We start from the raw sequence: 133519 nt of genomic DNA on the forward strand, positions 1-133519 counted from the left end.
CGCCCTCAGAAGGGCAAACCCATGTCAAGGGGAAGAGGGAGAGCGGTAGGCAAGGAGAATAGCGGGGTCAGAAGCAGCGCACGACGCCACATACGCTTGGTGGACAAGCGTGAGTGGGAAAGAATTTGTACACTGGTACGAACAGGCCGAAGCCGCCTTCAAAAGTGGCAAGGTACACAGAACCCTTTGCGATAAAGCGAAGGAAACCAAGAAATACTTCTTGGGACTCCCAAGTATTGCAAGACTTGCGGAGGAGTATAATTCCCTGGAGAATAAGGGAAAAATCTCCTGGGAAAGCCTAGGCAAAGCCACCTATCTAAAGTCCCAGTTCAAACCACTCAGGACTCCTGAGGAACGTGCTGCAAGAACTGCGGAACAGGAAGCGAAAGCTTCCAAATACCGGGAAAGAGATGCAAGTCTCCGTGCTGGACAACCAGCCCAACGACCACCCTTCCCCACGGGAAGAACGGTAGACCTACCATACTCCACACCTGAGCCAAGTAGCTCAGGAACACAACAACCCACTCCCACCCAGGGAGCGCCCACTTCATCAAGCCCACAGCCCGACAATGTAGCCCAGGCTACGTCATCGCATCTGACGCAGCAATCAGATGTCCAGATGAACAACCCGGAGGAAAACCCTCCTCCGGGGCAATGACTCCACCCTTGAGAAAAGGGGAAAGTGACATGGTAATACGCCATCGAGGTGCCTGTGAAAACACCTTCCCCCAACTCGAGGCCCCACACACAATACTGTATGCGAGGAACCGCAAGTAACAATTGCGGAAATCTCCACTCCGCCAAAAGACCCACATCCACCACCGCTCATGTGTAAACACCACTTACACACGAACCCTCACGGAACAAGTGAGGAACACCAAAGACATACAACCTTTGGGTGAAATTCATTTTCGACAAACTCCACTATCTTTCTCCCTGCGATACCCATGTATCGCCATTCACTTCAAAGTAATGGCCCACACTCATTTACTTCTCAAACCTTTCCTCTCTCCTTCACCGACATGTATAAAATCGCCCACTTTAAAGTGGTGACAACAAAAACACTCATTGACAATTCCAAACTCAATGTAAATCAATTATTAAAAATTTGTTTTATTTCACTATCAACCTTGTATGCATCGCAAATGCAACGCAAGGGGGGAGAATGTCAGGGCAATAGCCCCGAACCCCGAGTCATATGTAAATTAGATACATATAGTCACGTGGGTAAGCGGGAACCTCCGGGTAACTGCTTACACACCACCGTAAAATACACATACTTGTATCACTTATGGCTTTGTGTGCTGAGCTACCCAAAGACCTCACACTGTTGAAACAACAGATCTGTGGAGGCCTAGCAGCCTCTACTTTCACTTAATCCTGAAACTGTCATAATAACGGTTTCGTCAAGGCCTAACAGCCTTGCAATTACTGGATGGCCTAACAGCTATCATTTTTAATTCTTTCTTGAATAATTCTTGTAAAAGTTTTGAGGGGAATGGCTTAATTGCCATTCCCCACCTTATATTAATTTCTTGACAACTTCTTGTTATACCTGCCTGTGCAATATTAATATCACAAGGGAGGAGAGTGTAAGGGATATAGGCTGCGTACTCGTGGCCTACCTTATTCATTCTTCATTCTTTATTTATCGCATCAGGTTTGTACCTGACATGACACTTCTATTCCCAAACCCTTCATTTCTACCATGTGGTCCCAAGCTGCAACTATCACATGTATATACAATATTGTATTTAACCTACATGCGAGGGGGGTAAAGGCTTCCCCAGCCTTTTACCCCCCATTGATAAATACAGCTTCATACAGCGTACTTCAACGGACTGGGAGTGTAAGGCAAACTCTGACTGTCACGAGACCACTCACGAACTCAACCTTTAACAATGCTTACAACCCCATCATTCATGGGCCTGCCCTCTATGTACCTATATATACTTAACTTGTAGATAGGTTACACCCCAGTGATAAAATTGACTAGATTTTCCCTCTTGTAGTTCTTGTTGCCAGTCAGTAAGTTAGGGCACAGACATGTAACTAGGCACAGCGCTCCTGGTCTAAGTTGCTGAGGCTGAAGCCCTCCACCATGGGGACGTCTCCCTCGTCCTGCACCTGGTCTCTGACAGGGAGGTTGTACAGGAGCAGGAACCGGAACAGGGATTGGAGCCGGACAAGCAGTGGAGCGAGCAAGATAGGTGATCGCTTGTGCTAACTGGGTGAGTACCGGAACAGGGACTTGCTCAGCTTTGTCATCATCACCAACAAGAATAGGAATGGGTGAAATAGGGAGGTTAAGGTCAACAAGAGGGACAGGTTCATGAGGAACCAGCCCATCTTCATCAACAGCCTCAATGACGATGGCCAAGTCATGTGTGCTACTGGCAACAACACGGTTGAAGTCAGAACCTATAAGAGAATTGTATGTAGCTCAAGAACGGGCACGTGAATGTCTAGGTCATGAACGTCTTTTGGAGGAAGATCATGAGCTAGTAGTAGATGGAACAGTATGAGAATTAGGACTAGGAAACTCAGCTCCAGCACGTCTACTTGGAACAGGACGACCAGAACTGGTGCCTGCTCTCGGCATCGCATCCATCACTAAGCCATGAGTCTGTGAACGGGTACAAATCACTCTAGACATAGTCAGCGTTAAAGGAATGTTATGAGTGCAAAATACTGTCAGAACATGTCAAAGGGAGGAGACTGTGGGTCCTTAACTTCAGAACGAGGGGGCACGAACTCTGGTCATCAATTTTGCACTGAAGTGCCATCAACTACAGTACATGACTTATATACATAATACAAGACAATTGAGAACAAAGGGAAAACCCAAGATGGACTTACCCACTTGCCAGGTTGATGAGCTTGTGAGAGAATCACCTTATTGAGCATTGTGGAAAATATTAATAAACTTCTATGATGAGGATAAGGGGTACTGGAGATGGTACTGGAGATCGGAGGTGGAGGTGGACCGGAGGTATACCGGAGGATATGGTGGAGGTGAGGGAGGGGACGAACTGGAGGTGAACCAGAACAGTGGTGGAGTGGTGGAGTTGGTATGGATATGACAGGTGGATGACTAACTGGCTAAATAGAAAGAAGCAGTAGTCCAAATAAAGGTGAGGGAGAAGTGCAAGTATACACTACAAACAGTGAAAGTGCCAAGGTAGGTCTGTGAAGCTTGGAGGTAGTGGAGCTTATGGAGGCAGGGTTGGTAGTCCAAGGAATATTGGCAATGGCGTTTATGTTGTAGGCAGGATAACCTACTATACTCTACACTGCCAGTATTTTCATGATTTACATTCATTAAGGGTTCCTCACATGCGAAGATCACCTACCAATGCCCATGGTGCATAAAAACATTTTATTTCATTTTATAATGGAGTACAATTGTGCATAACACGCTGGTACTGAATTGGTCCAGCCCAAAAACTACACTTGGTGCTACTGGCTGCTGAGAGACGATCAAGGGCTCAGAAAATAGAGAAAAATCATAAACATGGATTCCCTGAATTTCATCCAGATCGACCCAGCTGTTGTGGAACAATGGTGGTGACAATTTTCTCATCTTACCATGAGGTTCCACACAATGTCGAAAGGCACGTGAGGGTGGCGGTGTCGAAAGTCCCATGCAGCGGAGCCAAGATCTGTACTTCAGGAGATTTGTCAGGGTTCAGCACCCTGCCTTAGGGTGCCCCGGACTCCCACCTACTTTACCCCCTTTTATTCTTTGACTGTTGCCTTGTTGTTGCCTTTGTGTGTTGTGTACATGCGTGCTGAAGGAGGAGAACAGAAATCCTATAAAAGGCTGTTCTTTCTTCTGATACTTATATGTTAGTATTGGTACTTTAACTCAACCACTGTAGCGTTTTGGTTGCTTTGTGTATTAATATTTGTATGTGTTACTAGAACTTTCTGGAAGTTTGGTGTGGGAATTAGCCAATTGCATTGCCTAACACCCATCATGACCTTGTTTACCCTTGTTTACTCACTTTATTCTAAGTCACATGTCATGGGGTTATTTGTTAGCTTAAGAGTGTAGCTTTCCGTCGGTATAAACAACAGTAAACTACGAGGATTATTTATGAAGATATGAATTTTTCAAGATTTAATTTTGAGGTTCTCCAGATTGCTTTGGCATTAGCTCATCCATTTTCCTACGATTAATTCTGGATAAATTATGCCTTGTTCCTGGACTCAAACTCTTTAGTTTCGCATTTCTAGCTCATCCGTTTTTACCACAAACTCAGGATGTTTGAGCCAGTCTTCTCTGCAAGTGTGTTTTAATCTTGTTAAATCCATTTCTCCCTCAATTCTTCAGATTTTAACATGAAATCTTTTTGTACACAGACCTATACTTCAACTCTTTAAGACCGACAAAGATTCTTATTTTTCCCTATTTTCCTCATATAAATATTTCCAATTCTTTCATCTTTTCCTCGTACCCGACCATTTTTCATTATATGAATGCCTTGATTTCCTTCCGATTTCGCTTTGTCATTCGTTTCGTACGTTCGTAAAACTATTTTCCCACGTTACCACGAATTTCTAATATTTTATTTGATACAGGAAACCTTGTTTTTGTTTTCATGTGAGTTTATTTGCTGTTTTTCTTCATTTTCTGAACCATCTTTTAATCCCTAGACTTGAAAGTTCGCGTAGATACTCAATCCATCGACTCTGTTCTTCATTATTTTTCCGATATTTTATTTCAATTCATTTTGTTGAGTTATGATTTTATTCCTATTTTTATTTCTGGTCCGTGGAGGTTGTATGATTTTTATCCAATTTTTTGTGATGGTTTCTGGTTGTTTTAGTGTTGTAACTTTTATATTCCTACAGCGCATGGGATAGCATGGGAACTTTCTGAGCGAGCAGCTCGCCCAGAATGTTCCCACGGGTCACAGCCACAGTTCTGGGCGAGCAACTCGCCCAGAACGTTCCCACACTTACTGGGCACTGCCACCTGGATGTTCCCTCCGGGTCACACTGCACAACTCTAGGAGCTGTATAGTTGTGGGCATGTGACCCATTCCTTTATATAGCAACCATGCGGGGAGATGAGACCTTTACCCTTCTTCTCATCTCATGCCCCGCATAGGCAAGTGTATATTATCTTTCCTTTTACTATACATCTCATGCCCCACATAGTGTGAGGACAGGTTAGATGGGGGCTGAGGTCAGGGAGCCTCTGAGTCCGAGGCCGGGCCCTGACAAGATTGTGAAACTGGTTTTCAGCCCAAAATGGAAATCACAAGCTGTACCGAAGTAAACAAACAACCAAAATGCACTCTGGAGTGGTCAGAAAAATCACAAAGGATGCGTATGAAGATCCAATTGACACAGGGACTCTCGCAGACACTTTCTGGGATGTCTAACCCTGCACATGGGCCAATTTCATGATTCTCATGCCCAACTCGGTCAAATCTCAACCATTTGGGACAAATTTGGTATCAGGAGAAAGCTATGAACCTGTTAGAACTGGGCGAGGGCGGACGATTCCGGAGGGGAACTGGAGACTTAGCAAGGAGGGACCTTGGCCTCAGTGACTCAAGCAGAGCGCTGTGCCATTGCTGTTTGTCCATTTGGTCCTTAATTTTATAGGAAGCGAGCAGGAAGTCTCTAGGGGGCATTTCAGGTTGATTTTCGACTAAGGCCTGAAATGAGTATGTACAAGTGCCGATATATATAATGGAGAGGGCAAAAGCACAAGGAAACAAAGGGGATCCAAATCGGAACAAAGGCATCTGAACTGGAACAAAGGGATGACAGAAGCGGAGCAGTACCAAAGGTCATAAGGCAGAACCTGTGGTACGTCCGAAAGGAGGTAGGGAGGGTGAAGCCCAGAGGGGCAGGAGGACAAGGGGAAGTGGGGATGATGACTAACTGGCTAGAATGGGAAGAAGCAGCAGTCCAAATAGGGATGAGGGGAAAACACGAGACATACATTTCAAGTGGCGAAAGTGCCAAAGATGATCCGTGGAGCTTGGAGGTTGCGGAGCTTACAGAGGTTATGGAGGCCGGGTTGAAAGTCCGAGGAATATTTGCAATGGTGTTTACATAGTATGAGGTCACCAATGCAGTGGACTAAGGCCAAGGTGGAGTCAAAGTCCGAGGTAGGAGCTATGATGGAGGCTCGGAGCAAAGGTACAAGTGGTGTCCAAGTACGAAGTATGGGACAGTGGCAGAAGGTCATAACTTGGCGGGGGGTCGACAGAAGAGGGCCAGAGGGAAGAGAGAGGAAGGAGGAAGGAGGAAAGGTGTGGAGGAGAGGAAAGGTGTGGAGGAGAGGAAAGGTGTGGAGGAGAGGAAAGGTGTGGAGGAGAGGAAAGGTGTGGAGGAGAGGAAAGGTGTCAGGTCCGAAGGTGAGTATCGGAGCGGATGGGAGAAGAGTAGGAGGGTGACGGAAGGGTGGAGGTGTTGTGAGGAGGAAGTGGAGGAGTGGGAGGAGGAGTAGGAGGAGGGTGGCAAGAGGAGTGGTGTTTGGTCCAAGGTGGGTATTGGAGTGGACGGAGATAGGACAGGAGAGGGATGGAGGAGTGGAGGTGGCATGGGAGGTGAGAGGAGGTGTGGTGTCAGGACTGAAGGTGAATATCAGAACAGACAGTGGTAGGGTAGGACTCCAGAGGTGGTGAAGGAGGAGGTCCGGGAGTCGGGTCAGGATCAGGTATGCACGGATATGACAGAACCTGGGGAATCAAATGGAGAGGTTGGGAAGGGATGCTACCGGTAGGAAGAGATGGATGAGTGTGGTGTGATGGTGGAAATTGGTGGAGGACACCAATTATTAGTGGATATGGCCTGCTTGTTAGAGACCGGAGCGAGACAAAGGAGTTGTCTCCAGGGCTTCAGCCTCAGCACTCAGACCAGGAGCGCTGTGCCAAGTTACATGTCCATGCCCTAATTTACTTACTGGCAACAAGAACTAAAGGGGGATCAACTCTAGTCGATTTTATCACTGGGGTGTAACCTATGTACAAGTTAAGTATATATAGTTACAGTAAGGGCAGGCCTGTGAATGGCAGGGCTGAGTGGAGCGGAGCTAACAGAGTTAAACATTAGCCAATTGAATATTACCAACGAGTCGGGTTACAGAGTTAGCGGAGTGGCAGGCGATAACCCAGAAATGGAAAGGAGGGATAGGCCCAAAGGTAGACTTGCAGGGCAAGCAAGTGAATTGCCCAGTGGGGGCAGGAGTGCGCTAGCAGACGTCGGAGCTGTCCAGAAGCCTTCAGGGCTCTGTACTTAGGGAGGCGTAGGTAGTATATTGAAAAGAGGGGGTGGTGACCATCGAGGGAGTCGGAGGTGATTGCGGAATACGGGAGCTCCAAGGTTAGTGAAGGAGCAGAGGTAGTCCGGAAGGATCGGAGGTAGTGGAAGACAATGGCCATGGATGGATATGACACTGCTTATCACTCCTGTTTTTCTTTTATTGAACTTCCACGTTGGCCGTTGGACTTATCGGCCATACTTAATGGTCCACATGGTGCCCATAACAACAATCTTTCATTTTATATTTTCTTTTCATTTGTTTTTCCACATTATTGCCATTCCATGTGTTTAAAAGCCCTGTACATGTAGGAATGGAAAAGTGACCTCCCTTTTGACTACAAAAGAGACTGTAGCGCTGAGAGATCCAAGTAGAAAAAGAAACCCTAAGCTTGACTCCTTAAGTATTATAAGGAATCCCTGATGATTGTCCAAGACGGACCAGGGGTACATAATTCTTATAGAGTGATTATTTTTGTTTTGTTAGCACCTGGACCGAACCTAGGACAAGCTGAGGACATCCTAGACTCCCTCCCCACGAATTTGCTTGCATTTAGGGGGTTAGATCTCTAGCCCGCTTGCAATGTGAAATGAGGTCACCAATGCAATGGGCTTAAGCCAGGGTGGAGTCAAAGTCCAAGGTCAGGACCATGATGGGATCTTGGAGTGGAGGTACAAATGGTGTCCGAGTTCAGGGTACAGGACAGGAGTGGGAGGTTGTACCTTGGCAGAGATTGGTCAGGAAAGAGTCAGGAGGAGAGGAAAGTGGAGTCAGGTCCAAAGGTAGAGATTGGAGTGGATGGGAATAGGGTAGGACTCCAGAGGTGGCAGAGGGGTCTGGGAGTCAAATCAGGATCAGGTATGTATGGATATGACACTGGGCATCAAGTCTCGAAAAAAACCATTTACATGTCTCACACTAAGGCAGTATCATGCAGCACAGTTATTTGAGAACCACTACAATGTAACTCAGCTGATGCCACTGAGACATGACATGAATGTCCCTTTGTGGCATGAGAAACTATTTTCAAAGTCAGCTTGTGCACTGTTGTCAGGGCCTGGCCTGGGACCCGGAAGTACTCTTATGCTATGTGGGCACTCTATGCAGGCACTAAGTTGTATGACATTGTAAAAGGTAAGTACAACTTGCCTATGCAGGCACTAAGTTGAGAAGAAGGGTAACCTTCTCAACTCCCTGCATGGCACCCATAAAAGGAAAGACTGTACAGTTCCCCAGTTGAGTGGTGTGACTATGGGGAGGGTCTGGGTGGCAGTACTCAGAGGGCATGGGAACATTCTGGGCAAGCAGCTCACCCAGAACTGTGGCAGTGTCTGGAGGTCTTCTCACACTTCCGTGCTCACACAAGTGTACAGGGCAGTGAAACAACAACTGGTAGAGAACTTAGGGGAGGTGGTGGTGTGGGGTCAGGGCTTGGGTGCTGGGCCCTGACAACTGTTTTTTGATTGTCCAGTCACTTTAGCTAACAATTTTGCAGATCTTATCTCTTTTTTACACAGGCCTGTCAAACACAACCATATTCCTGACATGACTATTTGAAAGAAAATAGCTAAACACATGAAGACCTCTTTCAGTAGCTCAATTGGAGCCTGGTTGGACATCCTCCCACAAATAATGGAACACTGGGCAAAAGTTTGCATTGGAAATGGGGGTGATCTTATTTGAGGGAGCATTGCACAGATGAGCAGCAAGCAGGTCTCTGCAATGTGTCTTTTGTCTGTGTGAGTGGCCACAACTTTGGTTCACAGAACTCAAGGCACTATTTTGCTTGAAAGTATGAGCTAAACACCTGTCAGGGACGGTGCAGGAGAGGTGGGGGCAGCGGCATAGTGCCCGGTGCTGGCAGCTTGGGTGGCAACGGAATAGTGGAGCGGTATAGCAGGCAACCCTCTCTCGGGCTCACGTCCCTCCATGGCTTCTTAGGCTGAAGCAGAAAATGTATTGTTATTGAAATGAAGGGCTACACTAAGTTAGGGTACTTGCCTGAAGCAGAAAATGAGAAGAAGGTTACTTCTTCAGTTCTGCTTCAGCTTGGTTTATATACAAGTGGGAATCGGTCATGTGAGGATGCCACGTCACCCCTGGGTGGAGCCAGGCTATCGTGGGTGGTTCCGCAGGTGGTCCTGAGTGTCAGAGAAGAGGAATACAAGTAGAGGTGTGCAGCGCATCCGGCACCATGGTACCCATGCGGGGTACCTGACATCGGATGCGTCCATGCTACAGGTGTAAGGGAAAAGGTCGTCTGTATGGAGAAAGAAGGAAAGAATGGGAGAAAGGCAGGAGGGAAAGAAGGAGGTGGCACGGCACAGCGCAGGGTGGCATGCCCTGACAACACCAACTCAAATGCCCACCATCCACAAGCCAAAGAAGATTTTTGTCAGGGGACAACTCCCAGGTCCCCATGACCCTCCCCTATGGTCCACAGCCCTATGGTGTAACCAGCCCTATCCAGGGCACAACCTACTGTGGGTAAGGAGATGAGAAGGAAGCTAACTTCTCATCTTCCCACAGTGGCCACCATATCAGGAAAACTTCCGGGGATACCTGGAAGTCACATGAAGGATGGGAACCGGGCCTGGAGCATGTGGCATGCGGGGCGGAAGCACACATGTGGGTCCGGGTGCAGGCTAGTCAGGGTGTGTGCGCTGACAATTTTGTCCATACTGTCTAACTACAGGCATCTTGAGTATATCCTTCAGTGCACCCTCCCACCAAACCCAATATCCAAAAATACCAAGCCTGAAACTGTTCTTTTAGGCATCTTGACCACTTGCAACACTCAGTGATGCAATGCGACACTGAGGCTGACTTAGTTCAAGATCATGACATCATACATCAAAATTGTAGACTTAGCTGCAATCTGTGCAGTCATTGGGCACATTCAAACTGGTACCACAGATCCTTGGTGGGCGATAGTTGATCAATGAAGTGGTTCCTGGGTTTGCACCATCTTTACAGATGACTCACTAACTTCAGATGCAGTCCAGCAAGTTAACCTTTAACAAGGAGCAACTTGTGCAACTCTGCAGACATGCACTTCAGTGGAATCGATTATTTCCATGTTTGAAAGCTTGGCACAGGTGTAGATACTGAATGCAAATCATATTCAGCTCTCGTATATAAGCGCTTGTGTTGGAAAAGTTACAAATCTGCAATGTCACATGACATTCATTGTGACATGTTGCAATGCCTTGCAACTGTCATATCCGTGCATACACGACCCCGACCCGACTTCCGGACCTCCACCCGCTTCACCTCCGGAGTCATAACCTACCGTTGCCGTTCCGATACTCACCTTCGGTCTTGGCAAACACACCTCCCCCTTACCTCTCCGACCCTATCTCCGTCCGCTCCGATACTCATCTCGGACCGAACACCGCCCCACTCGCCACCCTCCTACTACTCCGCTCCCCCTTCACAACACCTCCACCCTCCCGTCATCCCCCTACGCTTCCCCCGTCCGCTCCGATACTCACCTTCGGACCTGACTACTCTCCTTTCCGCCACTCCCTCTTCCTTACCTTTCCCCTCTCTTCTCCCTCTGTTACTCCTCCGCCACCCTTCCGCCAAGTTACGACCTTCCACTGCTGTTCTGTACTTCGCACTCGGACACCACTCGTACCTTACTCCGAGCCTCTGTCATAGTCCCTACCTTGGACTTTGACTCCACCTCGGTCTTAGTCCATTGCATTGGTGACCTCATACTACGTGAACACCATTGCCAATATCCCTCGGACTTTCAACCCCGCCTCCGTAACCTCCGTAACCTCCGCAACCCCTGAGCTTCGCGGACCGCCTTCGGCACTCTCGCTGCTTGTAATGTATTTCTCGCATTTTCCCCTCATCCCTATTTGGACTACTGCTTCTTCCTATTCTAGCCAGTTAGTCATCATCCCCACTTCCCCTCATCCTCCTGCCCCTCTGGGCCTCGCCCTCCCTACCTCCTTTCGGACATATCACAGGTCCTGCCTTATGACCTTCGGTACCGCTCCGCTCCCTCTACCCTTTGTTCCCGTTCAGACGTCTTCGTTCCGATTCGGTCACCCTTTGTTCTCCTTGTGCTTTTGCCCCTTCCATTATATATATCGGCACTTGTACATACTCTTTTTTGGTTTTAGTCCGAAATCGACCTGAAATGCCCCCTAGAGACTTCCTGCTCACCTACTGTGAAATTAAGGACCAAATGGACAAACAGCAATGGCACAGCACTCCGCTTGAGTCGCTGAGGCCAAGGTCCCTCCACGCTAAGTCTCCGATTCCACTCCGGAGTCGTCCGTTTCCGCCTGGTTCTAACAGCAACACATCTCAATGCTTGGGCACACTGTTACTGTCATGAACCCACCTGGGGAATGTCCGATCGCTATCCAGGTGGGTGTGTCTGGTGGAGCTCGATGTTCTGGGTTATCCGACAGTGGGTCGGAGACAGGCCGGAGGTGGGGCGGAGCTCCGAGGGTGATGGGATGTTGAAGGGACTCGGCTTCAGCGACTCGGAACAGAGCACTGCGCCCATTACATCCTCATTGTCCCCAATTTGTCAGGGGGGCTGGCAATGGAGGAACAGGGGTCGCCAGTGGAAGGGGGCCAGAAGCCCCCCCTCACTACTTAACGATGAAGGCATTAGCGAGGGTCAATCATTTGTCATGCGATTCATTGGGGTTTTATACCAAGGTGCCTTTAGACATGTCTGTCACTCAGCTCTTGGTTCAGGGTGGAGCAGCAGGTGGGTAGAATGCGATAGACATCCTGGAAGGGGGTTTGGATTCAAGGGCTAAAGACTTAATATTATAACTGGGGGGAACTATTTACTAGAGAGGTATGCACATACATATAGCTGAGATAATTGGATCTGAAGGTAAACAAAGGTTACCAAGGGGAAGAGGAAGTAAATAGAAAAGGCTCCACAGGACAAATATGGAATAGGCAAAAAGCCCGAATTACGTCTGAAGTTTGTGGAGTGGGAGGATTAGAAGCCAACTGAATGGTAAGGCCTGGGCCTGTCTATGAATGAGCAGGGGACTACAGAGGAAGACGTCTGGAAAGGTCCGGAGCCCGGAAGTTGTAGTCCAGAAGATTGGGGTTGTAGAAAATATCAAATGATAAAACAATAAAGAATAACATGACCAGAGGTAAGGTAGGAGTTGGGGAGGTACTGGAGGTACATGACTGGAGGTGACGGAGGTGTGGAGACCGGAAGTATGAAGGAGAGTGGATGGACAAGTTGAGGGTTACCAACAATGAGTGGATCTGTATCCTTTGCACAAGGGGTCTGAGGAGGTGGAGGTCTGGTATGGGAGGTCTGGAGGTGATGCGGATGTGGATGGGAGGAAGAGCAGGAGAGAGTCAAAGGAGGAGGTAGTACTAGGATCGTTGGCATCGACCAGAGGTAGCAGAGAGAGATTGGAAGGGCTGGTGGAGGTTATAGGAGTCGTCCGGGACTAGGGTGGAAGGAGGTGGAAGATCTGGGATATGACAGTTACAATGGGACTTCACATGGCATAAATGGCACTTATACTTGCATGCCAATAAACAACCAATGTGCTATGTAAATATTTTTAGTCTGGGTTTGCAATATCTGTTGGAAATGTGAGTCACCGGAGATATCTGAGGATTTTACTAAGCATGCAAGTCCACACAGGAGTCACCTTAGGTAGATTTCCCTCAATTCATCCCTTTGTATATATGTAAGGAGTGGTAACCCCACCCTTTATTCATTATCTTATTGTATATTTGTCTTGATTTAAACATGTATAAACAATGTATATACTAAAGTAATATGAGATTGCTAGCGAAGCGGGGCAACTCAGTCTCAAGCAAATAATGCGAAAGAGAACTGAGGGAAAAAGTGATTCAAAGAGCGGTAATTCCCATGTAGTTTGGGAGCGGGATAGTCTGAAATGAATACAAAAGAATGAATAAATAGATGTGGCTGGCTGGGCGAGTTCCTCGCTTGGCCATGGGAATGTGGCTGTACGAAAACTCGCACAGCCACGCTAGCGCGCTGTTTTCCAACATATACAATAGTGTGGGAATTTGGGAAAAGGAACAGAACTCCTTTTCTTCCCCATTGTTGATAATTAAAGCTCCATACAGCTCAACTTTATTGACAACCTGTGAATTGAGGAGAACTGGGGTTGGAACCTACACCAACCCCTTACAATATATGTATGCATGGACCTTAACCATTAGGGTAATTTGTATAGTGTCAACTACAGCTGAGTTAATAATGTCGGCATTAGAGTTATGTTTAGAAAAGACAGACTATGTAGTGTGAGCTTAGTCAGACTCAGACAAGAGTTCTTGTTGGAGGGTAGCGCATATAGTGCCTTTAGGCACTAGTGGGACCTCTTCCAAAGGTTTGGGCTGACCGAATTACTCAGTTAGGCCATGTGACTTGTTCCCTTAAAAGTCATGCTTCTCTTTCTGATTTTGGCTATTTCGAACTTATCCGTGATGGCCACATACTATATTCAATCATCTGAGTTAATTTCTTTTTCCCCCAGTTCTCACACAAGACTGAGGTCAGTTACTTGCTCTTTATTTCTACATCTTGTTACTCATTATATATTTAGATTATCCAACAATTATTCCATTAGTTCTGAGGGGAAGGTCTGCTGTAAATGCGATGATCCAAATATGGCAACCCACTTCAGCAGCTCACTTGCAGTCCAGAATGTAATTTTCTCGATAATTTATGGGTTGATTCAGTCCCAAATTATAAGGTAGGGAGCATACATAAGTGATCACTATCCCGGCAAGGTCCAGTGTGGCTGTACGCAGCAAACATTTGTGGCCCAACTGATCAACGTGAAGCATATACAACCTGCTTTCTTACTATCATGAGTTCCCATATCATTTCCTGCATTGCCTCTGCTGGGATTTGGCGATGTCCCTGATATTTTTTCACTGCCCATGCTGCTTCTTGCCCATCAAGACCCCTTCAATATGTGTCCATATAGCAGAGTGAGCGGTTTGCAAACCTGTGAATAATCAGCAATTTTAATCCTGAAATTCCACTGAGTACATACCTCCAGATTGAGAGTTCAGACACTGAGTCCAAAGCATTTTTGGCATTAATCTCCACATCTCCAATCTTTGATGATGGGGGAGATTCACAATAAACCTGCTTTGCATATCCCCAGACTTGTTCGATAAAATTCAGTTTGCAGTGGAACTTAGGGAGAAAAAGCACATCAGAACCAGCTGCTTCACAATGGGTTTCAAGAAGGGTTTTACTGTTGATGAAATCATTGGAGTGAAAAAGAATATTGCGGCAGCAGCATTGGCTTGCACTGGCTCAGCACTTGAATTTCTTGCATTGGGCATGCAAGTGAGTTGTGTCATAGCCCTGCTCAGTAAGAATCTGGGCCATGCCTTTGAAATACCCAGGATACTGTGGGTGGTCATCAGGGTAATAAAGTTGCTGTGATTGAACATTGTATCAGCCATGTGCTTGGTAGTCATGCAGGGCTTTCCATCTGGACCATAAATGAATGAGCCACTATTGTCGTGCAAGGCAACAGGAACTCCCCATGGCTTGGAATTTCTTGGGATTTTTGCAGCTGATAATGCATCATCAGCATGCTCAGAATGAGTCCAAGCATTGTCAAAGACAAAAACATGTTTGTCATTCAGGTAGCATGCCTTTAATATCTCCATGGCCTGTGATGCTTGCTGAATCACATCATCATTAATGAAATATCCATCTTTGTTCTTCCCCAGCTTCAGAGTAACACATGCATCACACCCATCACCTCTCAGCCAACCATAATCTGCAGAGATGAAGTCAGCAACCATAAGTGAAACACCTTCACCCTTTGGATGCAGCTTTGCTGACTCAGAACTGTGAACCCAGCGCAGTTTCCAGCAATCATGAGCATAGAATATAGACTCATCATGGTACCAGACAATAGTGTGGCGTTCCAGTGAGTTGTCAGATATTCCTTGTTCACCTTGACTATTCCACTTCCTCATGGAATTGTCATACTCTGCCATAGCAGGGAGGAAGACTCTCTGGTGGTACTTGTCATATCCATACATACTCGATCCTGATCCGACTCCCGGACCCCCATCTTCACCACCTCCGGAGTCCTACCCTACCGCCGTCTGTTCCGATACTCACCTTCAGACCTGACACCACACCTCCTCTCACCCCTCATGCCACCTCCACCCTTCTGTCCTTCTCCTGCCCTATCTCCGTCCACTCGGATACTCACCTCGGACCGAACACCACTCCTCTTGCCACCCTCCTCCTACTCCTCCTCTCACTCCTCCTCTTACTCCTCACAACACCTCCACCCTTCCATCACTCTCCTACCCTTCTCCCATCTGTTCCAATACTCACCTTTGGACCTGACACCTTTCCTCTCCTCCACTCCTCTCCCCTTTCCTCTCTCCTCTCTCTTCCCTCTGACCCTCTTCTGCCAACCCTCCAGCAAGTTACGACCTTCTGCCGCTGTCCCATACCTTGTACTTGGACACCGCTCGTACCTTCGCTCCAAGATTCCATCATAGTTCCTACCTTGGACTTTGACTCCACCTCGGCTTTAGTCCATTGCATTGGTGACCTCATACTACGTAAACACCATTGCCAATATTCCTCGGACTTCCAACCCTGCCTCTGTAACCTCCATAACCTCCAAGCTCCACGGATCATCTTCAGCACTTTCACCACTTGTACAGTGCCCCAAAAAACCATTGCAATGTTTTGCACTTTTGACTTCAAGAGCTTATTAAACAATGGGAAAAGGTTCTAAAATTCCAAATAAATATGTTAAACATGTGTTAGTATCCTGTCCATAACTCCACCAATTATGTAAGCAATATGTTCGTTTTTGGTAAAGTTATCCAATTCACAAGGGACCCATGTCATTGCAACAGTTTTTTGGTGTGCTGCCAGAATGGACTAAAATTGGAAATATCATGTGATAGGTCATATGATATTGTTTACTATACACACTAGTAAACAAATAAACATTGCTGGAGCATAAATACACATGGATTTCAAGCTGTAATCCCCAATTCTAAAATGCATCAATTGGCTGCTTTGAAAATTGAACAAGTGCTTTTTCTCATTGATTCTGGCCACAGTGCTTATCAATTACTGCTGTCCACCATTCCACTGTTACCCATATTTGGTCTAAACATTGTCCTGATACTCCTAAGCCCAGTGGTGGTTGCCCATCTAAGCTCTCAGACACCAATATCTGTCATGCAATGCATCTTATCAACTCTGGTAAAGCCAACAATGCTGCACAAGTCACCTGAATTCTTCAAAAAGTCACCAGCACCAGCCTCTCAACTGAGGCTGTTCGTCTGTGACTAAAGGAGGCTGGTTGGAAAGCAGTGGTGAAGAAGAAGCAGCCCATGCTCCTCAGCAGATGTCATAAGGAGAGAATGGACTTCACAATCAGCCACAAAGAGTGGACTCTGGAGGATTGGAAGAGAGTGGTGTGGTCTGATGAAATAAAGGTGAATTGCCTGGGCTCAGATGGGTGGAAATGGGTGTGGAAATGGGTGGATGAACCTCTTACAGACAGGCTGGTGCAAGGAACAAGAAAGTTTCATGGTGGTTTTGTCATGGTTTGGGGATGTATTACATTGGATGGAGTTGGAATGGCATGCAATATTGATGGGAAGATGGATTCCAAGCTCTACTTCCAAATCCTGGAAGAGGACTTCCAGCAAACCCTCTCATATTATGACAAACACCCAGCCCATATCCTTTCTGAACAGGACAACAACCCAAAACACACCAGCAAAAGGGCCCAGAACTGGTTCAATAACCATGGTATCAGGGTCATGGAGTGGCCCTCCCAGTCCCCAGACCTTAATCCAATTGAACATTTATGGAACCATGTAAAGAGGAAGCTTGGGGAGTATGAAGAACCTCCAAGTAGTGTTCATGAGCTGTGGGATTGGTTTCAGGAGGAGTGGGAGAGGATAGAACCAAGTGTCTGCCAGAATTTAATTGAGAGTATGCCTAGGAGGATTGAGGCAGTACTTAGGGAAAAAGGTGGCCATACTAAATACTAGTTAATGTGATTTTCCTTTCTCCAAAATGTACACCAAAAAACTGTTGCAATGACATGGGTCCTTTGTAAAGTAAATAACTTTACCAAAAATGGACATATTTATTAGAGAATTGGTGGAATTATTAATAAGCTACTAGCGCATTATTTTCATATTTTTATGCAATTTTAGGATCCCTTCCCAGGGTGAAATAAGCTCATAAAGTGAAAAGTGCAAAACATTGCAACGGTTTTTTGGGGCACTGTAATGTATCTTTCACGTTTTCCCCTCATCCCTATTTGGACTGCTGCTTCTTCCCATTCTAGCCAGTTAGTCATCATCCCCACTTCGCCTCATCCTCCTGCCCCTCTGGGCTTCACCCTCCCTATCTCCTTTCAGATGTACCACAGATTCTGCCCTATGACCTTCAGTACCGCTCCGCTTCTGTCATCCCTTTGTTCCCATTCGGACGCCTTCGTTCCGATTCAGACCCCCTTTGTTTCCCTTGTGCTTTCTCCCTCCCCATTATATACCAGCGCTTGTACATACTCATTTTAGGCCCTTAGTCTAAAATCGACCTGAAATGCCCCCTAGAGACTTCCTGCTCGCCACCTCTGAAATTAAGGACCAAATGGACAAACAGCAATGGCACAGCACCCCACTTGAGTTGCTGAGGCCAAGGTCCCTCCTTGCTAAGTCTCTGGTTCCCCTCCAGAATCGTCCACCCTTGCCCAGTTCTAACAGTACTGGACAACATCTTCCCGCTCATGCCCATCTGAATATTGACCCTTCTTCTCCTGTTGCCATTGGTAACCCATTGTTTGAAGCCAATGCCATGCCATGTGAACTGAAATTGGCTTATCACAATTGAGCCGGACACGCATTTCTGGAGTGCTCAAGAAATGGACTATGTCCATAGCTGAGATGTATGGGCTGATACTGTGCAGGTGAGCCTCAATCTCACTCCTAAGGTCCTCATCAGTTGTCAGAACTGACTCCTTCCACCATCCATATGGATTGACTGGAATCATTTTGTAATCCCACATAAACACCCAACACCACCTTCACAGCCATGAAGCATATGATGAGCCACAATTCCATGATCTCGCAACCCACAATGATGCTGTGATCCATCCCATTTCCCCACTCGGATCCAAGCATGCTGAGCTGAATGTCCGGGATACTTGGAGCATCTGCTCCAGTTGCATCTGCGTAAAAATCATCAAATTTCAAATGCTTATGGCCAGCACCTGTGGCTTGAGGTGGCCTTATGAGTGCATCAAGTTTCTCTGCTGCCTCAATCACTTGAGCTTTGGTTGGTGCAGCAACATGGGGACACGAATGGAACTGGACCCACGCAAATAGTTCCTCCCCCCCACTTGTGCATTGGCCACTGGTTGGAGGAGTTACCAGGTTTGATATGCCAGCTGAGGGTGGTGTGGGTGGTGGATTATAAGTGGATGGGGACACAGGCCCAGGTTCAGGTGTGAGTGCAGGTGTGTGTGTTTGCATTGTCAGAATTTGCAGTGTTGTCTGACTCTCAGTGTCTGTAAGGAAGGGGTGGTAATTACATTATTCCTTTATTATTCCTTGTTGTACTTTTGTATTTACACATGTATGGTGTGGAGTTGGGTAAAGGGTTCTTTACTCTTCTCCACACCACGTCAAATACTAAGTTCTGTATAACCTAGATATCGACTGACCTGAGGACTGAAGTGGCACCAAGGTCGGCACCTACACCGACCTTACAGTGTCCAAGGCCACAACTCCAGCAGTAGTGGCCCCTCTCCCACTACTAGAGTGACTGGGTGATCCAGGTTGGGAGCCAGGATAGTTAAGGGAATTGGAAGGAGGGGATAGGTTGTCAATGTTAATAGGGAAGCGGGATTGGTTGTCAGCAGGAATGTGGGATTGGCGACTCTGGAAAAAGTCAGTAACTGTCCGCTTCTTTTGGTCAACTGCTGTTTTGTTGCTCATCTCCTGCAATTTCCCCCTGGTAGCTCTCCACTTGGCTGCATGATGCCACTGTGTACGCTCAGCCTGAATCCCATTAATTCCGTTTCCAGGGTAGTGAACTTTGTTTCCAGGGATTGCACCCCACTTGTTGATCAGTGCTGAGAGGGCTTTCTGCAATTCAGACAGCCACTCCCAAAGGGGAAGGATTGGTGGAATATTGGGGTATGTGTCTGGTTCATGTTCATCAATTTCACCGAAATTGGAATCAGACTCGCTCTCCAGTGCCAAATCAACGCTCTCTGTATCAGAGGGAACATCAGCATCACCAATAGTCATGTCCATAGTTGGTGGTGGTGGTTTAGTCTGTTTATGTGCACATGATTTCTGCATGAGTATGTGAGTTTCAGGTTGAATAAAAAATGTGAAAAAAGGACCTTCTGTGCATACAGCCCCAATGTCAGGGCACACCCGCCTGACCCTACGCCGCACCCCACGCCGTACCGCCCTACTCCGCTTCCCCGTTATCACCCTTTGTCTCCTCTCTCCCCCTTCCTTCTTTCTTTCTATTTCCTTCTATGGTCGACTTCCCTTTCTCTATGTATTACTAACACACCTAACCCCGCTCCCCCGATCGCCGCACCCACTGCGCGCATTCCCGCTCACAGAGCGGCACACCTCCGGGATCTCCCACGGAGATACCCAGGGGAGTGCAGCTGTGTGCGGGGATGACGTGGCTCCTCCCACGTGACCCTGACCGCATGTATATAATAGCACCTGGGGTGGGAACAGAAGAAGCAGCCTTCTTCTCAACTTCCCACTTCAGGTAAGTACTGTAGCTTCCCCCCTTTTAATGATAACCAACTTCCCACTTCAGCCTAAGTGGTCGGGGATGCTCACCCCGTGACGGGACCGCCGCTACGCATAGCCGACACTTGTCCCATCAAGTCCCTCGCGCCGGGACCTCGCCGCTTTCGGAGCTGTCCCTGACACCCAAATTACTTGTGCACTTGCATTTTTTCCCCAGAGGCATGCTTAGAAGTCTGTTCTGCTGAGTTTTGGAGGGAAAAGGGTATGGGGAGAATTTCCTTTTTTGTTCTTGGCAGTTGCTGCGATTCATTTCGATGATGTTTAGTGTGGCAAACTTGATGGAACTTCAATTTTTATTGTTGCACCCTTGGATTAATAACACTCATAGAAGTAGTCTCCTGACATCAGAATGTAATTTACCCATTACTTGATCAATAGGATATTTATTGAAGAAGTGAATCCAAAGACTTGTTAAGGAACATCTCTCCTACAGGCTTTTGGTGCTCATTTGAGCAGCAGAGCATTGTGCCAAGAATAAGAAGTGATGCAAGTTGTGAAATATTTGCATCCAGAGAGTCATTACTTATGTATGCGCCCTACCTTATATTTTGGAAGCTATTCAAATGGGCTATTCATCGATGTAAAGTGTGTTGACACCATGGGAAACAGTCCTGACACCCCTTTAGACAGTGGTCAGCATGAGCACAGACATTGAGTTATCCCAAAGACTCACATCTGAAAAAGTACCTTGCATTTCTCTCGATAATTTACTGGTCAATTTAGTCCCAAAATATATATTTTGGAAGCTATTCAGGTGGGCTATCCATTGGTGTAAAGTGCATGGAAACCGTGGGAAACAGTCCTGACACCCCTCTGGACAGTGGCCAGCTGTCAGGGTACCGAGCTGCTCGGACTCTAAGTCGAGGGATCCTGAGCCTTCGCTGGAGCTGAGGCCGAGGGGGACAGGATCAGTCTCAATGGGGGAACCCGGCAAAGCGGGTTGTGATAGGGATTCCAGCTGAGCAGCAAGGGGAAGTGAGATCATATCATTGTATATACTATGTACAACATACCTGAGCAGCGAGGGGAAGTGAGAGAAGAAAGTTATCTTCCTCACTTGCTACCCAGGGAATGATAAAGTCAGTATACCCGGCGAAGCGGGGCCGCTCTGCAGAAGGAAATATAACAAATGTCTGTGCCAGTCCGGGGATGATGATCAGGCTGTGCAGGTATGGGGCAGGTGTGTCATCAGTTGTGTGTAAGCAGTCCGGACTTAACCGGGCTGTACTCTGACACCAGCATTGTGCACAGACAGTGAATTGGACAGCCAATTTCGCATTTTTCTCAATAATCTATTGGTCAATTCAGTCTCAAATTATACATATTCTGGAAGCTATTCAACAGGGCTTATCCAACTATGTAAAGTGTGGCTAAACCATGGGAAACAGTCTTGACACCCCACTGGACAGCAGCCAGCAATGTGTACAGATTATGAGTTGGGAGCAACATAACAATACATACTTTGTTGGGTATTGATCATTGTATGAATTATAGAAATTCATATAAAACCTGACAGTCTACCTTATATGCCTGGGCTCACTGGCCAAGTTGTTATGGGGATGGGGGAAATTCCCCATTCCTCGATCCATTCTTATAGTGGGAAGACGAGAGTCATGTCTAGTTTGTACCATAACTGGAAGTGTAATCGATGAGTGTTCCCAGTCTGACCTGGGAGTGGACGATCGAATTCCCATCGATCGCAATGGGTGATGTAGTGAGCTATTAAGGGATTGATGATTGATAGTCGGAGATATCAGGACAGATGGGTCAGCCACGGATACTTGGCGCTCCTCAATGGAGCGTACCGTGTGCGAGGTCGTGACTGGTGAGATGGGTGAGAGCTTCGCGTAGTTGCCATCGGGTACTTGGCATTCGCAGTGCGAACGTACTGGTAGCGGGTTGATATTGTAGGCGTGCAATGAGGGCTGACTATTAGGGCCTTCGGTGACTTGGCGTTCCCAAAGGGAACATACCGTTGGCGGGGACATATGATGACTGGCAAAGGAAGAAACAGACGGTGGATGGGCGGCTACTTGGCATTCGCGTAGCGAACGTGCCGGCATCGCGGGTAAGTGGGCCTCATAGTGTTCACGATCACCATGATCGTGATGGGACGTCGTATGTTGAGTACTGGGGGGAGAGCGGAGTGATGAAGACCCATAGGGTACAGGTTCAATAGGACGATACACACGTCGAGAGTCTTCGACTCTCGACTTCGAGTTCTTGCGGCGAGGGCCACTAGAGGACTCGATATAACCAGACTTATAAGACATATTGAGAGTTGTACAGTCACACAGGTTCAGTTGAGTCACAGGGAGGGTTGTTACAGAAGGCGGTACACGAGACAGTTGTAGAGCAGTTGTTAGTTAGCGGGAACCGCCTTCGGCGGTTTCCGTACATGACGCGTGACTATCTACAAATGGTAAGGTCGTGGGAAATCCCGCAAAACACAAACAACCTCGGCCAGCACCAAAACCCCAATGGGGAAAGCTTTGCACGAGGGGGGGAAAGGGGTAGAACGGGTAAGGAGGATAGGGTAGCGGGATAGAGGACGGAAAGGAGAAAGAGGGGAGGAGCGATAGAGAGGGGAAGTCTTTGACCATGCGATGGATATGGTCGTTGGAGACTCCGTATCCGTAACACAAGTGGTAGGGTTGTGCTGTATTACTATAGACTGTATTGGTGCTTCAATATAATAGGTATGTGTAGTATGTATTCACATCCCCTAGTATGTAGGGTTGTCTGTTCAAACCCCTGAAGAATATCTCCATTTCTTTTTGGGCTATTGCCCTGTGGTCATGTTGCAATGCATTTAAACTCAATGGTCCCATTGCAATGCAGGTGGCTGTTGCAACATCAAGTAATCAATGCAAGACTTGCATTGCCACCAATCCATTTTGGCTGTTGTATTGTGTTGCATTGAGTTATAATGTATTGATACAGATTTGTATTTTTTCGGACATGTGGTATGACATGTCTGAGTCTGCATAAGATAAAATCTTGCTCTAGTCAGTATCTGGCACCCTCCATGATAACTGAGAAAATCCTATTCACAAAAATCCTACAGTGGAGTAGTCTGGGACCTGACTGATCAGAATGTGGCCAGATATGGAAGTGCCACATAAGGGAATACTGAATAGCGTCTGTGATGTGATTCAAATGTTTTGTATTGTACATGTAATTATGATGACCAATGCTGGAGTCCAGTTTGCAGAGGGTTGCACAACAAGTCATTTAGTGTTAACCCATGTGGTCATTGCACCCAACCCAACCCTGGGAGCTTGAGGAAGCACAGTCAAGGTCATGGAGTCAATACCTGGGCATGTGGGAAAATTAACAGTTTAAATATTAGTTGTAACTGTAACTGTTGTTGATGCACTATAGTGTAGATGTTATAGCATGAGTTGAGGATATGCAGTCTTTTTTGGCTGCATGTGTTCAATTCTCACTTGTTGCAACTTTTTTTTGGCATTCTCTGTGCCCAGGTATCAACTCTGCAGCTTTGACTCCGCGCTTCCTCAATGCTGGGCATGCGATTATTGCATGGGAGAATGCCAAAAAAAAGTTGCAACAAGTGAGAATTGAACACATGCAGCCAAAAAGACTGCATAGCCTCAACTCACGCTATAACATCTACATCAACAACAGCTACAGTTACAACTAATATTTAAACCGTTAATTTTCCCGCATGCCCAGGTATTGACCCCACGACCTTGACTGTGCTTCCTCAAGCTTGGGTTGGGTGCATGGGTTAACACTAAATACTTGTTGCGTGACCCTCTGCAAACTGGTCATCATAATTGCATGTACAATACAAAACATTTGAATCACATCACAGACGCTATTCAGTATTCCCTTATGCGGCACTTCCATATCTGGCCACAGTCTGACCTCTATTCAGTAGGGTCAGTCCTGCTCTGTTATGTGACCAAATGCCAGAATTATTTTTCTCAGTGCTGTGGACAAGTTCAATTCATTTACGGCTGAAAATGCAGGGAATTGACAGCCGGGTCATTGAATTGAGACCCTGGCACTATTTTTTAACGAAAAGCTGCCTCATAGAAAAGCCCCCCATATAATATGCTCCATATTTTGCTTACGTACTGCGATGGAACGAAGCGGGTGCTCGCCTATGGTGCCAACTATGCTATCAAGAAGCAAGGGTATGGTGCTCATCATCGGACAACACATCCCAGCAGGCCCGTGCCCGGCCAAGCGCGTCCCTTGAAAATCAGTAGCACGATCGATTATACTGCCCTCACAACAAACCCTCGCAAACATCGTGCGTGTATCCTTTTCCATCTATCTAACTACGCTTACATTCCATAGGGTCGTCCATCCAAAGTCCCCATTCTCAGTACGTCAAGCGCCAGAACCCAAACAGATTGTTTGTGACTGGAGCGAAGCAGCAACATATCCCTCAGACGGTGGTCGAAATGCCAGATATCTTAGGTACCACTCAGCTTTCTGCCCACGCTTACCGCTAATGTTGCGTCACATTCGTTTAGGAAGAAGATTACCCGCGGCGCTCTCATAAATGGGTTTTTCTGATTTTCTATCTCAGTGAAGATGAAATCGGAGGAACGTACGCAGACTCACCCCTAATCAAGATCCGAGTGATAGCCACCTCTTTCGTGTTCTCTCTCCGGGGCCCGACATTGTTGCGGGTATCTGAGCATAGGGTCTGTAACATTCTCTTTTGTTTGGTTTGCCGTAACGAACAGACGTTAGTTGAAACACAGCTCAATGAGAATGACTGGCTGTCTCATGAGCTGCTAGCGAAATGAGTTTGGTCATGACCCTAAGCATGTTTTATTCTGAATTTGATTTCCGTGCATATCGCTAGCGCTGAGAGCAGAATGGGTTGCGTTGATGTTGAAAAGCTCGACCGAGAGGATGAGTTCACCCCCTCATACTCATTGTTTCTCATGATCAGGCCCTGGCTGTTTGTTGACATCTGTTATTGTTTTGTTTTGACTAAGTCCAAGTTTGCTACCGGGACCGTTGGCTGACGTAACCAAGCCATCCAGATACAAAAGGTTCGCGCTTGCTTTCAGATTCGCAAAACGCTCTCTTCCACACCATCACTTTGCCCCCACTCTCACCTCCAACTCGCCGATTCGCATCTATTATCAATGGCTGGAGGGAAAGCTGTCGCTGACAAGAAGCCTGCATCTACCGCTGGTAAAGCTCCCGCTTCGAAAAGTAAGGGCCTTCTGTGTCCAACTCCAACTCTGGCCTCTAAGACGCGTTATTAATGTTCTGATTCATCACCGACAGCTACCGACAGTGCGAAGAAGTCGACCGTAGCGAAGAAATCTGCACCCTCAGCCGATGGTGACAAAAAGCCTAAACGCAAGAAGGCGAGGAAGGAGACATACTCTTCTTACATCTACAAAGGTGAGTATTCCCTTCGTGTTTGGGCTCCAGGCGCCCTGTTTACCGTGTGTCTGTCATAGTTCTTAAGCAGGTGCATCCCGACACTGGTATCTCCAACAAGGCTATGGCCATCCTTAACTCCTTCGTGAATGATATCTTTGAGCGCATCGCATCTGAGGCTTCCAGTGCGTCAACCTCGTCACATATCTTATACTCCGTTCACATTCATTACTCTCCAGAGCTTGCTTCCTACAGCAAGAAGAGCACGATCTCGTCGCGCGAGATCCAGACTGCTGTTCGCCTGATCCTTCCTGGTGAACTTGCTAAACACGCTATCTCTGAGTAAGTCTTGGTTCCTCTGTAGGCTGGTCAAAATGCTGACTAGGGGGTTTCTAGGGGTACAAAATCGTATGTTTTCATTACTGCTGTCTTATGTCACTCGTTGATGCCACGGTCTTCTCAGTGTTACCAAGTTCTCTTCGTCGCAGGCGAAGTAAAATCTTGTTTTATAGATCTGTAGGTTTATTACAATGATTTTGAAGCGCGGTGTATCCTCATCACTCGAACCCGGACAGTCGTTCTCCCTACTTCCATTTGTCATAATATTTGGCTTATTCTAGTACTTGTACATGTTATTGGAGTTTTGCAATCAAGTTTGTATGCGCGAGCGATTCTTTTCAAGCGTGCCGCCTGGCTTTGCCCGACTGATTGTTACCGGCCTCAGTGTCTATGCTCTGTTTGGCAATGCATTCCATCGAAGCGGTGGCGGTGACATGCTTCGAAGGTTGATCGGGTTTCCTAGGTTTCTCCACTAGTGGTTATGGCGGCTACAACGTCTCCCGAGCAGAAGGGAAAGCGAGACGTGTTGTACGCTGTTGCTGGTGAGCTCTACACGTTGCTTTCTAACTGCTGAAAAGGCTAACAATCATCAACGATTACATTCGATGCGTGTCTCTTGGGAACAAATCTGTCAAACTTCAATCCGATTTCAATGATCACAGATTTCTGTTTGATTCCAATTGGAACGGGGGAGGCGTCTGTTGCCGAGTACATCGCAAAAGTATGGCATCTCCTGCCGTTTCAGCAGTGTCTCTGGAGCACCGATCTCACGGGCTTGCTTGTTACCTCCTCAGTGTCAGGTCGTTCTGGAGCAGTCTGGGCTTCAGTATAAGGTAGATAGATTTATGAGCGTGTGATTGCAACTAGAAATTAAGGCCCATAAATTAATTCGCGCATGGGCGACTGTGTCTACAGATGCAGTGAGCGATGACATACCAAACTCGTCTTGAATCTTCCGCAATTTGATTCGAAATGCTACTCAGCGGGTATGGAACGAACCTGGGTACGTCCATGCCGGTCGATTATCTTCACTCCTTAAACTCACACGTCTCTCTTTCCCTTCGTCCCTGGGTCGATTCACCTGAAACCCGGTTCCACTTATCTGTCGTATGGCAGAAGGACCTTGGGACGAAGTCTCCGCCGCAATCCACGCCTGTCACCAAGTCGTTCATGCCCAAGGTGTATCGCGTGTCGCAACGGATATTCGTATCGGCACGAGAACGGACAGAATTATCGAGCCTGGAACGGGTAACGATGGGAAGGTGAAAAGAGTGGAAGATATTCTGGAGAGGTGGAAGTTAACTCGAGGGGAAAATGAATGAACAGAATGGATGTTAAAGCCATAAGGTATAATGGGGATATATATGTTAGGCAAAGGAAGGGACATCGGAATGTTCCTATCCTGAGAAGCCCTAGCCCTACAAGCTGCATGATTTTCACACAACCCGTAGCAGTGCGGTTTCTGGGCTCCTTGGACGAGATGTACAGGCCATTTACTCAACATGCGTAGAATCAGTCCCTAACTACATAGAAGCTCACTGCTGGATGACTCGATAGAAGGAAGGTAGATACAAGAGGATCTCTCGCCAGCTAATGTTCGTTGGTGCGGGTAAGCAATCGTCCTCGGTACTACTCGATCAACGCGTGCACACGCATGTAAGCATTTCAGTAAACAAGAAGTGCAAAATAAGACCGCCATACTGCCGTCGCTCCATCAACTTCATTGAATGCGCTCCGCCGCGTCACGTTATTGCAAGGTTGTTCATAACATGCGCGACCGCCCTGTGTCTAAGTTCACGAACAGTTTATTGACAACTGTTAGTTCCCTTGCGATGGACAGTGCGATTAGAGCACACGAGCGAGCCCTCATGACGACCAGCGATGCGAACAACAGTGAAATGGAGACGGCCATATTCAACCAAGACACGGTTGTGTCTGGGGGTCAAGCAGGCAGTGCCTTCGCACGAGGGCGACTGTAAGCGGTGATCGCTCACATAACAAGTATACTCACAGCAGACCAAAGCCTCGTAATAGATTTTTTTTGTAACGAAGATACATCATTTCATCACGTTTCCATTCGTTCTTCCAGGTGCGAGGATATCATGTTTCTCGCGAGTTTGCCTATCCACAACTGTAGATTCGCGTGCAGGATGATTTCCGTCCCTACCTCTGAGGTACGAACATTATAGTTTGGTTCTTGGCACCATCTTCACATGCACACAAGAAGCAACCAGACCTTTCTTGGACCATATCTGGAGTAATACGATCAACGATCCAGGTGGGTCAACAAGAAATTGTAAGCAGAACACACCTCTCCTTGAACAGTGACAGAACGTTTTCCTCCGGCCCTAGTGGTGGCGATCACTTTTAATCTCTCTCCAAGCCCTGCGGGTAGGTAGTAATTGACGGAGAGAGAAGATGAGACGCCACTATATAGCCACTCTTCTGATCGTATAAATGCAGGAACAGGAAGCGATGTGGCGCTGGGGTTAAGTATTAGAAGCAATTCGGTATGATGGGCGAGTTGGGAGAAGGCAATAAGGGAAACTCAACGCGTCTAGTATCGTAGCGGCGCACCCTCCATGCATTATCCACCAACCATTACACATATCTTCCCTCGGTGGGTTATTTTTTTTTTCAATCGGTGCGTGACGTGCAAGGAGCAAAATAGACTTACCCGGAGTGACCTCGATCTCGGACACCACGACCACTTGCTCCCTACGCCCTTCCAACATTGGTTCAAAATCTGCGCTAATTATCCTCAACTTTCTCACAACGTGGGCAGCAAAGCCATTCCCTCCTGCCTGGTGGAGTTTTAAGATCTGTTCTTTCGTCTCGACTGGTACACTCCCAGCGACGTCCCTAGCTGCTTGCTTCAAGTCACCAGAAGGCATGATAACGGGAAAGTATGCTAGCAGCTGAGAGCTTATCAAGAGTATTTAGTTACCGTATAACCGGCAGAATCGCTTGCGTGGGGAATAAATCGGATGAATGTGATTGAAAACCGTAGCGCCAATAACTGAGGCCATATGGAGCATCCCCTTAGCGGCATTCAAGCAGGTTGTGGGTTCAGTCATGGAGGAAATAAAAATGCAGAAAAGAGATGTAAGTACTGGCACGGGTAAGTGACATACAGTTTAATTCATGAGGGTGGGATAAAATTTCAGCGACTCCACGCTTGCCGCGTATCTCCATTGGCACGTTAGTGAAGTGCCAAAATTCCGCAACAATTCCATATAGCAGGGAACTTCGAATTACGAAGCCAGCGCTGAGGCCAATAATTTCTTGCGCCACATGTGATAGAGCGCGACATGGGTCCGACTGCGCACATGACGGTTAGTGTATGTGCCACAGCATTGCTGAGGCAAGATCCCAAACGCGTGAGGCACTGCTGGCGATAAGATACATGTAATGAACACGTACTCGGCGGTCAGGCGGTATGTCAGCACAGATCGTGTGGCAGTTGCTTGGAACGGTGGCCCAACGACAAACGTGGAAGGGGCAGCGACTGCTTGAAACAATCTCTGTAATGAAGACATCGGAGAACGTAAAACACGGTGCATTTCGCGTCACTCACAACAGCCTCCTCGGCATATCGCACCACAGAGGTTCCATTACTGAGAATTGTGTCCTGTTGTAATGTATTTATTTTGGCTCCAATCGTATCCGAAAGCCCTGCCAGCTTCGTAATAGTGTCAGCCAAAGTCCAGCCAACTGCGACTTTGATGCCTTCCACCCGGGGATCTCACCCGTTAGGGCCCCAACTGAGGAATGAGACGTTACCGTGATCCGAGACATCGTAAAGAACCGGGATGTCACCGTCAAGCGAGAGTCCGGCAACAACATCGTGCTCCTCTATCATGCTGTAGCAGAAAACCATCGAGGCGCTCGATATATTATAAGACGAAATGTCGGACTAGCGATGTTGTCGCTCAGTCCCGTTGTACGTGAACTAAAAGTATATTAGAATAATCACCTAGCGATGTTGTCGCTGGTGTACGAATATTAGATACACGTTTTATCAATGATGAACAAGAGATAACCAACATACCTCAGTCCCGTTGTACGTGAACTGAGGAAAGGTTGGGTTGTGAAAAATTGTTCTTTTATAGTCAGGCGCTATGCACTGAGGAAAAAGATTCCATGACAAAATCATGCGGACGTGAGGATTTCGTAGAAAATCTTGGCAAGGGGTAGGATTCTCCGTGACAGGATTTTCCGTCGATCTTGCTGCATGACAGGATTGCGGTTCCAGGCTATCTAAAATCCTGCACAAGGAGGATTTTATCATCAAAACTTGTATACGCTATAATTTTCAGCCATAATATTACTATCTTGTAATGCATGTTATGACATATATTCAAGGATCCGCTGCGATCTACAACTGCCCACATGGATCCACCTCCCCAACCCTGAGTCGACCAACAACGGTACACGCAGCATCTAGATCCACAACCTCGACGTATGAAACTGTTTTTAAATATGCTAGTTCAGAAATTACATCATGTCTGGTTTTGCGATTACAGCGCATTTTGATATCAACGTTGACTTTGGAAGGAGGCCAAGCCTCATTTCTCTTCGGCTCTTCACGCTCATGTCCCTGAAACCCCCCAAAAAGATAGTGCAAGTTGTCGAAGGAATGCGATGTTGATTTTTTCGAAACAGGAAGTAGCAAACATGTCGGGGTGGAAATCGATGACAAGGGGAAATGGGGTGTAGGAAATGAATCTAAGGGCGTCACAGAACGTCAGAATGGCGACTCAGGTGGGAGACGAAAGCCAGAAACAACAACGTGAACGCACCTAAAATCGACCAATTAACCAAAACTCGCGCATCCAACCCTCAAGATCCATTCACATCAATGCAAAGGGACTGCACGAAGAAGCCCCATCGTCACAGACTCCACTCCTCATCGATCGAGCCCGAAGCGCCCAGAAGGTCTTCCAAAAGATATAGCAACTCACCGCAAAATCACTTCACAACAATCATGAGGCCACGAGCCAAAAGGGCGCCTCGGGTTGGACTTAGGGGAATACAAAAATGCTAGCGGGCATCTACGAGTTGTGGCATTCCAGAGAAGCTGTCGTCCATAGGAATGATGGAGGCCTTAGTTTGGGCCTATTAATAGATGTAAATGCTGGAAGCAGAGTAGCAGAGGCCCAATAGTAATGGGATGTTGCAACTGAGGGAGTTGGGACTTCGACGCGTTGTGTCGGTGTGTTTGGTGTTGTTTATGTTGGCCCTCGGGTTACTTCAATCCCAATCTCACTCTCCGTGAACACAACTCACTTACCATGCCTCAATCTAGCCAGAAGCGAGCAATTGATCGGGGGCAGGGGAGCCTAGAAGCGGCACATGAAGGTGTGCCCTTTCTCTTGGAACAATGCACTTATGTGTGGTTCACATTCGTGCCATGACTGTGCCATCTTCATAATATGGGTAGAGCTCCTGGCAGAAGTTAACACGTGTAAGGAGTTACTTAAACTGTTTTTTTGTCTTCAAAAACCAACTAGAGTCAAAGAAATGTGTCCAGGGCCGATTCCAATGCCATGCGGCTCTGAGATTGACCATAATGTGCGTAAGCCCTCTCATATTATCAAATCTGATGACCTTCAGGTCAGATACCATCAGGTTCCCCCAACTTGTCGCTTCGATCTCAAAACCTGTCACTGGTACTAGGGCATTGGCAAGAAATCGCAAGGTGGCCAACCATTACTGGGTACATTCTTACCACGTACTGTTGTTATGAGTAGACTGTGGTGATCAGCGGCTGCACTCGCGAGATAACAAGGGACTAAAGTAAGTACCAAAGTTGACTATTATTGCATTTAACTATGGCGCTTTTTGTATCTAGGCCATGCTACAAGGTGATTGGTGCACGGACCAATTGGGAAGGCAGTGTCGCATGTTTGGGATGTTGCACGCTAGCGCTGTGCATGGGACATGTTGCCTGAACGGTGACAAGACTCATAATCCAACATGTACAGGTGAGTGCTTAACATCTCACCATGCACTTCTCACTAGTAACGGTGCTAGGCAAACCGCAGTATAATATGTCGCCCTGAACCTCACCCCTATGCTTTTCTCCAACAACGCTCACGGCACTCTTGACCCCCCATTGTTCGCCTCAACTTTTTCGCTGTTCAAGTTCCTGACACTGCAACAACTTTATGACCCCTCACTTTTGATTGTCATTTCATTATGTTTTTGCGGCGCTCCAGTCATATTGTCCCATATCATCGTGTCGACTAGTCAATATATAATCCTTCATCCAGTCAGACATAAGACAAGATTTGACCCGCTTTTGAGCATGATTTCCTAGGATATTATTACGGATAATTACATGATAAAAGGATTATTCCCTGTTATTCAGCAGGACTTTTTGACAGGATTCTGGTCACAATCATGTACGGCAGCAGGATTTTTCCAACATGGAAAATTTAGACAAAATCCTGTATCTCAGTGGGACTTTAATCCTACTTCACGGAGGATTTTCTCATGGAATTTTTTTTCTCAGTGTATGAATGCGCACTGACTTTGGCACGGACGCCACCAAGAAAGGCAATAGGTGTAAATCTAAACGCCACATGACTCAACATCACCAAATGTGAGTTGGTCATAGCGAACACCATAATACCAAGAATTCTACATATATTCCTGAAGAGAATGCCACAGGAAAGAAAAACGGGTCACTTGGACCCATGTGGTTGTTACTAGGGTCGATGCTCCGCACACATTCAAAAAGGGCGGGAACCACCCAGCTGTACCATGTTGTGCCGTCGTAAATTGCATAGGATGTTGCAGAGCAGTTATTGGAAAGAGTCCCCGATATATTGTAGCGATTGTCGTCATACGGACCCGATATTACTGGTGATGGAATGGGAACGGGGGTACAGTGGGCTGAAGGTAACAACGATCAGAGGCAGCACAGCGATGAGCCCATAATAGTTACCCACCGTGACGGTAAAACTAGGAACCACCCATTGGTATCGTTGAAGGTATATGGAGAGTACATGACGCCGATCTGGGCTGGAGAGATAACTTAGCGCCTGTTGACAGACTCAGTCTGACCTTAACTCACAAACCATGTCCACGAACTGTGTAGGACCGATTGTCATTGGTGAATTTACACCTAAATCCGGAAGTCACGCACCCCTGCAGCATCCACGAACGGGATGTATTGGTTCACAAGCTTGTCATAGCCCAGAGCCGGTTTACCTGCGATATTCACAGTCGCGTCCCACTGCCGGGATGTGGAAGTAACCTGGAAATACGCCCCAGCCAGGGAATGGAAAATGCCACTGCCGAGCGAGATGCTGGAGAGTGCGAAGACCACCCAATGGTGCCGCTTAAGACTTAGAATGCCAGCTGAAGCTGGGCTACAAGAACCACTATGAACTGCGAACAAGTAAAGCCCATCCGAATCCAGAATCATACCCTTTCTTTCCGTACTTATCCATATCTTTCTCGGTGCCGATATAGGGCTATTGTGATAACATCAGCGTCATTGAACAACCAGGAGAGATTGGGAGCACCTTGAGCAGCTTGAGAACATCATAGGACATGAGAACTATAAGAATAGTGGAACGAAAAGTATAGATGGCCCAAAGGACTGAGGACTCCCTTTCAATCGCTACCACGCACGATTAGTAGTAGAGCTGTACCTTCGCGAATTGCACGCCAAGGGCGACTTCGAAGTCAGTGAGATGGGCACTAAATCCTAGCGAGGATAAGTGAGCCTGACTATTCATACCCAGGGTTTTACCTGACCCGCGGCACGAGTAAAACAATACAACTTGCGAGACCCAACGGAATTGTTCTCCATCAATGTAACTTGGGTGGCTCCACTAGTAACGTTTCAATGGCGTTCTTATACATGGCTTCCTGAGATGGGTAGAGGTCGCTCTGATCAATTTGAGCCTTCCCCATATCAGCTATCTCCATAGGATATCCTGGATGATGGGTAAATGGAGGGGCAGCGGTGGTGGATTCGTCGTGCTCACCGCTGCACCCCACTGAGATGTTGGCACTCGTAGGTGGGTGTAGGACTTTGTTGGAGTTGATAGACCATCCCCCCCCTATTGAAGTGGAACTGAAGTGGATCAATAATGCATTTGCAAAGGTTTAACAATGAAACAGACGCTCACCGCGTTCGTCTGCCATCGTTGGGCGTGCAGACCTAATCACCCTCTCCGCCCAGAAAAACATGTTGGAGAACAATGCGTTCGATCACAAATATAGTGTTGGAGTGTGTGCCCCCACATATGGCAACTTGTCTGAGCGATTCACCGTAATATAGGGGAGAGAAAGATAATTAACGAATATTCTAAAAGATTCTCTGTCATATTACGTCGAGCACTCACCGCAGTTGAAGTTGGGGACCTTGACAGGATATCATAAACAAAGCCCTCTACTTGCCTAATTTGGTATACGTTGTTTCCAGCGGAGTTGGTCAAATGCATTGTATCTCATTCTTGTGTGCATGCAGGAGACTCAAGCGATTAGTGGGGCAACTGTCCCGGCAAATGCCAGAACCTCTGGAATTGAAGGCGACCCGGTTAATTTACAATAGGGAGGAGACCGGGGAAGGAGGAGGGTTTCGCAAACGACAAGGACAACGAGCAATAAGGAAAGAAAGACAGAAGTTACAGCGAGCAAGGAAACAACCGAAAAAAGGAAACCTAGAAAAACCTAAGTAAGCAATCGGGATCCCACCCACCGAGAGTAACCGAAGGTCACAACACCTCCCCCTCGGCGAGACCGAAAGGCTTACCGGAAGCAAGGAAGACGAAGGAATGTCTTCATCAAAAAACAGCATACAGGACAAAAGAAAAGACTAAGAAAGAACACGCCTTCAGCAGAGGAAAGGTATAAGAGGGCCAGAGCCCTGTAGCATAGGCGGACGAAACTCATGGATGAGATTGTCCGGAAGAATCGACCCAGGAATGCAGTGGCAAAAACCTGAATCGGCATGACTGTAACCTCAGAAGGCACAGTATGCATAAGGCCGACAGCGGGTACGGCGCATAAGATTAAACACCACCGGGAAAAATGCCACACGCGAAAAGAGACCAATGAGTGCGTTTAGACTGAGTGTGCACAAGCCTAATTTAATCTCGTACCTCCATTAAATAACAAGTGTTTCCTGAGTCATGATTACTACAGCCGTTTTCACCCTATCCCACACCCTCTTGATGATCTGATAGGGGTACGTACCAAGCGGGTGGATGTTCGCATTTGGATTCGGCGGATCCGACTTTGAGAGTGTGAGATCTAGAGAAGGTCGAAAGAAAAGTATGTGCCAGCAGTAAGGGGGATCAGCCTATAAGTATAAGATGCCTGTTTATTATTCCGCTGTCAACAAGTAGGCGACCATTTCTCTTCGTCCTGGGAAGAACGAATCCGAGAAGTATGATTATCACAAGCAAATTAGCTGATTTTGGCATAGTTTTTTTTCTACTTCTTATGTTCGGGTCCTTGTTTACTTTTTTTTTTTGGCAAGTGTAAACGGGCAAATGAGAAGATTCGCAATATCCACAGTTGGTGGTGGGGTGAAAATGTATAGAACGAAGCGAAGCCTGATTGTGGAAATGAGGGGGAAGGTATGTATGTATCCTTTTTTGATGGATCAGTCGACTTGATTACACTGACGGCTCTTGCACTCATATGACTGATGGTAAAGGGCATTTGGGAGGTGGCTGCCAGTTAAGATAGCTTCGAATGGTTAATGGGACAGGGAACAGATGACGTAGTGCAGATAGATGGGTGGACAGGTCGGACATTTTGGCTTTGAGAAGGGAGGCCCATAGTAGAGTCGCCTAGGAGTTCCGAATTCGTTCTCACACATTGAGCGATGATGAAATTAGTGCCGCGAGGAACATGAAGTTGTTGACGTGTTTGAGCTACCTTGAACAGGAAGTAGATCAAAAACGTTATGTGATCTGCTGCAAGTGTTGAGAAACACAGCAGTTACGATTGCGGTGGCCCAATTGTTCATGATTTGACATTATGAAGACAGATCCGAAGGAAGCCAAGCGGTAGCAGGAAACGAGACAACGAACTTGTTAGGGGGAGCGTGCGACTCAGAAATGGTGAACATCTGCAATATCCCATCAGCGCTGCAAAAACGCAACCCATTCCAGTCACTAATTACTGTCGTGATTAGTTGTGTGAAATAATTGTTATTTAATGGAGGTACGAGATTAAATTAGACTTGTGTGTGGTCAGTCTAAAAACGCGCTCTCTGTTTTTCTTCCGCATCTGGCACAATCCCCGGTGATGTTTCATCTTATGCGCCGTACCCGCTGTCGGCCTTACGCATACTGTGCCTTCCGAGGTTGCAGTCATGCCGATTCAGGTTAATTGCCGCTGCATTCCTGGATCGATTTCTTCGGACAAATTCTGTATGTGTTGTTCGTCTGCCTAAGCTACTGGGCTCTAGCCCACTTTACCTTGACCTCTGCTGAAGATGTTTTTATTTCTTAAGTCTTATTCCCTTTGGCCTACAAGCTGTTTTTTGTTGAAGTTTTTTGTTTGGCTTCTTGTTTCCGGTAAGCTTTTCGGTCTCGCTGAGAGGAAGGTGTTGTGACCTTCGGTTACTCGGTGGGTGGGATCCCGATTGCTTACTCAGTGTTTTTTCCTAGGTTTCATTACCTTCGGTTGTTTCCTTGCTCTTTGTAACCTCTGCTCTTCTCCCTCTTGTTCCTCGTTATCCTTGTTTTTCGTGACTACTTGCATCAAGATCTCATGAAGTAGTCAACCATTTTCATTTGCAATTCAAGAGGTTCTGGCATTAGCCGGGACTGTTGCCACGCTATCTCGTTGCGTCTCCTCCGGCGTGCACACAAGGGCATTTGAATAAGGCATTTGAAGGAGCAGCTGATCTCCTGATTGAGGAAATTACATAAGTGTTTAGCCCAGCATTCATTCGCTGCCATTTTTGGACAATCGATGAACCGCCGGGAGACCATATTTGTGAGCAGGATATCACAGTACTGTCATTAGATATCGTGCTCTTAGTTTTAACAGGTTATGAGCTCTTGCCTATACCATCCATACTCGATCTGCCGTGACCACCGTGACTGTTGTCAGTTCACACATTGCATTTAGGGTGTGTGGCGCAACAACTAAGGGACTAACCATCTAAAACCTCGGCTTTGTCTCATGGCAACAAAATCGTTGGCACAAAGGGCATCAGAATGCCGCCTCAACATTACAGCCATTTCCCAAAAAGAAAACAGCGGGTAGGCGCGGTTGTAATCGGGCTCAAAGTCAGTATGCACCAACTTACCTTGTATGCAGCATCGCGACAGGTCTAAAGTGCCTTAGCATGGTTTGTCCATGGAATTGGAGGTGGCATAGCATGAAGCTGACCCTGACAGGCACCGTAACCAGTGGAGAAGGAAAGAGACGACGAAACAAGTGTGTGCACAAAAACAGATACAAGCTTGGAGATAGAAGGAACAACTTGGTGACGCGACAACAAGAAAAATTGGAGATAGGTGATGGGGTGTGGATGATCTTCGTCCTTATCTTTGAGGTAGCAAATATCATAGTTTAGTTTTTGGCACCATCTTCACATGGACGCAAGAAGCAACCAGGCCATTCTTGGACCATATCTAGAGTGATATGTATGATCAACGGTCCAGGTGAGTCAACGAGAAATCGTAGCAGAACACACCTCTCCTTGAACAGTGACGGAACGTTTTCCCCCAGCCCTGGTGGTGGCGATCACTTTTAATTTCTCTCCAAGTCCTGCGGGTAGGTAGTAATTGATGGAGAGAGAGGATGAGACACCACTATATAACCACTCTTCTGATCGTATAAACGCAGGAACGGGAAGTGATGTGGCACTGGGATAAAACGAGAAGTATTAGAAGTAATTCGTGGGCGGGTCAGGAGTTGAGAAGGAAACTCAACGTCTCTAGTATTGTAGCGGTACACCCTCCATGCATTGTTCGCCAAAAGTTACACATATCTTCCCTCGGCGGGTAAACTTTTTTTTTCAACATGACGCGCAAGAGGAATAAGCTTACCTGGAGTGACTTCGATCTCGGACACCACAACCACTTGCTCCTTACGCCCTTCCAACATTGGCTCAAAATCTGCACTAATTATCCTTAACTTTCTCACAATGTGGGCAGCAAAGTCATTCCCCCCTAGGTGGTGAACCTTTAAGATCTGCTCTTTCGTCTCGACTGGTACATTCCCAGAGACGTCCCCAGCTACCTGCTCCGAGTCACCAGAAGGCATGATAGCGGAAAAATATGCTAACAGCTGAGGGTTTGTCCAGAGTATAACGGGCAGAATCGCTGCGCGTGGGGATCGAACCAGATGAATGGAATTAAAAGCCGCAGGCGCCCACCAACTGAGGCCATATGTAGAAATAAGAGCAGCTCTATTGTGGCCTCAGTCATGGAGGAAATGATATATTGGCACTGCCAGGATGGAATTTCAGACAGGAAACGACCTTGCGAACCTCTCGGCGCTAAGTAGGTGGTGCTCTGAAGAATTTGTCATTGCTGGTCAACGCCTTATATACAGGGAGGCCAAACAAAATAAACAGTCCGGCCATACTTGAACCTACATGAGTGAAACGAAACAGATAAATGGAACTGGCAAGGTGGCGTCTGTTATCATTCGCTATGTCCGTTCGGACTTACGGCTGAACCGTAACACTTGCCGCATATCTCCACTAGCAAGTGGGTGAAGTGCCGAAATTCCGCAACAGTCCCGTATAGCCAGGAACCCCGAATCATGAAGCTGGCGCTGGGACCGAAGGCGTGACACTGGCCAATAATTTCTCGCGCCACACATGATGATGTATATAGAGCACGATGAGAATGAGTCCAACAATAGTGCACATGGCAGTTAGTGTATGTGCCACAGCATTGCTAAAGGCAACATTCCAAACGCATGAGGCATTGCTGGCGATAAGGTGCATAGAATGGACACGTACATAGCGACCAGGCGGAATTCCAGTACAGATTGTATAGCATTCGCTTGGAACGATGGCCCAACGACGAACGTGTAAGGGGCGACGACTGCTTGAAACCATATCTGTGATGAAGACATCGGAGAAAGTAAAACACAGCCTATTTTGCGTCACTCACAAGAGCTGCCTCCGCACATTGCGCCACAGAGGTTCCATTACTGAGAATCGTGTCCTGTTGCGATGCATTTATTTCGCCTCCAACCATATCCGAAAGCCCTGCCAGCCTCGCAATAGTGTCAGCCAAGGTCCAGCCAACTGCAACTTTGATGCCTTCCACCCGAGGATCTTGATTTGGATTTTGCCAGCCTATCCTGAAACTGCATGTCAGTATGAGTGCGAATACGCTGGCTTGAAACACCTCACCCGTTGGGGCCCCAACTGAGGAATGAGACGTTACCGTGATCCGAGACATCGTAAATGTTCGGGAGGCCGTCAACCGAGAGTCCGACAATAACATCGTGCTCCTCTATCATGCTGGAGCAGAAAATCATCGAGGCGCTCGATTTGTTCTTGAAGAAAGAGAATGCCACAGGAGAAAAAAAGGGGTCACTTGGACCCATGTGGTTGTTACTAGGGTCGATGCTCCGCAAACATTCAAAAGGGGCGGGAACCACCCAGCTGTACCATGTTGTGCCGTCGGAAATTGCATAGGATGTTGCAGAGCAGTTATTGGAAAGAGTCCCCGATATATTGTAGCGATTGTCGTCGTACGGTCCCGATATTACTGGTGATGGAACGGGGGTACAATGGGCTTGCACTAACAACCCCCTCATGGCGACGCTCACGTTTCCACCTTGGTCAATCGCATTCGAATCAGCGAGCTGAAGGCAACAACGATCAAAGGCAGCACAACGATGAGCCTATAATGATTACCCACGGTAAAACTAGGCACTACCCAAAAATTTCCATTGGTATCATTGAAAGTAAATGGAGAATACAGAACGCCGATCTGGGCTGGAGAGATAACTCAGCGCCTGTTGACGGACTCAGTTTGATCTTAACTCACAAACTGTGTCCACGAACTGTGTAGGATCAATTGTCATTGGTGAATTTACACCTAAATCCGGAAGTCACGCACCCCTGCAGCATCCACGAACGGGATGTATTGGTTCACAAGCTTGTCATACCCCAGAGCTACTTTACCTGTGATATTCACAGTCGTATCCCACTGCCGGGGCGCGGAAATAACCTGGAAATACGCCCCAGCCAGGGAATGGAAAATGCCACTGCCGAGCAAAATGCAGGAGAGTGCGAAGACCACCCAACGGTGCTGCTTAAGACTTAAAAGGCCAGCTGAAACGGGGCTACAAGAACAAGTATGAACTGCGAACAAGTAGAAGCTCCATCCGAATCTAGAATCATACCCTTTCTTTCCATACTTATCCACATCTTTGTCGATGTAGGGCTATTGTGATGCACATCAGCGCTATTGAGCATCTAGCAGTGAGTGGGAGCACCTTGAGCAGCTTGAGAGTATCATAGGACGTTGAGAACCAGAGGAATAGTGGAACGAAAAGTATAGATGGCCCAAATGACTGAGGACCCTTTTAGTCGCCACCATGCAGGATTAACAGTAGAGCCGCACCTTCGCGAACTGCTTGCCGCGGGTGAGTTCGAAGTCAGTGAGATGGACAACAAATCCTGGCGAGGATAAGTGAGCCTGATTGTTCATACCTAAGAGTCTGTGGTTTTTACCTGACCGGTAGCGCGAGTAGACTAATACAACTTGCGAGGCGATGGCGACAGCAATGAAGGCGAGACCCAATGGAATCGTTCTCCACCAATGCAACTTGGGTGGCTCCAATGTTTCCAAGTAGTTCTCATACGTGACTTCCTGAGATGGGTAGAGGTCACTCTGATCGATCTGAGCCTTCTCCATATCAGCTATCTCCGCAGGATATCCTGGATGATGGGTGAATGGAGGGGGAGTGGTGGTGGATTTGTCGTGTTCATCACTGCTGGTGGTTGGCACTGGTAGGTAGGTGTAGGACGTTGTGGGAGTTGATAGACCATTCCGCCCACTGTTGGCTACTGCGGAAGTAGATCAATAATGCAGTTTGACAAAGAAACAGATGCCAACCGCGTTCGTCTGCCATCGTTGGGGCGTGAAGAGCTAATCAGCCTCTCCGCCCGGAGAAAAAAAACACACAAACAAGTCACCTTGGACAGCCTAAGGGCCGAGCCTCATTAGGGGGTTTACTTGCTGGGCGCGGCGTTCCCCGAATTCCCTTGCTAGATTCGCCTCTGTCTGGATCTGACCTGCCTAAATCAGCGCAGTTCCCTTGACCCTAATAGGCCAAATCCGGCTTGCATACACCTGCCTGGTCGCTCGTCGAGCTGCGAACACGCAATTCAAAACTTCCGCTTGTATTGAAAGTCACAGCTACGTAGGGAACGTGGCCGAGGTCATTGACCGGGGTTCGAGGTGGTGCCCGTTGCCGTTCCCAACCAGAAACGCAGAAACGGTGATCGGGACGGCTCACATGATCGCATCATAGCTGGCCTAATAATAGAACAGCGATCAGTGGGAAAATTGTTAATGTGGGGCGTTTTAAATATAAGGCTGTGTCGTGGGCCGGGCGTCGAGAGAAGAAGTACTGTGCGTCGAATGGATTACAGATTGCCATAGGGCATGCGGGGGGATGGTTCAGGCGGTAGAGGGCTGATCGCGCGAGGGGGAAGGTGTAATCGGAACGTATCATGATTTGTCTTAAGGATTTGTAGGATCCGCCATAGAGCAGAACGAATGTGTCATCATGAGAAACAAGATGCTTTAAGCGGTGCCTGTAACCCGGTTATTCGGGATTCAGCATCTTGCCCAAGAGCTGCAATAATGGTTAGGACTATAAGGGCTCTATGAATTATTGAATATGATCAAAGCCCCAACGTCCATAAGACCCATGATCTTCAACGACCGAGGGGAGGCGACTTGAGAATACGCCGTGGACGTACATAATAACCAAACCGGTTGCATGCTCTAGTGCGGCTACAAATTTTGCAGTAATGGGACGAAGCTCACGAGAACTCACGCTAGTCAGGTGCGAAGTGGATGGAAAATACCATTTAACTCGGAAGAAGCTAAGCGACTTGGCTGAGGAACGATGACCCCAAGTTATTCAGCAAAGTACAGAAGGGTTGATGTGCGGGTGCAACGACTCAAGGGACCGGAACGTCCAGGAACGAGTGAAGGCGCCATGGACGACTGGGTTGACAAAGTTCTCTCTGAAAACGCAATACCAGCCCAACAGCTCCAACGCAGATTCCAAGTGGGCGCGCTGCCTGCACGAGGCAGGCGATGAGGGACGAGTACTCAGGCCCTCTCAACACACCCACAAGCTAGCTTCGCCAGGTCTGGCATCCAGTGCCAGATCTCATTCCGTTGGGTGGAAAATTGGGAAGAGGGGCTTGCGTAAGTTGGCCGCGGGGAGAAACGGATAATAAAGGCCTAGCGACTCGTGCTGCCACAACGTGATGCGTCGTACAGGCGCTGCAGGCGACCGTCCCTTGGGAAACGATTTATCCATACAGGACTGGCGTCACACTCAAAGACCACATGCATTGAGCACAAACTGCTGTAGATTCGTCACTGATCAACTGCCAGGATAATTTGTCGCTTGCACCCCCATGTAATTTCGCCAGGGAAAAGTCGAATAGTGGGTGAGGCAAAGCGGTGTCTCTCGGCAATGCCAGCCTGAGGGCTGGTACACAGGTGGGGAGGAATGAAAGTGCTCAAACAATCCTGCTTCGAGGTCGGCTGTGTCAGTTTGGACACATCCATCGATTGGTCATATTAGACAAGCTTCTCATTGGGCAATCGGACATGGGGGCTTCCTTGCCCGTCAATTGCAATCATCAATAAAGTTTCGACAACCAGCTCTCCAGCGAGTGCAATGTAACTTTAAGTCAGGAACATGAGTCCTGTGACACTTGACGGAAGGCTCCTGATGCCATGTATCATGCCTGTGGCTGCGTACGCGGTTCTTGGTTGCCGATTTCTACAGTCCGCTTTCGTATGGGTTGAACTACCACAAGCTACGGTAGGCAGGATACCAGCTTCTATAGATAGAAAGCTACGGCGACATCGAAATAAAAGCCAAAGGCGTCACCCTAGGCCACGAATTGTAAGACAGTCGGTTTCCATGTGCAAGTTCAGGCATATTACCTGCACAGCAGTGTCACTCTCCACCTAGTGAAATTGCGTAGTTTGTGCCACTTGTGCTTACGTGTTTGACTCTTCTGTGACATCACGTGTATAATACAATTGAGTTGGTGTGATCAATTCTGCGTGACTCCTCCAACAGCCAATCCGATCAAACGTTCATCTTCCGTCTCGCACGATGTCTCCGTGAACAATGTAACGTACTAGAGTGCTTGCGCTTCGCTTAACTCTGCACAGCCCTTGCTTCCTTTCGCCTGTCCCAGCATGAATATATCTATTTTTTTTTTCAGTTCGTTTCGCAAATATCCTTAGGCTATAAAAATATGTATGTGTTTAATTGGAATGCAGACATCCGACAAACATAATCCAATTTTTCCAGTCATTTGGAGTCTGGAATTATTTAAAGGCAAAGCGAAAAAGAAGGTGGTATGGCGACAAATCACAGGGGAAGCAGCATACGCCTTCACGGACTACCGTGCACAAGGACAGACGATGGAATACCTGTGGTCAGACACAGGAACATCACCAAACACGTTGACACCTTTGCGTGACATTGTCGCGTGCAAGAGGAAGAAAAAGCATATGATTAAACCGAGACTTTAAGGACAAGAGCCGAGTGGGAGCGGAAATGGTGGAAGGAAAGTAAAGGGAGAGAAGGGACAGGCGAGATGACGTAAAAGAAAGCACGTAATGAAAAGGAAACAACCCAAAAGGGAAGATGATGACAAATTTTCAGCGTCGCCAATTGCGTAATATCGGGAGTGGTTAGTGACTCTGTGTCACGTTAAATGGTGTAAGGGTCCCTCTCAAGGGCATACCGATGTACTCGATAATCTGTAAAAGCGTAAGCAACATCCATCGTTATCTGATCACTTTCTTGTCTCCATTGCGCATGTTTACCTCGAATGTTCGTTGGATGGGAAAGACTGGAATCGTTGACTCTCCCAGCTCTTCTATTTCCGAACTTCGATATCACTCTAATTTCAATAGAGCGCAACTCGGTGGGTATTTCATTTCTTGCACCGCACCCGTCGTGTCTGAGTCTTCCCAAGGATCAGCCCATATTCCAACTATCTGCCCTTGAACTCCGTTCACCACATCGATGTCGATGTCTAAGTTCGTTGTTATAATGACTTTGCCTCTGATTGCTATTTCCACGACACTTGGGAACCCTCCCTGCCACCCCAATCTGCCTGTATGACCCTCTTTGAACACGTGGTGGGCTATTGCCCATCGTTCTCAATTCCCCCGTTGTATCCTCGGCATGAAATCGATATAACACTGTCCCTGTTCTGCGACAATGTAACCGTAATGCAAGTTCGTTGTGTTCGAACTGCATGACACGCTGTCACCAATACCGCTTCACACCAGGGAGGTTCTTCTGCATGGGTTTATTCCTAACACGATGACATCTTGTACCATAACTTGCATGTACATAGCGTCCCCCTCCCCTCGTGTACTATACTTAATTTCGTTGTACATAACTTCCGATGCTGATTCCTCTGATGTACCATTTCTTCACTGTACATATCATTCAATGCACTTTCCGCGTTATCCTTCATTCTTCCGTGAATGCTGTGCAGGTCGTTGCGATGCGAAGCACGCCCTCTAGTACTAGTAGTACGCGATCATAAGGCCGGCCTCCGGTACGGTCGCTGCCGATTTTGTGAATGACGCTTGCATTTTTTCGGCAGACTCCTTCAAGACGGCGCTCGTCGGCCAGATATGGATTTCCCTTTTGAACGACTCGCGGTGATGGGGTCCCCATCCACACGCGCGGCCACACCCTCAACGCATCTCGCATCTCTCTTCACCTTGGATACGATATTTATTTTGCAACGTTTGGTTTTTCTTGCCTGATTAAACGTGTGGTACCGGTGACGACATGCATATAGGCGGACAGCGGACGTGCATGATGTGGATTCAAGTAACTGATGCGAGTTGAACCTCGCAGGACTCCAATGATCAGTGGGGTTGAGATCAATAAGGGGGAATCAGGTGAAAGCAACACTCATGAGGATTGACCTCACTATGGCATCATGAATATTCATGCTTGGCGCTTGGGAAGGTTCGCAGTATTGGTTCGCGTTGGACCGAGCCCACTGTGCGCGGAGTAGCGGAAACAAAGACATCCCTTAGGCACTACACAAGCGCGCACCCAAACAAGCAATGGAATAACCAGCCATCCACTCATGCGGTTTCAGGTCGATCCCTCTGGCCTTAGCCAGTCCTGTCAAACAAAGGGTAACCATTCCAGAGACAAAAAATGAAATTATCGTTCTAAGCAGAAGGGGGTGAAAATCATGTATCTCGAGAAGGACGCGCGGCAGCCAAACACTTTCGAAGTGCCATGTCCAATAATGGCAACGCATTGTCCAAATCCATACCATACTGACCTCCGAACTTGCACCTTCCCTAGCCACATCATCCTCATCTTCGGACAGTTGGCGCCTAAAGAAAGGTCTTATTTTCGTTCTCCCTTCCCACCCAACGTCGCATCCGCACCCTCGTTCATGTACTTCCCATCCCGACGCTGCAACATCATCCCACTCCCGCCTCTGCTCCCGTTCCAACTCTGCCTCACCTTCAAATACGACCCCACCCACGAAACCCAAACCCAAGAATCACCCCGGTCCAAAGGTCCCACACAACTTTCACGCTCCCCGGCGTCTCCTCCACAATCCACAAAGGGTACATATCCCTATATCCAGTTCGAACTTGGCAAATCAATAGACAAAGGATGGTAAGACCTAGGATTGGATGCTATCATGACGAAAGGAGATATGAATTAGGGATGTGTGATGCAATGCGTTGATAGGATTGAGGAAGGCCAGAATAGGCAGCATTCCGTGATAAACGAGAATTAGTAGATGCTGCAGGTATCATACATTATCAATAGCCATGCACGTTTTGAAAGCCAAATGGTACCAGTTACAGGTACAAGGATTAAGGACCATGATCAACGATGAAATGAGCCATGTTTCGCAAACCATCCGTTAGTCACAAAGGTAAACCTTTCGTATGTGAATGTTTGTTTGTTGTTGATTCTCTGCTCTCGGAATGAGTAATAACGCGCTTTGACCGTCCTGAATGTCGAATGAAGGCAGTGTCAGGCCCGAAAGGGAAAGAATATTGAAATCGGAGTTACACACTCGTAAAGGTCATTAGCGCCCTCCATCATCACTGCGGCATGATCGATGATTTGCGGGTCGTGGTCACATAAAGCACTGATCACTCCTTCAATCCATGAGCAAGGGTGCCAGCCATCTGCGTTGGCACCAGAGCCAGCAGGAGGAACATTCGTATTCGGTATAATTTTTTGCAACAGGCCAATTTTACTCCGCACCACTTTTGCGATGAGGACCATACAAATAAGGGAAGGTTCATCCTCAGGTTTCTTGACATTGCGCTGCTGGACCTGCCAATCCATCACTTGACCGGTTCGCTGGTCAATAAAGGCGTTCCTGACGATGCTGAAAACTGTATATGCGCCACCCTCGACCATCCGCGGCGAATAGTCACCAGGCACCAGGTGTCCATTGCGCGATTGGGGTGGTGGGTGCCAAAGCATGGGTGCCATACTGGATTTTGGAATGACAGCGAGCTCCCAATAAGGTTCCTTCCCCTTGCCAGCATCATAGAGCGCCACAAAAAGACGGTGACGATCCTTCGTTTCGTTTTGCATAGGGCCCGAGTTGAAAAACCGCTGCATGTGAGAGCCTAGTGAAGGATAGTGGGGTTGAGAAGTGAACAACGGATTGCTAACAGAACTCACCTAGCAGTCTGGATGACTAACACATCAAATGGCTTACAGAGGGTGTGTCCAAAGATCTTCAGGCGCGGAATCTGCCCTTGGCTTGGCGGTTATCGGTGACTCCTTTTTTCATGGACCCTTCTTGCAGGAAAACGGAGTGATAAGGGGTATGTATGTGGTAGGGAGAAAAGCTCTCAGCGGTGTTGCGTGGATGCAATCCCTTTGACTGAACACAAAGGCTCGGACCGTTTGCGGCAATAACATCGAAAAAAAACCCCTTTCTTCAACTGACCGGGTGATTCTGCTGTGATAAGCGAAGAATGGTGACAACTATTAGTTTCATGTTGAACTTCAGCCACCGATCAAGGATGGCAAGACATCGTGTGAGATAGCCCGAAGTGTTATAAAGTGGACGCGAATAACAGAATTTCCAATGGGTGTTGATTCATAGAAAGTTCCCACAAGTCACGCGGGCACAGCCGGGAGAAGCCAGCGGCATTGCCACAGTCTCAATTCAGTCAAGCGTTCCGTGTTGTGATTGCCCTGCCAGGAATTTCTGCTCTGCGCCGCGAGTCAGATGGCTGAAGGGTGATTTATTCTACAGCGTCTCAGGGTCCAGCACCGCCTTGCGTCTTGCATTCAATCCACGGAAACTGTCTATATCTGCTTCCAGAAGCCTAGCAACCGTGGACCTGGCCAAGGCAAAGCTTGCCTTTCATGTTCGGATTGTCGGGAAACAGTCCCGACGGACTGGCGGTGTCTGTCGCCAAATTTCCGAGTCGTATTCCTCACATTGGGCGTGTGCCCACCATGGCTCTCTCTCACCCCTGATCATGGACTCCTATGTTTATATCACTAGTGCACTTACTGTCCTCATTTCCGCATTACTTAACGCAATCCTGATAATGGGATGTCCCTCCAAGAGCGCTCCCGCCTCAAGATTAGGCAGGTTATCAGCCTCCATTAATATAGACCTCAAGATTTAATTGCGAGGATGCCTGGGAATCCATGGTATCCAGGACATAGAAGACCAGATTCCACAGCAGGTCACAGTTGTTCTCTGATCCACTGAGGATTCTAATATAGGCTGGTCACCTGTTTATGAGGGAGGCGAGATGAAGACGAAGAAGCTTGGCTCTAAGAAAAACAAGACAAATATTTGGGGTCCACAAGTGCGTCGGTTTCAAAGAGACTCACTCTTGTTACCCCCGAGGATAGCATTGGACGGCTGCGAATCACATGCTATCTGGCCAGGGGTGTTGTGCCTCCAATTGTCTGAATGCGAAACTGACAGTTCTACAGCGAGGCGGTTTTGACATTGTCCTTGCATCTGGACCTTGTTAAGTCCACGAGACCGCGATCAGTTTGTGGGAGTGGGGTGGATCCAGCGGTAGTTGAAATGGTCGCTGACTGAAACCAAGATTTTTGTGGTGTTTGAAAAGATATTGCCTTCCTGTTCGACGGACCAACAGTCTTAGTGTTGAGTGTGTCACGCGATGCACGTGGTAAGGCAGCAGGTTGATTATAGCGAGACGCTGGTGGCGGATCCGAATGGCAGACACTCAAATGAACAAACACATCTCGTCGTGGTATCCCAACCATTGGTTGGCTGAGCAGCCTCCGCAATACCTTAAGTCCACTTCTCCAGACTCAAGACATTAACGTAAAGGTACCCCCGAGCCCTGACACAGGATCTCAGTTGCGCGGAGGACAACTGTGAAACCTCTTGAATTGCGTTGGCTGGATGTTCCTAATCGGTGTTGTTAAGATATGACTATTTTATAGATTCAGCTTGTTTGTCGGGGGAATAGATTAAGCAGCCATCATAAGGATGCGTGACTCGATGCGTCCCCCGGACATATCCTCTGCATTTTGATGGATGTAAGTAGTATATCGCTTCTTGAGTGGGATTGCACAGCTCAATTATGGTAGGAGATTGGAACATATGCATCTCGCAATTCTTTTTCAGCGGCTTCAGTGATTGCGGTTATGATCGGGCTCAAGGTTAGTATGTGGCACCAACTTACCTGGCATGCAGTATCGCCGTGGGTTTCAAGTACATCTGAATTGAGTGCAACCTGCTAACGTGCGAAGAGTCGACGATGCACTGAAAACAGCGTTGGATGAGCAAGACATGCCGACGCGCCGGGATGTGCACCGTACTCATCTTCCGCAGATATTATACCGCTTCATCTTCCTTAGATACTTATATCACCGCGCGGTTACAATGTTATGCGGAAAGATCTTTCACCGCTTGAGTATCCCCGCTGAGTGTCGCACATGAAAAATCGACGGGATACGGAGCTCGGGACGGGATGGGTTATCGCGCTGGCAGGCAGGCAGGAAGAGGTGAGAGGGTATGATATTTCCACCACTTCATTTTACATGTTCCCACGGCCAGGTCGTTAAGCTTACTCACAAATAGTCTCCAATTTCTATTCTTATCTATCGCTGTATTTATGTAAAGGCCACCGCACAAATGGCACACAATGGTTTTGAGTTGTTGGAATAGGTGTCATCGCGTTGGCCTTGCCGTCTAAGCGAGTGCAGTGGAAGGAATGTAACGAAGCAGGATCCGGGTTCAGAGAATTCCCGTTAAAGAGAGGCTGGTCACCTGTCTACCAGAGAGTACTTATCATAAGACGAAATTAAAGCGGAACAAGTAGTGATCTCTACTCGTAGAGATGGTCAAAGACTAGACACCGACATCCTTAGCACTGCGAAGTTGTGGATAAAATTTGAAAGACGACTGGGTCAGTGCAATATAATGCGAATTTTCTTGCCAGTGTGCCCGGGTGCAAGTGCGAACTGCTCAGTGTGCACCCACAAGAGAAATCGGTATTGGCACAGTGGTTCGAACGGAACGCGGCCGGTATCTGCGAATGATCGGCAAGGGAATCAGGTGTGCGGGGCGATATGCGGGCGACGGGCAAGGACGCAAAGAAAGATGAGGGTAATTTAAAAATTTGAATTATTGGACACCGAGAACAAATTGCTAGGGAACGCCCGCGCTATGTGGTAGAGCGGGAGGAAGTCTAATGAATGACAACAGCATGAGAGCAACAGAAGAAATGAGAAAGGATAGCCAAAATATCCCTTGCGGAAGCCAGAAATGAGTCAGAATGTAGGTTGTACCAAATACGGCAGATCCAGCAATGTGGCCCCTGGAAAAGATCAAAATAAAAGCATCACCATAATCAGAACCATAACTACTCGTGGGGATGACACTCACAAAGACCTCATGACTGCAAATGCACCAAAGAGCTTCCCAGCATCAGCACTGCCCCTTGGCATAAGCGACAACGCCAAACTCAGATGGACAGGTTTAAATCCGACGCCGAGCGACGAAAGGAGCGTTGCAACACTGAATGTCCGAGGTCCGGGGGCGAAACTTGTCAAAAAGGCAGAGATCATATCCACGATCAGTGATCCCTTAGCGATACGAAGATCGAACGCAGCGTTATAAGTTGCATGACGCGAGTTGAGACGCGAGTTACGTGGGGGGGCAGGAGAGACGCCACCGGATGAATGGATGAGCGGTTCCCGTTCCATGTTGCTACTCGCCGCGTTGGTGTGGTTCCGATCGTCTGGTGCAACATCTTGGACATGCAAGTCAGCATGTCTTGGACCAAAAATCTTGGTTATCACTAAGGAGAATGGAGTCAATTATGAGCAGCAACGAACGATTAGCCGATCACTCACGCGGCAGTAAAACAACGAGATGAAAAGACTGGACGACTTGAACAGCAGCTACCCAATACCCAATCTTGACAAACCAACATCAATGTCAAAGATCCTGGAAGCGTACGTCTGGGGATATAACTCACCTCTTCAGAGGTCCAATCAAATAGCGCGGCAGTATACTGGAACTCGAATTGCGGAGCGCCCTAAAAGTGGACCGTCAGGCCACTAAGACCCCATCGCCACGAGCAGACAGTCAATACCACTCACAACAAGCAATGTCACAAATACAGAAGCGCCAGCAATGCACAGTAAATTCCAATCCCTCTTCCGATAACTCCCACTCTGTTCTCTATGAACAGGAGCAAACACCATCAAAGGCTCTAGAAACCCCCCCAAAGCCCTCGCAACCCTCCTTATTCGCACGCTAGTCCGACGTGAGCTTCTAGCTATCTCCCTACTCGCATCATTTCTTGCCCTTCTCTTCTCTGCGGTGATAGCCATTTGACGCTTAGAGAGTGATTCGGGAATTAGGAAGCACATAATCAGAAGGTAGACAACGTGGCCTGCCGTAGCAACGTAGAACGGCGTAAGAAGGTCTCCTGTTCGTGAAATAAGGAGACCCCCGACTTGAAGCAGAGACACCCATGGAGGGAAGTGAATGAGATGCAACATTGGAGGCGAATGGGGCCGCGAGCTTACGAGCTGGACCGACTGACATCCCTACATGTCCAATGCCCACGTAGAGAGAGAACATACGGGACCTGCAATCGAGCTCATAGAGTTGATTACCTGAACATGCACAACGAAGATTTACCTGGCTGTCGGGTCGGCGCAATCACTGACATAGGCATGCGCTGCTGCCGACCTCGTCATGGCCCCTATGAAAAAGAGGCATTGAGGGATTCGCTAGTTGCTTCATTACTTTATCTCCCTTGAACACTTACCCCCAACCAGCCCTGCGCAAAAGGAGGGAAGATAGTAAGCATCAAGGGAATAACTCAGAATATGTATGGAGGGATTCACCGTCAGCGACGGAGCTCCATACGAATCGATCATAGCCGCCGGCAATCTTGCGAGAATGAAGCGTGACGGCGAAGAAGTTGATGTCTCTGTCCTCACAAGAAAGACAGCCGGTCGTCGTTTGGAGTGAGTAAATGGGAAAGATTACTGACGATAAGACCGATCCCAGAGCAACAAATCTGAGAACCCATGTGCGTCCCTTGCTATCTGACAGCTACAAGAGTGGGTAAAAAATAATGGAAAATAAAGCCAGGGGGAGGATCCTCACTTTTGACCAAAATCCAGTCGTCAAAACAGAAAGAAGTCCCAACACCAGAGAGACCATCGTTCCCAGCTCCGCGACACGACGGCCAACTTCCGGATCTGACCGACACTGTGATGTAGGACGCGGAATTTTGGCTTCATACTGAGGGGGCATTCCCCCATCGCCAAAGAAAACAGTAAAACTCGATTCTGGACGCTGCCACGGAGCGGAAGTATGACCGGGAGAAATAGGTCTATTACTGTTGTCAATGGGCAGAGCGGTGAGCGGGGAAGCAATTCCTCTGTACTCTTCGCACGCGAGGAGGATAAAGATCTCTGTTTTCGCGGCAACGGTCATTGACGTTACGCAAGTCACAAAACCAGACATGAGGAGTATCCACCATGGTGAAGGTCGTTTGTACCATGGCCGTTCATCCTCAAGCTCAGAAATTACGGTCGAGCCATCACCGTCTTCGTCGTCGTGATCATCATTGTCAACAATATTCCGTGGCCGACCTGAGGCTCTGAATCTATCTTGTTTTACGATTTTGGTGTGAGCTGGCAAATGCTTGTGATCGGTGCTGATCGGGATTTCTTGGGCCGATGGGACATCATCAAACGAAAGGGCGTTCGAACGATCGTGAGAGCGTGCGCCGCTGTTCGCATGCGATAGGTTCAGAGTGTCATTGCGCGAAGACATAGCTTATCACCTAAGGGGGTCCAAGGCGTTGTCGCAAGGACATTTATAGAGTACTCTGATGGGGATTGTATATTGTAATGTAGTCGCAAGGGTTCGGAACGGAAGTTGTAGTCAAGAAATTTCTCTAGCAATGTGTCCTCCATGTGCACTGAATTGATGGGATCGCCAGCCGTGCGGCACTTTCCGAAATCCCCCATCCAACGGCGGGCACGTGATTAATATTGCGAGTTAAAATTTAACCTTAATATTCGCGTTTCCGACAAAACATTTGCTTAGGCGGGTGACCAGCCTCTTAATGTTTGCTCACTTTCAATCACAGTTTTCTGCCTGCATGCGGCAACGCCAGCACTGGTTTATACCACACTCATCCGCTATGTTAGTTTTCGTAACCATCTCAATATTCGAACCAATTCAAATCACCGAACCGCTTCATAAATTGGGTGATGACCTGACTCCGTCTGCATGCCATTTCAGTGAGGAAATGTATTATTTTGTACGCTGTCAATCATATAATATATATAGTGGACCTCAACAGAGTAGAATGGGGATGTCTGAGAAAAAAATAAATGGATTTTTACTTTCATAAGCATCTTACTGTGCTGGTACTAGGATACTGATATGGCTTCGATCTTTTTGTGAAGCAAAGTACCGGTTCGAACCCGAACTGAACCATTGGCCACCCCCTTTTCGAACCGGGTCAGGTTCGCGAAATCCCGCCTCTGAACCGAACCAAACCGAACCACGGTACCTAGTCCGAAGTCATGTGCTGATCACCTCGGCCTCTTTTGACGCTTCTTGCCACCAGAGGGCTTCTCTTGTTTTACGGAGGTTCTGACTTATTGTCCACGCCATTTAACCATTACTGGTCGCCGTTAAGGGAGAAATAAAGCTAAGTATATCCTCACCGGCATACACTCTAGTTGTAGCCTCAGTCATCAAGGGATACGGAAAGTCCTAACAGCTCAGAGAAGACTCGGGCGAAAGGGAGTGTGAAGTCGAGCTAGAGCGCGATATCAAGCATTCTTTGGGTAAAGGTGTAATGTACAGTCCTAGAGCGCGATGTCGAGCATCGCACTCGGATAATCCTTGCCCTACTTGTGGTCTATCCAAGTGGATAGCAAAGATAACAACAAAGGAAAGTGTGAACGTAAAACTAGCGCCTCTGACGCTTTGCCTGAGGCCGCGCCCCCCTTTGTCCTTGTGTGGTGTCGGGCTGCCGCAACAACAGAAAGGGCGCATATGTGTGACATTAACATGGTGGTGTTTTGCAGCGAGATAAACCAGGCTACTTTTGTTATGAGGGTTCCCCATGGCCGAGCTTTTGCCCATGTCGCACGGGGTGGCCACTTCTCACAGGGTGACCATTTCTCAGGGGGGTACGTTTGACCAAAATCCAGTGGTCAAGAACAGAAAAAATTCTCGACACCAGAGTGATCATCCTTCCCAGTTTTGTGACGTGACGACCAACTCCCGGATCTGCGCGACACTGCGATGTAGGATGGAGAACTCCAGCCTCATAACTACATGTTGAATGCTGTCACAGTATCTATTTTTTTGGAGTGATTGTCATTAACGTTAAGCAGGTCACAAAACCAGTGATGGAGTGTACACCATGGCGAGGGCCATGGTCGTTCATCTCCATCGTCAGAAGTTATAGACGAGTCATCACCGTCTTTGTCATTATCACCGTTGATGACAGTTCTTGTTTTACGACTTTGGGAGCTAGTGTATGCGTGTTATTAACGCTGATAGGAGCCCTGTAGTTCGGAATTTCTTGAGACGATAAGAAAAATATCAAAGGGAGGGCATCCTTGCTCGAAGACATGCATAAGCTTAGCATCTAAGGAAGGATATATAGAGCGTGATGGACCACGTATATTTAGACAGTACCCATTTGAAATGTTTGCAAGTTCGTCCTCGAAGGGCGCAATTAACTATCCCGGATATTGCTTGACCATGTCAGTGTCAGAACTGGACACCTCGGTCCATCTCCTTCGACCCAGTTCTCGCTCGTTCGATTTGTCGCCTGGCGCCACACATCCTCTCTTACTGTTTTGCTGAGTTTCCGCGCTGTTGCATAGTATCGGTTACATTCCGTCACCCGCACAGTTTCAGAGCGGTTGGTAACCGTTAACGCTCCGGTAATGAGGCTGTACCCTCGGCGGCATGTACACTCTAGCTTCAGTCATGAAGAAATACGGAAAGGGCGATTCAGACAGTCATATATATTGCAGCAAGGCAATGGACCAAATCCTCAAGGAATGCCCCTGGTGTGCGGCAGAGCGGGTGGAAGTCTAATGAACGAGAACAGTGCGAGAGCAGCAGAGGAAATGAGAAAAGATAGCCAAAATATCCCTTGAGGAAGCCAGACGTTGGTCAGGATGTAGGTTGCACCATATACGGCAGGTCCAGCAATGTGTACCCTATAGGAATAGAATAAAAACATGACCATTATCAGAGACATAACTATTGAGGCGACGGAGAACACTCACAACGAATGGATAACTGAAAATGCACCGAAGAGCTTCCCAGCATCAGCACTCCCTCTTGGCATAAGCGACAACGCCAAACTCTGATACCCAGGTGCAAATCCGGCACTGAACGATGAAAGGATCGTTGCAACACAGAACATTCTAGGTCCGAAGGACAAACTCGTCAAAAAGGAGGTGATCACCTCTACCATCAGTGATCCCTTAGCGATGCGAAGGTCGAACAGGGCGTTATGGGTTGTGTACCGTGAGCTGACACCTGAGTTATATAAGGGGTCAGGAGAGTCGCTACGAGATGAGTGGATGTGTGGTGGTTGTTCGGGGCTGCCACTCGTGGTGGATTGGTTCTGATCGCCTGATGCGACATCTTGGGCACGAAGGTCAGCATTCCTCGGACCAAAAATTTTGGTTATTACTAGGGGAATATAATTGTAGTTTTGGAGGAGTAAAAGCAAAGTTTGATTATTAGCGGGAACGAATGGTCTCATCCATTCACTCACACGGCAGTAATATGACGAGATGAAAAAACCGGACGACTTCAACAGCACTCACCCAATATCCAATCTTGACAAACCAATATCAATATCAAAAATCCTGAAAGTATGCAAGACGGTATAACCTACCTCCTCAGAGGTCCAATCAAATAAAGCGGCAGTATACTGGAACTTGTACTGTGGAGAGCCCTAAAGCGAACCATCAGGCCGCTGAGGGCCCATCGTCACGATCAGATAGTCAATGTCACTCACAACAAGCAATGCCACAAACGCAGAAGCACCAGCAATGTACAGTAAATTCCAATCCCTCTTCCGAACGCTCCCACTCTGCTCCCTATTAACAGGAGCAAACACCATCAAAGGCTCCAGAAACCCCCCCAAAGCTCTCGCAACCCTCCCTACTCGCAACCCAATCCTACGTGAGCTTCTGGTTATCTCCTCCCTGCTCAAATCATCTTCTGCCTTTCTCCTCTCTGTGATGATGGTCATTTGACGTTTAGAGAGTGATTCGGGAACCAGGAAGCACACAACAAGAAAGTAGACAACGTGGCCTGCTGTAGCAACGTAGAAAGGCGTAAGAAGGTTACCTGTTCGTGAGATAATGACACCTCCGACTTGAGGCAGAGGCATCATGAAAGGAAGTGAATGAGATGCAACACTAGAAGTGAAGGACTCACGGGCTGGACCGATTGATAGCCCTATAACTGCAATACCCAAGTAGAGAGAAAACACACGAGACCTGGAACCGGGCTCACAATATTTACCTGAACATGGACAAGCGGTTGGACGGGAATTTACCTCGCTGTCGGATGGGTGCAATCACTGACATAGGCATGCGCTGCCGCTGACCTCGTCATGGTCCCTACATAGAAGAAGCGCTGAGGGTTCACTAGATGCTTTGTTACCTAATCGGCATAAGACACTTACCCCCAACCAGTCCTGCGTAAAGGGGGGAAGATAGCAAGCGTCAGGGTGAATAGCCCCGAGTATATATGGAGAGATTCACCATCAGCGATGGAGCTCCATACAAATCGATTATAGCTGCCTGCGACCCTGCGAGAACGGAGCGTGACGGCGATGAAGTTGATGTCTCTGTTAAGACGTGGATTATCATTTTGGGCGAGTGAGGAGGAAAATTTTCTCACGATAAGACCGATCCAAGAGCAACAAATCTAAGAACCCATGTGCGACCTTTGCTATCTAACAACTACGAGAGTGGGTAACTGACAGAAGAAACAAAATGAACGATTCTCACTTTCGACCAAAATCCGGTGGTTAAAACGGAAAGAATTCCCAACACCAGAGCGACCATCGTTCCCAGTTCCGCGACGTCACGGCCAACTTCCGGATCGGCACGACACAGTGATGTAGGACGGGGGACTTTGGCTCCATACTGAGGGTGCAATCCCCCATTGCGAAAGAGAACGTTCAAATCAGATGTTGGATGCTGCCACGGAGCAGAGGTGTAACTAGGTCCAGTACTATTGTCGAAAGGCGCAACTCCAGGTCTGTACTCTTCGCACACGAGGAGAATAAAGACTTCTGTTTTCGCGGCGACGGTCATTGACGTTAAGCAAGTCGCAAAGCCAGATATGAGGAGTATCCACCATGGTGAAGGCCGTTTGTACCATGGTCGTTCATCTTCATCCTCAGAAGTTACGGACGAGCCATTATCGTCTTCTTCGTCATTATCACCGTCGCCGACGATGTTCCGTAGCCGACTTGGGGCTCTGGATCTGTCTTTGGGAGCTAGCAGATGCATGTTATCAGCGCTGGTAGAAGGCTCGCTGTAGATGGGAATCTCTTGGGGCGATGAGACAATATCAAACGGAAGAGCGATTGAATGATCGCGCTGGCGTGGGGAGTCCGCATGCGATAGGCTCACTGCATTGTTGCTCAAAGACATAATGGCTTATCATCTAAGGGGGGAACCAAAGGGTTGTCGCACGAGCATTTATAGAATACTCCGATGAGGAATGTATAGCGCATGCAGTCGCAAGGGTTCAGACGTGAGGCATTTCTCCAGCAATGTGTCCTCCATGTGTGATACGGCACTCTCCAGAATCCCAGGCCTCAGCACAGCCACCAAGCCGCTCCGTCCAGGTACTGCCAACTCGTCTTGATCTATCGCTCACCGTAATGACAAGGAAACAGAGAATGGGCCCTCCAAAAACCTTTTTTTAAATTTCTAGCTCACTGATATTGTGATCGGTAACACAACACCACTCGCTCGAAGTGCTGACAAGCAACCTTCCCATGTTCAGGCGGATCGTGTCGCGCGACGCGTGTCAATGGTCATGTTCCGATCAACCCTCACTTTCGCTCGTTCCTCCCCCTTGCTTTTTTTTTCTTTGTGGGTGCTCAGTCTTGCTAGAGCTTCTCTTGTTTTACGGAATTTCCATCCTGCTGCGCAATATTAATTACTGCTAGCCCTTAACGTAGACACCTTGTAATGGGGCTGCCCCCTCAGGGGCGCGTACATTCCAGCTAAGTTGTATCTCCAGTCGTCGAGGAATATGGAAAGGGCGATATAGGCATATATATATAAGATAAATGACCGGGGTCTACTAAGGAATACTTCTAATAGTGTGTGATGGGGCGGGAGCAAGTCTAACAAATAAGAGTAACACGAAAGCAACAGAGGAAATGAGGAAAGATAACCAGAATATCCCTTGAGGAAGCCAGAAATCAGTGAGAATGTAGGTTGCACCATATACCGCAGGTCCAGCAATTTGCCCTCTGGAGAAGAAAAAGTAAAAGTAAAAAAAAAACAAAACAAAACAAAAAAGTCACCATGATCAGAGACATAACGAGTTACTAAGGTAACGGAGATGAACAACTCACAAAGAGTTGATGACCGCAAAAGCACCAAAGAGCTTCCCAGCATCGGTACCACCGCTCCTCGACATGAGCGACAACGCCAAACTCTGATGAACAGGTGCAAATCCGGCACCGAGCGATGAAAAGAGCGTCGCAACGCTGAACGTCCTAGGTCCAGGGGCCAAACTTGTCAAAAAGGCGGAGATCATCTCTACGATCAGTGATCCCTTTGCGATAAGAAGATCAAACGCAACGTCATAATGAGTTGCATGACGTGAGTCGTTGTTGTTGTTGTTACATGAGGGGGTGGGAGAGACGCTACGGGATGCCGAGTGGATGAGTGGTGTTCGCTCGGTATGGTCCCGACGATAGTCTGGTGCGGTATCTTTGACACGTGAGTCAGCACGCCTTGAACCAAAGAACTTGGTTATTACTGCGGAGGGGGAGGGATAGAGTTGCAGGTTCGGAGGTACAAGCAAAGTTCAAATAGCAGCAACGAATTATCAGCCGATCTCACTCACGCGGCAGTAGAATGACAAGATAAAAGGACCGAAAGATTTCAAGAGCAGTTATCCAGTACCCAATCTTTTGACAAAATTAATATCAATGTGTCCAGAGATGCACGTCGGTATATAACTCACCTCTTCAGGGGACCAGTCAAATAAAGCAGCAGTATACTGTATCTTGAATTGCGAAGCGCCCTAAGAAAGGAAAAGAAAAAAGAAAAGAAAACCAATCATCTTCATGAACAGACAAAGAGTCAGTGCCCACTCACAGCAAGCAGTGACACAAACGCAGAAGCGCCAGCAACACAGGATAAATTCCAATCCAAGTTCTTTCTCAAACCACTCCCCATCTGGTCCCCCCTATCAACGGGAGCAAACACTATCAAGGGGTCCAAGAACCCCAAAGAGGCCCTCGCAACTCTCGTCACTCGCGCCCTGGTTCCAAGTGACGACGACCCTCTGGCTATTTCATCACTACTACTTGTAGCATCTTCGACTGCTTTTCTCCGTTGTGCGGTGGCGCTGATGGCCATTTGACGCTTAGAGAGCGATTCGGGAACTAGGAAGCACATGATAAGAAAGTAGGCGACGTGGCCTGCCGTAGCGGCGTAGAAGGGCGTAAGAAGGTTCCCCGTTCGCGAAGTGATGATACCCCCGACTTGAGGCAAAGGGCAATATGGAGGAAGAGTGAATAAGATGCAACATTGGAGATGAATGGGGGGGGGGGCGCGAACTTACGAGCTGGACCGAGTGACATCCCTACGAATACAATACCCAAGTAGAGAGAAAACATACGGGACCTAGAATCGAGCTCACATAACTGATTACCGGAATACGGGGGGGGGAGAGCTTTACCTTGCTGTCGGATGGGTGCAATCACTGACATACGCATGGGCTGCCGCCGACCTCGTCACGACCCCTATGCGAAAGAAATTCACTAGATGCTTCATTAACTTATCCGCTTTGAAAACGTACCCCCAGCCAGCCCTACATAAGAAAGAGGGGGAAGATAGTAAGCGTCACGGTGAACAGCCTAGAATGCTCATGAAGGGACTTACCATCAAGGATGGAGCTCCATAGGAATAGATCATAGCTGCCGGCAATCCTGCGAGAATGAAGCGTGACTGCAACAAAGTTGATGTCTCTGACCTCACATCGATTATTGGCATGTTGGGAAAGCAGTGAATATACGATGGATTGCTTACGATAAGACTGATCCGAGAACGCCGAATCTAAGAACCCATGTACGTCCTTTGCTATCCGACAACTGCGGGAGTGAGTAAGTGAGAAATGATGGATGGACCAAAGTGAAATATAATTTGGGGAAGGGGGGGGGGGGGGGTGGCGGGATTCTCACTTTCGACCAAAATCCAGTGGTTAACACAGAAAAAATTCCCAACGTCAGAGCGACCATCGTTCCCAGTTCTGCAACGCGACGGCCGACTTCCGGATCTGCCTGACACTGCGACGAAGGACGGGGAATTTTCATTTCATACCAAGGGGATGGCATCCTAGGATCGCCGCCAAAGAAAACATTAAACCCAGTCGCTGAAGGCTGCTGCTGCCGCTGTTGCTGTTGCTGCCACTGCGGAGTGGAGGTACCATGATCGAGAGGTCCATGAGTGCTGTTGTCGATGGGCAGAGCGGCGAGCGGCAAGGCCATTTCCCGATTGTACTCTTCGCACACGAGGAGAATAAATATTTCTGTTTTCGCGGCGAAGGTCATTGACGTTAGGCAAGTTACGAAACCGGATACCAGGAGTATCCACCATGGCGAAGGTCGTTTGTACCATGGGCGTCCGTCTTCATCCTCGGAAGTTATGGACGAGTCATCATCATCTTCTTCTTCATGATCACCGTTGCCGCCACGCAGTCGACTTGGGGCTTCTTGTTTTACAGGAGCTAGCAAGTGCGTATTATCAGCACTGAGAGGAGCCTCGCTGCAGATCCGAATTTCTTGGGGCGATGGGACGACATCAAAGGAAATAGCGGTCGAATGACCACGCCGGTATGGAGAACGTGCGCCCAGGCCACTCGCATCATCTTTGCTCGAAGACATAGCTTATTATCTGAGGGGAAGGGGGGGGAATCCAAAGGGTGTCGCATGGCCATTTATAGAAAATCTGGGGTTATTCTGGTGGGTTGGGGGGGGGTTTGGACAGTCAATCGCATCATGGATTCCAAACGGGGGTGCATGGGTTGAACGAGTCCTCCATGTGCGTTGAATTGATATCCATGGGGATAACCGCGTTTTCTTTGTGGGCGTGCAAACGGCGACCCTTCAATTGTGTTTCAGACACGCGTTTAAAAACTCCCACGCTAGTTCACCTGCACGCATACGGCAGAGCGTCGGGACTCCGCTTACAGTACTACATTTGGCAAGTTCTCGTCCTCGAAGAAATTGAATCGGCGGACTCGACCTACATAACATGTAGGTCATCCACGGGGGCTCTGTTGGCTCGTTCGACTTAGCTTGTCACGTCACCGCACATCTCAGATCATTTTGCTTTCCTCTTGTTTTACCAAGTTCCCGCCCCCGCATTATGTATTGCACAACATCAGTCATGTACCTTCCGTCACCCGCATACTGCATAATCGATTTCAGAGCTACTAACTAGTACAGGGGCTTGACGCCTGGTATTTATGACTCTCTTAAGGAACGCCCTTATTATAAGTACCGTGCGGCGGAGCGAGAGGATGTCTAATAAACGAGAACGACAGAAAGGCAACGAACGAAATGAGAAAAGAAAGCCAAAGTATCCCCTGAGGAAACCAAGAAACCGTAAGGATATAAGTTGCACCATACATAGCTGGTCCAGCGATTTGTGATCTAGTGTTAAGGAAATCATCCAGTCATCAACCATCAAAATTAAATATTCAAAGCAACAACTTGGCTGGCTTACGATAAAGAATTGATGACCGCAAAAGCACCGAAAAGTTTCCCAGCATCACCACCACCACCACTCCCTCCTCCTCCTCCCCCTGACATGAGCGATAACGCCAAACTCTGAGCAGCCGGTGCATATCCAGCCCCGAACGACGAAAGGAGCGTCGCAACGCTAAACGTCCTAGATTCGAGGGCCAAGCTCGTCAAAAAGTATGCAATCATATCTACCAGGAGCGATCCCTTTGCGATACGAAGATCGAATGCGACGTTATGATGATGATGATGATGATGATGGGCGTGTGAGAAACGTGAAGACACGCCAGGACGAGATGGGTGGATTAAGGGCGTTCGTTCAGTGCCCCTGCTACTAGTAGTTGCATCGGAGGGGGAGTGGTGTGCGTCTAAGTCGTTCCGATCGTCGTTTGGTGCAATGTCTTGATCACGAAGGTCAGCACGCTTTGGACCAAAAATCTTGATTATCACTTTTTTTGTTTTTTTTTTGTTTTTTGGAAGGGAATGAAAAAAAAAATTGGAGGAAAAAAAGTATAAACTTCAACGACAATCACCAACTCTTGATGACTACTCACATGGCAGCACAACGACGAGATGGACGGACCGGGTGACTCCAACAGCAGTCACCCAATATCCAATCTTGGGCACAAAATTAAAAAAAATCAGCCTCATCAACGATCCCAGGCGTAACGGTAAAATTAAAAAAAAAAAAAAAAAACTCACCTCTTCCGAGGTCCAATCAAACAGCGCAGCAGCATACTGGAACTTGAATTGTGAAGCGCCCTAAAAACACCGACCCCAACCGGCCATTGTGAGACAGACCTCCATACGAGCCGAACAACAAGCCCCGTGTGTGTGTGCGTCTTAACTTACGACGAGAGATGACACAAATGCAGAAGCACCAGCGATAAGCGTCAAATTCCAATCCTTCTTCCGACCACTCCCAACTTCCTCCCGCTCTCGATCTCGATCTCTATCGACAGCCTGAGGAGCAAACACCACCAAAGGTTCCAGAAACCCAAACAAAGTACTCTTCACAACTCTCATCACTCGCGCCCTACTACCACTACAACCCTTATGCTCATGCGGGTTTCCTGTCGTTGTCATCATCATTCGCTCCTTGCTCGCTTCGGCTTCAGCTTTCCTCCTCTCCGCGGTGATGACCATTTGACGTTTGGAGAGCGATTCGGGAACGAGGAAGAACATGGTAAGAAAGTAAGCGACGTGGCCTGCTGTAGCGGCATAAAAGGGGGTGAGGAGATCTCCCGTTCGTGAAATGGCGATACCGCCGACTTTTGAAAGAGAGAGAGAGAGAGAGAGAGAGAGAGAGAGAGAGACGAATATAGTATGGTGAATCAAGAGAGTGAGATTATAGCATTAGAAAGGGAGTTAGGAACATTAAGACTTACGAGCTGGACTGACCGCCATCCCCACGTAGAGAATGCCCAAATACAGGGAAAACATGCGTGACCTAAAATCGAGTTGATTACGATTTACAGTGACCAAGGGACAAAAGAAGAAGTGTGAGTGAATGAGTGAGTGAGTGAGTGACTTTATTTACCTCGCTGTCGGATGGACACAATCGCTGATATATGCATGCGCCGCTGCCGAACTCGTCACGGCTCCTACGTAAAGAATTGGAGGGGCTTCATCTAACGTCTCAGTGCTTGGAACAGTACTACTTACCCCCAGCCAAACCTTCGCAAAAAAAAAAAAAAAGAGTTAAATATCATGGCGAATGGTTTTAGCAAGTACCTACCATCAACGATGGAGCTCCATAAGAATCGATTATAGCTTCCAGGAATCTGACGAGAATAAAGCGTGACGGCGATGAAGTTGATGTCTCTATACCCTCAGGCCAAAAAGAAAAAAAAAAAAAAAGAGGAACGGCCAATCAGCATTTTTGCAAGTAAAACACGCGAAAAAGAAAAAAACTTACGATAAGACTGCTCCAAGGACACAAATTTTAAGTACCCAAGTGCGCCCTTTACTATCTGAAAGCTGCGAGAGAATAATGGTTGGGGAAGGGGGGGGAGGAGTTAGTAAGTATAAGAATTGCTTGAAAATGGGGCCAACAACAAGAAGAAGAAGAAAAAAAAAATCCTCTCTGACTTTGGACCAAAAACCTGTGGTTAAAACGGAAAAAAGTCCCAACGTCAAAGTGATCATGGTAGCCAGCGCTGCGACCCGACGGCCGACTTCCGGATCTGCACGACATTGCGATGTAGGACGGGGGACTTTGACGTCATAATATTGAGAGTTTATCCCCCAGTCACCAAATGGGACAAACGTCGATCGGCCAATAAAGACAGGTTCAGTAGTACTACTACTACTATTATTGTCGATGACGAGTGGAGAAGCGATTTCTGGCTTATAGGCTTCGCATACAAGGCGAATGTAGATTTCCGTTTTCGCAGCGACGGTCATGAACATAAAGCACGTCACGAAACCGAATACTGGGAGTATCCACCATGCCGAAGGTCGTTTGTACCATGGTCGTTCATGAAAGGGGACTTCTTCATCCTCAGGAGCCACAAACGAGTTATCATCGTCTTCACTGTCGGCCTTGTCGCCGTTATTATCACCAATGTCAGCGCTGTTAGGAGGAGCTTTGCTAGAGATCGAGATTTCTGCGGGCAGTGGGACGATATCGATTGAACGAGCGGCAGAGACAGAGCGGTCGCGTTGGTGTGGAGAATGTTCGCCGCTGTTAGGATGTGATGGACTCAGTAGAATTGGATGATTGCTGGAAGCCATAGCTTGTCGTCGGTTGACAAGAAACACGAAGGGTGTTGTTACAAGAGTGTGTATGAAGGCCTCTGAGGCTACTGAGATAAGGAGAGTGATGGCGCATACATTCGCATAGATTCAGAATGGAAGTGATGGACAAGTGAATTTGCAACGATAGGCGTGTGTGTAGCAGGTCTTTCAATGAATTCGAGGCCGGCACTTTCCAGACAACCTACCGCATGGCAGAAATGGCTCAGACTTTGCTTGCGGCTGAGGTTCTTCTTTTTCGCCTCTCTGCATCCGATTTAACGCTTCAACGCCTTGTGGATTATGATGACAGCGCCCTTTTTTTCTTTTTCTTTTTCTTTTACAGCAAAAAAAACGGCGGCTTGGATGTCGATCATGTAGTTGTCCAAAAATGAGAGGAAGTTGTGTAGAGGCCAAAATTGGAAGTCAATATATATAACTATTTTAGCGCTGCAACTACTTTGACTAAATGTGGCTATAGTGCATGACTGTTAATTGTGCGGCGCTTCAATTTCACGAGGCGATTGCACAACCGAGCATATGGATCGGTTACCTCATCATGGTATTGCACATGAAGGCAGCTTTGGAAGAACAGTACTCTCAGCGAGTTAAGGCCAGCCTCAGATTCGTCCGTTCAGCAGAGAGAGGGTCCTGTCAATGATAGACCAACTTCACCTTGCGGAGAAGTGAGCACACGCTCTTCCGCCGGTACATAAAGGAGATAAACACGAGGACAAATCGAGACTCCCAAACACGATCGAATTTGCAGAGGTCATGCATGTTGATGACAAACGTGGATATGGAGTCGACAGAAATCCTCGCTGGCGCGCGCTGGGGAATAATATGAACGGTTGGAAAAGCAGGACAAGTCTTCAATCAGATCAAACGTTGGAACATGAAATGTTTGAGGAACCTTACTATATAAGATTACGAGGGGATGGAGTCCTGCCTAACTGAGAGATTAAGGATTAAGCTCGTGTAATAGCGATGTTACAGTAACGTTGCCTGTATATAGAGAAGTGGGAGATATGAGCTGAGCAGGTAACGAATTTCCTAGGATGATGATTTTGTTGTTGCTGTTGTCGTCATCGGCCCTCTGTCGCCGACGGCAGCTAATACAAATGGATTTTTTCATTGTACAGCTGTAAAACAATTAGATTGACCTCTCCTTCTCGCTAAGCAGTGGGGGGAACGCAGCAATGAATCAGTCAGCTTGTATTTATACTCCTGCTGTACAATAGCAATCACATTTCCTCATCCCGTGCTCAGAGACACGACACTCTGATCAATGAGTGACTGTGTTGCATGGACGCAGGCCTTGGTTACGTGTCGACGTGGGCTCGACGCACGGTTTGGGAGAGATTGATTTCACTGGCAACAGTGAGGCGACACAACTGAGGGACATCCATGCAAGGCAGTTGTAGGAACGCGTTGGGAGACTTGCTAGGGCCGCGTCACCATCAATTGAAAAAAAAAAACCCATCCATGCCAACACTTCAGCTTCGCATGAGCGCTGGCCTAACGCACATCACACAATCCCCTCCCCAACAATCACCGAACAGAAGATATTGCATTTGAATGACGAAGAATCCATATTTCCTAACGAAAAAAACACCTTTTTAGAGGAGGGAAATGTATGAGGGCCCAACATCAACGCGATCGTATCACAATCAGAACGATAGCACATTCACACGTCGACATTATGTAAAAAAAAACTGGACGATCCACATAAAAGAATACTCTCCGCGGCGTGAATCTCTGCAAGTCGGTAATGTACTTATGGAAAAGTGGGGCCAACTTGTAGGAACTGTTTGTCGCGTCTGATTGAAAGAAGAAAAAAAAAAACCGGACTTTAGCGGTTTTTATATGTGCCTAACGGCTGCTGACATAAGCTTCGGCCGTGCGATTCGAACGGTCACTTCAGAGACAGTGGGGATGTCGGGCATGTGTTATCAAACAATTCTTATAATGGTAATCAAATTCCAACTCGAAAAGAACCTTTCATGGCTTGGGATGATACACGTTATCCACTTCGTACATCTTCGTGTCCGCCTTGGGATCGATAGCTCCAGCAAGTATAGGCACATCGTACATACTTGTAGTGACCGGTATGGGGAAACCCCTATCTCCATCCGATAAAATGATACGATCATTACCCGTGGTAGAAAGAGCCTTCGTAGCTTTCGATTTCAACTGCGCATCTTTACCCCATCCTCCAGCAGCCACTACTTTCTTCTCCAAAGGTGCTGCAACGCCAGGAGTTGCCTTGCTGGCGACTCCAGCAGCCCTGCCATCAGGAATGTTGATAAAGTTGAAGCGCCCCTCCCCATTTCCGTCCGTCGACGTGGTGGTAGAATCGAGAATGTAGTAACCCTTCCGCTCGAATTGGACAATGTCACCTTTCCTTAAAGTCGTCACGTTTGCGTCCGCAAAGGCTTCGACAGCAAACTCAGTCACTGGGGTCACAAAGTCGGCAACATTATCATCCTCCTCAAGTTTCTTCTTCGTGATGAGGTAGTCGTAATCGAGAAGCGTGACATTGACAAGTTGATGCGAGGCGGTCGGCTGTGGTAGCCAAGTGATTTTCTTTTTCGTCTTCTTGAAGTCACCCTCGAGGAACAACTCTGCCTCAATCGAGGTGACCTCGCCCTCTGGCCCAAAGACCTTCTTTCGGATGAAGGCATTTCCCCAGTCCATGAGCGTAACCTGCAATCGAACAACATTTAATGGGGTCAGTCAAGTAAAAGTTGGATCAGAGGAACACTTTACCTCCTCTTGATCCTCAAAGGAAACAGCATCCTCTTGTTCAACAAAAATCTTCGACGAATACACCGTCTTTTTGGTTCCCACATCTGGGTTCTTCTTGTGTTTTGGAACATCTTTCACTTCTTCCGCGGTAGGTCCATTTGTCAACGTGACAGGAACCAGCCTTTCCTTGTGCAGTGACCAGAATCGTGGGGCGATCGGATCAATGATTTTCTTGTTAGTCGTCCATATCTGGTCCCACTCCATTTGCATCTGAGCCTGTGAGGGTCCCTGAGCCAACATGAACGCTCTCAACGCCTCTATCGTTAATCCGCGTCGTCTTATGCCTGGAGAATATGCTCGGTATCGTGAAATATAGGATACAGTTGCATTTCTAACCTCGCACAGTAGGGAAACGGGGGTCGTCCCACCCGTAGACGAGCTTGTTTTCAACAAACCAGTGCAACTTCCGTTTGGAAAGAAGGGTGTAAATGAAGTTGATACGACTGAAGCACAGGATCAGTCTTTTGCTTGGTCCTCATAATAAATGTAAAAAAAAAATTTCACCTGAAATCCCAGACCTCCACTTTGCGGAGACCGAGTGCATCAAGCATCCACTGGTACTGAGGATTCCGATCTCGATATTCGTTCGTGCGAAGAGCATGAGTAACTCCTTCCAGGCTATCAACCAAGGGGCAAGCAAAATCGTACGTCGGATAGACTTTCCACTTGTCCCTAACGAAGGGAACTTCATGTTAGCGATTCTGGAAAAATTTTCCTTAGGGCCTATAAGGACATACCCTGTCCGGTGATGCGGCAAGGGATTGCCCCGGTAAATGACCGGATCTCGGAGAGCCTTGTTTGGGTCGTCCACGCTGATTTTCGCACGTATACACCATCTCTGGCCTTCAGTTGATCCTTTTGTCATCTCAGAAAATCTACTAAGATTATCTTGGACACTGGAATCGCGTCTTTTTGACGCAATGCCATCCATACGCTCTGCTCTCATCTGAAAATCGACTCAGAACAGAGGGAGGGACTATAGTAGGGGCCTTTACCTGTTGCTGCTCGGTGTCATCTGCATATGCATTCCCTAATGTCAAGAGCTTGACACACTGCTCGTATAGATGGGAGAAATAGTCAGAGGTATGTGTAATCTGGTCTCCTTCGATGCCCAGGAGGGCCAAGTCCTCCAATATTGACACCTCAAACTCCGACTGGCCATGCAAGGAACGATCAATCAGTCCAATCCTTCTGAACCCTCCCATAGTCTTCACCATACCTTCTCCTTACTAGGATTCGTGTCGTCGAATCGAACGATCATCTTGCCTTTGTACATTTTCGCAAAGTGCTGGTTCAGGAGAGCAGCTTTAGCGTGTCCGATGTGCAGATAACCAGATGGCTCCGGTGGAAAGCGAGTGACGACGCCTCCTTCGACAGCACCGGGGAGTCCAAGAGCAAATGTAGCAGATTCGGTCGCAGCTTTTTTCTTTGACGATTTTGCCTCATTCAGGGATGTGTAGACTGCCTGGGTAGAGGAGATGCTATCCAGGTGCGTATACCATCGCGAAAGATGGATATGAGAATTCTTTTTCAGGACGCCAATTGCTTGGAGGCTGCCTTTTATGGCGCCCCACACCGCCCAATCAGGTAGCGTAGGAGAGTGACCAGTCAGGTATGTTCTATATGCCAGATGATCATCAACGCCGTCCAGAAGGGTCGCAAGTTCCGTGAATCCAAGTTTTCCCGAGAGTGCTTTGGCGGTTTCAACAAACTTCGAGGACTAAGGCGATTGAACGTTGTGCATCGATTGTAAAGATGACGAAGGATCCATTTTGTATCACAGTTTCAGATGGCTTACCAACGCTAGATGGTCATTCAGACCAGCTCTTAGAGCAATCGCGCCGAGGATTTCAAAGTAGTCCGTCAAGACCGAGCCTAGTGTCGAGTCATTCAAGGATAAACTTTTAGCATCTGTATCGTAGCGTGTCTCGATCGAGATGCCAGGAGCGACCGCAGAAGCATACGATGCTAGAGTTAATGCTCCCCATGGCACTGGGGTTGCAATTGGATTCAGGGTCAGGATGAGTGACATGAGGCAATTCGGAAAAAGAAAATGGATCTCATGATTCGTGACGCTATTCCCCATTTCTGACTCACTTTTAGCTATATATTGGATCGTCCCCACTCTCTACCTCCACCACAGTATCTTCCCCTCTCTTCAGAGCCTGTCTATATCTCAAAGGGACTTACGCCCATGCTGTGAGTAGCCGACTCGTTTTTTCACTGTGTGAAGAGCTCTTTTGAACCCGACCGGTGAACCCACCCTTCCGTAGACTCGATCCATCTAAAAAATACAAACCGTACACACCTATCCACCTTCCTGACCGACAATGGCCTAACGGCCGTATTACAACCCCCCCAATATGGTTATCGACCGATCTTCGTGACGGCAACCAAGCTCTAGTAAACCCAATGACCATCGCCCAGAAAACTCGATTTTTTCGTGAACTCGTGAGAGTTGGTGTCAAGGAAATCGAAGTCGCGTACCCTGCTGCCAGTGATACAGATTTTGGCTTCGTCCGTGGATTGATCGAGAATGGAGAAGTACCGGATGATGTTTGGTTGCAAGTGAGGCGGTTGTTGGACCCGTTTCGGCCGAATATGACGCTGAAAATCCTACAATACAGGTTCTTACCCCTGCTCGAGCCGATCTCATCAAACGTACCATTGACTCTGTAGCGGGTGCGAAAAAGGCCATCATACATATGTATAATGCAACCTCTCCAGTTTGGAGAGAAGTTGTTTTTAGACACAGCAAAGAGCAAACTCTCGCTCTAGCTGTCGAGCACACCAAACTAGTTCGCCAGTTGACCGACGAGGTCTCTAAAACTCATGGGACCAAGTTCAGGTATGAATACAGCCCCGAAACTTTCACCCAAACCGAGCCGGACTTCGCCATTGAAGTTTGCAACGCGGTGCTCGACGCTTGGGGGAGGGCTGATGGTGGGGAGAACCGTATCATCTTCAACTTGCCAGCAACCGTCGAAATTGCTACGCCTAACCATTACGCCGACCAAGTGTGTCTCTCGATCTCTGAGCCTGTGTTGTCGATCTCACGTATGTTTATAGATAGAATACTTCTGTCGTAAAGTTAACCAACGTGAGAACATCGTCATAAGTCTTCATCCACATAACGATCGAGGTGTGTGTGCTCAGTGTTGCTCCCATTTATGTCCAACCAACTGAACTCCGAATACAGGCACTGGTATTGCTGCTGCCGAATTAGCCTTAATGGCTGGAGCAGATAGAATCGAAGGCTGTCTCCTCGGAAACGGGGAGAGGACAGGAAATGTCGACCTTGTCACGCTTGCTTTGAATCTCTATACTCAAGGGATCCACCCAAATCTTGATTTTTCGGATATCTACTCCATTGTGGAAACCGTTACAGATTGTAACGAGATTCCGGTACATCCCAGGCACCCATATGCTGGCGAACTCGTCTTCACAGCATTCTCCGGTTCGCATCAGGATGCGATCAAGAAAGGTTTCGAAAAGCGAGAGAATGCTTTGAAGGCGACAAAACAGGAAACGCTTTGGGACATCCCTTACCTTCCTATTGATCCTGCGGACCTTGGTTGCACCTACGAGGCAGTCATTCGCGTCAACTCTCAGTCGGGCAAGGGCGGCATTGCCTACCTTATCAAACAAGCTTTGCATCTCGACCTGCCTCGTCGCCTCCAGATCGCGTTCTATCAGGTTGTGCAGTCGATTTCAGATAAGACCGCGAAGGAAATGACTGTCGAGGATATCACCAAAGCGTTCAAGGACACCTTCAGTCTTGGATCCAATTATTCACGCCGTCTTGTGCTCAAGTCCTTTGCACTGACTGAACTCAGAGAGTCTAGTCAAGATGATTCTGATTCTGACGAGGCGTCCGAAGGGAGAAGGTTTGAGGGTCAAATAGTAGTGGATGGGGGTGTAAGAGTGATCCGGGGCGAAGGAAATGGTCCTTTGTCTGCTCTCCTTGCGGCGCTGCGGTCACATTTTGACATAGATCTCATTATCCGAGAGTACTCCGAACATGCCATTGGCGAAGGCACTGGCGTCAGGGCTGCTTCGTACGTCGAACTGGTTACTCCGGATATGGACTTGAAGGATAAGGCTCGCGCCGGAACTTGGGGCGTCGGTATTGACCGTGATATCGTAGCCTCAGGTCTTAATGCCGTCCTGGGTGCCGTCAGCAAATTCATTGGTGACCGCCCATTGCCTGATATCTCCCTCTCTGTTGGTATCAACAGTCCGTCAAGCCAGGCCGATATTGCGTCCATCATACTCAACAACCTCGGTTACGACATTCCACGCCGTATGGAAGCTCATTTTTACAATGTTGTTCGTATTGCTGCCAAGTCATCTGGGTGGTCAAAAGTCAGCAGCGAGCAGCTAGCAGAATTATTTGAGAAGACTTACCCCCAAGCTGATGAAAACACGAGGTTCAAACTGAAGAACCACAACCTCACCAAGATTGATGAGACACGTCGACGATTTAGTGGGGCCATCATCTTCGACGGAGTCGAAAAAACGGTTTCCGGTGTTGGAAATGGCCCTCTCTCTGCTATTCTTGATGCGATTCAGCCCCACTTAAACACTCCGACACCGTTGTCTATTCGCGAATTCTCAGAGCATTCGATTGGAGAAGGTTCTGAGGTACGGGCAGCATCGTATGTTGAGCTTACGACGGAGATTGAAGGGAAAAAGGCGGGTGTATGGGGAATCGGTACCGACGTTTCGATAACGTCCAGTGGATGGAAGGCTGTACTTAATGCTGCCGGCGGTTTTACCGCGTTGACGAAGGTAAAATTGGTGAACGGAACATCTTGATTTGAGTGTTTACCTCCTGGTGGAGCGTATAGTACAGCATGTCTACAGAAGATTTAACCCCAAGTATCCAAGCTAGTCCAGACCCACGGTGAATGTTTTGGCGTTCGAGTGCTAAGAATCGATGACTTTCAACGATGTTTCTACTACGGCAAAATGTGGACCATCATCGTTCACTCTTCCAGTAAACGGAACGAGGCCAAAGTCCATCATTGGACCAGGCTTGTCAACGGGTTGCTGATCCGCAGCCGCATTATCCCACGAGTACCGCCCCAATTGTCCAAGCAAGTGCCCCACACGGTATTTCAATGAACTGTTGAGAATCTCGAGGTCCGAACTGGGGGGCTGGCCAAGAAAGTGTTCCTACGGGCTGTGAATCATATGTCGAGAGTGGCATCAAATGTACGCACTGCGTGATCATCCGCCACCATGGCAATGTGATCGTCTCCGGTCGAGTCTCTTAATAACAGCAGAAAACGATAGCGGAGCTTAAGAAAAGGAGAAGGGCAATTTCCTTTCTTGCATTCAGAGCAGCAGGTGTAATTTTTATCATATCTTCGACACAGATCAAATAACGTGGGGTGATTGAGAACCAAGATCACTCACACTTTCAAACATTCTGGGCAATAAGACTGCACAAATTCTAGAAATTGTTGCGGGTACAAGTCGATCACGCTAGCCTTCACCCGAAAGGCACCAAGACCACCCCTCAAAGCCTCCTTAAACGAAGCCTCTTTGGTTTCTCTGACGAATCTCGGGCTCAGCTCCGTTTGGGCGAACGAGTCGTCGAGACAGGGTGAATCACTTCTTGAGAAGCAACTAGAAAGCGTCGAGCCGTTCGGTTCTGTTGGAGCACAATTGGTTTCGGCGGGGCACGGAGCAAATGAAACGCACCTGAGGGATGAGACTCCTCGTGACTTGTGAGGTCGTTCGGAGTACTGTTCACTCCCTTGTAAGCATTTCTTCGCCTGAAATTGCAGATCGTGAGTCATTACAACTAGACTGAAAGGACCGACACACTCTTTGAAAGCAGCAAATCTTTCATTTTCGCACACCCATGGAATTCGGGAGATCTTATCTGACTCCGAGCCAAGGTTGATTTTCCCTTCGAGACAGCCTTGAGGACTGTGCTTGACACGAAGGTTCCGGTGACGATACAACTTTCCTTTTTCAATGATGATTTCGGGCTTTTCGGGCTCTCGATCTGATTTCCATAGAGATACTTTAAGTGCCAAGTCCTCGTGTAGCGGATGATATTTATTAAGAGGATTACGAGTGTAATCAGTGATGTAGATATCCCTGGCTTTGAACCCATATGAGCTGTCGAAGTCTTCAAGCACCTGCCAAAGACGAAGCGGACGTTATAAATTCGGAATTTGACACAGTCAGAATGTGTACCTCGAAGAACAGGTCGCAATAGATATACTTATTGTAGACACTGGAGGCGAGATCTTCAGCTTTGATGTCGGAGATTAGCTGGTGCTTGAGGGGAGGGGCTTGAATTGTAACAGTCTCCTTATCCTCTTTAGCGAACTGGCGCAGCCACCAGTTCCCTAGAGACTTCAGGTGCTCCATTTCATTTGAGTTGGGGATTCGACTTGGGGAATAACGAGAGGCTTCGGTGCATCGCAGCTCTCCAGGGCCACATATGCCAGGGCATGAGGCTGGGGGTGTTTCTGGAAGTAGTTTCTTCGTTTTCGGATCATATACAATCCACTGTAGGTTATGTTTGTATCCTGTGCCAGAGCCTGAGTGCCTCGGGTTCAGCTACAGAAGGTTAAGGCGTCCGGGATGCGCTGTGATAGCAACAAAGATACCTTGACATTGCGGAGAATCACAGCGTGCCCGACCTCAACCGGCGGGACCCAGTGCGAGAATCCATTCTCCACATAGCAGTCAAAAGTGAGTTTTGCCTCCGATGCATCCATTAGCCGGATTTTGTAATGCCAATCTCCTATTCATGTAACGGTGAATTACAGTACATAATTGATGAGGAATTCACTCACTCTGGGGATTCTCGTCTAAAAGAAGTGGTAAATATACGATACCTGAAAAGTGATTGAGTCGCATATCGCCGCGGGAAACAATATCCTCCCATTCGGAAAGATCAAAGTATCGGCTACCCTGGCCAGTGACGTCATTCAGAGAATGCAGGGCGGAGGCTAAAATAACACACCTTCAGTGGCCCAGGTAGCAGGGGAATGGTGGGTGTTTCTTGATTTGGCTCCGCTGCTGCCAGCTGCTCTTCTACTTTCGGGGATCGTTGGAGCGAAGACAGAGCAGTCGCATCCAGCGACGTCGGGAGAATAGTGAGCGGTTCGTGATCCGGCTCCATGATTGCCTGCTCCTCTCCCCCCGTTGGGGACCGTTGGGGCGAGGATAGAGTAGTCACGCTCAGCGGCGTCGTCGTTGGCAGTGGAATGACGCCCTTGCTGCCATCCTCCCTTTGTATGCGCTCTGCCACAAGCTTAGCAGCTAGTTTTTTCTTGTCCCTCTGATGTTTGTTCAGCTTCCTCTTTTTAGGCTTTCTGTCAGCACCACCGGGGGCACTATTTGGTTTGGGGGTGCTGCGTGGAGACCCTTGAAGTTGTGGCTTCTTTATAAAGATATCCCCTTCTTCACTATCCCTCATTGTATGGGGCTCTTGTTGAATGTTTTGCTCCGCGTTAGTCGGGATTCGGGACGGATCAACAGCGAGAGGAACACGCCTGGGGGCTTCTGAGGAAGATGGGGTGGGACTGGGACGCAACGATTTGGGCTCGGGGCATGCAGTTGACGAGCGTCCTGTTGGAACGTCCGTTTGGCCCGCTGAGTAGTCAGGGAAATTTAAATCGGAGGCCACGGAAACGGGCTGGATCAGCATCTCCGGAATCACAACGCCGTTTCCACCGTCCTTCGACGCAGGAGGAATTGGCACAGAAGGGCGCTGATGTGTGCTGGTAGATAGAATGTCAGCATCAAGCGGGGACAGAGCGTCATGGGTGGTAGGTTCATTATGGCTCTTTATTTTAGGCCCAACAACCGTACATCCACCAAGGGTGTAGTCTGACGGATTGTCGGTTCGGTCGGTTCGGGTTGGAGAATCAAGTTCTTAGAGAGGGGCTTGAATAGGTGTGATCCTTATTGGCCTAGTAGAGCACACACCTTGTTCTAGGCGAGTGATATTTATCTCTTCATTCCGGTTCGATGTGAGTCGTAATTCAATAGCGCTATCATATATGAGCCGGAATGCAGGCTCATCCATGTTTGCAGAGTTTCGGCCCCCCTACTGGGCCCAGGAGGGGGCATGCACGCGATATAGCGGGCCCCTAACAGCCGGAGTTCCATATTATAGCGTGAAGCTGCCATCCCAAGACCTTGTCCAGAAGGAAATGTGCCAAGAATACAGACTAAGAAGTGCAATGGACGACTGAATCCAGACACAGGAGAAGCGCAACGAAGTGTAGTTGAAGAATCTTCCTCGATAGTTATTTTCAGGACTTTTGCTTTGACGGTGAGTTCGCGAGTGAGGCAAGGAAACATCGACGGTGTCAAATCCTTTGGGTGGACGAGAGACTTCGCGTCCTGTCCCTTCTTTTGTTTCTTACCATTTCCAGTTTCATCGAGATGGTCTCCCGGACGCGTACGCTTCATCTTGAAACTAGGGACGCGCTCCACACTTGTTAGGTGCTCGTTAGGCGCGTCGGTCGCGCAAGCGCGACGCTGTGTTGTGCCAGCGTTAAATCGTTAATTCAGTTTCCATATAATGCAATCGCGCTCGGCACCTTCCCTTTGTCATTCATGCTGACGATACATTGCTCACACTGACCAATCATTCCCAAAGTCCCCCACGACTCGATGTCGGCGGTCAAAGGCGCCATGAGGATTACAAAGGCAGCCAAAAAGGGCGCTGTATATGTGTGCCAGACGTGTGCGGCACAAGGAATCGACAACCGTTATTCACGTATTGAGTATTTGCATCGTCATCAGCGCACAGTCAGTCGGTTATTGCTTTATTTTGTCCGAACGTTGGAGAGTAACGCGCTCGAGTTGTACAGCATAGTGAAAACAAGCCTTTTGTATGCGAACACTGCGGCAAGCGCTATGCGAGGAGGTATGTTCCGAGTCGTCTGGAGTTGTGGAAATCCGTGCCAATCATCCCTTGCTGTCGCAGTGATGTGCTCTTTCGACACCGAAAGAAATGCGCTGAGACCCCGAAGGAGCAAGATTCAAATAAGAGATCGCAGTTGACAGAGCCACCGCCTCATACCCTACCCAGGAGCCGGGGTGTCAGACCTTATCCTGACCCCTACTTGACTTCACTTGATGCATCTACATCTCGATTAACCAAAAATCTCCCATCGTTATTTTCCACATCCCCATTAGCCTTCGATGGCCAGGACCCTGCTGCTGTCCCCTCTGATTATGGTGAATCGGAGTTGGATCGACTTTTCTCTGAGGCACCAGACTTCTCCTCTCTTCCCGACTTTATCGGATCCGTTAATGGGCCTCATGTTTTGTCGATTTCTGAATACGACGGTGGTAACATCCTGAACCCGACAAGCTTTGACACTGGCCAATCGTACAGTGAGCCACCACTATTTAGTCAGACGATTCAGGATAAGTCAGAATGGCCAGTACGCCCCATGAATACCCTTGAGAGCAATCCATTCAGCACAGAGCCCACTCTAATGCTCGCTGAGAATAATTTGTTTCGAGAGCTCCGAGGTCAGTGCGGAGTCGATTCTTCAAACCCATTCTTGTAAGTTTCAAAGTTGATACCACCACGTTGGCTTGCTCAATTTCCTCCCAATAGCTTTGATGCCACACGCGTAATTTACTGTTACATGATACCGAGATGGAAGATGCCAAATGCCACCAAGATGTCCGCACTCGCGTATCGGACATTTAATACTGTGATGGAGCATCTTAGTGTGGTACATATGCCCACATTCCGCCTTGAAGTATGTATTTCCCTCTTTTTGGGATGACGTTCATTGTTACGGTCGCATTGTAGGACGCGCACAACTGGCTGATTTTTGCCATGTGCACCGCGGCGCCTAGACCAGCATCAGATCTGCGGGAAACAGACCCCACGAACTACGGGGATAGCCCTGTGTTACGGAAGGCTTTGGATGAAATAGATAGCACTCCTGACTGGCCCCAGTCCCAAGACCTTATTCGACGTGATGTGCGTCGTCCCAAAAGTCCATCGGAACCTGACGTTTAGTTTTGGCTTAGAAAACCGACATATTGGTTAAATCTTTCTACCAAACTGCGAGAGGTCGCAAGTTGACTGCGATGGAAAGCCTGCCCCTTATTCATGCTTTATTGCTCTATAATTCATCGTCATTTTTATCTGAGAACCAAACTGACCGACTTGCAGGCGAACTGTATTTGGCAACCATCACCTCCGTACGTAACCGCTGGACACTATTTCATTGGCCTAACACCTAACAACCCCATTTAGGTTGCTCGTCAATCTGGTCTTTTCACTCCAGGATCAGTTTGCACAAATCCAGAGCAGCTTCCTAAAGAAGAATGGCCGTCTCACTGGAAGTTGTGGATTACTCACGAGAGCTGGCGTCGCACTGCGTGGCTAGTGTACACCCTCGACACCCTTGCCCATCTCGAGTCGAATGCAATTGCCCACATTCCCCCACGAGACCTCCGACACATTCCTCTCCCATATCCTGATTCGGCTTGGAATGCTCCTACAGCCGACGGATGGGCGTCTGCGATGTCTGCATTTGGATGGACCAGCAGGACCGTTGATGATGGGATGTATGCTATTTCGGCCTCAGATGGCAGCCCGGAACAATGGAACATATTCCGGAAGAAGATAGGCCCATATGCACGACATATCCTCATATTAACGATTCTTCGTGGGATTGTGGCGTATGGACGAGGGGAACCCGGCGGTGGTTACGTCACGAAGCGGTGGGTGCTTGCGGGACGCAATGGAGACCGTGTCGCTCCCACAGAAAACATTTCGAGGCACAATTACATTATTTCAGCGTATTGGAGAATGCTGAACTTCGTGAGTCCCCTTTTCTTAACCTTATGCTCTGGCCCAACATGCTATTCGTGTACAGTGGCGCCAAGCCTGGGACTTCGACATCACTTGCCAACTCAATCACCGAGGGGTACATTTTATCAATGATGCTCTTCCTCCATATTGGCTCTGCCGCACTATCCTTAGTCATATTGCCTCGCCTCCCCCACCATATGTTCCATCACTACGGCATGAAGAAGATCCTATCATGACTGCTCCGTATCCCCTAGATGATGAGGAAGATGGACCTAACCTTCTGGCAAACACCGATTTGAAGGACATGTTCAATGTTGCTCGTCGCTTTGTGTCGAACAGGGAAGGGACGGTCATGTCTTCCCCGTCTGGATCACCATATGCGTCTTCTACGCCCTCACCATCTGGGGTGACCGAAGCTTCATCAGTGCCATCTCCCGAGGTACAGTTGTCGGGTTCTCGAAGCCCAGGCTTATCACCCAAAGTCCCTCCCGCCCCTTTGAACAGCCTCCCCTATCTACCTCACCCTTTCACTGCCTACGCATTTTGAGATTCCCTTGTAAACCATCCCATTCAACTCGTGCTTCCTTTCTGTGTCGTCTTTTCCCAAGATTTATTCCAGCTGTCGGGTGTTCTGCTTCAATTTATTGCTGATCAATTGTATTACTGTTTTTCTGTATCTCGATACTTGTCTATACAATCAAGTGGCTCCATGCGAGTTCTTGCATTTGACGGTGAGAACCTCGCCTGTTACTCCACGGTCTCGCAGTCACGTCGTCGCTGTTGTCCCGGTGCATGCACCGTGTCACGCATGACGTAGTGTTCGGTTGGGTAGTGTCGGATTTGTAAGGTCGGGGTGCTGCGCTGGGTGTGCTGCTTGCGGGTGCACGGCTCAACATGCTACCCCTGCGAGGCGCCTAGCCCCAAGGCGTGCGACAGCACGCAAACCAGGAGCAATGTTCTCGTATTTTGGTGCCAGCAAAAGGGTGTCAATCATATTGAGCAGATGTGTCCACATTGTCTGTTTTCGACCCAAAATAAGGCGAAACGCTGAAAGTGCCAACCTAAATCTCTGTGAGTGCTAGTTGAGGCAGTAAGGTACCAAGCTTGCCATGTCCATGCACATTGCCCTACACCACATTTCGAATGATTAGTGCGACCAACATGAGAACGAAGCCTCTCCCGATGAGCTTTCCATGATACCTTGATGGAATGCGTTATAGTACCTGTGTTGCACGTCAGCGCTCTGAAATTTCTGACGTTATCAGGCCCCCACAGACATAGGATAAATTTGCTATGGCGGGCAATGTCACAGTCCCACTGCTTGACATAATAGTGAGTCTTCGCCGCTGTGAGACAAAAGCTTTGAAAAATATTAAGTTGGACGACCCTCAGCGAGTTGAAGCATGTGTCCGTGAAGATAGGATGAATTGCCTGTCTGCACATTCTTTAGGACAGCATTAGTTCGATGTTTTTCGGGCCTCACCGCAACCCACCTGAGCATTCTGGACTGAAATTCGGAACCGGCTTTTCTTCCCCTCGCGATTGAAAGTGTGTCAGCAATGTCTGAGGAGCATCACATTAGAAGTACCCTAAGTCTAGAGAGGGATATGCTTACGATAGTCACCATATTTACTGTAATCAATGGTGACATTGAGAGATGTGCTGTTGATGAGGAGACCACACCATGGGAAGTCTGGGCCGTAATGCTGCAGTATGATGTTTCGCACAACAGATGTGTGACTCACCTGTGTTCTGAGGCAAAACCTTAGCTGAGTCAACTTCAGGATGAAAGTTTGTCACAGTCTTCTCAACGCTAATGAAGCAGCCATACTCCGGGTGGCCTGCGATTTCGTCGTAGATAAATATGTGCGGGCACCACAACAATATCGCCTACCACTGTTCATGACTCTCAGAAATTGGTTGGCTTTCCGTTCTTCTGTGGTAATAAGGATGTAATCATCCACCCAACGCAAAAGCAGCTAATCCACAATGCGTTAGAAAGGAATCTTGAGCCGGAAAAGGTTGAAGATACCGTTTCGGAATCTTCATTAAAACTAAGATCAGGGTGCTTCCTCTCAAGATCCCCATAAAAAAAGGAGCACAGAATACTGGAGAGGATCGAGCCTTGGGGGATCCCCACTTTTTGTTGAAAGAACCCCTGTTTAAGCTGAGCTGTTATCAGTCTTAAACCTATGCGACAACAAATGGCTCGACAAACCCTGACAACATGGTCTTTTATGTGTTCCCTAAGCAATTTCAATATATCCTTTGCATTCCTCTCATCGTATTGAGCCTTTGAAGCTGGTCAAAGATATGTACCCAGGCTGTGAACATCAGCTCTTACTTACCTCATCAACGAAAATAGTGTGCCGCAAAGCAGACGCCATCTTAGTTGCAGCATGAACGAAGTGGAATTCTTCATCTGAAGGGAAAATCAATTGGTGGGTGATATGGTATTTGCCATGAACTCACCGTCTGCTACTACCGTCTGGACACGAGTAGTCTTAACTTTCCCGTAGTAATGAGTGACCTGCTGAAACTTGTTGATCCTGTACAATTTCTAAGAAAATACTTTGCATCAACCCGGAAGTCCTTTCGAGTATAGCGCCTACATTTGACAAGATCAAATCGAGAATGCTGAGGAGCTTATCCTGGTCGATTGAGTCAAAACATGCCTGGACATCAACCTTCACAAAGTAAAGTCTAGGCCTGGTCCGCCCAGGATATTTCGCACTTAGTCAATAACATTGGGTCCTCTGAACTAGACGCACATTGATGCATAACTTTGTTTCAGCTTTGCCCGAAAGCCTTTGAGCTTAGTATATAATTCTGAATGCCCGAAGACGGCGGCTCCAGTAAGACTAGGAGTTTTATTCTGACAGCCGGTGAGCGCACTGAGGCGGGGAGAATCATGAGCAATACCTTCTCATAAGTTAGAATTTGAAATGCTGCTCTCAGAATCTCGTTGATAGAGCTTCCCATAGTGCGTTTTCCGAGATTGACAATAGGACGAATCCCCGTCTCTTTTGGCAACATCCTGATAGTGGCCAGAGGCAAGGATTTCTGACGAAATTTATGTTGCATATCGGTCTGCTAGAACAATGAAGATCCGGACGTTGGCTACGGTTGTAAATGGCTGACCCGTGTCCCATGGATCTCTTCGAACCGATTAGACATCAGATCGCGAACAAGAGGTTGGCACAAACGATCCCAGTCATCGTGACGGAAGTACAGAATTCGATTCTTGAATGCACCCGAGTCTGTAACGTAGAAGGTCCCCTGGGGTTGAAAATCTTTTAGCAAGACACGGGAAGTGTGCCATCTAAACCTCACCTTCAATAATGACAACACAAAACTTTCGTAGAACCAGTACATGAAGTCTTCCAACAGTTCGCGTCGCTTGAGAGCATCTGAAACAGAAAGCCTCTGATCACTTGCAGCAGCTCGTGACGGCCCACCAAGCCAAGAATCACACTCGGATGTGCGGAAATCTTGTACTACATGATGAAGCGTGAATTTTTCGTGCTTTCGCAAGCGGATTATCCGGTAAATATCTAATACAACGAAAAGTCAGTACTTTAGGATAGTACATATTAGCAGTCTTACATGTCACTACAAGTTTGAAGTTAAACTTGCAACCCCAAAAGGTGTTCGGTATCACAGCCCGAACAACCTCGACGACATATCTCAGTACCTAAGCAATCCCAACTATCAAGGACATGTCAGCTAACTGCCGACTCTGCACTAGCCTCAAAATAGTTGCAAGCATATTGCGGAAATCTGGGCTTCAGCTTCAATGGCTTCCGGCCGTGGAGGACGATGAGACTGGGATGTGATACGTCCAGAGAACTGAGGGACAACGGCTGCGATATCACCTCGGAGACAATTTGGAGTACACTTCCCTGAGCGGTGGCATCGTTACAGGGATCAAGTGATTGGTCGCGTTTGGTCTATGAAGGTTCCTTAGGATTCGGCTCCTGCTTCCGCCGAGTCCAATGATACTGACCTTTGATGGGCATACTTTACTCAGAATGCGTGTGTACGAACATTGACTGTGCCGCCGCAAGAGAACCACGGCCAGAGGAAGCACTACTTTCAAACGGTGGGGAGTAGCGCGTTTGCCTGCTTGCTATATTGGATGGATTTCCGAATTGCCCAAACGGAAGTGCCCACCTCTTTTCCCTGACCAAGTTTTTATATTTATTTCTTTCATTCTCCAGGTGGGTGCGTCTCGCACAGTGTTGACACTGAATACACTCCTCAGACCGTATTGACGCGGGAAGATGTGCATCAATAAGTGCCGCCCATGCCGTTCCAAATTGAGCTCATCGTCGGATTTGATTGGATTCCTTGGTCGCGCAGCTTGCGCCGGAGGTGTCTCGAGGCTGTCGCGTTTGAACATTTGCCTTTGTTCGTCGAATGAACTCAACACGTCTATCGGGGAGAAACCAGCCCATCAAGACAGTCGACCAAGTGCATTACAAGGCTCACGTTTGGATGGAAAACCAAATTTTATACCGAACCCACTGGTTCGAGTGGGTTGCGAATAGAAAATTATGTATCGCTGGATGGGGATATCCATCGCACTACGCCGTGTGTATCGAACCTTTGCCTCCCTTCGCATTGTCCACGAGCCTTGTTTACTTGTTCTTACATCCGATTTTTCTGGTACATTTGTTTTTCTCTTTTTGACAGGAGGCAACGCATCGGCCGCGGATAGCTCTACTGTGAGCTTCCTCTTCCGTTGCCGCTGGTCATAGTCGGACTGGGCAGCTAAAAATCTCTTTGCCGATATGACATGCTGCAGGGGCTTTCCGGCCAGCTGGACAAATGAAAGATTCGGCAGAGACAGAAATAGGCTTGTCGATTTGAGCAAGTACGTCATTGCTTGCTCACCAATTCTTAAGGCAAAGATAAGTGCGGAAGCTGTTATCGCTCATGCTAAGTCACACCTTTCGTGCAACGCTTGCCATGATGCAGAACATAATGCTTTGAGCGTAGTGTTTGGGAACTTTTGCTGGAAACCGAGTTCGAGCGTCTGATGCAGAAGAATGAATCAAGAACCATAGAAAGAATAAGTACATTTCCTACTCCGCAGATCCCTAGTGTCAAGACATTCGTGCGCCTTTCGTTACCCGAAACGCACAAAAATTCCTGAACGTTGCTCAATGTCTGCAACGTAGGATGTAAGACACAGGACGAATCGAATGCCTATAACTAACCCGTCTCATAGGTGTGTTGTGTGGAAATGGCGTAAATTTCAGCTCAGGGCGAAGTGTCCCCTCGAATGCCACAAAAATGGAGCTCAGCATCTCGACGTATTGGCTAGGGTCCCCATCCCGAGTAAGCACGTCTAAGTCGACCAAATTTGAAAGGAACACTCCGAGAGGTAATATCGAAGAATAATTTTGTTGAAGCACTAGGTTAGACGCGTCGCTCATGAGATGGCAGTTGAATCTCTTGGACACGACGGACACAATTTCGGCCAACTCCGCCACAACACAAAACGCGAGACAACGCACTTAATCATTTACAGATCAAAGTCACTTGGTCAAAAAGCGCTGGACCAGCATTCAACGAACAGTGATATCGTGCTCAGAAGCTCGTCAGACCACTGATAACACCACGTCCTCACCATTTACATCACACACCTCGCTTGTTTTCCGAATGAGCAAATGCCCTCAAAACTATAAGAACATATTTTCGCTTCACTGAACGCTACTGACCTCCCCCCATCATAATAAACCAGAGTCCCCAAGGTGTAAGACTAACGGGCATCTGTCGTGCCGACCTGCTCCTGCCAATTGTTTCAGTTGCCAAAGATGTTGTGAAACCCAAATGTGTCGATTCGACACAGTAATCCAACATTATAATCCATACAATTCAACAGGTAGATGAACGACCAGATTTGCGTCAAGAAGAGGGCACTCGCGATTGCTAATCTTCGGGCGGACCCCACAAAATGCATCGACCACTCGCGTTTCCGCTGACTGCTCGCTCAGCGATGCAGGGATGGGAGGCCGTCACGGCCTGTACAGCCGTCACCCTAAGAAATCACAATTAGTTGGAGTACCACACACTCAGAGACCACATCATCACTTTGAGCGATCCGCGAGCCTCACAATCTCCTCTCCGTTGTACGCAATGACATCCAATGACTGATCCATCGATCCGACCTAGAAAACGTTCGACATCAGTCATTCCGGGGATATTGTATGAACTAACAGTGAAGTGGGATGGTTCATTGGGATTCTGACTCCACTGAGCTTTCAGCACCGTCAACCAACGTCCAGTTTGACAGTTATGTGCTTTTTGGATTGGTCGGGGAAACTTTAATTTCTCTCCCGATGAGAGCCAAGCATCTAGATTCCAAACTTATTCCGCGCCGGTCAGTGAGAAGTGGTGGCTCCAGATATGAATGCGACTAACTTCTCAAATTATCATCATAACACGTTGTCACTATTTTCCTCCCTCGAGGGTCCCAAAAAGCTGAGCTGACACTGTATTTATGCTCAAATTGCCCGAGTATACAGCCCCGACCAGGTTTTGATGAAAGGAAATCTGTGACGGCTTCGTGATCTGCTTCTAGGACGGGAGGCGGTTTCACTTTAAGCGAGCTGGGGCCGTCATCATCACCCTCAACAAGTGCTCCGGTTTCGATTAACATAAGCTTTCGAACGTCCCATATTCTGCCATTAGAGGGGCAAGTTGAGGTCCACAGCACTAGTAGCATTGCTGACGCTTACTTCAGAGAAAGATCGTTGCTCGCGGTGCATATAAAATGACTCCTTCCAGCAGCAGGATTGATGCTGACACAACCAATCTTCAATTTAGCGTTCACTTGTCTTCGTGATCGGCTGCCTTCCCGGAGGTCCAAAAAGCTTAGTCCGCCATCAGCGTCGGAAATCCATATTTCATTCCCACGTGGCGCGATATCAAAGGATGTGAGAAGTGTCGAAGTTGAGGCAAGAGAAAAGAGCTCAGTAGATTGCCCAGATGTAAAGGAGGTCACACGCAGCGTGGAATCATAGGATGTCGTAAAAACCTATGTAACTGAATAAGCCGAGCGATTCCCATCCACATGCGCTTTTAACTCACACTATGTGCATCAGTCGGGCTGAATTTGATGCAAGATATCGAGGTTTTTGGCGATCTTGGCCAATGAGGCTGTAAACGCCAATATCTTCCTCCTTCTCGCGTATCGTCATATTTATCCTCTTCGTTCTCTTCGGATGGCGCCAGCGCATCCCAAATACCAAGCTGGCCATGCTTATCCCCAACAAAAATGAGATCTTTCGTTTTCTCTGGGTGGTAAGCCATGGAATAAATTCTCTCCCTCGAAACCTTGGCTCGCGATCGCACGACCATGCGGCCAAGTCTTTTCCTAAGATCATTGATATCAGGATCGCTGCCCCGTAGCTGAGACTTCTCCGCAATATTGCGAGAGTTCCGTAGTCGTGTTTCGACAGAATGCACGTCATTGCAGGCAGCTTCGAGAGTATCCCTTAATGATGAGATTGATTCCTTTGTATCGTCCTCGTCGCCGACAAGATCATCCAGAGACAGATTTCCATGGCGCGGACGCCTCGCTACGCGTTCGAGCTCTAGCACGGCAAGTCTCTCCTCTTCTTCGCGTTTCCTCTTTGTTTCCAGCTTTTCCTACAAAAAAGACAAGCGACGTTGAGAAATACACGCGCTTGACGCGGTCATTCGAGTAAGTCGCGAGCGTACGACGACACTGACCAGCCATTGTATGGGAGTATCATCCGGGCTTGCGTGCAGATGGGCAAGTCTGGAGGACTGCCTTCGGGGAACAGATGTGTTCTCCTTTTTCGCTTTCTCTACCTTCCGAGGCCGGGCTGGACGAGCCCGATCGATCTTCTCTGAAGTTCTGCTCTTTGCAGACTTAACGGGCAACATCCCCAGGGAATGAGAAGCATCTTTCAGGTCCAGGGACGCCAAGAGTGCTTCATTCTCTGCGATATTCCTTCGGCGAATTTCCTCGCTTTGTCGTGTCACTCAAGCACAGATCGCTAAACGCGTAAGACGCGAACTCACTAGTCAATGTCCTCCTCCATAATGAGAGCTTAGTATCCGCCTGCTTTGAGGGTCGACCACAAAAAGCGCGTAGGAGGCCAGGTGATTGGCCGAGCTTGTGTTTCCAGAGTTCCTTCTTGTGCACACGGTGTATAGAGTAGGGAAAGCCACCATCAATGGGGACAACAAGACAGTCTCACAGAGTTCATGGGGGGAAGTTAGAATTTTTTCGTGGGAAAGCACCGTGGGAAACGCATGGTCCCCGTTGGGACATCAGATCCAAATAGCATCTTCCATTCTCACTACTGTACTGGCATGACCAACAACCGGTCACGCGTCACACAAATGTCCGGCGTCACGCACTTTGAGTAGAATCCAGTGGCTGTGCAAGCTTTCAATTCAAATTTTCCAACTACATCGTTAAAAGCGTGTCTGTCTCGCCTGTTTAAGCCGCTTACCCCATCCCAACTCACCACTACCAACTTCAGACCCAACTGCCACAGTGAATTCTCCAATGGATTCTGCATTGTCAGCATCAACTGAAGGCCACCATTCATGTCGGCAAGGCCGTCAGGCAGGGTTCCGGTGTCGAGATGTTCATAAACCTCCTCCAACATCACCTCCACATCATCCTCTACGGCTTCTGAGAATTGTCCTTCATGTACTACCATAGTAGAGTTAGGATGAATCCCACTGTCACCAGTAGGATGCTTGCATATCGAGAACAGCCTGTAGCAACCAATGAGAAATATAGGGGTGTTGTTGTATGTGATAGTTTCCTCAGCACAAGCTGCAATATGGCTGGCAAGCACAAATCCATCCATAATACCGGGCAGAAAATTTGACATGAGAATTTCCATTTCAAAATTCAAATATTATCAAATTCTCTTGGATATAAGACAGAAAACCCGTTGTCCGAGGGGTTGTGTCACGCAGTTCTGGCCTTGGCCTGTTGGCTGTCATGCATCACTCAAGCTTGCCGGTTGGATGTCCGGTGCCATGCTCCAAACTGGATGATGCGTGACCGGTTGTTGGTCGTACCAGTGCAGTATACTTGTTTCGCAGGTTGGGGATAGTGCATAAATTTGCACTCCTGCCCAATATTTGCGATAAATAAGACTGCAAGGGTCTCTGCTGCCTGTTCCAATTTCATTTTCCCTTCCTGCATTACCACATGAACAAAACTCCATCAGGCTTGACCACATAGATGTGTTGCCAACAAACACTCGCTGATTTCAGGAATTCATCCCTTGTGTCATATCCGTGCATACCCGACCCCGACCCGACTTCCGGACCTCCTCCTTCTCCACTTCCGGAGTCCTACCCTACCGCCGCCCATTCCGATACTCACCTTTGGTCCTGGCAACACACCTCCTCTTACCTCCAATGCCACCCCCACTCCTCCTTCCCTCTCCTCCCCTATCTCCGTCCGCTCCGATACTCACCTCGGACCAAACACTGCCCCTCTCGCCACCCTCCTCCTACTCCTCCGCTCCGCCCCCACAAAACCTCCACCCTTCTGTCATCCTCCTATGCTCCTCCTGTCCGCTCCAATACTCACCTTCGGACCTGACAACTCCCCTTTCCGCCACTCCTTCCCTCTTCCCTTTCTCCTCTCTCTCCCCTCTGGTACTCTCCCACTGACCTCCTGCCAAGTTACGACCTTCCACCGCTGTCCTGTACTTCATACTCAGGCACCGATCATACCTTTGCTCCGAGCCTCCATCATAGTCCCCACCTTGGACTTTGACTCCACCTCGGTCTTAGTCCATTGCATTGGTGACCTCATACTACGTAAACACCATTGCCAATATTCCTTGGACTTTCAACCCCACCTCTGTAAGCTCCGTAAGCTCCGCAACCTCCGAGCTTCGCAGATCACCTTCGGCACTTTCGCCGCTTGTAATGTATCTCTCGCGTTTTCCCCTCATCCCTATTTGGACTGCTGCTTCTTCCCATTCTAGCCAGTTAGTCATCATCCCCACTTCTCACCATCCTCCTGCCCCTCTGGGCCTCGCCCTCCCTACCTCCTTTCGGACGTATCACAGGTTCTGTCTTATGACCTTCGGTACCACTCCACTTCTGTCTACCCTTTGTGTTATGGAAATGGGAATTTCCATTTTAGACTCTTATGGGTTCTGTATCACGTGATTTATATAGTAATATAGTTCATCCAATCAATAATCAACAAAAACCCGCTGCCACACTACCTGTTCAACAACATGTTAAACCATCTGTGAAACAACCTGTAAACCCTTATGTCCAACCCCCTTCCCTATTCCTGTGCCAGAACGGACGAAAATGGGCGCTTCCGGCCCCATTTTTGTAACACTTTGTTCCCGTTCGGACATCTTCGTTCCGATTCGGATCCCCTTTGTTTCCTTGTGCTTTTGCCCCCTCCATTATATATATCGGCGCTTGTACATACTCGTTTTGGCCTCAGTCCGAAATCGACCTGAAATGCCCCCTAGAGACTTCCTGCTCACCTACTGTGAAATTAAGGACCAAATGGACAAACAGCAATGGCACAGCGCTCTGCTTGAGTCGCTGAGGCCAAGGTCCCTCCATGCTGAGTCTCCGATTCCACTCTGGAGTCATCTGAATCCACCCATTCTAACACCTTGTCCTTGTTGTAAAGTCTGTCAGGAATGTGTCGGATGTGTATCCGGATGATCCACAAGGTGCATGAAGTCGTCTGGGCTCGTAAGGTCAGAGGGGCAGGACTTCAGCTTCAGCGACTCGGGTGGAGCACTGCGCTTCATTCTTACGTTGTTGTCCCAATTTCAGACAGAAGCCTTACGATGAGGAGAAGAGACAAGGGGGGTAAATCCAAGTCAATATATGAACTGAGGTACATCCGGTGTAACCTACACACATTATAAGCATAAGTAACTAAATGGACCAGCCTGGAAGGAGTGGCGGATCAAGCGCGATATTAATGAATGAAGAAAGAGACAAATGGTTAATATCGGCAAACTTGGTCAACAAAAAGGCAAGCAAGAAATAATGAGTGGCAAAGGAGGAACAATAGTCTGCAAGCGAACAAAAGAGAAAAGGCCATCTGGCCATCTAGCAAGCCATCCGGCTGGCAGGTGGACAACAAGAACCACTTGAGCGGGCAACCTAGGTTGGAAGGTACGCATGTGGGGGAGGAAGTGTGGATGAGGGTGATGGGTGGACGGATGGATGGACAGATGATGATGATAGTGGGCGGGATGGGCCAAGTGGCACTAGGATGCATTGACAGAAGTGACAGATATGTCAGGTTGTGACAGTATCCCCTTCTTAGGGCTGATGCCCCTGGAGGCCCAATTGGTGCATGTGAGAATTGTTCGGCCAATTCTGAATTTTGAATCCGCATGTGAAATCAACAAATCCTTTCCATCAATTTGACTAAGTCCAGTCATTACCCAACGACTACTACTCAATACCTGCCCTTATGTCTAAACATCTTGAGCTCCACAACATCGCATCCTGGGAGGAAGAGGACATCCAAGAGGCAACGGATGACGAGCCTGCCATGATGCAGGCAAAGCTCAACAAGTGGGTGAGGTGCAAGGCGGTCAAGAAAGCAGCTGAGGCAGCTAGGCGGGTGGCCAAAGAAAAGAAAAGGTGTGAGGAAGAGGAAGCCAGGGAGCGGGAGGCAGAGGCGAAGTGCCAGCAGGTGTGGGCGGCTGGGTCATCCAAAGGCAAGGTGAGTAGCCAGCATCTTTAAACACTTACTGCCACGAGATCCCTGAGGCTAACACATGCAATTTTTTTGTTTTTTGTTTTTTAGCGCAAGGCCTCAGTTGACCCTCCACAGGCTGTAAGGGAGAAGCCCCCCTGTGGTCATTGCATCAAGTCCCAGCTGGTCTGCAAGTGGGGCAAGTACCAGGCATGCACAAACTGCATGCATGCCAGGGCCAAATGCGACCTGGTTACAATTTGAGTGGGGACTGCAACACCCTCGCAGCAGAAGAGGCTGTGGGTGATCTTGCCCAAGGCACCAGCTCACGCGTCTGAGGATGAGGGAGAGGAGATGGAGGATGAGGAGGATGATTGGGACAAGGATGAGGGTGACGTGGAGAAGTGGGGTGAGGCGATCATCGATGCCCTCAGGGAGCTGACTGACACTGTGAGGCAGTTGCCCAGCGAGGTCGCCAAGATTACGTGGGAGGAGAGGTCAAGGAAGAAGAAGGAGAAATCAGATGGTGGGGGAGCAGGTGACCTGCCCACATATACTTCCCATGGTGTGGGCACGTTGCCCTGATTTTCATCATTTTTTTTTGTATATACCTCCATTTGTGCCATACCCTATTAAACACATGGCCAGTTTTGATGTGCACACACTCTAAGAAAAGTGAGGGCCCAGCTTGTTAGGATACAGCACGTGTAAGTCAGAAACCAAGTCAGAGGCATGGCCAAGCTCTGTGGCTGGCAACCAAGATGTCTCCTCATCTGTCCCATCATACCCGAGCCAATGTACCAGGTACAGTAACTTACAGTTACAATGCCTACGATCCAACTTTGAATCTAGTATTTTGGCAATCTCATACTCAGTTTCACTGTCGATCTCAATGGGCAGAGGCGGAGGTTGTACACGGTTGGGGATGGTGTTGGGGATGGCTGGTTCGAGTTGGGACACATGAAAGACTGGGTGCACAGCTCCCATAGTCTCAGGGAGGCAGATGGTGCGGGAGTGGGTTCCTGGTGCAGCGATGATCTTGAAGGGCCCGAGATTCTTTTCTGAGAGCTTCTTTGAGGGTCGGGTGGATCTAAAATACTTAGCCTTAACAAAGACCATAGTGCCAATCTCAAAGTCAGGTGTGGGCAAACTGTCAGGGAGCGACCTGGGGTCAAGTGCGCCCGGATGTGTCACCCGGCACTGAGGACCCGATAGGGTGTAGCATGGGCATGCGTACTAACGGGCCCGGCACAAAAGGGCATCCCTGGCCACTTAGGCTAAAGTGGGAAGTGTGAGAAGAAGGTTACTTCTCAGTTCCCACTTAGGCTGTGTGTTAGACACTGGTCCGGGGTCGGCACCGAAGCTCGCCGTTGCGGGTCGCTGTGGGCTGCGATGGCCATGATGCCGCAGACAAGGCCCGAAGGTAGGGCATTTGGCCTCAGCAACTCTAAAGGAGCGCTGTGCCCCCTAGCTGTCTCTTGGCCCTCATTTCAGACTTACTGGGGTTGCCTTGTTGGGGTCAGGACTTAGAGGTCATGGTCAAATCGATATTAGAGCTAAGGTACAATAAAGTAGCATACAGGATATATATATGGGGAAAGAATGAATGGAAGCGGACCTGGGCCAAAGGCCGAAGGGTCCGGAAGCAAAAGGGGACAAAGAGCGGGGTTGGCCGCACAGTGGCTGGCAATGACCGAAGGTCAAAACAAACAATAACAGATAAATAAAGGAAGGAGCATAGGGCTGTGATAGCGGCAATGGTATCGTAGCGGTGCTGGACTCGGAGTTGGGCTGGAGTTGGGCGTTGTCACGGGGATTTGCCGGTGTACCATAAATGAGCCAAATCCCGCGATTCTACTACCCTCAGCAAGCACCTCACATGTAGCCTATATCCCCTCACACTCCTTACACACTTTCCTATTTTTCCTTATTTTTCTGATTCCATTTCCGGTGTCTAGAGCCCGATGTTTCCACTTCCTTATCGTCATGTGATGCTCTTTCCTTATTTGTTTTATCGGACTCTTCCGTGACCCGCTGTATAGTTAGGTAGAGAGTTATCAGCACCACACTCTAGAGGACCAATATACCACTTCAGACCTGACCCTCAGTGAGATTTCTATCCCCCCTCCTTCCTGTTGCGAGTCTAGTTGGATAGACCCATTACAGCGTGGGAATGGTAGTGGCCCTGTAGGGGGCCAAGTGGGTGGGGTAGAGGAGTCAGCAATGGGCTCGGTGCTGGAGGCGGACTCAGGGCGGGAAGGTTGGTGTGGCTGTGGGGGAGTCGGCCAGGTGCAGGGGAGCCTAGGGGCAAGCAGGGGAGTGAGCAGGGAGTCCTCAGGGAGGATAGGGCTGAGGTCGGGGCTCACGCTCACGCTCGCATAGCGGGAATGGGCTTGGGCGGCATCGGGACAGGTGGCTAATGGGCCAGAATGCATGGCCGTGACACTGTGTTTATGTACATGCGGTTGAATGTCACATGGGGAGCGCCACGTCATCTATGCGCACAGCTGTATGTGCCCGGGTATCTCCGTAAGAGATCTCAGGAGCGTCCAGTGTGTAGGGCATCGCCCAGTGTGTCCGGGTCCGGGCATGTTGTGCAGCCTGGTTAATGGTACATCAAGCAAGGAAGTTGTCCATGTAGTAGAAAAGGAAGGAGAAAGAAAGGAAAGAAGAAAGAAGAAGGGAAAGGAAGAAGGAGAGAGGAGGGAGGATGGGGGCACCGGGTGAGGGTAGTGGGATCGGGTGGGGTCGGACCGGGTGGAGTGGGGTCAGGCAGGTGTGCCCTGACACAAATGTCTAGCATCTGCAGGGCCCTGATATCATCGTTGCTGTCATATCCCGGAATCCCGACCCTGCGCACTCCCACCACACCACACCTTCCTAACAACTCCACCATCCCCTACACCATACCTCTCCGCTCCCCAAGTCACCTTCCTTCCTGACTGTCTCAGCTCCAGCCTGGTTGCAGCGCACTGAACCTTGGCTACTCCCATCCTGGAAGCTTGGCCCCCAAGTCGGAACATTTGGAGACTCCGGATTGCTCCGATATCCCGATGGACCTCCAACATCCCGTGACATACCCCTAAACCATTCCTCCACCCATTTCATTTATTGGAGTCACCCAACATCCTTTGGATATATATGCAACTCCACTTTCGGAGCTACCTGCATCCTTCGGTGACCCCTCTCTCGTCATCTCTTATTAGTCACCTTCCATTCTTAGCACGACTATCTTCTTCTTACCATTCAGTCGGCTAACCCCCTCTTACCCATTTCTCGTTCCCATTCATTCTCCGGCCTCTTACTTCGCCCTCCTCGACCCGACACCCCGGTTTCCCGTTAAAGATATCGTTCGGGACCTTTCGGTACCTCTCGGTATCATTCGGCACCTTTCGGTGTTCTTTATTGTCATTCGGACTTTGACTAAGTCCTTTCCCATTCCCCCTTATAAATACCTGTAGATTAGAACCTGTAGTTTTCCTCAGTTCTAATCTTGACTAAAATGCTACCCCAAGTCCCTCTGAGTGAATCCCGACCCCTTCCTACAAGATACCTCAGACATAAGAAATACAAGGACTAACTGAGACGTAACGGAGGCACAGCACTCCCTCCGAGTCGCTGAGGCTGCATCCTCCTTAGAGCCTCTTGTACCATCCAGCAGAACCGGGCTTCCTGGGGAAGCTTCAGTCCACTACCGGAGCTCCCGGATCCCATCTAGTTGAGCCCCCGCCTGCATTCAGACTCACACATTTTCCCCTATGATCCGGGGTTTTTGACAGTTGTGCTGAGGACATTTCCTCACGTAGGAACTGATGTAAGGAATCGAGATCAACTGAGTACTCTTGAGCGTGTACTGAAGTCAAGTCTTGTTCTGGATGGACAGAGAGGGTCAGATGGTATCCCTTGTTGGCAAAGAATGGAGAGACACCAGTAGTAGCATTGGGGGCATTGTTGTATGTGAACTCAGCCAGGGGCAATAACTCAGCCCAATTATCCTGCTGGTAGTTGCAATACACCTGAAGATACTGTTCTAATGTCTGGTTCATCCGCTCAGTCTGACCATCCCCTTCTGGGTGATAACCTGAAGTGAAGTGAAGGCAGATGTCAAGAGCCTTACCTAGAGAGCAGAAGAAATGGGATACGAACTCGGGTCCTCGATCCGAAGTGATGTGGGATGGTATGCCATGTTTCGAGAATACATGGAGGAGGAACAGCTTGGCGAGGCTGGGCGCTGAAGGAGAGAACGAAGGAAGGTCAGTTGGGAGGTTCAAACGAGACCACCACCAAGCTGTTCCCTGGTTCTTTAGTTAGGATGGGGAAGTGTACTAGTGTTATTTATTGTAAATATAGTACCAATCCGAGTGTTTTGGCTAATTCTATTTTTATGGGTTAGTTTTAAAGTTCCTGGGAATTGACTTACAGATAAACCGAGCCCTGCGGAGCTGTTTCTTTATTGAAATTTCTTAATTTGTCTAGGTGTAATTCTGTGTAGCATTGTTTAATTTGGATTTAAACTTGAATTTAATCTTCTACTTGGTGAAGTTTCAAAGATTCTATTCAGTTAATGAATTTGGATTGTGTCTGGAGTGTCCCTTGGGTTTGTTTTATTTTTGTCTTATTTTATTGCTTGTTTTAACAGTAGCAAGATAACTGTTTTGTGTTTACACTTTGAAATCTGGAGTGTTAACCAGCTCTCCTGTTGAAATATCTACTTAATATTTCTCTCCTTAATTGCTGCCTTTTACTACAGTGGCAATCTTAACTGTATATCACTTTTTCGCACTGGAGTGAAAACCAGAAATGCTTGAGAAAAATAATACTCTATTTTCTTACTTCTCTAAGGGGGGCGAAAAGTCGCAGAAAGGGTCTCCCTTTATACTCCTTGGGTCGCCTTCCTTTTTCACGCTCTACCTTCTATTTACAGGATTTATTTACAGTGTATTTTTCTCAAACTGAATAAAAAATGAAATTTTCACGCTATAGTTCTACTGCGCTTTTGCTGCGCTGAACTGCGGTTCTACTGTGGTCAGACTGCGCCTAGAATCCTTATTGTCCTCCCTCGCCTAAGCTATTTTAATGGTTAATTAGAACTTGGCTGCACTGCATTTGCCGCAGTTACCTATTTCAAATTCCCTATATATACCATTAAATTTGCTATGAGTCGATGATTCTGAATTCAAACTTCGCATTACTATGCGTACGGCTGTGCTGAGACCTTCAGCTGATTTATTCCATTTTTATTTAGTGACATTTAGTTAAAATGAGACTGAAATGGTAGATGAGTGAATTATTCAGGTTTAAAACTGAAAGAAAAAGTTGCTAGTAGTCAAGAATTACTCAAACGAATGTGTTATAGCTCTCCACCTCATTAGAATATCGTTCCCTAAAATTCCCGCCATGGTCCGTCATAGTTTAGTGGTTTTTGTGAATTTCGTTCATATTCCCTGATTCCCCTTTGTATTATCACATCCTAATCCTCCATATGTATTGTTCGTTGTTATAGTAGGTCGTCCTTGAAGATATCATATTTTTATGTATTTTATTTAGGACTCTGGACCTCTTGAAGCTGTTTTCCCGCGCGTTTTCAGGTTTCTAACTTCATGTCCCTATATCTCATTCATTTCTGGATGTTTTCTCACGTTCTTGGTATCATAAATTTTCATTTATTCCCACCTTTCCAATGGTACTAAGGTTGTGTCCTATTTCCTGGTATTCGTTGAGTTAGCAAAAGTTCGCGTGCACATTCGGTAATCATGTGCATCGTTCCCATAGTCGTTCGTATGCGGGCGCCGTTTCCGTTTAATTGTTCGGGATTTATGATATGCACGGGTTTTTATTTCTTTCATATGGGCTTCTGTGATTTATTTCAGATTTTTCCCTCATGATCTAAGGTTGTTTTGCACTTTCCGTGCTTTGTTTTGACCGGGCTCTTCCTTATTTGGATGGAAATTGGTCTTTGCGATCTGCCGAAGTGCGGATCTCGGTTCCGATGGCCGGTTCCCTGTGCATCGCCACCCTCACGTGTCATTACACATGATGCGGATTTCTATATTCCCGTCATGGGTATAACTTCACAATGGCTGGACCGTTTGGACTGAAAATTTGCATAACTATAGTTCCCCATTTTTAATAATTTCCGTGTAAATTTCGTTGTATGTTTTAATTATGGATCCTACGCAAACATCGTCTTTTCCCTGAGCTCGGACTTTTGATGTCGCTATTCCCGTTATTGGATATCTCATTAATGCATGATCCTTTTATTATGAAAATTTGGGAGGATTAAGATTAGATCCCTTCCTTTCTAATGGGCTATCAAGCTTGTCTCGGTCGTTACTGGTTAATTTTCACGCTTGCCTTTTAGATATTGTCCTTGTTTTGCAGGAGTTTTAGTCATATCTCCGTCGTTTATGGGTAGTTTCCCCTGTAATTACTTTCATTGGGTCCGTTTGGGGGACATCTACATTTCCTATTATAAACACGACTTTGAATTTTGCATTAGTTCCTGAGGAATCCTTGTTCCGTGGTACTTCCATCCTTGGCTACGTGTGCGGATGTGGGAAAGTAGTTTCCGTGGAGGTTCTCTGATTGTTTTTATAGTCAAATCTTGGTCGATTGTCCTAATTCTTGTTTTAATATTTGCTATAAATTCCCCCGGGAATTCCATCTCGTTGATGGTAAGCTTGAAGTATTTTTGCTATTTTTCTTTCTTTCGATTTATTGCGTATAGTCATAATAATTCATAAAAATTCGTAAAAATTCGTGTCCTTCTGTTTTCTCATATCTACTTGTCGTATGAGGTTTTGTGATTTATCTGGCATATTTCCATAATGGGTTTCCATAGTGTGACCGTTATTTCTCCTACAGCGCATCAATGGTATTATGCATAGGAATAAAGACGCATTGCTTTGAAAGACAATCAATGACTACCAAGATGGCTGTGAAGCCAGAGGACAGAGGAAGCTGTTCAATGAAGTCCATGGATATCGAGTTCCATGGGTGACCGGTGTAGGAGAAATAACGGCCACACTATGGAAATATGCCAGATAAATCACAAAAACCTCATACAACAAGTAGATATGAGAAAATAGAAGGACCTGAATTTTAACGAATTTTACGAATTTTTACGAATTATTATGACTATACACGATAAATCGAAAGAAAGAAAAATAGCAAAAATACTTCAAGCTTACTATCAACGAGACGGAATTCTCGGGGGAATTTATAGCAAATATTAAACCAAGAATTAGGACAATCGACCAAGATTTGACTATAAAAAATAATCAGAGAACCTCCACGGAAACTACTTTCCCACGTCCAAACACGTAGCCAAGGATGGAAGTACCACGGAACGAAGATTCCTCAGGAACTAATGCAAAAGTCAGAGTCGTGTTTACAATAGGAAATGTAGATGTCCTCCAAACGGAACCAATGAGAGTAATTACAGGGGAAACTACCTATAAATGATGGAGATATGACTAAAACTCCTGCAAAACGAGGACAATGCCTAAAAGGGAAGTGCAAAGATTAACCAGTAACGACCGAGACAAGCTTGATAGCCCATTAGAAAGGAAGGGATCCAATCTTAATCCTCCCAAATTTTCATAATAAAAGGATCATGCGTTAATGAGATATCCAATAACGGGAATAGTGACATCGAAAGTCCGAGCTTAGGGAAAAGACGATGTTTGCGTAGGATCCATAGTTACAACATACAACGAAATTTACACGGAAATTATTAAAAATGGGGAACTATAGTTATGCAAATTTTCAGCCCAAACAGTCCAGCCGTTGTGAAGTTATACCCATGACGGGAATATAGAAATCCGCATCATGTGTAATGACACATGAGGGTGGCGATGCGCAGGGAACCGGCCGTCGGAACCGAGATCCGCACTTCGGCAGATTGCGAAGACCAATTTCCGTCCAAATAAGGAAGAGCCCGGTCAAAACAAAGCACGGAAAGTGCAAAACAACCTTAAATCATGAGGGAAAAATCTGAAATAAATCACAGATGTCATATCCGTGCATACCCGACCCCGACCCGACTTCCGGACCTCCACCCTCTTCACCTCCGGAGTCATAACCTACCGCTGCCATTCCGATACTCACCCTCGGTCCTGGCAACACACCTCCTCCTTACCTCCCCGACCCTATCTCCGTCCACTCCGATACCCATCTCAGACCGAACACCGCCCCTCACGCCACCCTCCTACTACTCCGCTCCCCCTTCACAACACCTCCACCCCCCCATCATCCTCCTACGCTTCCCCCGTCTGCTCTGATACTCACCTTCGGACCTGACTACTCTCCTTCCCGCCACTCCTTCTCCCTTACCTTTCCCCTCTCTCCTCCCTCTGTTACTCCTCCGCCACCCTTCCGCCAAGTTACGACCTTCCACCACTGTTCCGTACTTCGCACTCGGACACCGCTCGTACCTTACTCCAAGCCTCCGTCATAGTCCCTACCTCGGACTTTGACTCCACCTCGGTCTTAGTCCATTGCATTGGTGACCTCATACTACGTAAACACCATTGCCAATATCCCTTGGACTTTCAACCCCGCCTCTGTAACCTCCGTAAGCTCCGCAACCCCCGAGCTTCGCAGACTGCCTTCGGCACTCTCGCCGCTTGTAATGTATTTCTCGCGTTTTCCCATCACCCCTATTTGGACTACTGCTTCTTCCTATTCTAGCCAGTTAGTCATCATCCCCACTTCCCCTCATCCTCCTGCCCCTCTGGGCCTTGCCCTCCCTACTTCCTTTCAGATGTATCACAGGTCCTGCCTTATGACCTTCGGTACCGCTCTGCTTCTTCTACCCTTTGTTCCCGTTCGGACGTCTTCGTTCCGATTCGGTTACCCTTTGTTTTCCTTGTGCTTTTGCCCCTTCCATTATATATATCGGCGCTTGTACATACTCGTTTTGGTTTAGTCCGAAATCGACCTGAAATGCCCCCTAGAGACTTCCTGCTCACCTACTGTGAAATTAAGGACCAAATGGACAAACAGCAATGGCACAGCGCTCCGCTTGAGTCGCTGAGGCCAAGGTCCCTCCACGCTAAGTCTCCGATTCCACTCCGGAGTCGTCTGTTCCCGCCCGGTTCTAACAACAGAAGCCCATATGAAAGAAATAAACACCCACGCATATCATAAATCCCGAACAATTAAACAGAAACGGCACCCGCATACGAACGACTATGGGAATGATGCACGTGATTACCGAATGTATGCGCGAACTTTTGCTAACTCAACAAATACCAGGAAATAGGACACAACCTTGGTACCATTGGAAAGGTGGGAATAAATGAAAATTTATGATACCAAGAACGTGAGAAAACATCCAGAAATGAATGAGATATAGGGACATGAAGTTAGAAACCTGAAAACGTGCGGGAAAACAGCTTCAAGAGGTCCAGAGTCCTAAATAAAATACATAAAAATATGAAATCTTCAAGGACGACCTACTATAACAACGAACAATACATATGGAGGATTAGGATGTGATAATACAAAAGGGAATCAGGGAATATGAACGAAATTCACGAAAACCACTAAACTACGACGGACCATGGCAGGAATTTTAGGGAACGATATTCTAATGAGGAGGAGAGCTATAACACATTCGTTTGAGTAATTCTTGATTACTAGCAACTTTTTCATTCAGTTTTAAACCTGAATAATTCACTCATCTACCATTTCAGTCTCATTTTAACTAAATGTCACTAAATAAAAATGGAATAAATCAGCTGAAGGTCTCAGCATAGCCGTACGCATAGTAATGCGAAGTTTGAATTCAGAATCATCGAGTCATAGCAAATTTAACGGTATATATAGGGAATTTGAAATAGGTAACTGCGGCAAATGCAGCGCAGCCAAGTTCCAATTAACCATTAAAATAGCTTAGGCGAGGGAGGACAATAAGAATTCTAGGTGCAGTCTGACTGCAGTAGAACCGCAGTTCAGCACAGCAAAAGCGCAGTAGAACTATAGCATGAAAATTTCATTTTTATTCAGTTTGAGAAAAATACACTGTAAATAAATCCTGTAAATAGAAGGTAGAGCGTGAAAAAGGAAGGCGACCCAAGGAGTATAAAAGGGAGACCCTTTCTGCGACTTTTCGCCCCCCTTAGAGAAGTAAGAAAATAGAGTATTATTTTTCTCAAGCATTTCTGGTTGTCACTCCAGTGCGAAAAAGTGATATACAGTTAAGATTGCCACTGTAGTAAAAGGCAGCAATAAAGGAGAGAAATATTAAGTAGATATTTCAACAGGAGAGCTGGTTGACACTCCAGATTTCAAAGTGTAAACACAAAACAGTTATTTTGCTACTGTTAAAACAAGCAATAAAATAAGACAAAAATAGAACAAACTCAAGGGACACTCCAGACACAATCCAAATTCATTAACTGAATAAAATCTTTGAAACTTCACTAAGTAGAAGATTAAATTCAAGTTTAAATCCAAATTAAACAATGCTACACAGAATTACACCTAGACAAATTAATAAATTTCAATAAAGAAACAGCTCCGCAGGGCTCGGTTTATCTGTAAGTCAATTCCCAGGAACTTTAAAACTAACCCATAAAAATAGAATTAGCCAAAACACTCGGATTGGTACTTTATTTACAATAAATAACACTAGTACACTTCCCCATCCTAACTAAAGAACCAGGGAACAGCTTGGTGGTGGTCTCGTTTGAACCTCCCAACTGACCTTCCTTCGTTCTCTCCTTCACCGGGGACAGGGAGTTGTTTCAGCAAGCCATAGGGCTTGTGATGAGGAACCTTGGCATGGGCGCAGGCAGTACAGGATGAGACACAGTCCTTAACAAATGAACGGATACCCAGCAAAGTGTACTCTCAACGGACCAGATCCAACATGCGGTTCTGACCAAAGTGTCTGGAGAGTGGATGATTGTGCTTGTATCTCAAGATCCTGAGGCAAAGATCGTTTGCATCCGGTACGTAGATACGCTTATCGAGCCTAAGCAGGCTGTCCACATCTAGGGACCAATGAGAGTCTGCAGGGATAGGATCAGAGAGATATTCGGCAACAGAGGGGTCGGATGGCAGGGCGGTAAGAATGTCCTTGTGGATAGCTTCGACGTCAACCATAGAGCTGGCCCGGAGGACTGGGGTGCCTAAACAGGTGGCTTGTAAGGAGGCCAAGAGCTGTTCTGTAGTAAAGACAGGGCGAAAATTCTGCAGATTGACGTGGGCATAGTCCCTATCCCCTTCTTTGGGGTAGATGTCCCAGCGTCTAGTCAACGCATCAGGTTTCGCACCTAGTCTTCCCAGGCAGAAATGGACAGCCATGTTAAACTGCGAGAGAAACTCTGACCAGCATGCCTGCCTGTGGGTCAAGAGTTTGGTAGTGGTGAAATATTCCAAGTTCTTATGATCCATGACAACGTCAATTGGAGTGCCAGAGCCTTCAAGGTAGTGTTGCCAAGAGTGGAAAGCTTCAAAGATAGCCAGGAGCTCCTTATCATGGGTATCGTAGTTGAGTTTGGGCACTGTCAGTGTTCTTGAGTGAAAAGCAACTGGGCGAAACTCGTCATCCTCACAACGGATGGAGAGAATACCTGAGATTGCATAGTTGGATGCGTCAGTTCCAACTATTAGTGGACGATCGGGTACCCAGTGAGTAAGGATGGGGGTGGACGTGAAGGCTTCTTTGAGGCGAGGAAGGTGGAACAACACTCATCAGAGAAAGACCAAGCCACATTTTTACAGGTGAGTCTGGTCAGCAGAAGAACTATACTGGAATAATCATGGATGAAACAATGGTAGAAGTTGGCAAATCCCAAAAAGGACTGGATGTCCTTGACCTTACAGGGCCCAGGCCAATCCTGAATGGACTGAATCTTTTCGGGCAACATGGACAAACCAGTCGGCGAAAGGATATAACCCAAGTACTCCATAGTGTCAGTTGAGAATTCACACTTCTGCGGATTGGCAAATAACCCATGCTTGTGTAGCCTACTTAAGACTTCCCGAATGTGATCCTCATGCTGAGTCTCATCTTCTGAATAGACCAGGATGTCATCCAAGTAGACTACCATGCGAGTGTCGAGAAGATCAGCAAAGATGGTATTGTGTCACGGCCGTGCATTCCAGCCCATTAGCCGCCCATCCCGATGCCGCCCAAGCCCATTCCCACTACACAAGCATGAGCACGAGCCCCGACCTCAGCCCTATCCTTTCTGAGGACTCCCTGCTCACTCCCCTGCTTGCCCCTAGGCTCCCCTGCACCTGGCCGACTCCCCCACAGCCACACCAACCTCCCCACCTGAGTCCGCCTCCAGCACTGCACTGAGCGTGACTTCTCTACCACACCCACTTGGCCCCTACAGGGCCGCTATCATCCCTGTGCCCGACTCCGGTCCAACTCCGAGTCCAGCGCCGCTATGATACCATCGCCGCTATCGCGGCCCTACGCTCCTTCCTTTATTTATCTGTTATTGTTTGTTTTGACCCTCGGTCATTGCCAGCCACTGTGCGGCCAACCCCGCTCCTATTCATGTTTGCTTCCGGACCCTTCGGCCTTCGACCCAGGTCCGCTCCCATTCATTCTTTCCTCCTATATATATCCTGTATACTACATTATAGTACTTTAGCTCTAATATCGATGTGACCATGACCCCTAAGTCCTGACCCCAACAAGGCAACCCCAGTAAGTCTGAAATGAGGGCCAAGAGACAGCTAGGGGGCACAGCGCTCCTTTAGAGTCACTGAGGCCAAATGCCCTACCCTCGGGCCTTGTTTGCGGCATCACGGCCATCGCGGCCTATAGCAGCCCGCAACAGCGACCTTCGGTGCCGACCCCCGGACCAGTGTCTAACATATTGACGAACTGCTGGAAGGCTGTGGGTGTGTTGGTCAGACCGAATGGCATGACGAGCCACTCGTAGGATCCATAGCATATGTGGAACGAAGTCTTCCACTCATCACCCACTGCTATCTGTACCAAATGGTACACATGGCAGAGGTCAAGCTTGGTGTAGACCTTCGCATGGCTAGGAATGTCTAGGAGGTCAGAGATACACGGCAGCGGATACCTATCTTTCTTGGTGATCTTGTTGAGGCCCCTGAAGTCCACACAAAGACATAGAGAACCGTCTTTCTTGTGGACAAAGAGCACTGGCATGGTGTGGGTTGAAGATGAAGGACGGATGAAACTGGACACCAAGTGCTCGTCAAGGAATGTACAGAGAGCCTCAAGCTCAGACTGGGACAGGGAATACAGGGTGCCAAGGGGAGGATGGGTGCCTTCCTGTCAGGGCACGCTGCCGCCACCGCTGCCACCTCCTTTTCCTTCTGTCTCATCCTCTCATCCTCTCTTCTTTCCTTCTTCTCTTTTTCTATCTTTATACAGACGACCTCTCTTTCTTTCCTACCCTTGTAGCATGGATGCGTCCGACGCTGAGCACCCTGTAGGGGCACCACAACGCCGGATGCGCCACGCACTCCTACTTGTACTTCCCCTCCAACACTTGGGATCGACCGTGGAGCCACCTGTGGTAACCCGGCTTCGTCCGAGGGTGATGTGGCACCTCCACGTGACCCATTCACACATGTATATAAACTAAGCTGAAGCAGGACCGAAGAAGTAACCTTCTTCTCATTTCCCGCTTCAGGCAAGTACCCTAGTTTAGTCTGGCTTCCCACCCTAATAACAATACATTTCCCGCTTCAGCCTAAGAAGCCACACAGGGACATAAGCCCGAGTGAGGGCTGCCCACTATACGGTCCCACTGCCCCGCCACCGTCCAGGCCGCCAGCGCCGAGCGCTACGCTGCCACCTCTGCCTTCCTCAAGCTGTCCCTGACACTTCCTCCAACTCAATCTTCAGGTCATATTCAGGGTGTGGCACAAGAGTATTGGCTTTACTCTTACTGAAGACATCCACAAACTCATGATAGGCCTTAGGAACAGTTGAGAGGTTGATGGGGTCAGACGAGATGGATGTCGAGTGCAACTCTGCTAATGTGGACAGATTTTCCAGGCAGAAGGTGACGGATCCATTGAGTCGGGCAGTCCGGGCAAACACAGCCGGACTGACGATCTTGATGGTGATTGCCTGACGGACAGATGCACACTGTGGGTCGGAGGTCAGATTCCCTTGCGTTGGGACTGGGTCCACAACTACAGGAGGAGAGCTCAGGGTGGTTGGACTGGATTGCACAGACGTCCGGAAAGTTATACTGCTCGAGACCCAGTCAATCAACAGATTGTGTCGGGTGAGCCAGTCATGTCCTAGGACGATAGCACAAGAGCCATCCAACGATGTGACATAGCATGTTGTCGGAGTAACCTCACCAGTGGCGAATCGGATGGGCAGATTGATGGCTTGGGTAATAATGGAGTTCATGGTACTGTCAAATAATTGAAGTTGCAGAGGCATGACAGGGTACATGGAGATGTGGTGTTTATTGATGAAGGACATATCTACAAAGGTGTCAGAAGATCCTGAGTCAATAAGAGCAGAAAAGTGTCCAGACGGAAGTGAAGAAGGAAAAGACAGATTTTTACGGGGTTCAGACCCCCTGGAAGAAGAAAGCAGAGCAGAGCCAGTGTTAGAACTGGGCGAGGGCGGACGATTCTGGAGGGGAACCGGAGACTTAGCAAGGAGGGACCTTGGCCTCAGCGACTCAAGTGGAGCGCTGTGCCATTGCTGTTTGTCCATTTGGTCCTTAATTTCATAGGAGGCGAGCAGGAAGTCTCTAGGGGGCATTTCAGGTCGATTTTAGACTAAGGTCTAAAACAAGTATGTACAGGCGCCGATATATATAATGGGAGGGCAAAAGCACAAGGAAACAAAGGGGATCCAAATCGGAATGAAGGCATCCGAACGGGAACAAAGGGAAGACCGAAGCAGAGCGGTACTGAAGGTCATAAGGCAGAACCTGTGGTACATCCAAAAGGAGGTAAGGAGGGCGAGGCCCAGAGGGGCAGGAGGATGAGGGGAAGTGGGGATGATGACTAACTGGCTAGAATGGGAAGAAGCAGCAGTCCAAATAGGGATGAGGGGAAAACATGAGGGATACATTACAAGTGGCGAAAGTGCCGAAGGTGATCCATGGAGCTCAGAGGTGCGGAGCTTACGGAGGTTATGGAGGCGGGGTTGAAAGTCCGAGGGATATTGGCAATGGTGTTTATGTAGTATGAGGTCACCAATGCAATGGACTAAGGCCGAGGTGGAGTCAAAGTCCGAGGTAGGAGCTATGACGGAGGCTCGGAGCAAAGGTACAAGCGGTGTCCGAGTACGAAGTACGGGACAGCGGCGGAAGGTCGTAACTTGGCGGGGGGTCAATGGAAGAGGGCCAGAGGGAAGAGAGAGGAAGGAGGAAGGAGGTAAGGTGTGGAGGAGAGGAAAGGTGTCAGGTCCGAGGGTGAGTATCGGAGTGGACGGGAGAAGAGTAGGAGGGTGACGGAAGGGTGGAGGTGTTGTGGGGAGGAAGCGGAGGAGTGGGAGGAGGAGTAGGAGGAGGGTGGCGAGAGGTGTGGTGTTCAGTCCGAGGTGAGTATCGGAGCGGACGGAGATAGGGTAGGAGAGGGACGGAGGAGTGGAGGTGGCATGGGAGGTGAGAGGAGGTGTGGTGCCAGGACCGAAGGTGAATATTGGAACGGACAGTGATAGGGTAGGACTCTGGAGGTGGTGAAGAAGGAGGTCTGGGAGTCGGGTCGGGATCGGATATGCACGGATATGACAGCCAGGAGCATTCTCCCTTGAAGCAGAAAACAGATCAGAGCCGGGAGCACACTCCCTTGAAGTTGGAAATCGACCATCATCAGAACAAGGAGAAAAAGAGATCAGAATGGAAAGAGAATGAAGAGCAGATAGTCCAGACACGTTCAAGCGCAGGACTCTAGATGTACGAGGAGGGTCAGTGTGACCAACCAGTCATACAGGGCCCAGAGGGTCACTATCTAGTTTGTTTCCTCATCCGAATCCACCACAGAATCCACGACATCCTCAGCCTGGGCTGCTCTAGCTTTGGCTGCATGGGAGGAGGACTTAGGACACTCTTTGGCCACATGCCCAGAGCGCCCACAGAAGAGGCAGAGGTTGTTCTCGAAGCGATGCTGGCATTCTTCTTTGGTGAGCTTGCTGCTCTTGTCAAGCTTCGAGGACAGATCAGAGTCGGGTTGCTTTCCCTTGGACTTTTTAGGGTCCTTGGTAGAGCAATCAGCGGAGGTGGAAGGGTCGGATGTGGAGTCAGGAGGATTGGAGGACTTAGAGTACTTCGAGTTCTTGCCCGATTTCGCGTTCTGCTTGGAGGAGTTGGGTGAGGTAGCTCGATCTTTCGGATGGTGCAACAACTTGCCCTTGCACTCCCAGTATTGTCCATTGATATCTTGGGCAAGAGAGCGCATGTCATGCAACGAGTGTGGCTTACCATAATGAGTGATCTCATCCTTGATCCTATCCGGCAACCCATTGTAGAAATGGTGCCTCAAGGCAACCTCACTGTATCCAGGTAACTGTGAAGCATTGCGATTAAACTTGACGATGTACTTGGTGATCCTGTGATTATCCAACATAGTCAGAGTACTCAGACGATGTTCAGCATCACCAAATGGGTCGTATGGGCCGAAGTTCTCTTCGAGTTCTCAGACGAAGAGTTCATAGTCATCCATCCAACGTGGACGGCGATGCAGGTTACCATGAAGAAGTTCAGGTTCGAACCAACTCAGAGCAATCCCCTTGAGGAAGGACGTAGCATAGATGACTTTCATATGCTCGTTAACAAATGCTTGGGGGCAGTTCTGGAAGTTAAGTTCGCACTGAACAAGGAATGTACAGAGTTTCTGAGGGTCAGTACCATCAAATTGGTCAGGCTCATGAAGCTTCATCCTACGGCTGGGGTCTGGGGGTTGATGAGCAGCAGTGGTTGAGCAGGCCAGGGCGGCAATAGCGTCTGTCAACTGGGTCAACACATGGCTACTGGGGTCATCTGGCAGCTGATCCTCAGGCGGATCATCACCACCGTCATCACCACCACCGTTACCACGGTTGGGTGGGGTGTCTGGTGGGTCCAGAGGATTAGCGGGATCAGGACGTGGAGTAGGGTTACGAGAAGCTTCGGAATCATGGTCATCAGCTTGGCTATCCGGATCGACAGCTCTCTCGACAGCAGCTGCCTCATCATGGTCTTGGAAAATGGAACGACGAAATTGATGGGAGGGTGCTGGAGTGGAGGAGGTAGGGTCATCACAGTCGGCTGTAAAGCTTTGGAATGGCAGATGTTCAGAAGGGTCTAGGTTGTGTCTGTGCAACAGTTCTTCAAGCATACTGAGACCTGGAAGCCTAGAAGAACCAGGTTCAGTGCATGTCTGTGAACGGGTCTGATAAGCTCTAGATGTATTTCAGTGAAACAATGACAGAGCAAGGAAAGAACGTAAGAGCAATTTGAGTTTGTATATACTGTCAGGAATGTGTCAGATGCATATCCAGATGATCCGCAAGGCGTGTGAAGTCATCTGGGCTCGTAAGGTTGGAGGGGTGGGACTTTAGCTTCAGCGACTCAGGTGGAGCACTGCGCTTCGTTCTTACGTTGTTGTCCCAATTTCAGACAGAAGCCTTACGATGAGGAGAAGAGACAAGGGGGGTAAATCCAAGTCAATATACGAACTGAGGTACATCCGGTGTAACCTACATGCATTATAAGCACAAGTAACTAAATGGACCAGCCTGGAAGGAGTGGCGGATCAAGTGCGATATTAATGAATGAAGAAAGAGACAAATGGTTATTATTGGCAAACTTGGTCAACAAAAAGGCAAGCAAGAAATAACGAGTGGCAAAGGAGGAACAATAGTCTGCAAGCAAACAAAAGAGAAAAGGCCATCCGGCCATCTAGCAAGCCATCTGGCTGGCAGGTGGACAACAAGAACCACTCAAGCAGGCAACCTAGGTTGGAAGGTATGCACGTGGGGGAGGAAGTGTGGATGAGGGTGACAGGCAGACGGATGGATGGATGGATGATAATAGCGGGTGGGATGGGCCAAGTGGCACTAGGACACATTGATGGAAGTGATGGATATGTCGGGTTGTGACAAAGTTGAGCAGATGCCATGAAAAGGCTTCTATGACTTTGCATCTGCAGACAGTGTTCAGAACTTCGTAAGGCCTCATGAAAAGAGTTGAAGACAGGGTTGAATAGACCAATGGGAGGGCCCCTGTGTTCATTTCCCCAACCGTTTTTTAAGACAGGATGTTGCTCTTGTTCAGTCTTGAATGTCGGTATTTGTGCAGCAGACGAAGGGGAGTGAGTTGCATGAGGGAGTGCATTATCCCGCCCTTGAGTGGAAAATCATTCTTATTGAAAAATAGAGAAATGAATGAATTGAATCCTCACCATTGTCTTCCAACTGCCTGTGACTTCCCAGTGCTGTAGCATTTTTGAGAAAGTCAGGACATACTGGGCAACTGCACGAAGTGGTCAGACCTACTCCTGCCTCACACTGAGGTTTTTGACCCTCGTATTGGAAAATGCCTTTCTGACTTGCTCCCTGTGCTCTTCAAGACCCGTATCAATGGGGGGTTGGCAACTGAGGTTGTGACCCCCCCCCCCATGTTTTTGTGGCTGTGCTAACTATTCCGATAATGGTGGGACATTTTCCTCCACACACAATTACCATAGTATGCAAATAAACATGCGATGTTGTTCATAGTAACCCATATTAGTGCACCTTAGTTGTATTTTATTTCAAGTGTGCTTCATTGTCAAGATATGGGTAAAAGTGATGTGAAAAAACACTAAAGATGGAGTTAATATGAAAAATGACAACTACTAATACCTACACAGGGTGAATAGAATAGACCTTTAATTCAGCTGCAAGGACATAAGACTATGAGGTGAAAGAGAAATTTGGGCACAAGTTTTTGGGCATGTCCAATGCACATGGAAGTTGCCGAAGCTGAGTTCACGCATCAAGATAGGCCCTTTTTGTGCCTCAAAACTCACTTGCAGCTTGGACTGGGTAATAATGTGAGGGTTCCTATTCCAGCATGGGTTCACAGCGGAATTGAGTCAAAAGGAAAGGCCATTCTGTCAATCAGAAGAAGGCATCACCAATTAATATGATGGAACATCAAAATGCAAGGGAATTAATCAAATGATATTCAAAAGCTGAATGCAAATTAAATCACACAAAAAAAGAGTAGTGACATATCAAGCAGCACTCAAAGAGAAGAACAATGAAAAACAGTGGCTGCAAAGTCAAATATTAGGGGGTTTCATGGTTGGCTAGATTGGGCTAAACTCAGGGACTAAACTGGGCCTAATCCAGAGAATGTTGGGAGTGAGTTTGGGGTGGGTTTAAGCTGCTGTTAAGACAAGATCAAAGCGTTCACAGTTGAGCACTCTATGAAGAAATTCATGTTGCTAGCGCTATAGACTTATGTCATGAATTCAACTAATGTAAACCAGGTGACTGGACAAATGACATAAAATGGACAAGCCTGGTATTGAACCCAGGACCTCTAGCGTTGTAACAGGTCTATCCAACTAGACTCGCAACTCAGGTCTGGGGGGGGTAAGTCTCTCTCTTTCTCTCAGGTAGGATGGTCCTTGGGAGTATGGTGCTGATACTCTGTGTAACCTCTAACTAACTGTCTGTACAGTTGTCTGGCAAGAGCCGATACAAATATAAAAGGAAGGTCACATGTGTGAATGAATGAAAGAAGTAAAGAAAATAAAGAAAATGTCAGATCTCCTCAACCACTCCACCAAATACGACGATCTTGGGCTCCTCAGAACCACCTCCACAGTCTCCACAACTCCTACTATTACCACGACTCACCAATCCTAGTCCCTGATGCAGTAGGGGGTGAAGTGTGCAATAAGTGTCAGTTTGGCCTGCACGGACTTGTCCCCATAACAGCATGCATCCATACACTACTTGCCCACTATGCCAGGGAGGTTACTCCATCCCTGATGGTTATTCCAACACTCTAAACTGGTGTCTAAACTGGTGTCTGCCAAGTTTGTTAAATCCATCTGGGCATCAGGTACTTTGCTTATGTAACCTATGTGACTTGCTCTCACTTTGTTGTCAAATGCCCCTTTGGCCACCAGTGGCTTTGCATGCATGACAGTGTGACCCAGTACAGGTAGTACAAATGTGGCAGATCCGGGGCAAAGAACTGGTGATTATTGTTAGGTTCTATGGTACAACATGGCTATGTAAGGAATGTTCGGGAATATGGTGTGATTGGCCATGACCATGGTGTGGGTAGTGCATTAGTGCTGAATGCCAGGCTGTATCACGACTCATAAATCAAAGGGGGAAGAGACCTAAAATTGCATAGGTGGGTGCAAGGGAGGAATGGGACATGATGTTAGTGGTGCCATGTTGTAGGAAGAGTTGTAACCAATGCAGACAGTGAGTTGATCCCATAAGCACTGGGTAAGTTTGCTGAACACATGGCAGTGGCATATGGAGTTGAAGAATGATAAGTCTGAGTTTCGAAAGTTGTTTGGATTTGAGTTTAGGCCAGTTGGGGCATGTGAGCCCCAAGAGCTAAACTTGCAAAACTGTCCATTTTCATCACATGTTCCAGTTTTGACATCAGTTTAGGATTTGAGTTTAGGCCACTGTCTAGAGCTGTTTAGCCAACCGTGAAACCCCCTATTGAACCAAAACAAGAAAATCAAGCATGCGGCAAAGAAGAGTACAGTCAAAACCGTGATAACCCATATGTGAGATAACCCATTACCCATAGTGATGTCGGGGAACCAGTACGGTTCCCATTCAAAATGGTCTGCTAACCCATAAACCTCCCATCTCCCATAACCCATAGCATGGAGGGAAATTTTTATATTGAAATTCAGCCCATAACCCATAGTATGAGCGAGGATCCTGCAAAAATATGTATATGTATTCAAAGGTTAATAACAGTCAATGTCATGAGAGAATGACAAGTTATTAGGAAAGAATAAATATGAAACCGTGCGCACTGGTCCTTTCAACACAACTCTGCATGATGCCGAGCCTCCCTCCAATTACTCTGTCCTCTCTTGAGAAGGGCCTTACTGCGCTTAAGAATAATGCCCAGCCTCTCATAGATGAACTCAAAGCCAAACTTGCATCTGGGTTATCAGTCACTGAAGATGAGGAAGCATGGTTGGATGGCAGTGCAAACTTTACAGACAAGGCATTGCTCATTGCTGAGCTTCAGCATGCAGAGGACTTCCAGAGCTCCTTTGACTCCCTTTCGGCCAGCCAGAAGGCAACTGTTCAGCGCCTGCAAGTTGCAGGCAGCGGCAATTCAGAGTGTGTTGCCAATGCTGATGTTGTGCCAGAGGTAGGATGTGAATCCAACCTGAACTTGAAGTGTGAGTGCACTCAACAACTTGATGGCTGGACAAGCTGGCATTCAAAGGGCTTCCAGGCTCCCAAAGAGCCATCCCAGATATGGAGCCATTGGCAAAGAAGGGACTGGTCTTCACCCATAAAGAGATGGCTACTCTCTGGCAATGCATCGAAATCCTTGATTGGTATCACAAGAATGGAAAGAATCAGACTAAGACAGCCAGCCATTTTGACCCCATCTACCCCAATCTCAAGATCAAGCAGCCTCTTGTCTCTGTTTGGGTGAAGAATGAGGCCAAACTTCATGAGGAATTCCAGAAGTTGGATGTTGCTGCAAAGTTTAAGTGCATCCAGCACACAACTTTTCTGATGGTTACAGATATGTTAGAGCTATGGAGTATAGCTGCAGAGGAGAAAGGGGTAGTTCTTACTGGGGAGATACTGCAAGCGAAATTTAAACAATTTTCTGACCATGCTGGCATTGCACCAGAGGATCAACTCAAGATGAGCGATGGATGGCTACAATCCATTAAGAGCAGACTTGGCCTCCACTTGCATGTGCATCATGGTGAAGCTGGCTCAGCAAGCCCTGAAACTGTCGCTGCAGAGCAGGTATGCTTGCAGGAGCTTTTGTCTGAGTATTCCCTCAGTGATATTTTCAATGGTGATGAAATGGGACTTTATTACTTGTGAGTGCCAAACTGGCCCTGCTCCCTGTAGTCACTCAATCACTAGTGATTTCCAGTATGCCACCTGACAAGGGCCCAAACAAAGGCCCAACCCCAGGACTGAAGGGAAATAAAGTACACTTAACATACTTTTTTGTTGCCAATGCCACAGGTTCCAAGTGGCGCACCCCCCTCATCATTGGTAAAGCATTCAAGCCTCGATGCTTCAAGAAGAAGGCTGGCTATGAGCTTGGCTTTGACTACAAGAACAATGCCAAGGCCTGGATGACCTCAATAATCTACTCAACATACCTTAGACAGTGGGACACTGAACTTTGTGCTCAAGGATGCCACATTCTCTATTTACATGACAATTTCTCTGGCCATGCCACACAAGAGAACTTGACCAACATATGATGCGAATTTTTTTCACCAAATCTAACAGCACATGTGCAGCCTATGGATGCTGGGATCATTTGTTGCTTCAAAGCACATTATCAAAGCCAATTTATCAGTCATGCAATCAATTGTTATGATTCTGGAGTTACACCAAGCAAGATCTATAGCATTGACCAGCTAGAGGCAATGCATTTGGCACAAACAGCCTGGATGGAGGTCACACCAGACACCATCCACCACTGCTGGATGAAGGTTGGAATCCTGCCCTCATGTGCCAGCCTGTGGGCAAGTGATGTGGCTGTACCCATGTCAATGGTTATCAATTTCGACTCAGAAGACCCAATTGCCACTGCCAATGCTTGTCTGGAGGAAAATTTGGACAGTCTCCAGTCAGCTGGTGTCCTCCATAGGGGAAATAAGATGAGCATAGCTGAACTGGTAGACAGTCCATTGGAAATCTTTCGCATTGGAGATGTCTCTGATGATGACATCTTCAGCACTGTGACTGAGGCATGGAGGAATGATGGAAAGGACTTAGTGGAACTTGGGGCTGATGATGTGGATGACTCTGACGATGACACACAAACCATCTCGCATCCGGAAGCTCTTCATGCAGCACTTCTGCTTTGGACTTACACCAAACAGATGGACTCAGCTTTTGCATGGAAGATGGAAGCCACTTTGGCTCGGTTTGGACGCGAGACCTGCCACCAAGCCCAAGTGTCGCTCCGGAGTAGCACACTTGATTCTTACTTCAAAAAGGTTTCATAGAATATATATAAATAACTTTAGACCGCACAGAAAAACTTAGCGATATTCATGATAACCCATAACCTGTCATTACCCATACCAAAGTCTGGGAATGCAATGGTATGGGTTATCACAGTTTTGACTGTACTACATTACAAAAGGAATACTGAAGGTGGCAAAGGAGACCGCCAAACTTGAGGAATCGAAGGCTGTTAAGCTGACAGATGATGAGGAATGGGCAAGGAACCCAAAGACCACTGTCACACAGCTGGAGCTGCAGTTGAATGCATATAGGCTCTGGGACCCTCTGGTTCCTCTCAGCAGCCACATGCCAAGAAAAGCTGACAATGTTAGGGAATTGGTACTAGCAATTGGATGCAGGAGAGTGCAGGAAATGGAGGTTGCAGATGTGGCAGAGTGACAATGGTTGATCAATGCAAATAAATGGAGTAACTTTCAAAATAATCAGCTTCCTAGACATCCTAAGACCATAGGTTGTTAATAATGACAATGATAAAATGGGTCACATGGGGGTGAAGGTTTTCAACATACATTGCTGACAGCCTAGTCAGCCATCTAATGATGGCCTATAGAGGGGGGCCATTTGGCCTTCAAATGGGCCTAATAGGGGGTATTTACTAGTGGATGTCCTGGGATGATTCTATAATTCAATCAAATTTAATCAAATTTGTATTATTCAGGGTAGACATTCAAAACATAATGCCACAATTGAATCTGATTTCCCATGGCAATCCTCAGGCTGCTCAACTGTCTGTGCACAATGCTGGCCACTGTCTGAAGGGGTGTCAGCACTGTTTCCCATGGTTTCAATGCACTTTACACAGATGGATAGCCCCTTTGAATAGCTTCTAGAATATATATTTGGAGACTGAATTGACCAATAAATCATCGAGAAAAACACAATACTTTTTTGGACATGAGTCTTTGGGTTAGTGTGGCTGTCCACCTCATGTCTGTGCACAGTGCTGGCCACTGTCTGGAGGAGTGTCCAGACTGTTTCCCATGGTGTCAACACACTTTGCGTAGTTGGATAGCCCCTTCAAATAGCTTCCAGAATATATAATTTGAGACTAAATTGACAAGCAAGTTATTGAGAAAAATGCAAAATACTTTTTTGGATGCAAGTCTTTGGGATAGTGCTTGGGCCACTAAATTTCAGTGACAGTCATTGAAGTCATTGAAATTCCCGGGTCACTGATATCCCATGTCCAAAAAAATATTTTGCATTTTTCTCAATAACTTGCTTGTCAATTTAGTCTCAAATTATATATTCTGGAAGCTATTTGAAGGGGCTATCTGTTAAATATGGATCCGGGGTCGGCACCGAGGTTTGCTGCTGCAGGCTGCTATAGCCACGATGCTGTGAACAAGGCCTGAGGGTAGGGCATTTGGCCTCAGCGACTCTAAAGGAGCACTGTGCCCCCTAGCTGTCTCCTGGCCCTCATTTCACACTCACTGGGGTTGCTTTGCTGGGGTCAGAACCTGGGGAGTTGTGATCAAGTACATATTAGAGCTAAAGTACTATAATGTATCACACACGATATATGTATATAGGAAGAGGAAATAAATAGAAGCGGACCTGGGCCGAAGGCCGAAGGGTCCGGAAGCAAATGGGAACAAAGAGCGGGGATGGCCACACAGCAGCCAGTAATGACCATGGGTCAAAACAAACAATAACAGATAAATAAGTGAAGGAGTGTAGGGCTGCAATAGCAGTGATGGCAATGGTAGTGGCACCGGACTCGGAGTTGGGCTGGAGTCAGGCATGGGAATGGTAGCAGCCCAGTGAGGGCCAAGTGGGCAGAGTAGGCAATGTCACGGAGTCATGCTAGGTGTGGGAATGATAGCAGACTCAGGGCAGGGAGGTCAGTGTGGCTGTGGGGGAGTTGGCCAAGTGCAGGGGAGCCTAGGGGCAAGCAGGGGGGTGAGCAGGGAGTCCTCAAGGAGGGTAGGGATGAGGTTGGGGCTCACACAGTGGGAACAGGCTTGGGTGGCATTGGGGTGGGCAGCTAATGGGCCGGAATGCATGGCTGTGACACTATCTGTTAGAATGCGCGGATTCGGACGACTCCGGAATGGAATCGGAGACTTAGCATGGAAGGACCTTGGCCTCAGCGACTCAGGCGGAGCGCTGTGCCATTGCTGGTTGTCCTAGGGGTCCCTAATTTCGGATCTAGCAGAGGGAAAGTCTCTTGGGGGGAATTCAAGTTGATTTCGGACTGAGGTTACAAGTTACTAGGTACATTGTATATAAGGAGGGGTCCGGAATCAAAAGGGACAAGGGTAGGACAAAAGGAGACAAAGGGAGATGGAAAGAGGAGCAACACCGAGGGTCAAGTGTTTGACTCAATGGTGTTTCCCAAAGGAGGAATGAAGGGCCAAGGCCCAAGAAGGAAGGAAGGAGGATGGGAGTCGGGAATGGCTAGCTGACTGAATAGAAAGGAAGCAGCAGCCCAAATAGGAATGAGGGAGAATAGCGGAATTGAAATGGACAATGCAATAGTTGCAAGGTCCGGAGTAAGTCCGGAAAGTCCGAACTCGGAGGTTAAACTCCGGAATATTGGCAAAGGTAATTAAATGGAATGAGCTAACCAATACAATGGGTATAAGCGGAGGTGGGGTCAAAGTCCGAGGTCGGAGCTAAGACCGGAGGTTCCGGAGACAGAGACGCCAACGGGATTCCGGAGCGGAGGTCCGGAGTCGGGGACATAGGTGTTGTGTACTCGTCTGGAAGGTGTTGAGGTTGGGGTCGGACCCGGAATGTTCCGGAGTCGGACCGAAGGTGGTGTCCGAGCCGGAGGTGGGATAACCTTTTGGGAGTCGGCAAGGAGAAGGTGACGGAAGGGAAGTAGGGCTCCGGAAGTCAGGTTCGGAGTTCCGGGAGCCCGGAGCGGAGGTCGGGATTGTATGGATATGACACTATCCAACTATGCAAAGTGTGTTGACACCGTGGGAAACAGTGGCCAGCACTGTGCACAGCCATGAGGTGGACAGCCACACTAACCCAAAGACTCGTGTCCAAAAAAGTATTTTGTGTTTTTCTCGATGATTTATTGGTCAATTCAGATTCAATTGCGGCATGATGTTTTGAATATCTACCCTGAATAATACAAATTTGATTGAATTATAGAATCATCCCAGGACATCCTAGGACATCCTGGGGACATCCACTAGTAAATACCCCCTATTAGGCCCATTTGAAGGCCAAACGGCCCCCCTCTATAGGCTGTCATTAGATGGCTGACTAGGCTGGCAGAAACTGATGCAATTTCCCCAGACTTTGTCTGGGCATGTCATATCCCCCTACTGGAACTTCCTAACCCACTGGTTCTCCAGATGGGTACAAAAGGGAGTCGTTCCTGTATTTATGATGGGACAAACACTGACCTAAATGTTTTGGGTTGGAAAACATTATTTCGATGCAGTTAACATTGAAAGATATGATGCTATCTTAGGTGCTCCCTGGCTGAACACCTATAAGGTCATGCTTGACTTTGGCAAGCATGTGGTTCGTGTATTCAGAGGGGAAATCTGTCAGGGATTGTCAGGGACGCGTCCGGGGTCGAGAGGGCCCGGGGGTAATGCCCGGCACTGAGGCCGTCGCGGGGTGTGGAGCGGGCGTGTGTACTGGCGGGCCCGATCCGGGACAGTGGTCCCTGGCCACTCAGACTGAAGTGGAGAATGTGAGAAGAAGGTTACTTCTTCGGTTCCCACTTCAGGTACATTTATGTACATGCGGCTTGAGTCACATGACAGGTGCCACGTCATCCTCGGAGGCAGCCGCAGGCATCCGGGTGTCCCCGTGGGGGATCCCGAGAGCGTCCGCTACATGCGTGCGTGCTGGGCACAGCGGGAAGCCGTCCGGGGTGTGTGGGCCGGACGGGTCAATAGTACATCGATACAAGGGAAGGTGGTCCGTGTAGATAGAAAGAAATAAACAGGAAGAGGAGGATGAGAAGAATGAAATAAAGAAAGGGGAAAGAAAAGGGAAAAGAGGGGGGAGGAGAGGGAGGAAGGAGGGGGGAGGGGGATAGACAGCGGGGAGCGGGTGTGGTGTGGCCGGGTGGGCCCGGGTGGGCCCGGGTCAGGCGGGTGTGCCCTGACAGGGATGCATCTGGGGTTGAGGGGGCCCAGGTGTAGCACCTGGCACTGAGGCCTTCATGGGGTAGTGGGCATGCATGCTGATGGGCCCAATATGGGACAGCAGTCCCTGGCCACTTAGACTAATGTGGGAAAGGTGGGTAGTCATTAAAAGGAAAGCTAAACTACACTGGGGTACTTGCCTAATGCAGGAAAGGTGAGAAGAAGGCTGCTTCTCTGGTTCCACTGGCTGTGTTTATATACATGCAGCTAAGGTCATTGTCAGAGACCAGATCCGGGATGAAGACAATGTCCCCATGGCAGAGGGCTTCGGCCTCAGTGACTTATCCCAGGAGCACTGTGCCTAGTTACACATCTGTGCCCTAACTTACTAACTGGCAGGAATTCTAGAAGAGGGGAAACTCTAGTTGATTTTATCACTAGGGTGTAACCTATCTACAAGTTATGTATATATAGTTACATAGAGGGTGGGCCTGTGAATGGTGGGACCAAGCAGAGTGGAGCTAACAGAGTTATAGGTTAGCCAACTGAATATTACTGTCAGGTTACAGGTTTAGCAGAGTGATGGGCTATAACCCGAGAATGGAAAGGAGGGATCAGCCTGAAGGTAGACTTGCAGGGCAGGTGACTGAGTGCCTGGTGGGAGTGGGGGTGCAGTTGTGGACGTTGTAGGTGGGATAATCGCCCATGCGCAGAGCCGGCTTGGATACCCGATTTCACGACTATAAAACCACTTCCATTCACACAACAACCCGATACAAATTCAACATCTAAAAATAGTCCTAATTCTTACGATTCCGACGGTACCAAGAACATCCCAAACGGTGGAGAATTGACGGAGTTCTATGTTGGGCAAGTTAGGCACGGGCATGTGCGGGCATGTGTCAGGGCACATACCCTGACTTAGCCCGGACCCGGACCCGCGTCCGGACCCACTCCACTTCCCGCGCACTTCCTGTGCCGCACGCTCCACGCGCCGCATGATCCGACCCCGGATCCCACCTCATGTGACTTCCGGGTATCCCCGGAAGTTTTCGCCATATTGGGGCCACTGTGGGAAAGTGAGAAGTTAACCTTCTTCTCACTTTCTTACCCACAGTAGGCAAGTGTAGCCTACTCTTCATTTATCTATACACTTTCTTACCCACAGTAGCTATGCCCTGAGATGGGCTGTGTTTACAGGCCAGACTGTGGACTGTAGAGAGGGGTCATGGGGACCCGGGGTCCGTCCCCTGACAGCGTGGGAATCTCAAGCGGCAACCCAGAATTCCTGCCCCACTCGTTCCCACGGCGTCTAATAAATTGGTAAAAATGCTCATTGGCTGCATGAGAGTTATCTCCGGCTTTATTTCCAATTTTGGCCTTTGTCAGGGCCCGGCCTCGGACTCGGAGGCTCCCTGACCTCAACCCCCATCTGGCCTGTCCTCACACTATGCAGGGCATGAGATGTATAGTAAAAGGAAAGATAATATATGCACTTGCCTATGTGGGGCATGAGATGAGAAGAAGGGTAAAGGTCTCATCTCCCCGCATGGTTGCTATATAAAGGAATGGGTCACATGCCCACAACTATACAGCTCCTAGAGTTGTGTAGTGTGACCCGGAGGGAACATCCAGGTGGCAGTGCCCAGTAAGCGTGGGAACATTCTGGGCGAGCTGCTCGCTCAGAAAGTTCCCACGCTATCCCATGTGCGCGGATACACAACACAGAAAGGCAACAACAAGGCAACAATGAAGGAATGGAAGGAAGGGATTGGTTGGGGAGTCTGGGGCACCCTAGGGCAGGGTGCTGAACCCTGACAGCCTTTAATTCCGTAAATCCGTTGAGATATCGCTTATTTTCTTATATTTTCATATTTTGCCATCATTTCAGTTATTGATTGATATTCTTTTATTGATACTGTTACCCTTTTTTATTATTTCGCCTAATAAGGTATGCAGGTGCCATATGGTACCAATATTTCCCATCAATTATTCTAAAAATAATTGTTCCTTATATCCTGTACATACCGGATTCTGGAATAGAAGTTCTCCCCTCCCCCAAAAATTCTCTAAGGTGCTAAGAGTGGGTGTGAGTGTGTGGAATTCCAACAGTAGGAATAAGGGCAACAATCTAGCCTGCAACGAGTGGGTAGTGGATTTGTTGAGCCCGGACCTTGCGGAAATCCCGGAGAACTCACCACAGAGTTAAGGATCGAGAGCATAGCGAAGTCTAGTCAAGAAAGTAGGAGTTTTGGAGAGTTTGGCCCCACGAGCTTAGTTGGCATAGAGAGCCGCTAGCCCTCTTGCAACATTGGAGCTGTCTGGAGGCCTTCGGGGCTCCATACTCAGGGAGGTGTAGGTAATATATTGAATTGAGGGGGTGGTGACCATTGGGGGTGTTGGAGAGGATTGTTACAGGAATGGGTTCCAGGGAACCCAACCTGAGCCGTTCTGCTCACAGGTGGAGGTGGCAGTGTAGCAGTTGGAGGGAGAGTGGGAGAGTATCCAAGGTAGGGAATGCTAACGGTGACTTGGCGCTCCGGGGAGCGTACCAGTAGTGGGGGTAGTTGATGCTCTTTGAGAGAGCAACCCAGGAATGAGCTAATGGGTACTTGGCGCTCAGGTGAGCGTACTGGTAGCGAGGGCAGTTGACACTCCCTGAGGGAGTGGCCTGATGTTGGACTATCGGTTACTTGGCACTCAATGGAGCATACTGGTAGCATGTAATACTGGGACTCCCAAAAGGAGCCATCCAGTTGGTGGCTATTGGTGACTTGGTGCTCAGGTGAGCGTACCGGTAGCGGGAGTTGTTGGGACAAGCAGGTTGGTTGACCAGCGCACGGTAATGGGTGACCATGGGAATTTGGGCCTGCGGGTATGTGGCCAGGCATCCTGGGGCGACCTGGGTCACTTCTCCCTCCCAAGGAGGGAGGATGGGTTGCAGAACCTGGTGGGGTACTGCAGGAAGGATAGGAGCAGGGGCTCAACCACCTGGTAGACTGGTGGGAGCAGGTGGTGGTAGGTCCAGTGACTGGACACTCACCGGGTTGTTGGGGTTTCATCATCGATTGTAGGAATAATGAGGTAGACATGGGAATGGGACAGTTCTGTGGTTACAGGTCGAGTTTACAGGTGGTGGCACAATGGAGTGGCAGTTACAATCATGGAGTGATGGTTTGTGAGTTGTATATTGGATGAGGCAAGAACAATTCCGGCAACTGCCTTACATGTCATATGACTCATAACTATCTAATATAAATATTACAATGGTCAAGGGAAATCCCTTGAAACTCAACAAATCCCCCAGCCAGCACCAAAACCCAGTGGGAAAGCTTGGCATGGGTGTTAGAACGAGCGGATTCGGATGACTCTGGAGTGGAATTGGAGACTTAGCGTGGAAGGACCTCAGCCTCAGCAACTCAGGCGGAGTGCTGTGCCATTGCTGGTTGTCCTGGGGGTCCCTAATTTCAGATCTAGCAGAGGGAAAGTCTCTAGGGGGCATTTCAGGTCAATTTTGGACTGAGGTTACAAGTTACTATGTACATTGTATATAAGGAGGGGTCCGGAATCAAAAGGAGCAAGGGTACTCCGAAAGCAGACAAAGGGAGCTGGAAGGAGGAACAACACCGAGGGTCAAGTGTTTGACTCAATGGTGTTTCCCAAAGGAGGAGTGAAGGGCCAAGGCCCAAGGAGGAAGGAAGGAGGTGGGAGTGGGGAATGGCCAGCTGACTGAATAGAAAGGAAGCAGTGGCCCAAATAGGAATGAGGGAGAATAGCGGAATTGAATGGAGCAATGCAATAGTTGCAAGGTCCGATGTAAGTCCGGAAAGTCCGAACTCGGAAGTTAAACTCCGGAATATTGGCAAACATAATTAAATGGAATGAGCTAACCAATACAATGGGTATAAGTGGAGGTGGGGTCAAAGTCCAAGGTCGGAGCTAAGACCGGAGGTTCCGGAGACGGAGACGCTGTAACAGGGAATTTATCCCAACCTCACACAGGCTCACAGGGGGGACAGTAATCTCCTGCCTGCCTCTCTCAATCTCACCAAAGGTCCTTGTAGTACGGTGCTGTATAGTTGTGGCTGTGCAGTCACGGGACTACCCCAACTACACTCGCCAATGTATGTACATGAAGGGATGGAAGAGCACTGTTTTGTAGTGCAGGGGTTTATCCCTGCAACAACACGAACGGGATTCCGGAGTGGAGGTCCGGAGTTGGGAGCATAGGTGTTGCATGCTTGTCTGGAAGGTGTCAAGGTTGAGGTCAGACCCGGAATGTTCCGGAGTCGGACCGAAGGTGGTGTCAGAGCCGGAGGTGGGATAACCTCTTGGGAGTCGGCAAGGAGAAGGTGATGGAAGGGAAGTAGGGCTCTGGAGTCGGTTTCGGAGTTCCAGGAGCCTGGAGCAGAGGTCAGGATTGTATGGATATGACAATGGGGTTTGACAGTGAAATAAGGTGATGGAATCCCAAAGTCTGATTGCCTATAGTCATGGACCATAAGATTCTAGATCTGTTTCTATAACAAGGATTATGGAACACGGAGGCTCTGAGGTTAGTGACAAAGGAGCAGAGGTAATCTGGAAGGACTGGAGATGGTGGAGGATGATGGCCATGGATGGATATGACAGCCATGTGGGAAGTGCCATGTCACCTTTGCACACAGCCACACCCATCCAGGTGTCTCTGTGGGAGATCCCAAGGGCATCCACTGTGGGTGGGTGACAGGTGTGCACCTGGGTTGTCTGGGGCACTTGGGGGAGGGTGCATTGTGCAGGGACATTGCAGGTGGGGTTGTCCAAGTGATAGAAGGAAGGGAAAAGGATAGGATGGAAAGAAAAGAAAAGAAAAGAAAGAAAGGGAGAAGAGAAAGGAGAGAGAGAGCAGGGTGGGGAGTAGGGCACTGGGTGGAGTGGGCCTGGGTGGGCCCAGGTCTGGTGGGTGTGTGGGTGTGCCCAGACAAAATCCCTTCATTCAATGTTCCTACTGAACGTTGTAATGGGTCTATCACCACTAGACTCGAGACAGAAGAGAGGGGGAGGGTTGGAGTGGTCACATGCACAGTGTAAGGGATGGACAGGGATGGGATGATGTGCACTTTGCATGCATTTCCCTTGTTCTTTATTTCCTAATATTCCTTGTAATAAACAATGTATAACAGCTGTATATACATATATAGTGTCCAGGGTCAGGAAAAGGAGCTTAGCTCTTCTCCTCCCCCCCTGTCAAAATACTAGCTCCATACAGTCTATGTTCTCGACACCCTGAGGATTGAGGAGTCACCAAGGCCAGCCTTACACACAGGTTCATTGACTGGGAGTGGATTCCGCTACTCCTCACTGTCTAGCTAACTATACAGCTGGTCACGGTATCACAGAAGAGTCTGAAAATGACAAATAAGGAAAGAACAATAAGGAGGGGGAACATCAGGCTCTAGTGACTGGAAATGGAGTCAGAAAAATCAGGAAAAATAGGAAATATGTGGGAGGGAACATTGGCTAAGGGTGGTGGAATCATGGGATTTGGCTTGTTTATGGTACACCAGCAAATCCCTGTTACAACATTCATTTGTCGATGACAGGCCCAATGGAAACAGACAGGACTAACCAAGAAAGCTAGTCCAAGTAATACAAGCAACCATGTGATGGTTGCAGCAGGCTCACAACAATTGTGACTTGAGAAGGCAAAGAGTACTTCACCACCCACACAGCCCTCTAGGGAGGAGAAACACCCAGAGGGTGTTTTTGCTCTGAAGAACCTTGGATCTGAAGCATCTGGTGATGCCTTATCTTTCCCATTGGGCTGGCCTGACCCAAAATCTGGCCCATTGCCAGATTGTTCACACTTGGAACATCATCAGATGACTGACAATGCCTTTAAACCCCTCCACAAGTGGTGGAGGGAGAGATACAATGATGTAATGGCTGTCAGGGCACACACCCTGACTAGCCCGGACCTGGACCCGGACCCGCTGTAGGAGAAATAATATTCAAAGAATAAAACAATGATCTATCAGAATAGTCAACGAACAGGTGACAAGTTCAGACGTTTAACAGATCTCATGATCTTTATGAGACTGGACAGACATTAGATCATTATAAATTATCTACACCCATGTAGTATGAGATTTAATCTACTACAATCATGCCTAGAACTTGGCATAGGTGTAATATTCAAAGAATATAACCCTACAACAAGAAAATAGCACATAGACGGCAGAATAAGAAGGAACATTGGGAAAGAAATGTGAATATCTCGGGAACCAGTAGACCTTTGACTGTAATCTTTTTACCATCTGAAAGGACTGTTTCTTAACTTTATCCACGGTTTTGTTTCATTCTAAAAGCTTCAAAACTGACGGAGATATCGCTCAAACGGCGAAACACCTTATAATTCATATACATTTATTTGCTAATTCTTACAAAAAGTAATGTGACTCAAGGGAAATATATTGGCGCCCGGAAGTCTGGCGGACCGAATACCATATGATAGAGTATTCCCCGGCGCGGGCGGACAGTTTTTGATCGCATCAGAAGAGGAGAAAATGCTAAAAAATCGGATCTTGTATATTTTCCCATGATTCATCAAAACTTTTTGATTTCAAGCTCAAATAAATCGGAACAAAGGAATGATTGATGATCTGGATCTCGGATCATAAGCATAAAGTGATTCAGAAGTCCGCGGATCAGTTAATTAATTGGGAAGGCTCTAGAACATTAGTAATGATGTGGCTTCACAAAAAGGGGTCAATTAGAGAACAGTCTAGAAAGTTCCTTTATAGCCGAGTCATTTCTAAAGATAACCGTTCGTAATTAAGGCGGTGTAGAGCATAGCTTCAGCGCTACAAGATCCCGCTGAGATCGGCCCAAAAGACAAAGAAATGAATTACTTATTGCTGAGTCATGTCCTAAGTCCATTATTAAGCTTACACAGCCCAAGCCCCTATATCATTCTAGAACTATCTATAATACAAATGTAGCACATGTAACTAGTGCGAGGCGTGGGAGTAGAGAGGCCTCTGAAAAGCATAAAAGGCTGCCGCTTCTGCCCCCTCTCAAACCTCAGGTAGAAATAAAAGTTTAATTCTCCTCACCAGTGGTTGGTTCGTTTGCTCCAAAAGATAAAAGCAAATATTAGTTGTTAGCTAATATAAAACTAACATGTCACTCTAAGCATGAGTTAGGGTCAGTTAGACACAGCTGAACAAAAGTGTCTTAGTGAGAATTAGTGAGAATTTGGTGGAGGGACTTCTTAATTGAATAATCTCTCAGCAATTTTTGGTTATCACACCACAGGAGAAAAGTGAGCGATCCTGAACCTGCTAGATAACTAGCACGCACTCTAAGCGATAGAAAGAGCAGTTTGGTCACTCCTGTATTGAGTAACATTTATTGCGGAATTATTTTATTAGTAGTTTTCCTTCAGTAAATTATCAGGAAAATCACATCCTACTGAAAAGTGGTAAATATAGGTGTAATATTGACTAGAAATCATAGTAAAGTCAATATAGAATTTTATCCATAGACGATCTATACATCAGGTGAGATCGTTGGGGGGTGTTTATTGTTGTTTAGACAGTGAACAATCATATATTTGGCAACCAAAACATGGTCAGTACGCAAATCAGCACAAACTCTAATATCGTTATTGGACGTAGGAAACTGGTTACATAAGGTGATCCAGCTCCGCTCCTTCACCGCATGTGCGCTCCACCCCGCATGCTCCATGTGCCGCATGCTCCGGGCCTGGTTCCCACTCTTCATGTGACTTCCAGGTATCCCCGGAAGTTTTTGCCATATTGGGCCACTGTGGGAAAGTGAGAAGTTAACCTTCTTCTCACTTTCTTACCCACAGTAGGCAAGTGTATTCTACACTGCTTCTTTACCTTATACACTTTCTTACCCACAGTAGCATTGTGCCCTGAGATGGGCTGTTGCAGGTCAGGCTCTGGGTTATAGAGAGAGGGGTCATGGGGACCTGGGTTTGTCCCCTGACAATGGGTCTATTGCCTAGACTCGAGACAGGAAAGAGGGGGGATAAGGATCTCACTGAGGGTCAGGTCTGAGGTGGTATATTGGTCCTCTAGTAGAGTGTGGTGCTGACAACTCTAACAAACTATACAGCTTGTCATGGAAGAGTCTGATAAACAAATAAGGAAAGAACATCACATGACAATAAGGAAATGGAAACATTGGGTTCTAGACACCAGAAATGGAATCAGAAAAACAAGGAAAAATAAGGAGTGTGTGTAAGGAGTGTGAGGGGATATAGGCTACATGTGATGGATGTGAGGTGCTTGCTGAGGGTAGTAGAATCATGGGATTTGGCTTGTCTATGGTACACCAGCAAATCCCCATTACAATGTTCCCAAGAATCCTAGTCATTATTAATGCTGAAGTGCCATCTTCAGCAAAGGTAGGGTTTAAATACATGGATACCACTATCCACTAGAGCACAGCTACAACAGAGATAAGGAACAGCCAATAGAACAATGACATGAAAAGAAGAGTAATATATTCAGGTAATCATAAGTGAGATAAGGGAAAGGGGTGACATGCTGGAGATAGCTAAGTGAGAGCTAAGCAAAATTACCTGCATTCTTTGGATCACTCCAGATCATCTTATGGCAGCTCCCTCTCCAGCATAGGGGGTCAGGGTAGCCGGTTAGGCCATGCCCTGACACTATGGGGATTGGTGGTCATAGTGTGAGTCATCTGGGAACAGGACAGATAGGGGATGGAAGGTCCAGGATATGACATTTGCCTTCTGGGCAAAGTCATTCACTCCTGGGTAGTCCAAGGGTGGTGTTGTTAAGCACATCTTTGGCATATGGCCATAGAGTAATTCAAACAGGGAAAATCCTGTCAATGTGTTTGAACTCACATTTATTGCAAATTCTGCCATTGACAACTTTGCTGCCCAGTTGTGTTGATCTGGTCTGACCATTGCATGTAGTATTTGTACTACTTTCCACTTGGCCATCGCCTTGCAGATGGAATGCAGTCATGAATTTCAACTGCACACCAAGTATTCGGTGTAGTTCTGTGTCAGGGGACAACTCCCGGGTCCCCATGACCCTCCCCTATGGCCCACAGCCTCAAGTCTGGCCAGCCCCATCCAGGGCACAATCCTACTGTGGGTCAGAGATGAGAAGGAAGTTAACTTCTCATCTTCCCACAGTGGCCACAATAGATCGAAAACTTCCGGAGATATCCGGAAGTCACATGAGACCCGAGACCCGAGGTCCGGGCCATCCGGCCGCACTGAGCATCCAGCACAGGGCACGCACAGGAAGTGCAACAGCTGGGTGCAGGCGCAGGTGTGGGTGTGAGTGCAGGTGTGGATGTGGGTATGGGCTAGGTCAGGGTGTATGCCCTGACATTCTGTCAGGGCATGCCCTGCCTGACCCCACTCTGCCAACCCTGCTCCACCCTGTGCCCATCCTCTCATCCCTTCTTCTTGTTCCTTTCATCTTTCCTTGCTTCCTTCTGTCTTTCCTCCTTCCTTCTCTTTCTGTCACATGGACAACATTTCCCCTATCTATGTATTGTGGGCCCGCCTACAGTGAGCCTCACCCTTCATGCACCTGCAGCAGATGCCCTTGAGATCTCCCACAGAGACACCCATATGAACTGCAGCTGTGCACAAGGATGATGTGGCACTTCCCACATGATCCTGACTCCTCCATCAGGCCCCCCCCCAGCGCTGGGCACTGCACTGGACCACCTGCTCCGGACCCATCCCTGACAAGTTCATGCCAGAATGTTGACATGAGTTTTGAATCTCAATCCAATATGATCAAGTGCAGTAATCCATGAAGCTTATGACTTTGCAGAGGAATATGAATGCTAGTTCTAGTGCATTTGTGGTTGTTTTTATGGGAATCAGGTAACTTGTAGCTAGATTTTAGAGGTCTTTTTCTGTGAATTTTTGTTGAAGATTTTCTTCTGGAAGTATGATTTCTTCTAGGTTTTGGGCACTCCCCCTAGAGCTTCCTCTAGGTTATTTCTCATGCATATTGCTGCAAGTCTCTTTTTCTCTGAGTGTCAGAGTTCAGCACCCTGCCTTAGGGTGCCCTGGACTCCCCACCTACTTTACTCCCTTTGTTCTCTGATTGTTGCCTTTGTGTGTTGTGTACACATGCACATGGGATAGTGTGGGAACTTTCTGAGCAAGCAGCTCACCCAGAATGTTCCCACACTTACTGGGCACTGGCACCTGGATGTTCCCTCTGGGTCACACTACACAACTCTAGGAGCTGTATAGTTGTGGGCATGTGACCCATTTCTTTATATACATAGCAACCATGTGGGGAGATGGGACCTTTACCCTTCTTCTCATCTCATGCCCTGCATAGTGTGAGGACAGGTTAGATGGGGGTTGAGGTCAGGGAGCCTCCGAGTCCAAGGCTGGGCCCTGACACTGAGTTTTCACTCAGAGTGCTGCTTAGTAGCAGTCCTTGTCAGAGATGGGCAGGATTACTGTCAGAATGCTGTTGGAGTGCACATGCATGGATGTGCAGGTGGAAATTAGCAGCACATCCAGAAGTGCTGTCAGGGTTAGCAGAATGGGATCATGGCCTCAGTGACTCAAGGGGAGTGCTGTGCCCTGAGCTTGACATCTGGGGGAGATCCCTTATTTATGGAGTAGCACTTACGGTGAACTTTAAGCAAAACCTGCAGGCAGAGTGGGCCCTTTGAGGGAGCACAAACTTGGCAAGGATGGACTCAGAGGGGGGAAGCCCCTTTCGCAGAAGTAGAGGCTCAGTCCAGACAGGGGGGGGGTACTCTAGTTGATTTCAGACTGAGGTCCCTGAAAGTATTTAAAAGATATAAATAGGCAAGAGGAAACATGGAAGGGCCAGTTGGTCCAGCATGGTCTTGTGCAGAAATGAGCAGGGATTGTCAAACTGAATAAAGGACAAGAGCCTGGGAAATGGAAGCAAGGAATGAATCAGTAAACAATAAGTGGCAAGGGTTATTGATGGGAAGAACAATAACTGAATGAGACCAATAACCTAGTGCCAATAAGGGGTGGATCAAGTGCTGATATTGGCAGTTAAGTGAATGAATAGGTAAAACATAAGAGACACTCAGCAAGAAGTGAATAATGTTGCCAAGTGGCAAAGATAAGTGGGGGTCTGCATGTGGCTCTGACACAAGTCCATAAAATGGAAAGTGGAGGTCAGCCTGGTGCCAACATGTCCATGAGACAGAGGTTGGTCAGCTGGTACTGTCACAGCACAAAGGTCCAGAGGGGAGTGGGAGTGTGTTGACCTGACCACAGAGGGGTCAAGGACAACCAGAAGTGGATGGAGGATGCAGAGGATGCAGAGGATGCAGAGGTGGGCAGAGGTACAGAGGATGTGGAGGATGCAGAGCAGGCTAAGGATGTGGATGCGGTGTGGCTGTGACCACATAGCAGAGTGATGGGTGTGGTTCAGATGGAGATGAGGCAGAGGTAGGCAAGGCTGAGTTGTGCCATGAGCCTAGGAGGATTGGATGCCAGGAGCACCAAGGGCTTGGGAACTGGAGGCAAAGTTGGAATGCTGGCAAGGTCCAGGGTCTGATCGTTGGCCAAGTCTCACTTGATAGGGCAGGGGGCCAGACATTGGATTGAGGGCTGGTGGGGTTGGGTTTCAGGTCAGTGGATTTGCCTATTGGCATTAGTTTGCCACTGATGGAGCCCTGGGATTTGTCAGCCATGACAGTTCTTCATATTCCTCGACTCTGTTGGGGATGATGTCCTCTGCATTATCCAAATAGATGTCCACCAACACATAGTCATTGAAATGCAGGTCCTTGTCAGTTGATGAGTTGTAGTATCAGGAAAGTGCATCTGCCACTTTATTTTTGTGGCCTTCCATGTATTTTATTTCACAATTAAAGCTTGCAAAAAAGGCTTGCCATCTCAGGTGTCTTCCTGAGTTGTGGTTTTTCACTTTGAAATATTCCAAAGCTTTATGATCCATGATTACTGTGAATTCACAGCCTCCCATGAGATCATCCTGCCATCTCATGAGTGCCTCAAGCTCATAGACAAAGTACCTTGGTGAACTTTTTGGACATGAATGCAGCAGGGCAGCAGGTCTGCCGCTTTTGGCCTTGTCCAATTAGTGCACCCATGCCCACTGGGCATGCATCTGTTATAACCCAGACATAGAGATTATTCCTCTCTGCTTCCAAGAGGTGTTCCACTGGATAGGCTTCAGGGTTGGAGCCCTACATGAGAGATGCTTGATCTCATCAGAGCATTTCTGGTGGAGTGGAGTCCAACCCAACCCAACCCCCAACCAACCATGTGTAAGAAAGAGGTGGCTGAAGCATGGAACCTCTGCTGGATGAACACCCTGAACCCACCCAAATCTAGTTTCCATGCAGCAAACCAACTTTCACCAAAAATAAAGCCCACAAGATGATTCAGCACATAGACAGGAAAACCTTCAGTTGAACCACCCAGTTCCAGACAGGGCATGCCCACATTGGTGGATGTTACCACCATTTCAGCATTGCATCAGAGAGCAAAAGTTGCAACTGTGGAAAACTGACACAGACCAGGGCACACATATTATCCAAGTGCCCCCACATCAGCAGGTACCAACACAACCTTGGCTGCAGCAACCAGACCAAATTCAACACCCTCATGGGCAAGGTGAAGGGCATAGAGAGACTTGCATCCTTCATCAAGAAGTCCAAGATGGGCAACAAACACAAATGAGACACAACTGGCCAACCCATGAGACCCACCCCTGAATGATGGATGTCCTGAACAACCACAGAGCAGCAGGAGTAGAGCAGAAGCGAGGAGCAGAAGGACAGAGCACTATTACTATTTTATATTTTCTTTTCTTTTCTTTATTGTACCAATCCCATGACAATACCCACAGACATCAGAGGATTGCTGACACCTGAAGATACCAACCAAATGTTTAGATTATCCCCTCATGTACGCTACAGTGTCAAGATGGGATAGCTGCACTGCCACATCATCACGAGGCTGTGGGGTAATAAGAGAGACTTATCATCATCTGAATTTCTAAGCATGTGTGCATGTTACCTCATCTCTTAACCCATCTGCAACAATGCACCACAATGCCGCTACAATGGTGCTCATTGAACACATAGCTCAAGATCAGCTCAAATATGAACTTCTATTCATTGAACAAGTTAAAGTACTTCAAACTGATCAAGCAAGATCTGATGCAGCACAGGCAAAGGTCCTGCAGCTGCCACTTCTTGCAAAACCTGGTCAACACTGGCAAGACAAAGTTGACAAGTACCTTGCATGCTGTGACAAGATGTGTCAGTTGGTGCCACAGGATTTTGAGGAGTTGAGTTTATAAATCATTGTCCATCTTTGCTATCTGACAAATGTGCAGTCATGTTAAAATCAGGTGTGCAGCTCATTCAGCTCTCATGTGTATCAGGAAACACTTCATCCTCTCACCCCACACAGAGGGATCTGGAGTATATGAGGTCATTGGGTACCACAGGAAGAGGGACAACTCAGTTGAATATGATGTGCTTTTTGATGATTGTGACACCCCAATCTTGCTTGAGGTGAGCAAGATGATGAGAATGTTGGAGGACAGCCTTCACATACCTAATTGATCATGATATACAAAGGCAGTTTATCTTCTCATTCCCTTACCTATTGTTCATTCTTCTTTGCCTCCTAGCCTTTCTCTCGAGTTGTTGAATTTTCCACTATGTATTTATTACTCTTATCCCTGTGAGAACTATTCAATTCTGGGGTTATAGGCTAAAGCCAGCAACTCTCCAGCTTACCATGTGCTGACGATCCCCTCATATGTATTCAGTTGTACTACAAGTTCTCAGTTGTGCTGGGATAGCCACACTGCCACATGTCAATGCAGCTGCAGACAACAATAAAACCAACAACTTGTGGTGAAGGCACAGAGGCTCAACCTCTGAGGGTGCTCCTTGCTTGGCCAATGCTTGTAGCTCCCTTCCCTACCAAGCTGCACCTGCCTTTGTACCCTTGCTGTTTGTGCTGATGACTCAGGAAGAATATGACCAACATCAGCAAACCTGAATGCAGAGGTCTCAGAGGTCTCAGACCTTCAGTCCTTTGAAATTGCAGGTCCCCTTCTCTCAGAGCTCTGAAAAGTAGTCAAAGCTCTGAGAGCTCATTTGTACACAGGGGACTATTATCTATATGAGCTCCCTGAGTGTTTAATTTACCTGATATTAAAAAAAAAAAATTAAGAGCATTGACTCTGGCATCATGTGACTAGTCACAGCCAAGTCCCTACCATACAGGAAACTGAACAAACTCAGCTTAACTTTCAGCCCCAATGCAGCACTACACACCAAGGGTATATAGCCAAAGTAATATATAGACCAAATTTAGGGATATGAATACATTTAATCTGGAATTACTTAGTGAAAATGAGTGGGGAAATGGGGGGGGGAAAGAGGGGAAATTTGAGGGGGGGAATGAGGGAAAAATTGAGGGGGGGAATGAGGGAAAAATTGAGGGGGGAAATTTGGAGGGGAATGAAGGGGAAAATGAGAGGAAAATGAGGGGGAACTGGGGGGTTTGTAAAAATTTGAAAAAAAGTCAGGGAAAATTAAGGAAATTTCAGAAAATGGGGGACTTTCTAAAAAAGGAGAATGTCCAAAAAATCAGGGGAAATTAGGGGAAAAATCGGAAATTTTGGGATAAGTTAGGGAGTGATATTTCAGGAAATTAGGAATAATTAAAATCACTTTTTTGATAATTCAATGTGCATTGGAAAGTGCCAAAGTGGGGCAATGTAGCAATGTATGTTTCTGTTAGAATGGGCAGATTCGGACGACTCCAGAGTGGAATCGGAGACTTAGCGTGGAAGGACCTCGGCCTCAGCGACTCAGGCGGAGCGCTGTGCCATTGCTGGTTGTCCTAGGGGTCCCTAATTTTGGATCTAGCAGAGGGAAAGTCTCTTGGGGGGAATTCATGTCGATTTTGGACTGAGGTTACAAGTTACTAGGTACATTGTATATAAGGAGGGGTCCGGAATCAAAAGGAACAAGGGTAGGACAAAAGGAGACAAAGGGAGATGGAAAGAGAAACAACACCGAGGGTCAAGTGTTTGACTCAATGGTGTTTCCCAAAGGAGGAATGAAGGGCCAAGGCCCAAGGAGGAAGGAAGGAGGATGGGAGTCGGGAATGGCTAGCTGACTGAATAGAAGGAAGCAGCGGCCCAAATAGGAATGGGGGAGAATAGCGGAATTGAAATGGACAATGCAATAGTTGCAAGGTCTGGAGTAAGTCTGGAAAGTCCGAACTCGGAAGTTAAACTCTGGAATATTGGCAAACATAATTAAATGGAATGAGCTAACCAATACAATGGGTATAAGCGGAGGTGGGGTCAAAGTCCGAGGTCGGAGCTAAGACCGGAGGTTCCGGAGACAGAGATGCGAACGGGATTCCGGAGCGGAGGTCCGGAGTCGGGAGCATAGGTTTTGCGTACTCGTCTGGAAGGTGTCGAGGTTGGGGTCAGACCCGGAATGTCCCGGAGTCAGACCGAAGGTGGTGTCAGAGCCGGAGGTGGGATAACCTCTTGGGAGTTGGCAAGGAGGAGGTGACGGAAGGGAAGTAGGACTACGGAAGTCAGGTTCGGAGTTCCGGGAGCCCGGAGTGGAGGTCGGGATTGTATGGATATGACAGTTTCAGTGTTAAAAAAGTCTCCCACCATGCTTTGGTGAGCCAAATAACCATGGCTTTTGACCATGGGAAATTGGGTGTCAAAGGCTTGGATGATATTGGAAGGATACATCAGTTTTTTGTCTGCTTTATTGGGTGGTATTTTTAATTTACTTCATTTGGAACACTTTTTTAAAACTGATTTATACCCTACATAACATGCATGGTTACATTGCCACACTTCAGTGCTTTCCAATTCACATAGAATCATCAAAATTGGTTGAGTTTTGAGCAAGAAATAAATTGCAAATTTTTGAATTTCAGAGTTTTCCTCAAATTTTGTAAATAGCAATAAACAAATAAGGTGCTGATTTTAGTCAATACACAAGGCATATGAGCTCTATGAGCCCACTGAGCTCATACAGCTCATACAGCTTTCAGAGCATGTGTTATAAAAATGGGGCCTAATTGGCCCATTTCTATAGCGTTTGGGTGCAGGAGGGAACTGTGACATTGAGAAGATGTTACAGTTAATGTAACAGGTATTGTAACAGTTGAGTTTACAGTAACATGAACATGGGGTTTTTGGGTAGTAATAGTGGGTTAGGTTGTTCTTATTTACATGTCATGTGATATACACAGGGCCCATAAGAGGCTAGAAATGGGAAATTCCCATTTCCATAACAGCATGACAATGGCCATTTGACACACACATATACCCATATCATCTTTGCACTAAATAACTAAGCAGATTTCATGGAGACATGAAGACCATCCATTATTTAAAAACAAAAAGCTCCATGAGCTTTTCAAGTAATGATGCTGGCCATTTAACATGCATTTCCAAAAATGTATATCTTTGCACTTCTGCATCCTTAGGAGAACAAAATCATTTATATAGTTAATTTTCTCCACCCAATGT

General features: G+C 47.8%; 29 protein-coding genes across 29 annotated transcripts; 9 read left to right on the forward strand and 20 right to left on the reverse strand.

The window, feature by feature from the left end:
- Positions 1-1969: 1969 nt before the first annotated feature.
- On the reverse strand, positions 1970-2907 carry EI90DRAFT_3115015 (uncharacterized protein; the record flags this gene model as incomplete). The annotated part of the gene is made up of 3 exons (XM_039062737.1): positions 1970-2421; positions 2756-2789; positions 2860-2907. The coding sequence occupies 3 exons, from the start codon at positions 2905-2907 to the stop codon at positions 1970-1972; spliced, it is 534 nt and encodes a 177-aa protein (XP_038924152.1).
- A 15382-nt stretch (positions 2908-18289) lies between these two features.
- Positions 18290-19609, reverse strand: EI90DRAFT_3115020 (uncharacterized protein; the record flags this gene model as incomplete). Its single annotated transcript, XM_039062738.1, has 3 exons — positions 18290-18858; positions 18923-18998; positions 19061-19609. The coding sequence occupies 3 exons, from the start codon at positions 19607-19609 to the stop codon at positions 18290-18292; spliced, it is 1194 nt and encodes a 397-aa protein (XP_038924153.1).
- A 4562-nt stretch (positions 19610-24171) lies between these two features.
- EI90DRAFT_3029001 (uncharacterized protein) lies at positions 24172-24691 on the reverse strand. The gene is made up of 4 exons (XM_039058089.1): positions 24643-24691; positions 24544-24586; positions 24464-24491; positions 24172-24416 (listed from the first exon to the last, which is right to left on the reverse strand). The coding sequence occupies exons 1-4, from the start codon at positions 24667-24669 to the stop codon at positions 24191-24193; spliced, it is 324 nt and encodes a 107-aa protein (XP_038924154.1). The 5' UTR covers positions 24670-24691; the 3' UTR covers positions 24172-24190.
- A 490-nt stretch (positions 24692-25181) lies between these two features.
- EI90DRAFT_3029004 (histone-fold-containing protein) lies at positions 25182-26199 on the forward strand. Its single transcript, XM_039058090.1, has 7 exons — positions 25182-25339; positions 25415-25534; positions 25594-25698; positions 25753-25855; positions 25910-25921; positions 25977-26029; positions 26089-26199. Exons 1-6 carry the CDS (start codon positions 25270-25272, stop codon positions 26008-26010), a joined length of 444 nt encoding a protein of 147 aa, XP_038924155.1. The 5' UTR covers positions 25182-25269; the 3' UTR covers positions 26011-26029; positions 26089-26199.
- Positions 26200-26504: 305 nt separating this feature from the next.
- On the forward strand, positions 26505-27174 carry EI90DRAFT_2902242 (uncharacterized protein; the record flags this gene model as incomplete). Its single annotated transcript, XM_039054085.1, has 4 exons — positions 26505-26573; positions 26647-26705; positions 26836-26855; positions 26969-27174. The coding sequence occupies 4 exons, from the start codon at positions 26505-26507 to the stop codon at positions 27172-27174; spliced, it is 354 nt and encodes a 117-aa protein (XP_038924156.1).
- A 679-nt stretch (positions 27175-27853) lies between these two features.
- Positions 27854-29732, reverse strand: EI90DRAFT_3284681 (uncharacterized protein; the record flags this gene model as incomplete). Its single annotated transcript, XM_039066936.1, has 9 exons — positions 27854-28104; positions 28164-28335; positions 28406-28463; positions 28530-28777; positions 28800-28893; positions 28987-29099; positions 29276-29376; positions 29430-29469; positions 29602-29732. 9 exons carry the CDS (start codon positions 29730-29732, stop codon positions 28036-28038), a joined length of 1026 nt encoding a protein of 341 aa, XP_038924157.1. The 3' UTR covers positions 27854-28035.
- Positions 29733-31146: 1414 nt separating this feature from the next.
- On the forward strand, positions 31147-31806 carry EI90DRAFT_3011030 (uncharacterized protein; the record flags this gene model as incomplete). The annotated part of the gene is made up of 5 exons (XM_039056432.1): positions 31147-31213; positions 31366-31426; positions 31469-31571; positions 31620-31651; positions 31707-31806. The coding sequence occupies 5 exons, from the start codon at positions 31147-31149 to the stop codon at positions 31804-31806; spliced, it is 363 nt and encodes a 120-aa protein (XP_038924158.1).
- Positions 31807-32716: 910 nt separating this feature from the next.
- EI90DRAFT_3115024 (uncharacterized protein) lies at positions 32717-33417 on the reverse strand (the record flags this gene model as incomplete). Its single annotated transcript, XM_039062739.1, has 6 exons — positions 32717-32752; positions 32805-32881; positions 32934-32949; positions 33006-33231; positions 33290-33336; positions 33388-33417. The coding sequence occupies 6 exons, from the start codon at positions 33415-33417 to the stop codon at positions 32717-32719; spliced, it is 432 nt and encodes a 143-aa protein (XP_038924159.1).
- A 259-nt stretch (positions 33418-33676) lies between these two features.
- EI90DRAFT_3115025 (uncharacterized protein) lies at positions 33677-34015 on the reverse strand (the record flags this gene model as incomplete). The annotated part of the gene is made up of 2 exons (XM_039062740.1): positions 33677-33930; positions 34000-34015. 2 exons carry the CDS (start codon positions 34013-34015, stop codon positions 33677-33679), a joined length of 270 nt encoding a protein of 89 aa, XP_038924160.1.
- Positions 34016-34308: 293 nt separating this feature from the next.
- EI90DRAFT_3029031 (uncharacterized protein) lies at positions 34309-34864 on the forward strand (the record flags this gene model as incomplete). The annotated part of the gene is made up of 3 exons (XM_039058091.1): positions 34309-34547; positions 34640-34745; positions 34766-34864. 2 exons carry the CDS (start codon positions 34309-34311, stop codon positions 34743-34745), a joined length of 345 nt encoding a protein of 114 aa, XP_038924161.1. The 3' UTR covers positions 34766-34864.
- A 2182-nt stretch (positions 34865-37046) lies between these two features.
- EI90DRAFT_3029036 (HotDog domain-containing protein) lies at positions 37047-38569 on the reverse strand. The gene is made up of 5 exons (XM_039058092.1): positions 37888-38569; positions 37772-37829; positions 37533-37704; positions 37154-37470; positions 37047-37095 (listed from the first exon to the last, which is right to left on the reverse strand). Exons 1-4 carry the CDS (start codon positions 38102-38104, stop codon positions 37402-37404), a joined length of 516 nt encoding a protein of 171 aa, XP_038924162.1. The 5' UTR covers positions 38105-38569; the 3' UTR covers positions 37047-37095; positions 37154-37401.
- A 37-nt stretch (positions 38570-38606) lies between these two features.
- Positions 38607-40942, reverse strand: EI90DRAFT_3115027 (uncharacterized protein; the record flags this gene model as incomplete). The annotated part of the gene is made up of 12 exons (XM_039062741.1): positions 38607-38745; positions 38811-38911; positions 38965-39157; positions 39210-39667; positions 39724-39800; positions 39853-39868; positions 39925-40150; positions 40211-40251; positions 40304-40381; positions 40432-40487; positions 40542-40874; positions 40927-40942. 12 exons carry the CDS (start codon positions 40940-40942, stop codon positions 38607-38609), a joined length of 1734 nt encoding a protein of 577 aa, XP_038924163.1.
- A 2949-nt stretch (positions 40943-43891) lies between these two features.
- EI90DRAFT_3029044 (uncharacterized protein) lies at positions 43892-44567 on the reverse strand. The gene is given in 3 exon segments (XM_039058093.1): positions 43892-44198; positions 44221-44239; positions 44243-44567. The coding sequence occupies 2 exon segments, from the start codon at positions 44237-44239 to the stop codon at positions 43978-43980; spliced, it is 240 nt and encodes a 79-aa protein (XP_038924164.1). The 5' UTR covers positions 44243-44567; the 3' UTR covers positions 43892-43977.
- Positions 44568-45192: 625 nt separating this feature from the next.
- EI90DRAFT_3029049 (uncharacterized protein) lies at positions 45193-45921 on the forward strand. The gene is made up of 2 exons (XM_039058094.1): positions 45193-45571; positions 45628-45921. Exons 1-2 carry the CDS (start codon positions 45309-45311, stop codon positions 45818-45820), a joined length of 456 nt encoding a protein of 151 aa, XP_038924165.1. The 5' UTR covers positions 45193-45308; the 3' UTR covers positions 45821-45921.
- Positions 45922-46001: 80 nt separating this feature from the next.
- On the reverse strand, positions 46002-46690 carry EI90DRAFT_3115028 (uncharacterized protein; the record flags this gene model as incomplete). Its single annotated transcript, XM_039062742.1, has 2 exons — positions 46002-46091; positions 46154-46690. 2 exons carry the CDS (start codon positions 46688-46690, stop codon positions 46002-46004), a joined length of 627 nt encoding a protein of 208 aa, XP_038924166.1.
- Positions 46691-49754: 3064 nt separating this feature from the next.
- EI90DRAFT_3011034 (uncharacterized protein) lies at positions 49755-52406 on the reverse strand (the record flags this gene model as incomplete). The annotated part of the gene is made up of 11 exons (XM_039056433.1): positions 49755-49923; positions 49992-50406; positions 50462-50525; positions 50587-50646; positions 50711-51042; positions 51143-51204; positions 51258-51321; positions 51388-51399; positions 51467-51552; positions 51616-51677; positions 51732-52406. 11 exons carry the CDS (start codon positions 52404-52406, stop codon positions 49755-49757), a joined length of 2001 nt encoding a protein of 666 aa, XP_038924167.1.
- A 2254-nt stretch (positions 52407-54660) lies between these two features.
- EI90DRAFT_3115030 (uncharacterized protein) lies at positions 54661-57295 on the reverse strand (the record flags this gene model as incomplete). Its single annotated transcript, XM_039062743.1, has 10 exons — positions 54661-54829; positions 54899-55310; positions 55396-55459; positions 55519-55578; positions 55642-56128; positions 56188-56251; positions 56317-56328; positions 56396-56481; positions 56535-56596; positions 56645-57295. The coding sequence occupies 10 exons, from the start codon at positions 57293-57295 to the stop codon at positions 54661-54663; spliced, it is 2067 nt and encodes a 688-aa protein (XP_038924168.1).
- Positions 57296-57790: 495 nt separating this feature from the next.
- On the reverse strand, positions 57791-61072 carry EI90DRAFT_3029070 (major facilitator superfamily domain-containing protein). Its single transcript, XM_039058095.1, has 10 exons — positions 60073-61072; positions 59921-59982; positions 59774-59859; positions 59571-59634; positions 59454-59515; positions 58985-59373; positions 58851-58910; positions 58731-58794; positions 58234-58642; positions 57791-58128 (listed from the first exon to the last, which is right to left on the reverse strand). Exons 1-10 carry the CDS (start codon positions 60772-60774, stop codon positions 57957-57959), a joined length of 2070 nt encoding a protein of 689 aa, XP_038924169.1. The 5' UTR covers positions 60775-61072; the 3' UTR covers positions 57791-57956.
- Positions 61073-61288: 216 nt separating this feature from the next.
- EI90DRAFT_2964206 (major facilitator superfamily domain-containing protein) lies at positions 61289-64561 on the reverse strand. Its single transcript, XM_039055479.1, has 11 exons — positions 63727-64561; positions 63554-63615; positions 63374-63459; positions 63301-63312; positions 63176-63239; positions 63024-63085; positions 62488-62906; positions 62338-62397; positions 62190-62253; positions 61619-62084; positions 61289-61545 (listed from the first exon to the last, which is right to left on the reverse strand). Exons 1-11 carry the CDS (start codon positions 64369-64371, stop codon positions 61368-61370), a joined length of 2118 nt encoding a protein of 705 aa, XP_038924170.1. The 5' UTR covers positions 64372-64561; the 3' UTR covers positions 61289-61367.
- Positions 64562-66311: 1750 nt separating this feature from the next.
- Positions 66312-69253, reverse strand: EI90DRAFT_3029080 (glutamate-tRNA ligase). The gene is made up of 8 exons (XM_039058096.1): positions 68978-69253; positions 68399-68899; positions 68175-68333; positions 67917-68125; positions 67684-67851; positions 67516-67622; positions 67141-67463; positions 66312-67077 (listed from the first exon to the last, which is right to left on the reverse strand). The coding sequence occupies exons 1-8, from the start codon at positions 69209-69211 to the stop codon at positions 66373-66375; spliced, it is 2406 nt and encodes an 801-aa protein (XP_038924171.1). The 5' UTR covers positions 69212-69253; the 3' UTR covers positions 66312-66372.
- EI90DRAFT_66096 (2-isopropylmalate synthase) lies at positions 69249-72122 on the forward strand. The gene is made up of 5 exons (XM_039067923.1): positions 69249-69378; positions 69453-69735; positions 69807-70196; positions 70249-70321; positions 70379-72122. The coding sequence occupies exons 1-5, from the start codon at positions 69374-69376 to the stop codon at positions 71995-71997; spliced, it is 2370 nt and encodes a 789-aa protein (XP_038924172.1). The 5' UTR covers positions 69249-69373; the 3' UTR covers positions 71998-72122.
- Positions 72123-72644: 522 nt separating this feature from the next.
- EI90DRAFT_66138 (uncharacterized protein) lies at positions 72645-73663 on the reverse strand. Its single transcript, XM_039067924.1, has 3 exons — positions 73393-73663; positions 72889-73334; positions 72645-72838 (listed from the first exon to the last, which is right to left on the reverse strand). The coding sequence occupies exons 1-3, from the start codon at positions 73567-73569 to the stop codon at positions 72814-72816; spliced, it is 648 nt and encodes a 215-aa protein (XP_038924173.1). The 5' UTR covers positions 73570-73663; the 3' UTR covers positions 72645-72813.
- Positions 73664-75534, reverse strand: EI90DRAFT_65649 (uncharacterized protein). The gene is made up of 4 exons (XM_039067919.1): positions 75139-75534; positions 74171-75084; positions 74001-74118; positions 73664-73948 (listed from the first exon to the last, which is right to left on the reverse strand). Exons 1-4 carry the CDS (start codon positions 75236-75238, stop codon positions 73758-73760), a joined length of 1323 nt encoding a protein of 440 aa, XP_038924174.1. The 5' UTR covers positions 75239-75534; the 3' UTR covers positions 73664-73757.
- Positions 75535-75763: 229 nt separating this feature from the next.
- On the forward strand, positions 75764-78752 carry EI90DRAFT_3029088 (uncharacterized protein). The gene is made up of 8 exons (XM_039058097.1): positions 75764-75969; positions 76032-76087; positions 76148-76735; positions 76790-76937; positions 76991-77164; positions 77215-77388; positions 77444-78013; positions 78069-78752. Exons 1-8 carry the CDS (start codon positions 75832-75834, stop codon positions 78549-78551), a joined length of 2331 nt encoding a protein of 776 aa, XP_038924175.1. The 5' UTR covers positions 75764-75831; the 3' UTR covers positions 78552-78752.
- A 1285-nt stretch (positions 78753-80037) lies between these two features.
- On the reverse strand, positions 80038-81029 carry EI90DRAFT_65667 (uncharacterized protein). Its single transcript, XM_039067920.1, has 7 exons — positions 80927-81029; positions 80776-80865; positions 80617-80713; positions 80477-80564; positions 80353-80426; positions 80223-80305; positions 80038-80171 (listed from the first exon to the last, which is right to left on the reverse strand). Exons 1-6 carry the CDS (start codon positions 80932-80934, stop codon positions 80261-80263), a joined length of 402 nt encoding a protein of 133 aa, XP_038924176.1. The 5' UTR covers positions 80935-81029; the 3' UTR covers positions 80038-80171; positions 80223-80260.
- Positions 81030-81516: 487 nt separating this feature from the next.
- On the reverse strand, positions 81517-83149 carry EI90DRAFT_3029093 (uncharacterized protein; the record flags this gene model as incomplete). Its single annotated transcript, XM_039058098.1, has 7 exons — positions 83096-83149; positions 82957-83042; positions 82496-82905; positions 82178-82438; positions 82011-82126; positions 81611-81954; positions 81517-81558 (listed from the first exon to the last, which is right to left on the reverse strand). Coding segments are annotated over exons 3-6 (995 nt in total), but the record flags the coding sequence as incomplete, so codon positions are not given.
- Positions 83150-83554: 405 nt separating this feature from the next.
- EI90DRAFT_3029098 (WD40-repeat-containing domain protein) lies at positions 83555-85389 on the reverse strand. Its single transcript, XM_039058099.1, has 6 exons — positions 85103-85389; positions 84751-85049; positions 84434-84693; positions 84230-84378; positions 84104-84180; positions 83555-84050 (listed from the first exon to the last, which is right to left on the reverse strand). Exons 1-6 carry the CDS (start codon positions 85370-85372, stop codon positions 83942-83944), a joined length of 1164 nt encoding a protein of 387 aa, XP_038924178.1. The 5' UTR covers positions 85373-85389; the 3' UTR covers positions 83555-83941.
- Positions 85390-110698: 25309 nt separating this feature from the next.
- EI90DRAFT_3011043 (uncharacterized protein) lies at positions 110699-111170 on the forward strand (the record flags this gene model as incomplete). Its single annotated transcript, XM_039056434.1, has 2 exons — positions 110699-111050; positions 111085-111170. The coding sequence occupies 2 exons, from the start codon at positions 110699-110701 to the stop codon at positions 111168-111170; spliced, it is 438 nt and encodes a 145-aa protein (XP_038924179.1).
- A 1230-nt stretch (positions 111171-112400) lies between these two features.
- EI90DRAFT_3115046 (uncharacterized protein) lies at positions 112401-112865 on the forward strand (the record flags this gene model as incomplete). Its single annotated transcript, XM_039062744.1, has 1 exon — positions 112401-112865. The coding sequence occupies one exon, from the start codon at positions 112401-112403 to the stop codon at positions 112863-112865; it is 465 nt and encodes a 154-aa protein (XP_038924180.1).
- Between the last annotated feature and the right edge of the window lie 20654 nt (positions 112866-133519).

This window comes from Cantharellus anzutake (assembly GCF_015039405.1).
Source record: "Cantharellus anzutake strain C23 chromosome Unknown EI90scaffold_1, whole genome shotgun sequence".
NCBI lineage: Eukaryota > Fungi > Basidiomycota > Agaricomycetes > Cantharellales > Hydnaceae > Cantharellus > Cantharellus anzutake.

What these genes read in the sequence shown, in the direction of transcription:
- EI90DRAFT_65649 (XM_039067919.1), bottom strand. Translation starts at nt 75,238, where the DNA reads ATGGATGAGCCTGCATTCCGGCTCATATATGATAGCGCTATTGAATTA. An exon ending in TATCACTCGCCTAGAACAAG is followed by an intron (nt 75,085 to 75,138) that starts GTGTGTGCTCTA and finishes CCCCTCTCTAAG; the next exon opens with AACTTGATTCTCCAACCCGA. An exon ending in TTTAGACGAGAATCCCCAGA is followed by an intron (nt 73,949 to 74,000) that starts GTGAGTGAATTC and finishes TTACATGAATAG; the next exon opens with GAGATTGGCATTACAAAATC.
- EI90DRAFT_66096 (XM_039067923.1), top strand. An exon ending in ATGGAGAAGTACCGGATGAT is followed by an intron (nt 69,736 to 69,806) that starts GTTTGGTTGCAA and finishes CCTACAATACAG; the next exon opens with GTTCTTACCCCTGCTCGAGC. An exon ending in TCATCCACATAACGATCGAG is followed by an intron (nt 70,322 to 70,378) that starts GTGTGTGTGCTC and finishes CTCCGAATACAG; the next exon opens with GCACTGGTATTGCTGCTGCC.
- EI90DRAFT_3029098 (XM_039058099.1), bottom strand. Translation starts at nt 85,372, where the DNA reads ATGGTCGTGCGATCGCGAGCCAAGGTTTCGAGGGAGAGAATTTATTCC. An exon ending in AGCAACGATCTTTCTCTGAA is followed by an intron (nt 84,694 to 84,750) that starts GTAAGCGTCAGC and finishes CTCTAATGGCAG; the next exon opens with AATATGGGACGTTCGAAAGC. An exon ending in AGGCTCGCGGATCGCTCAAA is followed by an intron (nt 84,051 to 84,103) that starts GTGATGATGTGG and finishes GTGATTTCTTAG; the next exon opens with GGTGACGGCTGTACAGGCCG.
- EI90DRAFT_66138 (XM_039067924.1), bottom strand. Translation starts at nt 73,569, where the DNA reads ATGGAGCACCTGAAGTCTCTAGGGAACTGGTGGCTGCGCCAGTTCGCT. An exon ending in ATTGCGACCTGTTCTTCGAG is followed by an intron (nt 73,335 to 73,392) that starts GTACACATTCTG and finishes CGTCTTTGGCAG; the next exon opens with GTGCTTGAAGACTTCGACAG. An exon ending in CGAGGAGTCTCATCCCTCAG is followed by an intron (nt 72,839 to 72,888) that starts GTGCGTTTCATT and finishes GTGCTCCAACAG; the next exon opens with AACCGAACGGCTCGACGCTT.
- EI90DRAFT_3029001 (XM_039058089.1), bottom strand. Translation starts at nt 24,669, where the DNA reads ATGAGAGCGCCGCGGGTAATCTTCTTC. An exon ending in CGCCGCGGGTAATCTTCTTC is followed by an intron (nt 24,587 to 24,642) that starts CTAAACGAATGT and finishes GCTGAGTGGTAC; the next exon opens with CTAAGATATCTGGCATTTCG. An exon ending in ACCGTCTGAGGGATATGTTG is followed by an intron (nt 24,492 to 24,543) that starts CTGCTTCGCTCC and finishes CGCTTGACGTAC; the next exon opens with TGAGAATGGGGACTTTGGAT.
- EI90DRAFT_3029088 (XM_039058097.1), top strand. Translation starts at nt 75,832, where the DNA reads ATGTCGGCGGTCAAAGGCGCCATGAGGATTACAAAGGCAGCCAAAAAG. An exon ending in GGCAAGCGCTATGCGAGGAG is followed by an intron (nt 76,088 to 76,147) that starts GTATGTTCCGAG and finishes TTGCTGTCGCAG; the next exon opens with TGATGTGCTCTTTCGACACC. An exon ending in AAGACCTTATTCGACGTGAT is followed by an intron (nt 77,165 to 77,214) that starts GTGCGTCGTCCC and finishes GTTTTGGCTTAG; the next exon opens with AAAACCGACATATTGGTTAA.
- EI90DRAFT_3029004 (XM_039058090.1), top strand. Translation starts at nt 25,270, where the DNA reads ATGGCTGGAGGGAAAGCTGTCGCTGACAAGAAGCCTGCATCTACCGCT. An exon ending in TAAAGCTCCCGCTTCGAAAA is followed by an intron (nt 25,340 to 25,414) that starts GTAAGGGCCTTC and finishes CATCACCGACAG; the next exon opens with CTACCGACAGTGCGAAGAAG. An exon ending in CATCGCATCTGAGGCTTCCA is followed by an intron (nt 25,699 to 25,752) that starts GTGCGTCAACCT and finishes ATTACTCTCCAG; the next exon opens with AGCTTGCTTCCTACAGCAAG.
- EI90DRAFT_3029049 (XM_039058094.1), top strand. Translation starts at nt 45,309, where the DNA reads ATGTATCTCGAGAAGGACGCGCGGCAGCCAAACACTTTCGAAGTGCCA. An exon ending in CCACTCCCGCCTCTGCTCCC is followed by an intron (nt 45,572 to 45,627) that starts GTTCCAACTCTG and finishes CCCAAACCCAAG; the next exon opens with AATCACCCCGGTCCAAAGGT.
- EI90DRAFT_3029070 (XM_039058095.1), bottom strand. Translation starts at nt 60,774, where the DNA reads ATGTCTTCGAGCAAAGATGATGCGAGTGGCCTGGGCGCACGTTCTCCA. An exon ending in GTTCTCGGATCAGTCTTATC is followed by an intron (nt 59,860 to 59,920) that starts GTAAGCAATCCA and finishes ATGTGAGGTCAG; the next exon opens with AGACATCAACTTTGTTGCAG. An exon ending in ATGGAGCTCCATCCTTGATG is followed by an intron (nt 59,635 to 59,773) that starts GTAAGTCCCTTC and finishes TCTTTCGCATAG; the next exon opens with GGGTCGTGACGAGGTCGGCG.
- EI90DRAFT_3029080 (XM_039058096.1), bottom strand. Translation starts at nt 69,211, where the DNA reads ATGTCACTCATCCTGACCCTGAATCCAATTGCAACCCCAGTGCCATGG. An exon ending in CGAATCCTAGTAAGGAGAAG is followed by an intron (nt 68,334 to 68,398) that starts GTATGGTGAAGA and finishes TTGCATGGCCAG; the next exon opens with TCGGAGTTTGAGGTGTCAAT. An exon ending in CCTTTGAGGATCAAGAGGAG is followed by an intron (nt 67,078 to 67,140) that starts GTAAAGTGTTCC and finishes GTTCGATTGCAG; the next exon opens with GTTACGCTCATGGACTGGGG.
- EI90DRAFT_2964206 (XM_039055479.1), bottom strand. Translation starts at nt 64,371, where the DNA reads ATGGCTTCCAGCAATCATCCAATTCTACTGAGTCCATCACATCCTAAC. An exon ending in GTCCTTGGAGCAGTCTTATC is followed by an intron (nt 63,460 to 63,553) that starts GTAAGTTTTTTT and finishes CTGAGGGTATAG; the next exon opens with AGACATCAACTTCATCGCCG. An exon ending in TGTGTCCATCCGACAGCGAG is followed by an intron (nt 63,086 to 63,175) that starts GTAAATAAAGTC and finishes ACTCGATTTTAG; the next exon opens with GTCACGCATGTTTTCCCTGT.
- EI90DRAFT_65667 (XM_039067920.1), bottom strand. An exon ending in CCAGACGGTAGTAGCAGACG is followed by an intron (nt 80,427 to 80,476) that starts GTGAGTTCATGG and finishes TTTTCCCTTCAG; the next exon opens with ATGAAGAATTCCACTTCGTT. An exon ending in ACACTATTTTCGTTGATGAG is followed by an intron (nt 80,306 to 80,352) that starts GTAAGTAAGAGC and finishes ATCTTTGACCAG; the next exon opens with CTTCAAAGGCTCAATACGAT.
- EI90DRAFT_3029036 (XM_039058092.1), bottom strand. Translation starts at nt 38,104, where the DNA reads ATGCCTTCTGGTGACTCGGAGCAGGTAGCTGGGGACGTCTCTGGGAAT. An exon ending in ACCGCTACAATACTAGAGAC is followed by an intron (nt 37,705 to 37,771) that starts GTTGAGTTTCCT and finishes GTTTTATCCCAG; the next exon opens with TGCCACATCACTTCCCGTTC. An exon ending in CCGTCACTGTTCAAGGAGAG is followed by an intron (nt 37,471 to 37,532) that starts GTGTGTTCTGCT and finishes ATATCACTCTAG; the next exon opens with ATATGGTCCAAGAATGGCCT.